Source organism: Ambystoma mexicanum, chromosome 4p (assembly GCF_040938575.1).
Source record: "Ambystoma mexicanum isolate Mex_15411 chromosome 4p, UKY_AmexF1_1, whole genome shotgun sequence".
In the NCBI taxonomy this organism is placed as follows: domain Eukaryota; kingdom Metazoa; phylum Chordata; class Amphibia; order Caudata; family Ambystomatidae; genus Ambystoma; species Ambystoma mexicanum.
In genome coordinates, this window is record NC_090927.1 from 988,700,609 (window position 1) to 988,844,787 (window position 144,179).

Genomic DNA, 144,179 nt, shown 5'->3' on the forward strand with positions numbered 1-144,179 from the left:
TGCTGATCGGGTGTGGTTTAAATAGCTTTGGAAGAAGTTCCAAGTGTGTATCCTTCCTCCGATCAGGTATGTATCCTTCCCCGACCACACCCGGGTGGAAAGTAGTCCCACAGGTAAAGTAGTTCCTATTCAGGCCTCAAGAGGGCCTGGATGTGGCAGCATGGTCTGCATCAGGTAAATGCACATTAAAACACTTCAACACATGTCTAGCTTTATGAGCCTGGCGCCTAAGGCGCCAGGAGAGAGGTCCAACATGAGCCTGGCGCCTAAAGCCCCAGCTTTGGCCCGCTGGCACTCCCCTGGGGGAAATGATGCCTGCCTCTGGGGTTGCTGGGTCGGACCTGGCTCCTTGGAGGTAGGCATCATGACAAGCACTTTCTCTGATCCCCCCTTCCATCCCCTTTCCACTTTTGGCATCCCATCCCCCCTCAATCTTCCTCTCCTCCGCCTCTCCTATCACATTGGATGAGGTCTCTAGGGTTGTCCGCTCCATGAAGGTCTCCTCCAAACAGGTCCCCCCCTGTTCTTCCAGAACTATCAAGGAAAACCTTGGCTCCCTTGTCCCTGCTGATTCCTGCAAATACTCTCTTGCTACTGCGTCTTTCCCCTCTACCCTGAAAAACTCACTTGTGCGCCCCCTCCTAAAAAAATGTTCAGCTGATCCCTCATGTCCGGCTAATTTTCAACCCATCTCTATCACGCCCTTCGTAGGGAAACTCCTGTAGAAATTGGCCCTCTCCCAACTGAATCAGCATACTGAGCCGGTTGGTTGCCTACACGACCATCAATCTGGGTTCGGAGCATCCAGAGGCACAGAAACTGCTCTCCTGAATACCCGTGAACAACTGCTTGCAACTCTGGGCGCTAACTCTCCTGCTGTTCTCATACTTGATCTCTCCTCTGCATTTGATAGAGTCAACCATTCCATCCTCATAAAATAGCTCCATGATACCCTTGGTATCTCCGAGCGGTAACTTGTCTGGTTGACCTCCTTCATCACCGACCATCCTTCCCAGGTTATCTTGTACTCTTTCTCCTCTCCCACCTCTATCTCTACCTGTGGCTTCCCCCAGGGCTCCAACCTCACACCCTGGCTCTTCAACGTCTATCTCGCTCCACTTGCTCACTGTATTTCCACTTTCACCCCCCATTTCCAGTGTTATGTAGATGACACCCAACTTTTCTTCTAACTTCCCTCTGACCCTCTTGCCACTTTCTCTACCATTCCTGTCTGCCTTTCTGATATCCAGTCCTGGTGTGCCTGTAACTATCTCTGCCTCAATGCCAGCAAGACTGAGATCCTTACGATCGGGATTCCTGCTCCCACTTTCCTCCCTTCTCTCTGGCCACCCTCTATGGGCTCTCCTCCCTCCCTCATCTGAAGCTCGAAACCTCAGTCATCTTCGACTCCTCTCTCTTTCCTCCCACACATCATGGACCTTCCCAAGAAGGCCCACTTCCAACTCCACCTCCTCAGAGGCATCCTTCCTTTCTTCACCTTTCCCCAGAAGCTCAATATCTCTAGAGCCCGGGTATTCTCTATGCTGGACTCCAGCAACAGACTCTTCCTTAATCTACCTTATTCCTCTCTCCTCCCCCTCCAGCTTACCCAGAGCAGGGCTGCAAGACATCTCATTGGCCTCAAGCCCAGGGACCGTATCTCTCCAGCCCTAAAATCTCTCCACTGGGTCCCGGTTTCTGCAAGGATCAAATTCAAATCCATATGCATCACCCATAAGGCTGTCTGAGACAAGGGACCACACCATCTACAATTTGCTCTCGCCAAATACTCTCCCTCCAGGTGTTTACATTCCTCCGGCACCAACTCTATGCGTGTCAAGCCCTTCTCCAAGCAGCAAGCTGGAGGCCGGTCTCTTTCCTTGGCTGGCTCCCTCCCTCTTGAGCCCGATATCCTCAAATTCTGGAAGCACCTCAAGACTTTCCTCTTCACCTCCTCCTTTCCCCTCCACCTCCCGTGCTAAACCTCCCTCAGTCGCTGAGATTGGTGGCCTTGGCCCTTATGTGTCCTCCTGGGTCCTGGCCTTCCTCTCAATTGCCTTCAGCCCCTCCCCCTCCCCGCACTGCCCTTGGGCACCCACTGGCCTGTGTTCCCTCACCGAACAACACTTATTGCATAAGCAGACAACCACTCCTTAGTATGTGACATCTGCCAAGCACTTACCAGTTTCTGTCAACTTACTCCCTGACACTTCCCCCTGGGGAATTTCCTAGCTCACCCCACTCCCCTGTCCATTCTCGCTCTCTCTGCACTTGTACAATGCGAATGCTCACAAAGCCTAGTAGGACCACCTCCATCCTGTTCATCATTGTATTCTATTGCCTTTGTTCCATTTTCCCTCTCCTGCGCGCGCTTTGAAACACAATTTCTTGCTGTATAAGTGCCTTACAAATGCACAATAAATAAATAGTTCCTATCCCAGCCACCTTACAGCGCCCAACACCACACTCTGCCTTGTCTGCTCTGGGCTTCCAGTTGACAGTCTCCGGCAACATCTGAATTCTCTCCAAGTTCAATCAAGGTCTATTGGTAATAAAAGTAAAGAGATTACCACGCTTGTAATTCGAGTTCAAGGCAGCCAATACGGATTTTTCTTAGTGGCATGGCATGTTTTAAAGGCATTATGTACAAAGCCAACTAGATGTCTTAAGGGACGAGTATGTATTATTGCCCATGGTATTCTACAAGGTGCACAGGCCTGGCCCTGAATGCCAGCAAGAAGTCATGGCTACAGGCCATGCCCTCTCGGCCCTTTGCAGCATTCAATGGGCGATGCCACAGGCTGTGCACTGAGAACTAAGGGTAGAGAAACGGCACAGTAGCGGTAGCTAAAGGTTGTGACCTAAGGAGTATTCAAGAGAGGCAGTTCAGAGGGAGCAGGACCCTAGGTGCACGTCATTGATGCAGGCCATGCCCATGAGCGCGGCCTACGTGTGGAATAACCAGGGGACACGACAAGAGGCTTGTTGGGAAAAGTGGTGTACCTTCCAATGGTCACATGACGTTTAATGTACATTAGTAATGTCACAGTGAGGGATGTATGATTTCATTGGAGATGTCAGTGATGTCATAATGAGCATGGCTTAGGTTGAGCTATGGTTACATTACTTATCAAAATGAAACAATCCCCCATCAAAGCATTTATGCAAATATTTCTAAAACTTGCCATTCATAGCTCAGAGACAGCAGCGCTGTGCTCAATAAACTTTGTTCACTCCGACAGGTGGGAAGTACACACGAGCAGAGTCGCACAAAGTGGAGCATCAAACACGAAAAGGGGGAGCGCGCATGGATACCTTGACTTATGGCACGCAGGTGTCATAAGAAAAACACGAGCATTCAAACTGCTTAGCTACCAAGAGAGATAATTGCGACGTGTGCAAAATCTAAGTTACACGAGTTCGCCTTTCCATTGCGATAAGCAACCATGATGTAGCCATAGTTGGGAAAGCTCGTTGCAATAAAGAAACCAGCCGATATCGATGGTGCGTACGGTGCCTGCAAAAATCAATAGGAGAGTAAGGCAAGTGCATGCACGAGGGCAAGGCTATTGCAGGTAACTAAATGTTTTGCCCACTCTAATATTATGTGTGTAAATCACGTCTGAGTGGAGTCTCTTTTGCAGGGGAAGCAGTTCTGTGGTCCGTAATTACGGTGATGGTGTGTCTTGCCCCGAGAAGGTAGTGACGCCAAGCCTTGAAAGCAGATTTGATGGCCAGTAACTCTTTATCGGTAATTGCGTAGTTGATTTCAGGAGGAGAAAATGTTCTGGAGCAAAAGGCCACTGGGTGTAGTTGGTTAGTTTTTGGGTCTCTTTGCGACAGGACAGCTCCCATGGCCGAACTGGAAGCATCGGTTTCCACTATGTACGGGAGATCTGGGTGCGGGTGCTTCAATACAGGTGCAGAGGTGAATTTGGTTTTCAGGTCCTGGAAGGCTTGTTCGGCCTCAAGAGTCCATTCGAAGCGTTTGTTTTTCTTTAGGAGAGCGGTGATGGGTTGGACTGTTCGGGAAAATTCAGTGATGAATCTTCGATAGAAATTGGCAAAGCCGAGCATGCTCTGAACTCCCTTCACCGAGCTTGGAGATGGCCATTTGAGGATGGCGTCCACCTTTCGCGAGTCCATTCGGACTCCTTGAGGTGTCAGGATGAATCTGAGAAACTCAACTTCTGTGGTATGAAAAACGCATTTTTCGAGTTTTGCAAATAGTCTGTGCTGGCGCAGTTTCTCAAGAACTGCCCTAACATGTTTTCTGTGATCAGATTCTGAAGAAGAGTACACCAGGATGTCGTCAATGTAAACAATGACGCAGACATCGATAAGTTCCCGAAGAACATCATTCATAAAGTACTGAAAGGCGGCAGGTGCATTGCACAAACCGAAGGGCATCACCTGATATTCGAAGAGCCCAAATTTGGTGCGGAATGCAGTCTTCCATTCGTCGCCTTCTTTTATGCGCACCAGGTGATAAGCTCCTCGGAGATCTAACTTGGTGTACACACAAGCGTCTTTCACCTGGTCGATAAGCTCAGGGATCAAGGGCAGAGGATAACGATTCTTAATCGTTATTTGATTTAGGGCGCGATAGTCTATACACGTTCTAAGGTCGCCTTCTTTTTTTGGCACAAAAAACAGAGCTGAAGTGACAGGAGACTTGGACGGGCGAATAAAACCATTGGCTAGGTACTGATCTAAATACTGACGCAAATGCAGGTTCTCAGGTTCCGTAAGAGCATAAATCCTACTACAAGGTAGTTGAGCATTGGGTACCATATCGATCTGGCAATCATAAGACCGATGGGGAGGTAACGTGTTAGCCTGTTCTTTCTGAAAAATGTCTTGGAATTCTTGGTATTCTGACGGTAGCTGTACAGGGGTGGAAGTTGCAGTGGCTAGACCCATAGCTGGGTTTCTTGGATAACAAGTTGGTTCACAATCAGGAAAACTTATCTTCTTTGCTCGCCAGTCAATTCTGGGATTATGTGTTTCTAACCAAGGAATTCCAAGAATTACTTGAAATTGTGGGGCCTTGATCACATCAAACACGATTGCTTCCCGATGTCCATCCTGACCCACCAGTGTCACTTCAACAGTGGAATGCGTTACAGGCCCTGAGGCTATTTCGGTTCCATCTACTGTAGTAATGACATCTTGGGTTACTTTCGGGCGGAGAGGAAGCTTAATCCTGGAAGCCAATTCACGGTCTATGTAATTTCCAATAGCTCCACTGTCGATGTATGCTTTTATAGCATGCAACTGCTGAGGCTGTTTTGGGTCCACGAGCACCATTGGCATGACGAAATGCGAGGTCAAAGAGTTAGTTTTCAAGCTCGGCAAGCGGACCCCTACGCTTGCCGGGCTAGGTCGTTTCCCGAATCAGGTGTCACTAATTCGTTATCAGTAGCTCCAACCACCTTCTTAAGTGGTTTAACTGGACAATTTCGAAGAAAGTGACCGGAAGTCCCGCAATACAGACAAAGTTGCATTTGCCGCCTTCTCTCTCGTTCTTTCTGCGTTAATGGTCCTTTAACACCACCGATTTGCATAGGTTCAGATACGTCGGTACTCTTGGAGGTAGCGTGGGTTTTGATCGGTGCTCGGTTTTCATACTTGAACCGATCTGCTTTTCTATTTTGAAGTCTGTGATCAAGTTGAATCACCAAGTCAATGTAGTCTGCGCAGACCTGGGGTGGGTTTACTATCTGAGCTAGAACATCCTTAAGCTCTCCGCGCAGGCCTTGATGAAACAATGTGATCCTTTTGCTTTCTGGCCTTCCAGTTTCCACAACCAGTCTGTTAAAGGTGGCTATGTAGGACAGAAGATCCTGATTACCTTGTCGTAAGGATAGCAGTTTGTTATCAAGGGCCTGTCCTTGAGAGTGTCGAGCGAACAATCTTTCCATGCTGGCCTGGAAGCCCTGAAAATTCTGGAGAATGGGATCATCCTGATTTACCAATGGAATAGACCAATCGGCAGCACTGCCACTGAGGTAAAATAGTATAAAGGCTACCTTGGTCTGGTCGTTAGGGAAGGCTCCGGGTCTGCATAGAAAGTGTAAACGACATTTGTTCATAAAGACGGCATATTTCTTGGGATCCCCCGCAAAACGTTCAGGCGGGGCCAAAGGCATGTGTCCAGGTAGATTAATTTGTACCGGGTTACTCAAACCCATTGATGTGGAAATGTCTCCGGAATTAGGTAAAGGAGTGTGCCCTGCCTGGGCCTGTAATAACCTTTTGGCTAGGTCATCAGTTCTTTCCTTAGATAAGATCAGTTCTCTTTTGAGAGCGTTAGTCTTCTGGCGGGCTGAGTGCTCCTCTGCCCGTAATTCCCCCAAAAGCTGGGCCAGCTGGTCAGTCTCGGAAGTCTCCATAGCGCCCGGGTGGGAAATTGTGGGTAGGCTTCGCGTTCTGTAACGCTCACCTGATTCCCACGGAGGCGCAGGTCTGGCTTCGAGTGCTGATGCTTCTTCAATGGTGAAGCGCAGGACTCTGAAGATGGACAGGGAGGGCCCTCTACTCTGGCTTCTCCGGCTCGCAGGAATATTCCCCTGTGCGTGAAAAGGGAGTATTACCTACTGAGTTATGCTCAAGCCTCCCACTCTCTTCCAACCCTCCACGATACCCTTCCACGATTCCCCGTGAAGTCTCACCTTAGGGTCTGAAAGGACGAGCTCTCCATCCTGCTTCTGACGCAGGGGCGCGTTGAACCCAGTTACTTCACTGGATTGAGGTTGGATGGGAGTTCAGGTAAGCTTGATAATACTGGTAAGGCGCTGTAAAAGTTCTGTTGCACGTTCAAAAGTTCAAGCTTTAAATAATAATGTTCATTGTCTTTTTTCAGGTGATGAATGAAGATTCCTTTGGAGACTTCTTGCAACAAAGCGCTGATGTTGATGTCTTTTCCCCATAGGGGCCGGGTTCGGAATACCGGAGATATGGTGCCGACCCGAAGTGAAACGTGCAGTTCCAGTAAAGATCTGGTAAGTCCTAGATGAGCGCTCAGGTAATGTTTTTGCATTCGCTCATCTAATGTCTTTGTCTTTTTTCCCCATAGGGGCCGGGGTCCTGCTTGGAAGCAGCAAGACCCGAAATGAAATGGGAATGACCCAACAGGTAAGTCTTAGAAGGAAACTGAGCTTTTCCTATTCCCTTCCTTCTCTCACCTCTTATTCTTGTCTTTTTCTCTAGGCTCTGGGAAGTGGCTGTGTATCCGGATGATCGCTGCTGAAGATGGAGGAACCCAGGAAAGGTGAGTGAAATGCAGCGCTGCAGCGATCGTAACGAAATGCTTTTAAAAATGATGTCTTCCCTTTCAGGATCGTCGGTGATGTCTCCGTGGTGCAGATTAGCTGGTAGGTCTCTTGTCTCCCTTTGCAGGTGACCCAGGATGCTGACAGACGTGGCTGAAGTCCAGATGCAGGAGCTGACACGGAGAGCGTCCAGCTGCGAGGAGCAGAACAACGCGAAGCGTGAGTTGCTGATCGGGTGTGGTTTAAATAGCTTTGGAAGAAGTTCCAAGTGTGTATCCTTCCTCCGATCAGGTATGTATCCTTCCCCGACCACACCCGGGTGGAAAGTAGTCCCACAGGTAAAGTAGTTCCTATTCAGGCCTCAAGAGGGCCTGGATGTGGCAGCATGGTCTGCATCAGGTAAATGCACATTAAAACACTTCAACACATGTCTAGCTTTATGAGCCTGGCGCCTAAGGCGCCAGGAGAGAGGTCCAACATGAGCCTGGCGCCTAAAGCCCCAGCTTTGGCCCGCTGGCACTCCCCTGGGGGAAATGATGCCTGCCTCTGGGGTTGCTGGGTCGGACCTGGCTCCTTGGAGTAGGCATCATGACAAGCACTTTCTCTGATCCCCCCTTCCATCCCCTTTCCACTTTTGGCATCCCATCCCCCCTCAATCTTCCTCTCCTCCGCCTCTCCTATCACATTGGATGAGGTCTCTAGGGTTGTCCGCTCCATGAAGGTCTCCTCCAAACAGGTCCCCCCCTGTTCTTCCAGAACTATCAAGGAAAACCTTGGCTCCCTTGTCCCTGCTGATTCCTGCAAATACTCTCTTGCTACTGCGTCTTTCCCCTCTACCCTGAAAAACTCACTTGTGCGCCCCCTCCTAAAAAAATGTTCAGCTGATCCCTCATGTCCGGCTAATTTTCAACCCATCTCTATCACGCCCTTCGTAGGGAAACTCCTGTAGAAATTGGCCCTCTCCCAACTGAATCAGCATACTGAGCCGGTTGGTTGCCTACACGACCATCAATCTGGGTTCGGAGCATCCAGAGGCACAGAAACTGCTCTCCTGAATACCCGTGAACAACTGCTTGCAACTCTGGGCGCTAACTCTCCTGCTGTTCTCATACTTGATCTCTCCTCTGCATTTGATAGAGTCAACCATTCCATCCTCATAAAATAGCTCCATGATACCCTTGGTATCTCCGAGCGGTAACTTGTCTGGTTGACCTCCTTCATCACCGACCATCCTTCCCAGGTTATCTTGTACTCTTTCTCCTCTCCCACCTCTATCTCTACCTGTGGCTTCCCCCAGGGCTCCAACCTCACACCCTGGCTCTTCAACGTCTATCTCGCTCCACTTGCTCACTGTATTTCCACTTTCACCCCCCATTTCCAGTGTTATGTAGATGACACCCAACTTTTCTTCTAACTTCCCTCTGACCCTCTTGCCACTTTCTCTACCATTCCTGTCTGCCTTTCTGATATCCAGTCCTGGTGTGCCTGTAACTATCTCTGCCTCAATGCCAGCAAGACTGAGATCCTTACGATCGGGATTCCTGCTCCCACTTTCCTCCCTTCTCTCTGGCCACCCTCTATGGGCTCTCCTCCCTCCCTCATCTGAAGCTCGAAACCTCAGTCATCTTCGACTCCTCTCTCTTTCCTCCCACACATCATGGACCTTCCCAAGAAGGCCCACTTCCAACTCCACCTCCTCAGAGGCATCCTTCCTTTCTTCACCTTTCCCCAGAAGCTCAATATCTCTAGAGCCCGGGTATTCTCTATGCTGGACTCCAGCAACAGACTCTTCCTTAATCTACCTTATTCCTCTCTCCTCCCCCTCCAGCTTACCCAGAGCAGGGCTGCAAGACATCTCATTGGCCTCAAGCCCAGGGACCGTATCTCTCCAGCCCTAAAATCTCTCCACTGGGTCCCGGTTTCTGCAAGGATCAAATTCAAATCCATATGCATCACCCATAAGGCTGTCTGAGACAAGGGACCACACCATCTACAATTTGCTCTCGCCAAATACTCTCCCTCCAGGTGTTTACATTCCTCCGGCACCAACTCTATGCGTGTCAAGCCCTTCTCCAAGCAGCAAGCTGGAGGCCGGTCTCTTTCCTTGGCTGGCTCCCTCCCTCTTGAGCCCGATATCCTCAAATTCTGGAAGCACCTCAAGACTTTCCTCTTCACCTCCTCCTTTCCCCTCCACCTCCCGTGCTAAACCTCCCTCAGTCGCTGAGATTGGTGGCCTTGGCCCTTATGTGTCCTCCTGGGTCCTGGCCTTCCTCTCAATTGCCTTCAGCCCCTCCCCCTCCCCGCACTGCCCTTGGGCACCCACTGGCCTGTGTTCCCTCACCGAACAACACTTATTGCATAAGCAGACAACCACTCCTTAGTATGTGACATCTGCCAAGCACTTACCAGTTTCTGTCAACTTACTCCCTGACACTTCCCCCTGGGGAATTTCCTAGCTCACCCCACTCCCCTGTCCATTCTCGCTCTCTCTGCACTTGTACAATGCGAATGCTCACAAAGCCTAGTAGGACCACCTCCATCCTGTTCATCATTGTATTCTATTGCCTTTGTTCCATTTTCCCTCTCCTGCGCGCGCTTTGAAACACAATTTCTTGCTGTATAAGTGCCTTACAAATGCACAATAAATAAATAGTTCCTATCCCAGCCACCTTACAGCGCCCAACACCACACTCTGCCTTGTCTGCTCTGGGCTTCCAGTTGACAGTCTCCGGCAACATCTGAATTCTCTCCAAGTTCAATCAAGGTCTATTGGTAATAAAAGTAAAGAGATTACCACGCTTGTAATTCGAGTTCAAGGCAGCCAATACGGATTTTTCTTAGTGGCATGGCATGTTTTAAAGGCATTATGTACAAAGCCAACTAGATGTCTTAAGGGACGAGTATGTATTATTGCCCATGGTATTCTACAAGGTGCACAGGCCTGGCCCTGAATGCCAGCAAGAAGTCATGGCTACAGGCCATGCCCTCTCGGCCCTTTGCAGCATTCAATGGGCGATGCCACAGGCTGTGCACTGAGAACTAAGGGTAGAGAAACGGCACAGTAGCGGTAGCTAAAGGTTGTGACCTAAGGAGTATTCAAGAGAGGCAGTTCAGAGGGAGCAGGACCCTAGGTGCACGTCATTGATGCAGGCCATGCCCATGAGCGCGGCCTACGTGTGGAATAACCAGGGGACACGACAAGAGGCTTGTTGGGAAAAGTGGTGTACCTTCCAATGGTCACATGACGTTTAATGTACATTAGTAATGTCACAGTGAGGGATGTATGATTTCATTGGAGATGTCAGTGATGTCATAATGAGCATGGCTTAGGTTGAGCTATGGTTACATTACTTATCAAAATGAAACAATCCCCCATCAAAGCATTTATGCAAATATTTCTAAAACTTGCCATTCATAGCTCAGAGACAGCAGCGCTGTGCTCAATAAACTTTGTTCACTCCGACAGGTGGGAAGTACACACGAGCAGAGTCGCACAAAGTGGAGCATCAAACACGAAAAGGGGGAGCGCGCATGGATACCTTGACTTATGGCACGCAGGTGTCATAAGAAAAACACGAGCATTCAAACTGCTTAGCTACCAAGAGAGATAATTGCGACGTGTGCAAAATCTAAGTTACACGAGTTCGCCTTTCCATTGCGATAAGCAACCATGATGTAGCCATAGTTGGGAAAGCTCGTTGCAATAAAGAAACCAGCCGATATCGATGGTGCGTACGGTGCCTGCAAAAATCAATAGGAGAGTAAGGCAAGTGCATGCACGAGGGCAAGGCTATTGCAGGTAACTAAATGTTTTGCCCACTCTAATATTATGTGTGTAAATCACGTCTGAGTGGAGTCTCTTTTGCAGGGGAAGCAGTTCCACCCGCCCGTGGTTCGGATGCACACTGGAGCTGGTCAGAGGGTGTGTGCGTGCCTCTCTGGCCAGCCTGTCCTGGGGAGGGGGTCAGGGAGTGGGAGGAGGGAAAGGGGGGGGAGGCTGGTCCCACTGCTGCCCGAGGCTCCCTGTGTCCTTTCTGCGGAAATGACACACGGAGCCCCGTCACGTCACGCGAGAGCGCGCGGACACGCAGCCGCCGCAGCACAAAGCAAAGGGGCAAGGGGGGAAAAACACGGCGCGGGGCAAGCGACCCGCCGCAGCCACCGTCCCACGCGCGACAGCGACCACGCTCCCCACCCGAGAAAGGCGCTCTGCAAGCCTAACATACAACCGTGCAGGTACGGGGGGGGGGGGGGGGACCAAGTAAAAGTGGGGGAAACGGGCTGCTCCTACGGGACCAAGGACAACTCCGGTCGGAGTCTGCAGAATATGTCCCTGTAACTAACATGCATAACGGAAGGGAGCTGGGGGGGACAGGTCAGTGCCCATAGGTTCCCCACGCAGCCCAGTGTCTGGAGGGTGGCCTCCTCACTTTTAAGTCTGGGGGGCTATTGTGCTGGGGACGCCACTCAGGATTCGTGGACCCTCACTGCTCCACGGCCCTGCGTGTGCGTGCGTGTCCCGCTGAGAGTGGCGACGTCACAAAGGACGCGCGTCCGTGGCGTGGGACTGGAGCAACCGAGCGCGAGGACTCCAGTGCCGCGAGTGCGCCACCCGTGACTGGCTCTGACTGGACGTGGGCAGGGCGGGGCGGAGCCTATGGGGGCCGAGCTTCCTCCGCCCCCCGAGACGCCGCTCTCCGCTTCTTGCGTTGGTTGCCTGGGGTAGAGACTTCTCCTGATTTTCTTTTTTTTTTATTTTGAAAAGGGGAGTAAGTAGCCCTTGGTGTTTTTCGCAGCTCGAAGACTGCTGAAAGCCCGGCTTATGCTGAGGTCCTCTCGCAGGCACCCGAGGTTCCCTGAAGTATTGTTTAGGTTGATTACATTTCACGCGCGGATCCTGAAATGCACCTAAGCCAATCACATTTCAAGAAAATATATTAAGTAGATAGAAATCTCAACACCCCATGGAGAGGCCATACACCGTGGAAATTCATTTTTGCTGTTAGTGAATACACCCCATCACTTCAGAGGGCCCTTACAAAATCATATTTTCGCGTTGCTTTTTTTAAAACGTCCCATTGTCAACCGGCGATCGCTTCCGAGCGTGACTGATCTTCCCTGTTCAATTTCTTGGCATTATGAAACAGGCCACTGGAAAATGAGGCTGGGCCCAATAAGCGCCTCAAAAATATAGGCCGCTTTGTCCCGGCGTTTCTCAGACACTGACTGCCCAGTAACAATGAACGTAGTTTGAGGCGTTTCTGTTAGTCGATAAAGTAAATGTTGCAAGTTGTTGCAGTCCGTTTCAAGCATTTACCTTACAAACCATCGCTATTGTAGTCCCTACATTTTAAAAATCGATTGAATACATCTGTAAAAAAAATAATCCAGTTACACTTTAAATTTAAAATAGTATTCGTCACGTTGCTTTAGCAAAAGCTTCGTTTCGAATTGTTCACACAACCCTATAACACCTAAATTACAATACCCAACCTCTGGACATTTTGTGCATTCTTCATACGTAAAATATCTTTGTAAATAAAATCTTATCTTTTTAAACCGACAACAGTTGGTCCTGGATCAGCGGATGCAAGAAGTCATGGTTACTGTCACCTGCAACATCTTCTAGATTTCAGCCTACATCATGGACACTTAGGCATCCCATCGGTGCTTGCTCCAAGCTGCATCTCATGTGTCCACATAATAGTCACATTTGTATACATAGCTCTCAACCATTTGTAGTGCAAAGGCGGGTGAAATCACCCGATTTTGTTTTTGGCGGGTGAGACGCCCATTGGAATGAATGGGCGTGCAGGAGGCTTGGCGGGTGAGTCAGCCCTTTACAAGGCGGGTGACACCCGCCAAAAGCGCGTGAGTTGAGAGCTATGTGTATATCCCCAGTGAACTTAGAGCCAGCAATTGACAAAGCCACCATTTGAAAAGTCATCATTTGTCTAGCTCCACCCCATGTTTTGGTGTAGGTACGTCCCTGGCAGAAGACCTGGTTAAAAAATGCAGCAGTGTCCCTTTCCTCTGAAAAATCTTAGCTCTCCTCAAGTGTAAGAAACGATTGTTTGATGCACAAATGTGCACATGCTTCTGACCTTTCTCACACAATGACTCCAATCAGATGAGTTTATCACAAAGGCTGTCTAAGTCTTCAACTTACAAAGTTGTATTGGACAGTTTAAGGAGAGCTCATGTTTTCAAATGTAAGCTGTCAGATGATCATTTCTGTCCTTAAGACTCATGACAAAGACATATTTTTGTTTTAAAATTGTTTTCGTGACTGTGTTTGTGTGCAAGTGTGTATGCGTGTGTGTGTCTGGGGAAAAGGCGCAATTTGTGCGCACTGAGAGCGACATGATTCAGAACTTGCAGAGATGTGGAGTCGGTGGATTTTGATGTGTTATGCGCAAATTTCACTATTGAAAATCTTTCGGTTGCGGATTACAGGAAATTAAAGAGATGCATTGCCGAGATTAGTGGAAACGAGTCTGTGAGCTTGGAATTCTTCACGGTGGCCTGTCAGACTATTGCGAGCAAAGTGTATCGCCGGATTGTTGCTGGCTACAAATGGAATGTTGGTCTATTGGATGAGTAGCGTAGACGGCTGGGTTGCGAAATCACTGCGGATTCGTCGCTTTAGTTGTGTGCAAACGTGAGGCTCTGCTCGATCAGTTTGTGTGAGAGCTCTAGGCAAATTAAAATTCTCAACCGGGTTTATTGGTGCCCGCAGAGGCTCAAGGGCAGGGGTATGTCTGATTCTGATATGTGTTGGTGTTGTGATATGGAGGTTGGCACTCTTGAACATTTACTATGGGATTGTGCCCGGGTCAGGGGCTTTTGGCAGGAGGTTTGTACTATGTGTCTACGGGTCTTGGATCGCAGTATTGATTTGGATTTTAGGACAATGGTTTTGGGCAGTAGTGGCTTACTTGAGGATTTATCTATGTCTGAGAAAAAGTTCTTGTTTAGGGGTGCGTCAATTACCAAGAAAATGATCTTGAGGGGGTGGAAGTCCCGGGTCCCGCCTAACTCAGATACTTGGGTTGATGAGATGATTTCTTTGGCGGTTATTGAAAATATGATTTTCAGAAGGCACGGGAAAGTACACTTACATGCTAAGGTCTGGGAGTTTTTTAAAAATATGTATTGTTTTTTTTTTTTCTTCGTCACCTGCAGATAGTATCAGGTTCCTTTGGATGCAATGTTGGGTGGTTGCTCTATTTTAGGTGATTTGTGTATTATGTGTGTTATGTGTTCTTGTGTAGCAAAATGTAAAAAAAGAATAAAAAAAATTACAAATATTAAAAAAATGATGCAGAACTTGGGTCAGCATGTGCATATATTAAGCTAGAATGCAGAATTTGATTTGGGCACCAGCAGCATGAAACATGAGCATATATTTTTAAGACAGGCCTTTTTTGGTCTCTAGCAGCTTGAAAATGTGTTTAACAAGGGCAATCCTGGCATGTATTGTCGAGACCCCCCCTCATAGATTTATTTGGACACAAAACACATGAAATGGGAAGAGACCTCATGATCTGATCTGGGCAGAACATACTTGAAAGTGGGGCACTGCTGGCATATATTGTTGACAGAGGCCTCCATTTTTTTTCTCAGGTGACAATCAACATTAACACCTATTATAAAATGAATGCAGTGTTTTCAAAATCTACTGGTCCACTCGCATTGGCAATGAGATTTTATGAAGGTCGAGTACCATTTTGTATGGTACTTGACCTTGCTGCAAATATGGGGATGTGTGAAACTTTTATTTGACATTTACTGCAAACAAACATTGTTTGCAGCAAATAAAAATTCACTGTGCATGGCTGGTCATTGGGAGGCAGTATGGCACCAAATATGAAGTTTGCCTATGGCGACATGCACCCTTTTACAGAAAGCCCTGGTTAATATTTAGTCACCCCATAGCACAGGGCCAGTGCCTTTCTCCTATGTTGAGTGTGTAAACTAAGGAACTTGCCCTGCAAGTCTAGTGGATTATTAAGAATGTACAAGGCCATGACATGCTACTCTGTGCTGTTTCTGAACCAGTCCCTTTTGAAGTGTTTTTATGTACCCTGCAAAGCAGAGTGCAAATTCTATATCAATTCCCATTTTTCTGAAATATTTGCTGTGAAATGCATGTTATCGACTCATTATTTAAAAAAATGTATAATGGGAACTGGATTAGTTCAGGTGTGCTTGCTTGGTTAATTTCAGGGAATACATATGCACTCCTCCATTTTACAAATTCACCAGCAACTAAAAGACCTTAGTGGTATAGTCGAGTGGGGCAAGGAAGCCCATGAGGGTGGCTAGGTAGGTCTTGCTACCTTCTTTGATCACACATTGGGAAAATCCCCTACCAACAAAAAACCAAGACTAGTTCGCCCTCACTCCTGCCACAGTGAATACTCCCCTGATCCTCACAGGAATAATTCTGTGCAAGAAGCCACAAGCTCCCACAATCCACCTGACAAGGTTACAGAAATCTCATTCTTACTGAACATGGAGATATTGTGCAGTAAATTGAGAAATGTTTCTGGCCTGGATCTTCCTGTCCTCATATGTCTAAACCTAAGTGGCCACGGACATGATGATCGCACAGGGGTTCAAAATGTACCCTTTGCCCTTAACTGGCCAGAAAACGGGCACACATTCCATTCCTCAAAGCACAATTTGGCAATTACTTTTTTGTCAGGACATGAACACTGCCCTGATAGCCTGGACAATGTAGTTGTGATTTCCAAGTGACCACTTGGTGGTGTACCATCCATTGTGAACAGTTAATCTCTGGTATCCCCCATTAAGAGATGGTTCAGCATCACTCAGAGGTACTTGTCCTCCCTAAGGTGTTGTTGCCACCTTTTGGCACAGGAGTTCCTCTGTTGTTTTGATTGTTCCGTATGAACTGGTGCTTGTCGTTGGTCGGCGTAAGGGGCAGATTGTCAGTGCTATTCTTCCTTGTACCCTCAGGCCTAATTTGATACAATTATTTGACTCCAAGGGTACACTGCATTTGCAATTAATTCTTCATCCATCCAACGTTCTTATTTGGAGTACATTTCTTCATACATACTACTCTCCTTCACCCTCTTCTAATCTCGTATACCAAACTACTTGCTGGAACAGTTAAATCATAGCTTATGTGACAAACATTTTTTAGAGCATCTCAGTTATTTGCTATAGCTCTAGCTCTGTCCAGTTCTCCAATTAATTCTAGCCCTTTTCCAATCAGGTCCAGAAATTGCAATGGGACAGTATGGGGACTGAAGGCATACTTCCCCACATGTACAAAATATAGACATAGGTGCCCACGGCTAAATGACCTGTTCTTTGGGAAGGTACCCACTCGAGAGTCTGCAGCCACACTATCCGTCTTTGTCCCGCCCACATGGGCAGTCCAGCACCAAAATGCTATGGCAATTCTCTTTTGAACAAAAGTACCAACAGCAACCCCAAACACGTGTTTTAGCCTTGTTGGGCCTCCTCAGTGAGGTGGAGCTGTGCCACATGTAGTTTCAAAGATTGCTAGAACATTTTTCATAACATGCCCTTCAGCAAGTGTTGGAACAGCTGACACAACCTTTCCTTTTCAAGCTGGTACAGATGCACACATTTAATTTAGATAAGTGTGTCTACTGCACCAATAGTAAATATGCTTCCTTGAATACAATAAGAAATGATCGCAAATGTTTATTGAGTTATGTTTGCAGGATTAATTTCAATATAGTCAGCCGACACGTGTTTCGACACTTGGTTATTCTCAGGGCTGTACATTTTTGTCGGTATATCGAAAGAATAATAACATATGGTTTGAAAAATTAAATAACAGCAGTTTTCAATAAATCAAGATAGTAAAGTAAATATAATATGTAGGCAAATGGTCGGGACATAGTAGAAAATACACAGACATAGATATGGCATCATATAAACACAGTAAATACTGTTGTTCATTCCATCATAGGCCATGTCTTGAATTCTCGGTTCTCAGTGCTCACTATTTCTGCACCATCATTCTTACAATTGATGTTTCTTTATTCTATTGGTGTGGTTCGGTTGTGTGTGGCACCCTATAACCCAAGCCGGGTAAGTGGATACAGGAATTCCCTGCCATTTAGTAGATTTGGTGTTTCAGCTCAGCCGTGTAGCATGCATTTTTGATATAGCACCCATTCTCTAATCTCATAATGCTGAGTCACATGATAATGGTATGGGTTGTTTTACCAATTGTTCTTGGTTGCGAGACCTATCAGTAGGATACATTTACATGGTTAAATGTAGCTGACTATGTTTAATTTGTTCTGAGGCTAACGTATGCCCTAGGTATCAGCCAAAATTGGGTCACTTACCCATGCATTTAGGTTGCTAATTCATAAGGGTTCAAATAGCACTTAGATCCTTGTTGCCTGGTCTTATTGTAATAGTCCTTCTTACAAATGTTATTCATGGATATATTATCCTGTAAGAAAAGTAAGGTGGTTGACATTCAGATAGATGTCTATAATAGCATGCTCAGTATGTTGTTACTGCCTTCAGTGGCCTTTCTATCAGCTCTAGCGCTGCATATTTACACCTTAATGTATATACACGTTTACTATAGAGCTTACACATCCTACTTTTGTATTTAGCGTGCACTCAGAGGTATCCCCCCTCCCATCCTGCTTACCTTCAAAGGCTGTGGCCATCCATTGGGTCAAGCCCCTGGCTCCGCGCGTGTGGAAGCAAGCCGGCACCATTTAGCTTCTTTATTTATGTGTTTATTTGACGTCTGATGTCTCGCGTGAATGCTCGTGACGTCTGGATGACATAGCACGCTGCTGTTGCCCATTAATAGTTGCTAATCAAAAGTGAAAACGATACGCACTTGTTATTTAAAGTTTATCTGTTCCTGTACAATAATCATTTTGCACATAGATGTGTTCAACAACGCTGGGTTTTGCTGATTAATTAGATTCTAGCGGGTAAGCCATTATCTACTTGTCAAAATGTTTTTTTCCCCTTCAATTATTTTTATGTATTCTTTTGCCTACTAACTTCGTTCTTGAAGTACACCGTAAACCTCCATTAGAACATATGGCTGGCAAAGGTGGGTTAGGTGCCGCACACAGGCCTAACCCTCCCGGTACCTGATACCAATATTTCCAAAATCATGTGCATATGTCTATTGTTTACAAAAAACATGAATTTAATGCTCTGCATTAAATCCCCTTTTCACACACCGTAAAAGGCATATGCACTTGGATTACATTTTTCGTAGTTTCAGTTTTAGGCCCCCCTCTTTTACCACATTTCGCCCTCATGAGACCTATGAATCTCAAATCATTCCTGTCTGCCATCTGATGATGTTCCTGGCAGTGAACGGCCAGTGGAAACCTATTGTCTTGGCGGTTGAGGTTGGCCATGTGCTCCCTGATTCATACACGTAGTTGTCTAATTGTACTCACCACATACAGGTTTTTACAGACACAAATAACAGCGTATGCTACAAAGGTGGTTTTACAATTAATAAAATCTCTGATCTTGATCATAGTACCATCCTTATCTGTGAAGTCATGACAGTCTGCATGTGCAAACTTGCACATGCTTCAAGTTCTTCATTTGTGGAAGCCAATCACGTTGCTCAACCAGTCACTGCCACTGGTCTGTTTGATGTCTATGAACTAGGATATCATCAATGTAGCGTCTCCACATGATGACATTCTTCAAAATGTTGTCGTTATTTAAGGCATGTGTCTGTTCATACTCCGCCATAAAAAGATTGGCCAAAGAAGGGGCATATTTGGCCCCCATAGCCCTTCCTTTTGTTTGGACATAGTATGTATCTGCAAAAAGGGATACATTATTCTCAAGAGTAAACCTGAGAAAAATCTTGAGCATTTCCACATGTAATCGATAAGGCGCTGAGAAGTCTCGAAGGTAGAGTCAATCGCTTTGATTGCTAAGTCGTGGTTAATGGATGTATACAGAGCTGTTCCATCCAATGTTGCCAAGATGTATCCTTCTTGCCACTCAATGTTAGACAATAGTTGTAACATCTGCGTGCCGTCTCTGATATAAGACGGAAGTGTTGGCACATGTTACATTATCGCATTGTCAATATATTTTGACAGACTCTCTGTTGCCCACCCTATCTCACTCATGATGGGGCGGACCTCTGGAAATTTCACAAATGCTTTGTGTATTTTAGTTAGGAAGTACATAGTGGGCATGGTTGGGTCAGTTATGCTCAAGAACCTTTTCTCATCATCCGATAAGAGTCCCTTTTCATGCCATTCCTGTATCAGTGAATGAAGATTTTGTACAATGGCTGTGGTTGGATACTTGGTCAGTTTGCCATGACATCCTGGAGTACTCAGATGTATCAAACCCATGCTGATGTTGTCTCTTGTGTTCATCACTACCACATTCCCACCCATGTCTGCCTCCTTAAACACTAAGTCCTTGTTTCCTGCGAGGTATGTTAGTGCCATTAGTTATTCTTTGCTCAGATTACCCCTAGTTCTCTGGGTCTTGGTATGTTGGCTGTTCAGGTGTAAGTATATGCTATTAGTTACAGCCTGGTGAAATGTCTCAATCAAACTTTCATTCGACAATTGCAGAGTACATTTTGACTTTTGTTTGAGTTCTTGCACTTTAAAGTTTCTAGCATATACCTCTAACATGTCTTTGTGCAGGACATCTGCCTCTGATTCTAGAGACCTCAGTAAATGTGTATTTACTATATCAGCTATTGTTAGTGAGCTTAAAGGATCTTGTTCTAGTCTTGGCACAAATGTGTTCACCTGAGATGCAAAGAATTTGTTGAATTTCAATTTCCTGACAAACTTAAAAATGTCTATCTGTATATTAGTGTAATCAGTCCCTGTAGTGGGAGCAAATGACAGTCCTTTATTCAGAACTTGCTCCTCCGCCTTAGTGAGCTGCCTGTCCGATAGGTTTACTACCAAGTTGTTGCTAGTCATTTTCCTAAATGTTTTTTGGAACCTGATCTTATTAATATACCTGTTGGTCCCATATCCTCGTCAGAGCTTCCTCCTACACTTCCTCCTGCTGCCCCCTAGCCCCCGGGTGTGGTGTTCTATATTGTAGTATTTAGTACAAGTGGATCTTGGAACCATACTTGTTTGGTGTTGCGCTGCGTACCTTTTCGGTACCTCCGTATTTGCTCAAAAAAACTCAGCCCTTGTGTTTCGTGTGTCTCTTTACTATTCATATGTTTTTCTGTATTAGTTGTTTTGTCCGAGCTGCTTGTTGAGGTTTTGGGTGTGCTCTCCCTTGATTTACTACGTATGTCATCAAATTTGGTCTGAAACGTGTAAACCCGGTCATCACGATAATCTCGTTCTTCCCGGGAGTATTTCCTGAATTTACATAGTTTTACCTCATCTTGATATAGCCATAAAATCTCATACATTTTGGCATTGTTTTTTTCTTTAATGGCTTCTGGACTTTTCATGTCCGTTATCTGTTGTCTGACTTTTTCTATTTGATCCTGTACTCGTGAATGCTCTCTGGTTGCACGTTCCACCAGAAGCTCCAGCATAACTTTTGAGCTTTGATTCAGGTTTCCTTCCCATTTATCTGCTAGATCCTGATCCTCCTTAGTGTCAGAATTGGGGAAAATAAGTATTCTTAACCCCCTCGGGATTTTCTCATTTTACAGGTAATTAGTTAGGGAGGCTTGCTCCCAATATTTGTTAATTTCTTTCTTTGAGAGACGTTCTAACTTTATATATTATTGTCTCAAGGTCTCTATCGTATTGTAATCACTCTTAAAGGCATTGCCAGTGCTCCCCTTTGGTGCAAACAGGGCAGCTCGGTCCTCATCCCTAGTTAATATATAGTTTGCCATGATGGCTCAGCATACGGCTATCAGAAGCACCTATACGGTTTGTACAAATGTTTTGAGTTGTGTATGCTATGACCGTCTTGTAGGTGTACTATGGCCCTTCAAGTTTTTTGATACGTAGGCTAGCTGCGTCCCCAACACTGAATGGTATTACCCTCACTTTCAAAGTTAAATGTTAGAGCTGAAAGCGTTGTGCTGGTAACCCGCGCTCTGCCAATAGTAAATATGCTTTCTTGAATACAATAAGAAATGTTTGCAAATGTTCATTGAATTATGTTTGCAGGATTCATTTCCATATAGTCAGCCGCCACGTGTTTTGACACTTAGTCGTTCTCAAGGCTGTACATTTTTGTCGGTATATCAAAAGAATAATAACATATGGTTTGAAAAATTAAATAACAGCAGTTTTCAATAAATCAAGATAGTAAAGTAAATATAACATACCAATGTAGGCAGATGGTCAGGACATAGGAGAAAATACACAGACATAGATATGGCATCATATAAACACAGTAAATACTGTTGTTCATTCCATCGCAGACAGTGTCTTGAATTCTCAGTTCTCAATGCTCACTATTTCTGCATCATCATTCTTACAATTGATGTTTCTTTATTCTATTGGTGTGGTTTGGTTGTGTGTGGCACCCTATAACCCAAGCCGGGTAAGTGGATGCAGGAATTTCCTGCAATTTAGTAGATTTGGTGCTTTAGCTCAGCCGTGTAGCATGCATTTTTGATATAACACCCATTCGCCAATCTCATAGTGCTTGAGACACATGATAATGGTATGGGTTGTCTTACCAATTGATCTTGGTTGCTGGACCTATCAGTAGGATAAATGTACATGGTTAAATGTTGCTGATTATGTTTAATTTGTTCTGAGGTTAACTTATGCCCTAGGTATCAGCCAAAATTGGGTCACTTACCCATGCATTTAGGTTGCTATTTCATAAGGGTCCAAATAGCGCTTAGATCCTTCTTGTCTGGTCTTATTGTAATAGTCCTTCTTAGAAATATTATTCATGATATATTGTCCTGTAAGAAAAGTAAGGCGTTTGACGTTCAGATAGATGTCTATAATATCGCTGATCAATATGTGGTTACTGTCATCCGTGGCCCTGTCATCAGTGGCCTTTTTATCAGCACTAGCGCTGGGTATTTACACCTTAATGTATAGTGGAGATGTATAGGTCTACAGTTTTACTACAGAGCTTACTCATCCTACTTTTCTATTTAGCATGCACTCTGAGGTATCCTCTTTCTCGCATCCTGCTTGATGGTTGCTCGACACAGTGACAATTGAAACTCGTAGGTTAGACAGAGAATGATTCAGAGGCATATCCAGCCTCTGAATCATTGAGAGAGTGGAGTATGTCCCAGTGGAGTATGTCCTTTGCTGGTGACATACTCGTTGCCTTTTATTTTTTTCAGAGTATAAGTCTGCTGACTGTATTTTCAGCTTTTTATAGTAGTTGATTTTTGGCAGTCGGACAGTCCTGCATATAGAGTGCATTGGCATTATTTTTGAATTGACCATGGCAGCTACGAGCGCTCTGCGGTTCTCTTTTGGGACAAAAGGGAGAAGAATCCAAACTATGCCTTTGCCTGCCTTTAGAATGCCCAAATGGGAAGTGCTCACCTTATTCAAGAACTAAAAATGGAGACCGTGTCTCTAAAAATGCTGTGATCTCACTTGACTACGTGGTGCATCGACAGGTCAAAGCCATGTATATGTTCCATAGATGTTGTTTGTGAAAGTCCCCTTTTGTGTAAGATCACCAAATATGTCCCCAGCAGATATGTTCTGTAAACCTTTCTCCGTCAAAGAAGGCAGACCCATCACTTCTTGCCCCCTGTGTTTTAGAACACTCCACCAGGCCACATGCACCACGCTCATAACCTCATATAATACATAACCGTGCTAAAGATACTCTTACTCGCCGTATATGCCTTTTCCTCTTTTATCAGGCAGAAAAGAAATTGCTCAGATCTTGTTGTAGCTGTTCAAGTCGTTTTTCGGATCAGGTAATTTAAAATACTTGCGCTTAGCAGCAAAGGTCCAAAACCCTAGTGGCTTTGTACTTTGCAGATGGGGAAAACCTCTTGCAGACACATCAAGACACAAAGGTCGGCGATAATCAATTTATTGAGAGAGGGAGAGGAGGACAGAGAGAGAAGGAGAAGGAAGTGGAGAAGGAAAGGGAGTAGTGGAGTTGCTAGGTCTAGAAAAGACCTGGGGCTAAGCTGATGTCGGAACTGTTGGGACTGGGGGCTAGCTAGTCTTTTGGCTGTAGCTCCTGAGATTCTATCCGGGGCTACAACCAAAAGATAAGGGGCTATAGCCCCCTTAGCCCCCCCCTAGCAACGCCCCTGAAAGGGAGAGAGGTCAGTAGGAGGAGAAGAGTGAGAGGGGAGGTAAGAAGTGAGGACGGGGAGAGATGGCTGGAGAGAGAGAATGAAAACGAACAGTGAGTTGTAAAGTCCCTTTGTATGTGTGTCAGCGACGTCTTATGGTTCGGGGCGACTTTCCATGCCTTTCTATGCCCTCTTATGAACTGTCATGTTTGGGTTTGTCTCTGAGCTTCCCTGCACTAACATGCTCAAATCCTACATTCCAATCAATACACTGCATGTATATGTACTAAGCCACCCACAAATGGCAGTTGAACACAGTGGTGTAAATGCAAACCATTTAAAAGGGGATACCACAAGGGCTGGGCGTAGACTTTGGAGGAGGGGGTGGAGTTCTGAGGAGGTGGAGCTTGCCGTTGAACTCCGCCCAAAGGAAATGTTCAAAATAATAGTTTAAATATTGGGCAATTGCTTTCATGCTGCTTATTTCCACACTCCAAACTGTACAGCAATTCCACTTTAAATCACTTCCATGGCAGTGGTGCACTCAAAATACTGTTAGTAATGGATTAATTTTTAGGACATTAAGGGATACTTAGACACGCTCTACAGTAGAAGGCTACCAGGGTATCTCAGCAGGTTGAGTGACCGTTGCTGAGACATTATATATTAAAAATTGGTTGTTCATCGTATGACCTTTTGCAATTCCTTATAAATAAAACAAATGCTATAAAATGTGTTTGGCCAGGGGATGGGTTGGGCAGGTTGCTTAATTATATTCACGGCGTAGGTGGGAGTATTTCTGCCCCTGTAATGAAAATCTAAAGTGGGCACCCATGAACCCATAGTTTAATTTCCTAATAACTGCTGTTGGCACAACACAAGCATTTATTTGTGATTAAGCAGTTTGACAAGCATATAACATCTTTTATAAATATAACCTGTGAGAAAACACAAAGGAAGGGGCACAAAAATGACAGGGTATTTGTGTGGTAGTCTGACAAAAAAAAACAGATACCAAAGAAAACTAGTGAATGCAAGTTTAAGCAGCATTTTGGAGTTTGGAAATGGGGTTTTTTCCCTGTGAAAGTGCAAGTTGCACATTTGGAAAACAATAGTGTGCCCAGCATGTAGGTAGCCTGCTTTTAACAGTGACCCCCCCCTTCCTCCCGCCCCCAGTCATAGTCATTGCCCATTGATTCCCGTGGTGTCCATTTCAGGCCAGAAGAATGAACACAGGCTATGCAAATATAGGCTGCAAACACGCGAATGACGGCTGGGGAAAGGAGCACACTGCAGATTAGATCATGAGTCCCCAGCTTCCTTCCACGAAGCAAGGGGCTCGGTAAAGGCTTGTCGGGGATGAGGCAGGCTGGGTCCGAGATCCCGGGAGCCATATAATAACGGATCTCGGACCTGGCTAGATCCGACCCATTGACCAGCACTGGTTGAACATCAGAACACTACACCACCACAACCAACTTACATACCACACCCCAGGGCAATGCTTCCTAGCACCATGGGCATAAGAGGCTCCCCTTCAGACACAAACATATTTATAATCTCAACACAAACACCTAGAAACTGATCTACATGCAAGGCTTGGGATACTTCTGGTCCACACGCATCCACACAATGCAAAGCTGTCTTGCATTCCACCCCGCCCTCACTAGTCTAGCCCATCCTCCTCTCTTTTGGATGCTCTAGAGTGCCTGGAGACCATGCACATGGAAGCAGAGCATGGTATAAATTCCAGTTTCTTAACCTAACACAATATAAAAGTAATTTGTTATTTAATTAGGATCAGGATACACATGCGTAGTCCAAAAATAAATTGCTATTGAAGTAGAATGACCAATGACTATGGTCACAGCTGCACAGAGCTGCAGAGTTGATGGAGTACATGCACTTGGAAACATGTATTGTTTGTACAATTAATGTTCGATTTACAAAAAAAAGAATACTGATGACGGACTTTAACCACGAGAAAATGTAAGGGGTCATATTCTTGCCGCTGGCAAAAACAGGCAATTGCAGTCTATTGAAGGAACAGATGTTCCAAAATGTCCATAGAAATCCCTGTTTCCAATGCTAAGTTTATGGAGAAATTTGATTCAGAGAAACAATAGGTAGTACTCGGCACAGTTTGACTGATGTGAACCACTGATGCCCATCTGATGGTGGTGTGCTCTGCTGGAATGGACGATGAAATAATTCCTACTCTCTGGCAGCCTCAGAAGTCATGATTGTGTAAAGTGAGAATCGGGGTTGTGGATCGAGTGGTCAATCTTTCAATCAGAGCAAGTGTGGAAGTTCTTGGCCTGGCCACAGTGCGGGCCTTGAAGCAGTCGACGTTGGAATACATGTTTAGGTTCAAAGTGGTTTCTCGGAAAGCGTACATCATTGGCCTGGTGGTGGAGGGTTTGGGAAGATCAATACCTTGTGTGACAGATCCGTGGTTGTCGTCCCCTGTTCATTAGGGGAAGCCCCTTTTAGTGAGAACTCACTCCCCTCTAAAAGTACTGGGACAGGGAAGAATATGAGCTACCTAAGAGAAGATCCATTTCCCGGGAACTGTGACGAGGACGTTCCCCAATGACTCACAAGGGAGTGAAAAGAGCAGTACTGTGACGAGGGAGGACTGTGGATGAATGAGAATTACCTGCAAGAACCACATTCAGCACCCCAGTGTTTTCCAAATTCCTATTGGTCAGAGCCAGGATAAAAGGAAAGACAGACTCAGGAAGTGTGAAGCAGTAGAAGAAGAAGAAGAAGCTGTGGACCATAGGCTCTGTCAGAAGCAGGGGGAACCTTTGCCAACTGGCAAAGCGCTGAAGATTGGGGAACCCGGGGTAACCCTTTGTCAAAGGTCCTAACAGAGAGCCTAACCCTCCCTGGGAGAACAAGAGGAACCACATTCTGCAGAGCTGCTGCAGCACACCCGAAAAGGGGGGAAGTCTGCAGAAACCCAAAACTGAAGCAGAAAGACCCCAAGTCCGACCAAAGACTTCCGGGAGAAACCACAAAGGTACTGGGGCCACTGGGATGGTTAGCAGGGGCAGAAGGGAACAGTGGGATACCCTGACCCAACTAAACAGGGGAAGAAGGGAAACCCGGGGAAGCAAAGTACCCTTCCAGAGCCCCAAGAAAGAAAGTAAGGAAGACGGGTCTGGGACCCGCCCCCAATGAAGAATACCATCATCAGTCATCGTCCACATCGCAGTACTTGACAGGCTAGTGAACCAGTTCTGCTATGTTGTCACAAAAAGAACCTTACGGGTTTGAAATCAAGGTGAAACAAGGCGAGAGAAGACGAGAACAGGTGTTGTGAGAACTGTATGAGAGAAGGAAGGCACTCTCTTGACATTTTAAGGTGTCTAAAGAAAACCAAGAGCCGGGAGACATTTTCCCTGGCATTTGTAACCGCAGTGAGAAGCCTGAGTGAGAGCAAGAGAAGGGAAACAAATCTTGGCATTAACATTTTAGCATTCGCTTTCCTTTTGTGCCCAATAACTTTGTTATTGTGGAACTTTGTTTGTTTTGCACCGTTTGGAACTTTGTTTGTCCCCAAATTGGAACCCTTCTTGAACACTAATTCACTCTTCTGGATCAAGAAGACTCGCATCTTTTCTAGTTTAGCTGTTGAAGTAAGGAACTGAAAGAGGTTTTGGATACAGGATGGTGGACTATATACTTTTTACGGACATCCTGACAGAGTCCTGAGTATTTGGTTTGAGGCAGGGAAACCCTTCTTAGTAATAGGTCAAGGTAGGTTTTCCCCTTATTTTCGTTTGAATAAAGGTTTATGCCAACAAACATATCACTCCTTTGTCTTGTCTCCCACCTCTGCCCCCTCACATCTGTCGGTTATTTCTGTTATTGAAGAAAACTGTAGAGTTGCAAACAACTGGACAGTTCTGGGCCTGCGGCCAGGGTCATAAAAAGGCTGGCAGGTAATCCCCTTATTCTTGGGAACATTGATGCAGGTAGGCAAATACTTGCACCAGCAGTTTTGCAGATGTAGATGTAGGGAAAAAGTTTTTTTAATTTAAGCGAAAAAGAAAAATACTGATTTACAAAGACTGCTCTGAGAACGCTCAGAGCGGTCTTTCTAAATCTTAATTGTCACAACCCTGTCACACACAAGTGTGTGCAGGGGCTGACAGGCGATTCAGGACGGGCAGGGGGAAGACAGCAGACAGCAGACAGCTGATATGTAAGTGCGTGCATGTGTGTATGTTATAGGGAGAAGGGGTATGTCTGCGTGTGATTGTTTCTGTGTATTTGTATGAGGGGCCGTCGGCTATGGTTATGGCAGGGGGGTTATGTGGTTTGAAAGAGGGTTGGGGATGAACCCCCCCCCCCAATTTCACAGAGCAAATGGGAGAAGGGGGGAGGGGAGTGATATATTTCAAATATAAAGGCTGCACTAAAAGGGCAGAACATTTCTTTTGTGTGCAGCCTTTAATATTCGAGAATATCACATAGAACCACTTGCCCAGCATCTATGATCTCTGCTGGTCTTCTAGCCACCCGCTACTGGCTGAGAATTGGTTATCTGATGTTTAATTCCACTAAATCCAAAGTGATCTATCTCCCTGCCCTGAAACACATTCTTACTTACCTTCTTCAATCTGTCATCCCTCAAGGGCATCCATTCAACAGTAATCTAAAACTCCAACAATTCATCACTTCCACTGCTTTGTCTGAATTAATTCACTAAACATCAGAGCAATGCACCCTCCCCTTACCCACTATTCAACTAAAACTATAAAATCCAATCTAGTACTTGGTCCACTTGACAGTTCTGCTAGCCTCCACGTTGGACCACTGTTTACTCTGTTTTGCTCCCTTGACAAAATCCTTAATTTTGCAACTCAACCATGGTACAACCTTAAGGCCTGATTCATGGAACGTTTTTTATGGGATTGCACCATTATAAAACACTTCGATGAATCAGGCCCTTAATCTCGCCTCTCATCCCATCACGCCACTGTCTCTCAATGTTCCTCTAATCACTCTATAACATTTCTGTTGATCTGTCTCATACACTATTGCTGACTGTTTCTGCAATTGCTTTACATGTCTTCACTTTTTACATTCTCATTATATTGCTTTCCCTTTATTTATTTTACATTTCTCTTCTATCCATTTTTCCTTCAAGCTGCTGCTTGTCATTGATTCTTTACCTATCTTTGCAGCCAAATCATAACATTGACACTGCATTCTACTGCACTAATCTGTTACTTTCTCTTTACTGCAACATGTTTATCTCGGCTGCCACCTGTTTTTCTGTTAAGTGGCCTTGCTTACTCTGTCTCATTGCTGCTGCATCAGAATGTGCTATTAATACAATTAATACAAAGTATGCAACACATCGAACTTTCAAATGGGAACTATACCTTTGTGTCAGGTACATATGAGCATTCATGCTTTACATGTCTTCTAGAGGTTTACTAACACACCTTTCATGCAAATTCCCAGATGCATAGTAAATGTCATGTGGGCACATTTGCGTTGCACCTGATGGCTTGGGGAGCCAAACGTAAGTCCTGGAAGCTGTTGGTGCCATTCTAAGCAGGCTCTCCAGGCTCTATCCAGGAGTTAAATAGCTCCCAGCAATTTCGAACCCTGCAATAGCCAGGGTTCCTCTTCATGTGGCTGTAAATGGCCACTCAACAAGGGCACCTGGCATTTTCCTGCACTCTCTTTAAAGCTGTTTCTATGTCTTGCATTGCAGGACGGCCACGTGTGCCAGCCGGAATACATTCATTGCACATTACAAATTGTCTTTGGTTGGTCCAGCGGCTTCTTTTGGGTTAGCTGCATACTTTGCTGTATCCAACTGATTATGCGGAGTAAACTGTGCACTGGTTCACAGCCTTCTCAATTTTTAGGTTTTTATGGCATGACAATATCCCTAATACTACTGTTCATGTCCTCAATAAGCATGGGCGTAATTTTAGGGGGGGACAGGGGTGTTTGTCCCCCCCCAACTTTCATGGCACACCATTTTGTCCCCATTCATTTGGCTGGGGCACCTTTTCTTCAGATGTCATGTCCCCCTCAACATTTTCAACAAAGTTACTCCACTGTCAATAAGTATAGACTGTGACTAGCAAGTGGGATGAATGGGTACTGCCCTTCTTCATTACCTTTCTACTTATTAACTCCTCCAATCCACCCCCAAACCCATCCTGCCCTCTAACGCGAGACATTACACAGTCATTGGAACACGTTGCTATGACATGTGGATCCCAGAACGTTGACACTCGTCATATTCTGGAAAACCTTTTTAGTGGGCACCAAGGTGTCTGTCACCCTCAATGAGTAAGGACTATGACGAAAAAGATCAGGTTTCAGAGTGATGGGGATCGTTAGAAATGAATGTGTGCATTGCGCTGGATCACAGGCTTAAAGAACAACGTGTTCTTTTTCACTTGATAATTCTTCTAGGACCATTCGATAAGAGCTCATGTTATTGTAAACGTGGATGTTAATGTGTTCAACAGTGTTTAATGTTGTTCAACATTTTCACACAAAAACACAACAGTGACAAGGGGACAAACTGAATAATTTGACATTTTACAATGATTATTATTTTCTGTTTCATGAATCTAGTTTGTTACAATAAAACTGTCTTAAAACACAGGATTGAAAACACAAAACATAGATTTGCTAGATCTAAATCCCATGTTGATCAGTGTTTCTGTGCTAATCCAAATTATCCTTGCATTTCAGCGACACTGAAGATGAATTCAATTGATTTCTGTAATGAAGACGAAGGTAACACATGCCTGATTCTGGAGATTTCCCATCACCGCAAAAGTAAATGAGTTTCTATAAATGATTTTCTTTTTGGATTGTTTGTTATTGATGCTGAGAATCACCGCACCTAAAAAGCAGCAATGTTATAGCACTTACGGGGCATGCTTCAGGCATGTGATCACTGGGAGGGTGGCTTGGTGTTAATAAAACTGTCCAGCATATCGATGTATTTGTAGGTCTTGGAATATCTTAAATGAAATATATGCACTGCATCAATACGCCAATGCTCTCGTTATCACTAGGCCTTTTGTGTGCTGCACTGACTCCATGCAGTCGTATGATGGCGAATGCCAACAGCCAAGATCTGGTTTGCAGCGAGCTGTTTAGCTCTTGCTTGGAGTTTAGAAGAGCCCCATAAGCAAGCCACCAACCGCTTTCTAGAGCTTCCTTTGACTCCCTGGCCAACTGGTGCTGTACAAACAGAAGACGTGTGTTTGGGAATGTGTATAGTGTTAGGGCGCATCTAGACGACATTTAAAGCATATTGGACAATTTGTAGTGGACACAAAGGTCATCATTTGCATCTCAAGTGAAAGAGAGGTTCGTGATGACATATTTACATGCTCTGCATTGCCTAGAGCAAGGGTCTGCAAACTTTCACTAGCCACTTGCTTTGGACTACAATTACCATTATCCTTAGCCATCATATTCAATAGTGACGAATCATGGGAGTCATCGTCCAAAACATCTGGAAAGCCACAGGTTGCAGACCCCATGCTAGAGCTAGCTCCTATTTAGGGTGTGATGACTGATGCCCTGGAGCTGATTTTAATTTGCACACAAGTGTTCATTTTGATCCCTGCAAGGGCCCTCGTGAGTTCATATGATGACTGGCATGCTGCACGAGTGGATACTGTAGTCTACAGAAAGCTCCCAATTTCTTAAAGTGAGCATACATTTAGCTTGTATTCCTCTCAGTTCTGCAGTTTGAATTTAGCAACCGTGACAGGCTAGGACTCAAGAGATTGAATCCCACCTTATTTATTCACTGGTATCATGCGAGAAATGACAACCCAGGATTGTGTGGGGTTTGGGAAGAGCCTAGCTGTAGGTCTGTTCTCAAACAGTATGGAAGAACAGGGTATTAGGGTAGGTTTGGTTGAACGCCTACTGGTTCTATAGGAAAATTCTGAAGAAAACGTAATAGAGTCTTTAGAGGAAAATAGTGTCAGGATGGTGGATGCAAAATATGTCTATGAAAGGTGTTCCTAATCTATTCAAGGGCCTAGTGCCATTAGTCCCAAAGACGAGTTGTTAATCTGCTTCCAGTGATGTTGCATCCTCATCTAGGAAAGAGTCTTTCAGTTCATACAGAATCTGGAGGTTGTCTTAAGAGCCTAAATATACTTCTTGCTAGGCCCTTCATGTGGGGTCCCAATGATATCCATCCAGGTAGGTCTCACGATGCACACCTGCCGGGGCAAGATTTCGGATTCTAGCCCTCTTATCATAGTGGTTCTTCTCTTTGCTTTTGGGAAGTAATACTCCATCTGATTGGCTATTTTCTGTGCAGGTTTTTATCCGCGCCCTAAACCTGGGTTCTCAAAGTTTGCAAAGTTTCAGCTGCAGCTACCGCTCATATCTGTGGTATTCCTCCCAGCTCTATGTTCTCCAACTTCACTATGGTATGGTCAAAAAAGAAGAAGGGGCGAGGCGCGCACTCCAGTTCCTGGCCAATATATTACCTGAAAAAAGGTTGCTGGGTTAAATCCCAAAGTGTCCAGTACATTCACTGGGTTAAATCCCAATTGCTGCCCAATTGTTCACAGGGTTGATTCCCTTCTTGCACTATTGTTCTCCTTCTAGCGCTTTTGTGTCGCCAACACTCATCAGGGCGGCTGAGTTGCCTTTCTGTTCAGGTGAATCCAATATAATTGCCGTTGCAGTCTCTAGGAATTGTGGTAGCTGTAGTGAAACCATTTTAACAATTCAGGTGACCAGGAAAAGACTCCCCTCCAAAAACACACATCTTACCCGTAGCAGGGGGAGGGGGAATACCATAATTTTGGCTCTCCAATGTAGGACATAATGACCCCGGTGCTGCAACCTCTGGAGTCCGGATCTCCACAAAGTAATTGGTCAAAAAAGATGTTGGTCATCCAGAGGCTGCAGCACCGGGGGCATTATGCCCTACATTGGAAAGCCATAATTATGGTTTTCCCACGTCCCCCTGTTAAAGGAATGGTTCGGTCAGAAATTTGTATTGTCCCTACGGGTCGGCCATGTGTTTTTAAGCCTAAGTCGGTTGATCGTAGAAAAATTTCCTATGGACCTTACCCGAGTTTTCGTCTACTAAACACACGCGAAAACAGGCAGCAGGGTGCCGCCATTTTTTGATAATCTTATCACTTGCCCCATCGCCCTGGGTGGCCTGCTTTTGCGGCACTAATTCATATCCCCTGCCCCTGAGCCTGATATCAACAAAGCATTCATATTCTCCGTGACGTTAATGGGCTGCGTAGCCAAACGCGCCCAGTCGTCTTCTACGCGACTTCACACAGAACCCGGAAACCAACACAGATCATCTCACAACACAGTGCGCCACAATTCGGAATATGAAACTGTAGTTTAAAATCAAACAGCAAGATTGTACATTTGGTAAAGTAAATTTATTTGGCATTAAATGTTCAGAGAATATTCAGCAATCAGCATATTAAATCGGAATGGAAATTTCTTTCTTTGCTCTCGATCCGCAAATCCACTACAGTTTATCGTGAGTCACGCGCTGTTCCTTTACGGTACACAGGGTGTTGGTTTTCGTTAAAAGAAGCACTTTGGTCGCACGGTGAATCGCAAGGCTGTTCCATCAACTAGGCGCTAGTCCACCGTAAAGGTTGATATGTTGCTTCTAGCCGATAGTACTGCGTAAGGGCATATGGGCCCTTGGCGATCGTCCCATAAAATAGTCAAGGTAGTGCAGTTGTTTACAAGAAGCTGCAGCTAGCGATTGAAGAATCCGTCGGCCGGGGTCTGGATTAGGTGGCAGTCGCAGTACGGTAGGATGTACCTGTTTTGAAAACATAAAAATTGAAATTAGTCTCACCAGCCGATCTTTATTACTATTATTCATTTTATTTATTAGGGCCGAGGTGAAACTATTTGCTTGCGAGGATAGTGCAAAGGAGTATGTTCAGCTCTAAAAGCAATGCGAAAACTGACGAAAGAAATCAAGGATAACACACAATGTAATGATTTATTAGCCTTGAACCACTGAGAAACGACTGTTTGTCTACATGCGTGTCGAATGGGGACATGCATGCCCATGTCCCCGGTAGAAAGACAATCCCACACATTTTTTACTTGCTCTTCATTGTAATATGCCACACAGTACAACTTAACCTGGCTTAACGGTATGCTATTGGTATTATATTCCGGTATAAAATCGTCTAAAGAGTTACTTACATTATATTTGCCATTTCCATTGTCTCCGCGTAATGCTGTCTGTAAATTCCACTCTGTTTGTGCCAACGATTTTTCATATACTGAACTAACATGAAACTTGATCTATTTTCAAAATTTTCAGCCTTATCGTCTCTTACGTTATTGCACCCCTCCTTCAAATGAAGTCCTTTGGGAATGGTGCCTGTCTCTCAAGGTCAAAAAACAGTAGAACCTTATACTGCCAGTGCGAGTCGTGGGCCTCTCCAGCCCGCGAACAAAAAAATCAAAGCTTGTGACCTTAATTCTAAATGAGCATACATTCCTACTTTGCAACATCCCGTGTAAAGCCATCTGTGAGAACTTGAATTTTGGACTCCATCTTAGTACTAGGCCTCACTGTGCTAATGCGAACTGGCTTCTCTCCCATCTGCAACGCCTTGCTTGGTGCGTTCCAAGGCCCCCAAGTTTGTCTTCGTTGTCCGCAAGCTTTGCAGCCCCAGAGAACCATAACTATGGAGACATTGACTTTTTTGGGGAATGTGAGGAAAAGTATAAAGTACCTGAGGAGTTGAGCTGAAAGTGAGATTTATTGTTTGTTTGTTTTATTATTTGTAATGCGCAGGCCTCCCCTCAGGTAACAGTGCGCAGCATTTACATGAGATTGCGAAGATTAGTTACAACAACAAAAATATATACATACACATATTGAAAAGGTCACCATTATGAGGTGAATAGAGGGAGAAGTCAAAGATGACACCCAGGTTGTTCGCCACTCAGGATGGTGAAGGGAGTGGTTAGGGTTAGCATACTTCATATGCACACTGTACAATAACATTTCTTTCAAAAAGACAATCAGATTATAATCATTTATACCAGGATTTGTACTTCTCAACGAGCCCTGCTTTGGGTGGACATGGTACAGTGGGAATGGCAATGTTTGGTGGCAATGTATCTGTGCTGTGCACAGAATCGCTCAAAATTCCATGTGTGCGCATCTCTAGTACATTAACAATAAGGCCTTTAACATAGTCGAATTCCATTTCCTCATATACTGGTTTGACCACCCATTTTTTACTTCTTTTTGTAAAGGCTGTAGTGTAGCGAAGCATCCCTACATTTCCCGTAGTCCTAGATTGTTCACGGCACACGTTCTCGGTATGTGCCAAGACCGCTAGTAGAGTCCTATGTTTCATGCCCTGTATGCCGAAATGCAATCGCTTTGGCCTGTACTTTAGGCACATATTGTGGAACACCTCCAAACCTCCTGTGTGACAGAATTCTGTCAGTCCCCTCAAATCTCTTGATAGAGTTTTATCAAACACAATCTTCACAATGGCTTTGTGTGTAGGTGAAGATGGAATCAACCACTTCTTCTTCTGTGCCTCCTCTGGGGACAAAGGGCCATGTTCGCATTGGTGGAAATGTTGGTTTTCTGTCCAGCGGTGAACGTTAGTACAGTGGTGCATTAGTGACCGCCATTTTTCAAGTAGAATTTCCACTGACCCTTCACAAGTTTTAGAGCTCCACCAAAGATGGTTGCTGATAGACTGGGACCACTGTGAAATACTTTCCAAACCTTTTTTATCACCTGCAGCCGAGATTTTCTTATTGATTGATTTAGCAAGATGCCATACGTCAAATTGATGTTTAATATGTGGGAACTGCTCTCTCATTGTATTGGCTATTGAAACGTGTCTGTCCATGGCTATGAGGTCGATGTGCATTCCCCTTGATTGTAGATATTCCAATGATTTTATAAATCCTAGTTTCTCCATGGCCACTAAGGATTTACATTGGGACACCTGCACGACCACCAAACTCACAATTTTCTTACTATCCATGTCCTGAAAGTGGTAGGTGCAGTACTTGGCTGAAAATCCAGGGCTGTCGCACTGTCCATCGTCGGCTAGCCTGAACCGTTTGCCTTTGAATGTACTTTCTATAGACAATTGTTCAATTTTCCAAGCATCACTAATGGCCGGAAATAGATAATCATGTTGGAATTTGTAGTACTGCGTTTTAGAAATAAAATGGAGTCCCACAAACTGAAAGAAAGACTCTAACTTTCTAAAACTGGACCCACTAAAAAGTGAGGCAGCTGCACACAGTAGATTGCCTGCTGGCAGTTTCCCCAGCATCGGTTGTGCAGACCATGAGAACGTATGATGTAATGTAGAGGTGGCATGGATTTTGATGTTACTGCCTTGTGTTTGACGAGTCACATTCATCAATGGCTTCCCACTTACCTGCCCTCTAACTGAATGCCCACATTTCAGCATACTTATAATATCCATCAAACAACTGTCGAATACTATGTATTTGCCCTCTTTCATTAGACTGTCATCCTGCATCACAGTTGTTTCGGACTGTACCGTTGTGGACATATCACCCGAATTGAAACTAATATCGGTGATATCATGTTCTGGTGCTTCAGTGAATAGTGCTGCTGGTTCATTCTCTGTCATTTCAACATCTGTTACTTGAACATTGATGGGAGAACACAACAATGTTGACAGCATTTTGGGTGGCAATTTTTTGGTGGGTGTAGATTGTGTGAATTGACATGCGACTACTTCAGGCCTATCTTCAATACATTCAGTATCATTTTCTTGTGGTGGTGCAGTCGCACTGTAGAAATGGTCCAATAAAACTTTGCTGGATTCTCCGGACACATTCAATTAATGTTCTGGCCATTGGACAAATGCTTCTCGAGTCTGAACACGCTGCGCCTCAATTACTAGTTCCTCCATAGTGTAAATGGTTTGGCAAGCAACATCTGTCTGTGTATGTATAGTTCGTACACCCACGGGCAAATAGAGGACAGATTGGAAAAGGGATGTTCAGTTTAAACCCAAGATACAGTATTGTACAATTGACTGACGAAAAACCATAATATAGTCCCCAGCACAAAACAATTTCTTAAAATCTGAACTGTTTGTAACTAACTTTATTTTTCTTTTCTTTGCAACTTTCTTGACTCGAACTTCAACATCTGCACGCTGTCACTCCGATTCGTATCCGCATGTCTCCCCTTCCTCTTGCGCTGCAACGACTATAATTTCTGGATCCGCATAGACAGCACGGAATGACGCTCCATCGACTCCCTGAAAAATAGTACTTTCATTACTATGGATCACAATATTGAAAACATTAAAACACATTTGAGGACGACCACACAGGTACATCTCAAAAGCTAAACACAAATGAAACATTGTGTAGAACAATCAAACGACAAGTATTCGAGCTCTGATGATCTAGTTCGATGGAACTGTCAGTATCCATACCGCTGGCTCTGCATAGACTGCCATGAATGATTTTATTGGAGAGGACGCTTCAGCAACTCCCTGAAACACAGTACTTGCGTTAGTATGGTTTTCAATATTGTAAACATAACACACACTTGCGGTCGACAGCACAGGTACATATAAATAGATAACCACAAATGATCCATTGTCTAAAAGAATCAATGGATATCTAAATATGATCCGATTTTCTCGACTTATTTCACCGATTTATTTACATCTGCATCAACTACAAGGGATGTTGTGATTGTAGAGGAAGCTCCGTCGTCTCCCTGAAACACAGTACTTGCGTTAATAAGGAAGAAAGTATAGCAAATGGAATCACGTTATATGATCTCGCTCAATGGAACTGTCAGTATCCATACCTCGTACTGCTGAAGAATATCTAGGAATGTTGTAAATGTAGTGCACACTTCCGAAAGCTGTTGCACCAAATCGTATATGCATGCTCCCGCTTCAACTTCGTCTGGAATTACTTGATTGTCAGGCTCCGCATCAAGTGCAGGGGTTGACGCTCCATCTACTGCCTGAAACATAGTACTTGCATTAGTAAGGGTTACAAAATTGAACAAATAACACACACTTGAGGTCGACGACACAGGTACATATCAATGGCTAACCACGAATGAAACATTGTGTAGAACGATCAAACGACAATTATACAAGATCTGATGATCTCGTTCGATGGAACTGTCAGTATCCATACCTCGTGCTGCTGAAGAACATCTAGGGATGGTGTCAATGTGGTGGACGCTTCAGCATCTCCCTGAAAGACAGTGATTGCATTAGTATAGATAACAATAATTATAACTGAAAACAAACACTAGGGGACGACAACTAAGGTGTATATCAATTGGAAAGCACTAACCAAACATTTGGTTAAAATAATTACACGATACATAAAAACTATTACTTGACATGCATAAAACAAGTCTGTGGCGGAATAGCTAAGTAAGATTACCTGATACGCGCTGGAAGTGGTTGATAACTGCTGGCACGACACGGATGGAGAATCTTGTTGCTTCATATTCAGTGGATAGTCAAGAAGTTGTAAAGGTAAATTATTGTTTGATAGTGAAATGCCAATATTAAAAAGTGCCATGTAAGGCGAAAGTATGCTTGAGAATAATGCTATTGAAAATGCGCAATATAGCACAGTTCCCTGTGGCCATATATAGATCTCCTTTGAGGGTTATAAAATCGAAAAATAATTTATTGCTAACTGTCATTATTCAAAAAGCTATACACTCATATCAATATCTAAAGTATTACAAGGGACACAACACCTAAAATATCAATTAATCCATTCGGCTACCTACACACTACTGCAAGGCCTAAAGCTAAATCCGGACACTTGACTCACCAGAGGCGGAATGTGGACGAATAGAGTGGGAATAGCGTTTACGAGCAATTTTCGTGTCGTTCGCCGTTTATTCTTCTTTGTTACCCAGGATGTGGCGTTCATGTTCGAGGGAAAGTGCCGGCTGCAGATGCGGTATCGATCACCCCTCTTGTCCTCAAAGACTTTTTGGACTCTACTTTCAAGCTCTGATGGTGCATATCCGCAATATCGGACCCATTCTCTTATCCGATCTACAGTCTTAGGGAATACATGCATTGTAGTGCCTTCAGATTTATCATGGGTCTTCGAAGGGCAACCGCTAATCGAACAGGCAGGCATTGTTGAAAATTCTGAAAAGTACATTATTATAAATTCTTGATGAATAAAAATGTGATAAAAAAGTAAATGAACCATACAGTGTCCAATGGAAGGTTTGTTTTGGTCGCCAGAACTATACCAGTTCATCATGTGCGGCTTAGTATTTGCATAACTTTCACAAATTAATAAATGATGTGACAAAACTCTGAACATGTGACTCATCCTTTGGATGTACTGTCTTGCACGAAAAGGAAACCTGCTTATATTATAGACAGGACCCGCGACGGATGCAATTCAATGACAATTGACACAGATGAAAATAAATAGATCTATTGATAGCATAACAATTGAAACTCAAGTCAATAGTAATGAGACCAATGAACATAGCACTATTGAGTACTCTACTCGCAAATAGATAGAAATTTAAAAATGAACGAAATATGACTTTGATACATGGCCTTACCTTGATCAACAAACAGTTAGATTCAGCAAGCCGAGTAGTTTGTGGCAGGAGAACAGGTAGATGGCCACGGGTAGCACACTGACGAGTTTGCTCAAAGCCGTCACAGAAGTTCACAGATAGCACGACGACGAGCAGATTATCATCGATCTCAGTGGTTCTCAGGTAGCACCTTCAGGAGTTGACTTACAAAGCACAAAGATGTTCTCATGAGACATATCAAGTGGTTTATAAAGTATTAGAAACAGGGGTGTGTTTGTGAATGAATGACGTCTATATGTCGTGGTATTCTGTGGTTTGCAGGGGGGCGGCCAGCGTGAGGGGGGATCCTGGCCGGAGACACAGGGTCTGAGGAGGCCATGTGAGCAATGGCCCCTGGGTGTGGGATACCTTTTGAAGTGTACATGCTGTTTGGCACCTTGGCCGTTTGCGCCCCTGACAGCACACCCTGGCAGCGCACATCCACTGGCGCGAACTGCCTTTGATAGAGCGGGGTGGGATGGATGGGCCGGGGGCGTGCAGACAAGGCACCGGAACACTGCTGAATGGAGACACACTTATGTGGATTGCAGGGGCGCGGCCTGCTTCAGGGGAGGCCTGCGTGGAGACACTGGGTCTGAGGAGGCCATGTGAGCAATGGCCCCTGGTCGTGGGATACCTTTTGAAGTGTTCATGCTGTTTGGCACCTTGGCCGTTTGCGCCCCTGACAGCACACCCTGGCAGCGCACATCCACTGGCGCGAACTGCCTTTGATAGAGGGGGGTGGGATGGATGGGCCGGGGGCGTGCAGACAAGGCACCGGAACACTGCTGAATGGAGACACACTTATGTGGATTGCAGGGGCGCGGCCTGCTTCAGGGGAGGCCTGCCTGGAGACACTGGGTCTGAGGAGGCCATGTGAGCAATGGCCCCTGGGCGTGGGATACCTTTTGAAGTGTACATGCTGTTTGGCACCTTGGCCGTTTGCGCCCCTGACAGCACACCCTGGCAGCGCACATCCACTGGCGCCAACTGCCATTGATAGAGGGGAGTGGGATGGATGGGCCGGGGGCATGCAGACAAGGCACCGGAACACTGCTGAATGGAGACACACTTGATTCATTTAAAAAATCGAAACAACCGTTGTTAAAATATATGTTGTGTTTTATTTTGTTTCTTATTTTGAGGGCACAAAAATACTAAACTTTACATATTGTACAGGGCAGGTTGCAGCACAGCGAGGGAAAATCCCCTGTACTGACCACTGTCACTGGGGAAAGTTTGTCTTATGGCGCCAACGACACAGGCGGGTATTACTCTTCGAACGTGGTGTCCAAGCCTCCCGTGAAGCCACCATGTAAAGGAATGATAGGCCACCAGCCTGTACCACCTGTGAAAAAGAATGATACAAACTATTTTTAAATGACCAAGATAAGCTTATTAAACCTTTGTTGTCAATAACAATTCTTGTAACTAATGGCATTCTGCTCGGACAAATGCTATCTAGACACTGCACACTATTGAACAACTTCCATGCGTTACAATGATATGTAGATGTAATTTTGAAAATAGGAGACGACCATGAAATAGTAGTGGCATCACAACCAGAGTATACTTACTCGTTACTTGGATTACGAGGACGAACAGTTGCGCGAAGTTTGTGCATAAGCACCATCATTATCCTCAACACGGACCGTGTGAGGCAGGCTGCCCTGAAGTCTGGCAGCTCGGTGATGCATTGCGGCCGTGGCTCGCCTTCCGAAATGTAGGCCACGTATCCAGAGTTTTCACAGCAGCAGCAGTTCTCATCCTCGGTTGGCATTAGCTTGCACCGATTGCATGTACACCAGGTGGAAACACCGTCCATGCGACTAGGTCCTGGGTCTTCATCCGTTGATTGGTCCTGCCAACTGCCGTCCGAAGCCCCATCGTTTCGCATGTTTCCCTTTCCAGTAGTTCCTCCTCGGTATACTCGGGCTCGTACATGTAGGGCATTATTGTAGCCATTTTGTGGTAAACAAACTAAAATAATTTATAGCGATGGTACAGGTATCTGTTCACACGGGCTACAAGCGGTGAAGGTAGCTGACCAGAGCACAGAAACGAGTCACAGAATACTCAAAGTAACACACAGAGAGGAATGGAATCGAAAATCTGCTGATGTGTGTTGTCAAACGGTCTGTTTATACTTATTGAGTAAAGCGGCGTCCTGCCATTTCCATGACGACATGTCATTAGCTGAAGCGCAGCGATTGTTGACACGAGACGTGCTTTGGCGTTGAGAAATGGGCGGTACGCGTCTGCTGATGACAGGCTCAGGGGCGGGGGATATGATTTAGTGCTGCAAAAGCAGGTCACCCAGGGCGATGGGGCAAGTGATAAGATTATCACAAAATGGCGGCACCCTGCCGCCTGTTTTCACGTGTTTAGTAGACGAAAACTCGGGTAAGGTCCATAGGAAATTTTTCTACGATCGACCGATTTAGGCTTAAAAACACATGGCCGACCAGTGGGGACAATTAACATTTCTGACCGAACCATTTCTTTAAGGGTAAGATGTGTGTTTTTGGAGGGGAGTCTTTTCCTGGTCACCTGAATTGTTAAAATGGTTTCACTACAGTTACCACAATTCCTAGAGACTGCAACAGCAATACTATTGGATTCACCTGAACAGAAAGGCAACTCAGCCTCCCTGATGAGTGTTGGCGACACAAAAGCGCTAGGAGAACAGCAGTGCAAGAAGGGAATCAACCCTGTGAACAATTGGGCAGCAATTGGGATTTAACTCTGTGAATGTATTGGACACTTTGGGATTTAACCCAGCAACCTTTTTTCAGGTAATATATTGGCCAGGAACTGGAGTACGCGCATCACCCCTTCTTGTTTTACCATTCTCTGTGGTATGGCCTCTTGGCGTGGCCATCTCTAGTTACAAGGCTTTTTTCTAGTGATCCCAATTTGAGAATGTTTTTTATTTCTCGGATGGAGGGGCGTTAGTCGATTGAATTTTTATTGGACACAAATCGAAAACACGCCATTAGGACCATAGTGAACTCTTTGCAACGCTACCTGACGCAGAGCAATAATCCAATAGATCGCTGGATTGTAACAAGAACCTGATTAGATCTTTTATTGCTGAGCAATTATACAGCAAACTGGCAAGGTCATGTGCAGGACCCAGAATGCCCTAGTTGTAATTCAGCAGCTGAGAACCTTCCGCATTTTGTTTTGCTGTGCCCATAATGTTTGGATCTGAGAAAGAAGATGATCAACGCAATATTGAAGACAGAAAAAATCACACAATGTCGTCCTGCATTGATCTTCCTTTGATACAAACAAAGCCCAGTTGTGTTGCTTGGGCATTTTTTTCTTATTTGAGGAGGGCTTGGATTGCAAGGAAACGTTGCTTGGACAATGGCGTTTGAACTGTTTTCCTGATCAGGAAGATTGCGTTGGAGTAGCTTAAAATCTAAATGAACTATGCACATGTTATTTATTGTGTGAAATGTATTGTATTGTCCTTACATTGCTGCTGTTTTATTGTATTTAACGTTTAATGGATTTTATCTGAATAAACTTATTTTGATGATGTAATTACTGGACTCTCCCTTTTGGTTTGAGTAACAAGGGTACTCGTTTCATAGACTTGAGGTGTGCTCAACCTACGATTGACAGGCTTCAAAAGGGCCAGGTGCCATTTTAAGGTCAGGTGCTTGTTTTTCCACTTCATGGTCACCTTGCACTGCTCCTTCGTGGGCAGAGAATGCGTGGCCTCTTACAAGCCACCTGTAATTCCTCAGTCCCCTGACTGTTATTTGTCTGTCATTTGGTAGGTGTTTGAAAAGACTTAGTTCCCCTCATCACTAAGCAGCAGGGTGGTGCTGTGCCTTGTGGTTTTGATTGTGTTAGGTCCAGCACTGGTCCTTAAGGAATGCTATTGAATGCCCATAGCAGAGGGTTCCAATTGTTTCGTTTGGCCTCTCCCTACTGCCCCCGAGGAAGGATAGTTGGACTTAGAGCCCTCTTCTCTGACACTACTGTTAACCTGTGTGGACTGTTGGGGTCCTTAATCCTGTGCAGGGCAGTGCGACAAGATTGCTTGGATTTCTGGCTGGCCCGGGCTCCAAGTCGGGGTTGCGGTCCTGGCCCCCCACCAATATCTAGAAAGGTTTTTATCAGTCCACTGATATCCCGGCCATGAACATTTTATTGATATGAACTCTACTGCATGCCCAACATCTCGTGGTGGTTTAGTTTGCTTCAATATGACTCCCTGACTCCCAGTTCCTGTATCTTTACTGTTTCCAGGAATGATGCCCAAGGGTATTTTTCCGAGCTACATCACATTTTATTCTGAGAATGCGCATGTTTTCGTTTTATGATTTTCTAACCCTATTGATTGGTTTGCTCTGTTGATATCCGATTGGTCTTTTGACGTTAAACTGTTCTTGCTGTAAACGATCACTCTCTTGCTGCCATGCTGACTAAAATGGCACCTTCCCCTCTAGTTTAGGATCCCTGTTTTATTACACTACACATCGAATGTCTGCGGGGGCACTAAGGTACCAGTAACCTCTCATTGATGTATCATGCAGAGACTTTAATAGTGTTTTAATAGTAATGGGCTCCTCCCCCTTGTCCTGGTCATGCAGACTCGGCCGAGTTCTAGCAGAGAACAATGGGGCAGACAAGGAACTGGTCTTTACCGGCTCTTACCCTGGCTTACTCTCGCTCCTCTTCTTTTGAATTCTGTATATATTGGCTTTTGAGGAATGCCTTGTTGCTATGAAGTACAGGACACAAGGACATTCGCATTTGTTTACATGTTGCGTATGTTTTCCGGGTTAACCAAAACATTAACACCGAATTGCAATATTTTAATTTTTGGTGTAAATCTGTAGTCACAGATTTAAACAATGTTTCCCGGGCCCCAGCCTTGAAGCAAGGGCTGGGATACTGTCTGTTTTCAGCAAGTGCAGAGATGCTGGCTGCTTCATAGGCAGCAGCGAGATAACCTGACGTGCCCTGCTACTGGGTTTCCTACATGCTCATGTCACAGCCAAAACCCATGCATATCCCCCTGTTCACAGCATGATCTCAAGCCGCCCCTACATCTGGTGTGGCATGACTACTCCTGGCCTTCTGGCTCCGCTCTTCATTCTGATACTTACTGCCATGCATATAGGATTGTAAATACAACTGTACGTTGCGTAAGTGCAAAATGATGCAGTTAAATAAGACTAGGCTTCCAAAACAGACTTCATACTAATTACTCAAAAAATATGTATATGAACTAGCAGTGTTGCAAAGAAAGTGACCACTTGTTTTTCGAAATTAAACCAGGTAAAGCCCTTTAAAATCCACTTACGCGGTAGTTAATCTGCAGTTTGTGCCTTAGGGAAGTGAAACCTTTACCAATTCAACCCATGAGGCCGATTCTTTATGTAGATCCCCAGCAATCCGGGTTGAAATGCAGATATCTGGGTGCTGATGTTTGATCGGGCCGACCCAGCTTTTCATCTTTCTAAGCTCCGTAAAATGGGTGCCCCAGAGTTTGCGAGTGGTAATAATTGTTATTTATTCTCCAATTTACACCAATATCACTATACATTGTTCATTAGAATACTACCCTACACATAGGCCATTAGAACCAACAGGAAGTCGCCACCACCATAATCTTAATTGATCTACTAGGCGTAGGCCTCCTCCCACTGTGCAGGACCGTCCGATCTAGCTGCGTTCTGGGATTGTACTGAATTGCTCAATTGTTTCTTAAATCCAGCAGTGTATGGTACTATGCACAGTTGCTCTGCTGGGCGTGGACCTCTCTCCCACCATATAGGACTCTCAAATCTAGACACTTCATGCAGGATTCCCGAGGTTTATGCATCCGGCCATACGGTGAGGACTAGCGGCAAAACTTGACCCACTAACCAAGAAGCTCAAACTTTCTGCATACTTAGCGCACTCAAAAACTCACAGAACCACCTCTCGCACCGCAAGCCGCATGCACTTCACCATACTGCAACAACACATAAGCTGCACCCACAGCACACGAGGAACGACATCGCTCCGATACTTGCACCAAAGCTCAGCGCACAGTGTATACCGAGATGAAGCTGCCAACAGAACACCACCTCTCTCACTATCCTACTCCCTCTTCGCCCTAGTAACCCATCCCGCCTTCTCGTTTGCAGATCCGCCAGAGCGCCTGGGGACCCACTTAGTTGGTGACGGTGCGTGGTACAAATACCTCTAACATTTAACATTTATAGTGAATTTGGAGGGACCTTTAAGACATCTGTCAGTGTTGGGCATTTTATGAGTTCTGCTGCTACTGTGTTGCCTCTTAATCACTGGTCACCTTTCAAAGCTCCATGCATCCTCGGGCCCTGCTGGCTTAACAATGTGTATTCTCCTGTGTGGGAAAATAGGCGAAGGCTGGAGGAGAAGAGGTTTGTGGTGAGTTGGATAAACTCCCCATCCTTTTATGTGAGGAGTTCGAGCCACAGAGGACTAGGTTATTCCGGCCGCTAACTGATGCACCTCCGAGTGGCTGGATTGAGTGTGATTCCAATCGCTCCTCCTCTCCTCAGAGACAAAGTATTTCCACAAAACACAAGGACATGTCTTTTTGCAGAAAGGCTGGTCAGGGCTACAGGCACCAGCATGCCTCAGGATGTTCAGATTGTAATAATATGGATGGCAACTGTGAATGCTTTCTAAACTTTCCTTCTTAGTCTCTCCAGTCCTCCCACCGTTACTGCAAATAGAACTGTTTATACACAATCCTATTTCTAATTGAAGAAAAGAAACATGCATACACATAGATTAATGAACAGCTGCAACAGTAATATTTGTTTTGTAAACACTGGAAAAACGGCTTCCAGCAGTTCTTGAAGAATGGATAGACACAAAGCAAAATGAAGGGATGATGGCTAGAAGGTTTTGAATCCTTCATAGTCACTGCTGTTGCTCTGGGCAACCCTGCTCACCATTGCTTTTCAGTGTGTCATGCCATTACAGAAAGGAAAGCACCATATGCAAATCGGGCCTGTTCCCACCCCCAAAAGTGGCAGCCCTAACTGCTAGATCAACTACCTTCTGCGCAAAAGACCACAAGCAACTCTAGGCATGTTTCAGCCTCTTTAGTCACGAGGTGTCGCTTGGACCTCCAGGTGCTAACATCTTGGGACCCACATCTGGGCATACGCACCCCACTCGGGGTGAAGTTACTAAAACTGAAGGTAGATAACTGGAAGGTTAGGAATGAATCACACGGTTTTCATGACACTCTAGTCCGTGGGCTCTGGCAACCCTGAGGATGGCTCATTTTCACCAAATGCATTACAAAAAGCTCTACAGACAAAGTACACAACACAGCATTAGATCTAACACGAACTACCAAATGTGAAAAGCAAAACTAATACCTCTCCAGCCCTGAAATCTCTTCACTGGCTCCCAGCGGCTGCAAGGATTCAATTCGAGACCCTCTGCATTATCCACAAGGCTTTCTGGGGCCTGGGTCCAAAATACCATCAGCTCTCCCTCCGTAAATACTCCTCCACCTCTGACTCCCTCAGGGTTAGCCGTTTTTCTAAGAAACCTGCTGGGGGTGGATCTCTGTCTTCGGCTGGGGCCTCCCTCTGGAACAGCTTCCCTGCCACTCTAAAACCTGACAGAAGCCACCTCTGGTTCCGGAGGCACCTTAAGACCTTCCTCTTTGCTTCTACCTTCTCTCCTCCTCTCCCCTGTTGATTTGTTCTGCATCGGCATCGTGCACCTGGTCTCCCTCTGTCTTTAGGGCCCAGGTACCTTCTCACCCTGCCACCCACCTCCACTGCCTCCGGGCAATACCTTGCACTAGGGTCTGTATCTGTAACCCTAAAACCACCCCCTTTTTCTTCTTCTGCACTTATTCAGACACACTTGTCTATTGCCTTATTCCTAGCAATTGCCACTTGCTGGCCGCAATACCAATGCTTGTTGCCTTTGTTATTTATTTATTCATGCTTTGTTTATTTACTTATTTTTATTTTTGCTCAGCACCTTCCACCTCTCCCCCCCCCTCCCTTGCACTTACCCCTCTTCCCGCTCCCATGCACTTGCGCGTTCTCAATGTCGCTGGGCCTAGTAAGATCGTTGTTTTTGTTCTCCCTTGTTCCCCTCCCTTGTCACGCTCTGAAACACTTGTGTACGAGCGCGATACAAATAAAATATCAATATCCATATCAATATAAGCCACGAGAAAGCGTCATGGCGCATAAAACTTCGTCCTGCATGGCGTATATCCCACATGTGGGAATACAATGGCATAAAGACCTTGTGATTCTAGCTATTACCATTTGAAGAGCAGGGCAAATCAATCGAAGGAATTTCCCTGAAGAAAGTGTACCTTTTGGGTTCTGACTGAGCAATAGCTTTAAGATGATTGGGCAATATACACCCGAGGAGCACGTGGGGAAAAGCGGTTTCAGCGTTTATTCCTTCAACATTATAAATCCTAGTAAGCTTCCAGGGCATTGTGCTGTATTACCTATTTTAGGAATATCCAGGGTGTATGTAAACCTATCATTAAAACAAGCAATTAAATTAAGTAAGACCTTGAGTGAATACATGTAATACTAGATGAATTAACTTTCTTTCACTTTCAGGAGCAAAGAGCAGCATTGTAAAAGTGGAAACCAGCATTGACGATGATGATGTGCTGGACTGCTCCATGACTGCCAGGACAGATGAGAATCATGACTTGGACACATCATTTAATTTGCTACCTCATTCCAACAAAAGAAAACAGACTTACCTTGTGAGTGACAAGGCAAGCAGTGAACAAGAGATTACAAGAATAAAAAAAAAGCGTCTAATACCTGAGGTGATTTTTATACTGTTTTTCTAAACGTTTATATCGTTTATTTTTTATATAGCTAAACTGAGATAAAGCATTTTATGAACAATATCCAACGTTAGCTTTATCATTTATGTTGACCAGTCTGGTTTTCTAACTCAATAAGTAACCTTGTTCATAATATTGTATTAGTTCTTGGGTGGGTTTGGGTTGTAACCGCCTTCTTGCCTGAGCCCTGGTGAGGGAATAGGGTGTTAGCTCTCAAGCCGGACCTGGAACATGGGCTTAATGCTGTTTGCACCCAGGCTGTTTTGCCGGGTGAAAGTCTTTTGATGGGCCAAGAACGTGTTCCCTTTTGGTGGCTCGGTGCGCGCAGTCTTGTGCGCATTACCAAACAGAAGATCAGACCATTTCAAGATGGCCGTCGTGAATATGACAGGAGTTTGGCAGTGAGTATCCTACCCTTATTTGTGGCAGTGTTGCAGGAGGAGGCGGATGAATTGAGAAGTTTTGGGGATGAGCTATGATGTGTGTGCGGGTAGAGGAGTGCGTCAGGGAGCTAAGGGTGGAACTTCAAGAGTGAGCCTGGTGTGCGGGGGTGCATCAAATACATGTGATGGAATTCAGGGGTTCAGGCTTGTGTTTCCGGGTGCTGGTTTGCTAGCCTCTCCATGCCAGATGATAATACACAATAATGCACATCATTTTTAACATTCCAGATATTGCCACTTTATTCTGCTCCTGGTGTTCTGACAGAGAGCTGGTTGCACCAACACTTGATTTATAACATTTGTAATGAGCATATCCGTGCAGAACTAGGCAGAATGAATTGGATCCAGGCACAAGTGAAACAAGACAGGCAAAATGAGAAAAACTGGAGGGCTTATTTATTGAAACTTCGTTGATTGTGTATAACAATTTAGTATTACTTCGGTTTTGGTCGATTCATTGTGATTGCACTGTGGAAATTGGAGATGGAGTTGCAGTTATATTCAAATCTGCTTGATTTTTTTTCTCTTCTATTTTGAGCCTCTCTCGAGCTTCGAATGTGTCAGTATCATGGGCATTTCTTATCCTTCATCTCAAACCGTCTGTTTAACCCACCTACCAATAATGTGTGATTGTGTAGATGAAGCTCTTGATTCCAGGACTGATTTTCTTTAGAAAAGTTTAGAAAATCAAATTACTTCCTCTTGACTGGGGAGTTTAGCTTGACTTACTTTTCTTTTTGTAAATATTCTTTCTTGTTAGTCATTTAAAAAAAAGTCATGAGCAAGGTCATTTGTGTACTGCTGCTAGCCATTATTTGGGAAGAACACTGGTTTGGGTCATTCTTCCAATGGTTTATGAGCCCGCTGCAATTACTGTTGTCTTAGACTACACTGGCATTGCCCTCTTAAGATTTTCTCTTTCCTGGGATAAGGCCATTTTTGAGTGACCACCCCAAAGACTGACCATCTTGCTCTTAACTTAATTTCACTGAATGATAAACCAAACACTCCCATTGATACGTTAATTGCTATTTTACATCACTCAACTTGCCACAGTAGTGGCTCACATAGGAACGGCAGCGAGAACAGTGGATTCCTCCTGTGTCTCCCACGCCCCCCCAGTGTCCCCTTGTTCACCCATAATTTAAACAGTTGTTAGCAAATTATGCACATGCGTGAATAGCGTTGACGCAGAAATCAAATTTGAGGGTTTCTTGATTCCCTCAAGCAGGCATACTCCCAGTAACGGAAAGCCATTTTCTTAAACAAATAGGTTTTTAGTCTATTCAAATGAATCTTGCTGCTCAAATTCCAAATGTGCTATTTTCCCTCCTAAAAACCACAGTAATGCTCCCTCCCTTTTGGTCACTTTCAAATGTTGCACCATACTATTTTCTTGACAAGATTTAAGCGATCCCCAAGAATATACTTTTAACCTTTCCAACCTCTAGTCCCACTTGGATCAATATCACATTCAACCCGGCAGCGGTTGCTTTGGTTTCCCACGTCGTATTGTTGGCCTTTATGGAAAAATAAAAACGCACTGTTTCTGTTGTGGATTCCTTACCTTCCCAACTTGTAAAATTGTGCGCTCCTAATTTCTTAACAAAGTCTGCAGTGATAAAGCCATTCTTCGGGTCAGAATTACTCATATTACTCTATTGATTACGAAAGCTTCTTTGCTTATTTGGGACAGGGGATTCAACTGGTTCTCCTTCCCAGTTAACTGCTTTACACGCGTGGGTTCGAATCCCACCTTCGTCGCCATTTGTAGTATTGGAGGATGGAGGAAATCATCAGGAAGCAGGTATAACACCGGAGACTTAAGTATATAAAAATAAGTATGTTTATTTATAGTTACAGGGCAAGTTAAGTAGGAAAGGCAGGAGCTAAATAGGTAACATCCTTTCAGTTAGGTTCTCCCATCCTGTAATCCCAACTGTAGCTATTGGAACACTCATGACATCACTGTATTACACCATCTGCACAGTGGGCACCCAGTGCAGATAGATACTATATATGCTACAATAACGATAGGGGGTGCCATGTCCCACGCCCCATGTTTTGCAATATTTACATTGAGCCACTAAATGATCCGATGGCCGAAAAGAGCGTGTATATATATATTTTTTTTAAAAAAAAATAAAAAGAGATGAAAAATAAGTTTGATTCAGGCCTCCGGGAGATCGAAGGAAAAAGTGTATGGTTGAGCATTTGTTGAGGCTTAACGTCTCCAAGTTAGCGCATGCACATTTGTAGGATGAATTTGGCGGCTCAGTGTGAATGGAAAAAGTAGGTAAAGGAAGGGCTGTCCACTTTCTCTTTTGCTCTGCCAAATCCTTAAGGACTGTCTTTTAAGTCCCATGTCACACAGATTTTTAAGTGATGTAATGCCCATCTTTACTCTTTTCAAGCATTTCAATGTTGCACTCCCTCACTTTGGTACAGGCACTTATGATACTCATATAGACTCTGGCATTGGTTTTCTGACGGATCCTCTTGTTTTCGCGTTTGCTCCCCTAAAAGAAGCTCATTATGCAGCCTTCAGGAAGATGACAGGTGCCAAGAACTTTGATTATTCGACCCCAGCCACGCCAGTTTTAATAGCCTCAATGGATTCACACAATCAAGGCATCAACTTTAGGTGTTTGCTTGACCCAGTTGTCAGTACATCAAGGCCAAAAGTCCTATCTTGCAGAGAAGTTGTATAAATCTGGACATTTCTGCGAAATGTATACCAGAGATGTGTTTCGTATGGAGATCCCTACTTGGTGGAACGGCTTCACTAGATATCAAGCTTTTTTCCTCTTTTTCAGTGAGACATTGGGATAAACTACCTCTGCACTTACAGTGTTTAGGGTGATTTAATGGATCAAGTTACTCCTAAACATTTTGGGATTACGATCTAATTGTTGACCTGGTATGGCTACTTTGGTCTTCCCTCCCTGGGCTCTGCCAGTTCACCACTATCAATAGTTTCAATAGAAGGAAACTTGTTCTGCAGATTTTGTTTTTCTTTTGCAGGACTGTGGACAAAATCTCTTGTCTCTGAGGTGGGGAGTGTGGATGGTGTAGACCCTCTCTTTGAGTCAGATGTCGAAGAGCAGCCGGAATGACCGTTTATCTCTAAAATCGGGGCACTCTCCTTGTCTCTAAAACATCAAAGTCTCCAAAACCGGGCACCACAAAGTCAGAGACATATTCCAGCGACTTGGAAAAACATACAATATTTAACACCTTCTAGTTGAAGCACTGTTCATTCGTTGGTCCCTTCGGCAAGAAACCGTGTCTGATGCCGCAGCTTTTAAACTAACTTAGCCTTCCACTTCCACTTCTACCTATTGAGTTCATAAAGAGTGTTGAAAAAGACATGTACCCTAGAATTGTCAGGTATTTTTGTTTGGCGTTCAAAATTTCAGCATTGAGCGTGACTGTTTGGCAGATACATCATTGGACATTTCAGAGCCCCAAATGATCACTTTGAAAACTCTGTAGGAGTTCTATGCTCTTAGAACTGAAAGGAACAGCAACCCGGGGCACACTCGACGGCAATGGCTCTGAGGTACCTCACTTGTTCTTAAATCCATTAGGAGCAGGAGCTGACCCATAGAATGTGCATGGCTATGAGGAAAATAAAATGCTGCACGATGACACCAATAGTGTGTGGAATTTCTATGTCACTGAATAATCCTAGACGGTTTCAGAGCTGCAAATACATCCAACACTCTTGTTAAGCCAGCAGTGGGAAACAGAAACAGCTTTATTTCTTTACAGCTATAAAGAAACTACATGAAACCAGCAGACCATCCCGTCCTGGAAAATTGGCATCCGAGCACAGATTCATCAGGATTTTCAAAGTTTTTAGACAATTGAAATAGTACATTTACACAGGATAAAATAAGTCTGTTATATTTAAACAGTGCACGTCCTTAGCAGAACACCCCCGACCTTCAGTACTTGGTCAATGGGATCGATGTAATTCTGCCCTGGCATGATTAGAAAGATGAGTAGAAGTTAAAGCGGCAACTCAGTCCTCACACTTCTACAAACCAAGAAGCGACACAATCATAAAGGTAAAACGGGCACATACCTAGTTAAGAGGCGTACCTCCTTTGCCTTTTGTGGTAAAGTGGCTGAGGGAATGCTATATTCTCAAGTGGGGTGTGAATGTCAAATGGTAGCAACCCAAACAGCAACGTTTAACAATTCAAAATAAAGGAGTGTCCAATCAAGGTTCTATAAAAATATATGTACTTTTATTAAACACACCATGTACAATAATAGCTAACTAGAAACCAATGTAAAAACCCACCCTTGAAAGAACACATAATATTCAAGATACCAAGATGCAGCTCACTCGGTGATGAGGCAGGGTAAGAAAAGACAATAGAAAACACCATGTTCAAATGACATCTTCTTGAGTTGCAAAAAGGTTTTAATGTGACCTCACCAGTCTTTAGGGCCCAAAATGGATGAGGGAGGGACAGATATCAGTCAGTAGTACCTTTGCAGTGTCTTGGTGGTTGGACAACAGTGAACCTGGCTTCTCTGTGCAGTCGACTGTTTGAATGCAGCAGTTGTGGAGGTACAGCAGCAAACAGATATCGAAGTTGAGTAGAACTGAAGAAGGCTGTGAACCGTTTTTCAAGTGATGCCGATTGTGGAAGTCATCAGTTTGGCTCGGTAGTCGAGGTTTGAAAGCATATGGACTGATGTCAGGATGCGCACCCTGGTGTAAGGCTACTCCTGTTGTGAATGGGTTCATTGATTTGTGTTCCCAGGACAGCTCCTGTGGAGTGGCTGTCTCTCAGGAGAGGGTGTTACCTGCCTTAGCAAAGGAACAAAGAGAGGCAATCACAAAGGCTACAGTCCTGCTCATCTGGGAAGCATAGACATTCTCTTTTCACAGCTGTGCTGGGCCCAAAGGGCAGACACATGTGTGATATCAAATTGCCGTGACTGTAACAATTACGGGAAATACCATTCACCATACTCTAAATAAGGAATGGTTTTTATTTAAAGATGTATATGCCACCACGGCAGTAAACTCCGACTTATGTAGGTTTTGTAACAGGGGTGCATATTTTAAATGCAGCCCCTGCACTGCAGAGACATGGCTGTCACTGCAACTGTCAAGAGAGCACTTGTGACCTCTGAAACTGCTCTGTGCCACTGGAAAGTGGCCACTGCGTGTCAGGATACCGATGAAGCTGGGCACAAGTGTACAGATTTCCCTTCCTGTAATGGAATTACACGCATCATTTTATTACTAATAAAATGGATCATCCCACTGTATGTAATCAGACACTTCCTGGTAACTTGTGTCACCCATGATATTCCATCCAGTTTCCAGATGAAACCAAGCATTGCCTTCATACATAAAGATTCACTCATATGCATGCAGGGTGTGGTTATGCTCCGAGCAGGGATACATTTCACAGCTGCAGTCTTCTGATTTGCACTCTCCACTGGCTAGCGATATTTGAGTCATGGCGAGTGAGAAATTATGTGCGATGTATATCTTTAGAATTGAGGTGGCGGGTTACTTTTTGATGGCTGGCTAGTAGCCTGTTACTTGAATTGTTGCCCACTTTTTATATCATTTTTGTTAACTGATCGGGACTTCTTGCGGCTCTACCGCATCATATAAGTATTCATGGCGGTGGTGCTGCCCTCTTTGGGACAAATTGCTCACCCATGTTCAAAAAAATAATCTGGCCGCTGTCCAAAAACGAAAGCTATCTGACCTTATCACTATTCCAGACAAAATAAAGGGTAGGAGAATGACTGCCTGCTCCTGCTCGGTGCTCCCAGCACCTGCATTGACATTATGTGTTCTTCAATTGTCCTTGGTAACTCTTTTTGATCAGTTCTTCGATTCTTTCCTCATGTTACTATATGTATTCTTCACGTTAGATGTGATTTTACTTGGTTCAGATTGATTTATCATAAGGGCTTCTTTGGCCTTCAGCTCTTTAAACTCTTTCTTTCATAAATCCCACTCTTCTGCTTGGGACACAGGTGTTATCTTTCTTTCCAGGACAAAGAGTATTCACTTCATTATTCCCTCTTTCGGGTATCTCTGTGTCTTTCTGTCTTTTATTCAAAACATTTAAGTTCATTAATGTTGACATTAAGCTTTTCTCATTCTCCGTCACCTCGCTTTCCTCACTCTCCTTCACCTCCGTTTTCAGGATCGTTATTATTCCTCTTCTTGTATTTGCACAGTTTGGTTTTAACAAGGATATCATATTTCCATTCTCTGCTTCAGGGGTCAATATTGTTTTCTTTCTCAGACTGCCACTGTTCACATTCAACAAGAATATTCCACTTTGATTCAATTCTCCTTCAGAGAGTGTTATTGCTCTCCCTTGCCTTATCACAGTTCAAATTCAATCAATATTTCTTTAGGTTTTTTTCATTAGTACTGAGACGAGTTATCTGTGTCGTATAATTCGTCCGTGATCTTCCTGTGCCTCCCCTGTCCCCCATTACCTTTGGTCTCACCAGTTAACGTCTTTGGGGATCTTACGAGTCCGGCAATGGTTTTGTTTCTCCGCCGCACTATTAAGCCGACTTCTTCAGTGTCTCTCACATAAACTTGCTGTTCCTCCTCTCGATTATTCAGAGTCTCAATGGAGAGCCACTCTGTTTGTTGCAGCTTCCTTTGGGCATTATCACTGTAGTTGCGCAGACCGGCTGCCCACCACGATTCTCTCGCAGTCTCGCCGCCACCACCAATTCTCGAGCCCAATTTGGCTCGTCCTTTCTCAGACTCTCTGTTATGCTGTCTTTTCAGCATTCTCTCTGCTGCTTCCCAGCAGATTTGGATTTCGTGGGCTCTGTGTTCTGCTGCAGCTCCACCTCTTCCCAGGTTCACGTTACCAGGGTACCTCCCCAGCTTGGAGATGCCTTCCTCTCTCGCTTTGCATCTGCCTTTCTGCCTCATACTTGACGAGTGTTCCTCTTTCAATGCACTTGTATCAGTGGATTGGTCACTTTTCCTTAAAGAGACAACTTATCTTTCTTCTTCTTCTTCTTCTTCTTCTTTTCTGCTTCTTCTTCTTCAGCCCAGTCCTGATAGTTGACCGAGTTTGACTGACCCATGTCATGTTTACTGGTGAAGGGAGCTCTTCACAGAAACTGGAGTCCTTGTCCCCTATATGTGAGTCTCTCCCGGTGAGGTTCAACTTGCCTCTACCCCTAGGGATGGTGTTGCGGAGCGGGCTCACCTCCCTAGCCTCACAGCGGCAGTTCCCCCTTGGGGAGAAGGGACACATTCCCCCGATTCGTCACAGCCCTTAACTGAGCCTTTATTTCCTGTCCCTTCCTATACTAAGTGATTCCAAATTGGAGAAATTAATAAATGTTTCCTCATGGATGGCAAATGTTTTGCGGCAATCACCTCGTTGGGGCTCATCATTTTGTTCCTGCCCTATTCGTTTTATCTCAATACAATTGAGGGACATGGGCAACATCTGGTTCATAGGTACATGCAATACTTTATTGTGACTTTTTCGGCATCCACACCAGTACGAAAGTGAGATTACAGTGGCTTTTATAGTGGCGGTTCAATTGATTGCCCACATATATAGGTTAGGTTGAACAAATGCTTGGGTGAAATGGCACAAAATATATTCTGGGTACAGAGTATTCTTATCAATCTTGTATGTCACTTGTAACACATACATGTTGTTCTTAATGTCCTCTATCTTCTGCACCTCGGTTAGCATATCTAATACATTATCAAATCATCTGACATGGACCAGGCAGGACCGGTTAAATTGGGGTTCTAATGTGGGCATACACTGTGCAATCTTGATCTCTTGCTGCCAGCTGGAAGCACTTGCACAGGTTCCTTCCCGGACAAACAGCAGACGGGTCTCCCAAACTGCATTTAGTCTTTCGGCGCAAGACTTGTGAGCGATGTAATCTTGGATGATTCTCGATTGCTCATTCGGTAATCTTGGATTTCTGCACGTTATATGCCACTTGACTTGCTGAGGTGATGGCAAATAGGATATTTATTAGCACACATTGATTTGCACTTAATAAGTCCTCAATTACGGGCTGCTCTTCCATGCTCGCATGTACATTTGAAAGCCGAGCACCCATTATTAACCCGGTAGTTTTTTCCAAATATCCCAACCTATCATCATATATCTGTTTTTTCTATGCAATCCAGGCTCATGCCACAGTATTTACATCATCCCAGATACAACCTGCTAAGTCTCTCTTCATTCTCCTCTTGACCCGCAGCATGTTCTTCAGCTGCTTTAGGCAAATATCTGCACGTAAATTTCTGCTCTTACAAACAATTTGGATAATGAGAAGTTACCAGACATTTCAAAACATTAGAAATCAGAAATGCATTGAGCCTAATATTGCAATCACCAGTCACTGTCCGTCTGTCTGGACATGTCCCATCATTTAGGGATGAGTACCACAATCTTTGTTCCTCTAACAATACAGCGTTTTAAATGTTCACTTTTGAAAGAATGATAAAGTGTACCCTGAAATAGTGCGCAGAATGGTATCCAGTTAATATGTCGAATGCATTTTTTCGAATTACAATAATGTCGAAAACATTTGGCCGAATTTCTTTTTTTCGAATGTTATTTTTTAATTTACATGTTTTTTTGGTTTCGTGAGTTAAAAAAAGGGTAAAAAAATAAAATAAGGGGGGATTGGGGGGTGAACCCCACCAACATTTCGAAAAGAAAAGAAAAAAAAAAGACTTTTTTTTTTCCGGCCAAATGTTTTCCACATTATGGCATTCGAAAAAATGGCATTCGAAATACTGTAGGTAAACCGCACAGAACACGTGAAATTAAAACCAGTCTATGCATACCTTTTAACCCTCTGGTATGCACATTTCTCCCCTACGTTCATCATGTTACCTCATAACATTTCTCATCTTGCTTCAGTTCCTCATCCTGTAGTACACAAAACCTAAGTACTATTAGTCTGTTTCGTTATTTATTTTAATTTGATGAAATGGCTCACTCGCTACGATAGCCTCACCTCTTATTTTCCATTTGTTAGTTCTCACCATGCTATTTCCCATCCATCAAATTACTCTTTGATATTGTTTTTACTTTTCTGTGAATTCAGACACTAAGAGGACAGGTTCTTTTTCTGTGATGTTTTTGGCCACTTTGTCTCCTTCATTGCAAGACTATTTATTTTTCCGGATTCATTACTAGTTTTTGGAGGAGACACTTTTCCCCCAGCCTTTCCCTTATCAAGGTGTTGCTTTAAAAAGAGACTTTCCCAGTTAGGAAGCACTTGGAAACTCGAGGTCCCTTTTCCTTACATAGCTTTGTTTGCCCCGCAAACAATTCCAAGTAGTAGGTTATCCCGCAACTCGCATGAAGCTGTTCTACATTAGCCCCTTGCCAAATTAACTCACCAGGACCAGTTCTTAACTCGTGCAGTAGTAACAGTCTGAGAGCCCGATTCACAAGTTGGTGTTAAGTACCGAAAAGGTCCTTGAAGGCAATCACAACCTTTTCGATACTTAAGACCTATTCTGAAGGTGGTGCATTCTTCCGAAGTCGGTAGGAATGCGCCACTTTCGGAATACATGTGGCGGTTGCTAGGATGGGTTGCAAACCAACATTGCAACTGCCACATTCGTTACCTGCCACTTTAGACTGGTATTCTTGTAGCACTCCTCCAGTTTTATATGTGCACTAAAGTCGCGAACATATACGGTACCATTTTGGTGCTGGTATTCTGGAGGACTGCCACAAGAAGCCGGTCGCAGTGGAGGTGGGTAAGCAGCTTCAACAATGCTGTGCTCTTTTTCAGAGGCTAGCGTGTGTCCACAAAAATATATCTTTACAACATACTACAGTGTTCATGGTTAGTGGTACTTAAAACTGCTTGCCAGTGGGGTGCCAGGCATTTCTTACACTGATGACTTTAATATACACCCAGACACCTGTTTTCAACTGATGGCAAGGCATCCCTGGTTCCTTCAGCAGCGCTTATGGACCTGCAAGTAAATATGTCTGCCAGCCTGTACCATGGTTTGGCAATATTGCAGCGCCGCATCATCTGGTAATTGCACATGGCTTTGGCTGACTGAACTGGAGGTGACCCTGGTAAGCACATTGATCTGTCAGTGGAAATCTTATGAGGGTTTTGATGTGTTCCCATCGAGACAGTGATGCCTTAAGGCAAAGCCCCTTTAAGAGAAAGGGGCGGAGGACAGGGGCACGGTGAGAGGAAAGGGGAAGGGGAGGAGCAGGAAAGGGAAATGGCAGAAAGTGGCTGCAGTTGGAATAAATTAGGTTACACATATCCAGTGGCTCTGTGCAGTTATTCATACCCGGGCTCGGCGAGCGCCAAAAATAGGTTTATATACATTATACACATTTCCTTACTAATAGTGCCCTGCATGCTCATTATGGCAAGCAGTGACTCATCTGACCACTTCAAGCCAGTTTCAGAACCGATTTTTGAAATATTTGTTATTCAGGGTCCCTCTTTGACAGCTGATGTGACAGCCAAGTCCCTTCAGCACAGAGGCTGCATTTAAAGTGTGCATCTCTGTTCCGAACAAAGTTATGACTAACTACTATTCTGGTGGCAGTTTAATCTTCAAACATAGAGCTATACCCAAACTGAAAGTATGGTGGATAGTGTTGTAATGCACAATCTTCTGAGGCACACATAAGTCTTTATATGTGCTTTAAGTTATGTTTTGACTTCAGTAAGTCCACAATATCTTAAGAGGAGGACCTACCAATGCCCACCACCCAGGTCCCATCTCTCCAACTGACCGGGTATGGAACACTGGGTTAGGCATTCTCCTGTTCATAACATACACATTGTATACATTACATCACACTCCCTCTGACATGATACACTCCAACACTCACCAGTCCAGACAGAGTTACATAAGACTTATACAACACATAGTAATTCACATAACTATAAGAAGCCACATCTGATTTATATCATGCATGTTTGAGCCCTGTTAGCCCAGGTCAACTGTTGAAGGATTATTTGTATTCTGGTCAGACAGCCTGACAGTGCCTCTAGCAGGGTAAGAGTCTGAATAGCTCTGCCTCTCCTTTGTGAGTTTGGGTAACACCTCTCTACAGAGAGAGGTGGCCCCTCAACAGGGGTTGTCCTGGCAAACCAACATCAAAAGGTTGCATCCTCTACAAAAGGACCAGCCTCACACCAGGGTCTTTGTTGCTATGGGCCTGGAAACCTGAGAAGGGGCAGGGCTAGTGTATACAGAGGAAGCTCAAGATAGTTGGAGGAGGGTTGCACCATCTTTTGTCTCTGTACCTCTTTTTCCTTTCTTTCCCCTTCACTTCCTTTAGCAAAAAGCACTTGGGTATGATGTCAAAAGGCAAAGACCTCTTGTCTCAACTACGGGGATTGGGCTCCTTAAAGCAGGCTTGCTTTTGTTGAAACACCTGTGGACCTTTGCCTAGAAAAGGGGAGGGTGTCTCACACTCCTTTTTGGATTCACTATCGGGCTTCAAAGACTTAAGGAATAATTAATGTAGAATTATTTTGGGAGAGTGGGCCTTTCCAAAGACCTCCATCAGAAGTGATTTTGTCCTATTGCAGGTTTTGAGGCATATAATGGTGCTGTACCTGATGCAAGGCTCTGGAGAGAGTTGTATCTCTGTGTTTAGTGCAAGAGAAACAAACTTCCCCATAGCACCTGACAGGTTTACGTATGTAGAGCAATATGGTTGAACCAATTCTTCTTACCCTTGTGTAAATGATTAATATTAAATGACATCAATAACTTCCCTACATAGTTGTATCAATAGAACTACAAGCATTTACACTTGCAGTATAGTGTACTTCCAAATAGAAACGCACCAAGAATGCTCCAACTCTTCTTTTTTTTTTTTTTAGTAATTATGTATATTTATTTTCTTACAGAGCAAAACTGAGCATTACAAAAATGATATAGTCAACCAATATGCAGTCATCAATATCAGCAATAATGTAGGTGAATATAGGCATAGCATGCTACTCTTCTCCTATACACTGCTAGAAAGAAAATTGGTATAACCAGTCAAGAATGTGTACAGCGATCTACAATATGGCACAGTAAAACCTAAGCATATGCTCATTGTAGTCCTGTCCGGATTAGTGAGCCAGTAGAGCGGTGAGATTATACAAACCACTTTGAACCCATTAAATGCAAAAGGCTAAAATAAGTCTGTAAAAAGCCCATGGTTTTAAAGGAGTTTACCCAGGGCAAGTCAATATCATGGATTAAACAAATACAGGTTAAACCATTGCATCCATCAGCAGACATTCTCCTTTCCATCCCATAAAGCATATGCTAGTCCACCTATCCTGGCCAGAAAACGACATGTAGCAGCAGAGGCTTTTATATGCTCTGTGCATGGGGAAAACATGTTTTTTCGCATGCTCTAGAGTGTAGTTGGAAGCTAATTTATCAAAAATACATCATGATCTTTAGTGTTCATGAAGTGCCGTTGATAGAAAAATATGTTGAGAAAATTGATTAAAAAAGGGTTAATTTTCCCCAAAATATAGAAGCCAGCAACAAATGTGAATTCAGAGACATTGGCAAAGTGCCAATTCTAGACTGACAAGCAGATTTACTCTGCTATGGTAAATGCATTAGAATAGCTGATTGCCTCTACTTACCAAAGCCAGTCAGGAGTCTATTCAGCTCTGTAGTTCAGCTGTGTTTCCTATCTCCACCCTGTATGAAATCTTCTCACCAGTATACCCCAGGAACTTTGTCTTCTGGAGCATTCTTTATAATCTGCAACCAATGTAATCGAAATCCCACCTATTTCTTTGCGTTTCTTAGTTCTGATTTTTTAAAGTGACTGCCAGGTCCATTTCCTATAGATTTTTAGAATGAACAGTGAAGTGAAGGCAGCAAGTGATGGTGGCAGGCAGTGTCTGAAGTTATGGAGTATTCTAAACCTTCAGACCCGTAAGTTACTTGGTCGTGGCTTTCGGGGGTGTTAGCAAATAATAGGAAAGAAGCGTAACTAAACCAGGCTGATTGTGTAACTGCAATCACTATGGGGTCTAGGAATACTAAGAGGGTTGTCCACTTATTTCAGCCTCAAGATAAGGTTTTGTCCTCATTAGACATGATATTCTTACAAGAAACTTGGCTCATAACCAAGCCAGTTATGGACGGATTTACTGTTATATTGTCCCTGGGCCAAAAGGGTCCAATGGGAATACCAACTTCGAGTCTCTTGATGGCTGTAGGAAACGGTAGTGGGTTGAACCTCCAAGAATTGCTGGCTCCAAATCTTTTTCTCCAGGTATCAAAACTCATATGGTGTGAGTCTAACATTGAATGTAGGAATTTCAGCCTTGATCAACACATCTTAGAACCCGGCTGCTCTTTCAACAACTTTATAGACTCTGTAGCTGAAGTATTGGATATATGTCTTGAAGACTCGAGGATATCTTCAGTCATCCTGGGGGGTGATTTGAATGATACTTGTTTGCGAACTGGACTCCTATTTACCAGCCCAAAGGGTAGGGAGGGATGCAGCGAGGAAAGGTGGGCAGAAATGATCTTCTCTTATGGAATGTAGGGGTCTACGTATGATTAATGGTGGTGTAGGAGGAGATATTCCAGCCATGGCCACTCGGCCGAGAGTCACACAGTTTGCAATTATCAATTCTTTTTTGTCATTGGGAATATTTTTTCATGTGTCTCGGATATGATGGTTTTGCCATTGTTTTATAGTCATCATGCTATACTTAAAATCAGATGGACTATTCCCCCCATAAGTCGTTCAGAGGAGTTCTACTTTCCTGGTCTTGAGATCAGTACGGGTAGAAATAGGTTGAAATGGGATGCAGTGTCGGTGGATAAATTTAATAAATGCCTGGTAGACACGTATGGTAGAGTGGAAAGTGATGGAAACTGGCCGGCTGGGATGTATACAGGGATATTACACATCTTTGTCATAAGGCAAATACCTTCTGACCAGCTTGAATTCAGACATAAGCACACTTTTGATCCAGAAAAGATCTTTAAGAGCACATATGAGTACCAACTCCGGTCGGGGTGATTATTGTATGTAAATATGTTCTATGTATAGCGCTATAAAAATAACAAATCATTATCATATAAAGAGGCTCCCTTTAGGTGGCGTTGTTAGTCATGCTGGGAAAGTTGGGAAGGTGAGGCTCAAATATAAAAACGGAGAGGTTATAGGGCTGTTATGGCAAAGCGAGATGCAGAAGATATGCTGGCCACTTTAGTTTCTAAAGAATCTGCAGATGTCTGGAGGTTAATTAAGAGGGGTGACACTCTGCAGGTTGCTTTACAAGCTAACGCTATTTCAGAGGACTCTTGGGTTGAATAATTCACTACTTTATTTGAGGATGTGCAATCTAAAATGTATGGCGAAGGGTGCCCTCCAGGGGTTTAGTGGCCTATAGATTTTGATAAAGAAGATGTACCTGAGCAGTTGAGGAAATTCAGAGCGTTGAGAGCCCCGGCACCGGGTGGTCTTTTGAATGCTGTGTTTAAGGCGGATACAGAATTATGGACTGATGTGCTTATGACGATCTTCACTCGGGTGCTCAAGATCAGACAGATACCTTCATCATGGCAAACTGCAATTATTATACCAATCTTCAAAAAGAGGGACATGAGATCCCTGAGTAATTATCGGCTGATTGCCCTCTTTGATCCTCCAGTGAAGATTTTTGCATTGTTAATGCTGTCTAAGTTGATGAAGTGGAAATCTAATAGTTCCACATTTGATATCTATTTGTCTGGATTTGTCAAAGGTATTGGGGCCTCCCAGAATTGATACATTTAGAGTCTGTTAATAAAAAGAGTAGTAACAACGAAGGCACAGTTGTATCTGGCATTTATAGCTTTCCAGCTGGCCTTTGACAGTGTTGACGGACTTCTGTTATGGAAGAAGCTTACAGCCTGGGGCTGTCCGAATGATCTTTTAGGGATTATACATGAACTTTATAGTCAAACTTCACTTGGAGTTTGTTTAAATCATCATGGGAAATTATCCAAACAGATACCTACCTATCGAGGGTTAAAGCAGGGGTGTACTCTTGCCCCTACCTTATTTAACTTGTTGATTTCTGAATTAAATATCTGGATGGAGATTTCCCCCTTCCCCTGTCAGCAAGAGCCCCATTCAATGGCTTTTGCATGCCGACGATCTTGTCCTTTTGGACCAGACGCCTGTAGGGTGGCAGAGGCAATTTGTTGCCCCAAGTCAATATGCCGGTAATAATGGTTGAAGGTACTTATTGCTAAATCTAACATCTTCACAATGGTTTTAGGGAAATGAACAAAAAGGTCCTACATAAATGGTACCTGGATAATATACCAATAATTGTGGTGAACGAGTATCAGTATTTAGAATTCTGCTTGAACAATCAGAGGAGGGATTTACCCAATACATATATGTGAAGACGGAAGGCCGAGGCCTTGGCAGTACAAGGAGTGATACTGCACAGGAGATTTAGACAATATTCTATATGTTCGGTTTTGGTTTTTTATAAACATAAAGTGGTGCCCAAACTGGTGTATGGGGCTGAGATTTTGATTGATCCACCAAATGCCCATTGGCATATTCTAGTGGGTGTATTTTGGAAAAGGGTTCTAGCAGTCCCAAAGAGTACACTGATGCCAGTAATACATTTTGAGTTAGGTCTGCTTTCCCGCTGTGCTATGGTGCACTGGAAAAAAAACTCAACTTATTCAAGAAGTGTCTAATGGCACACTCTAACTCAATGCTTTGCCGGATTAAGAAGACATTGGAATCTAGATCTGATGGTATACTTGCAGGCAAGAAATAATGTTTGGGAATTATGGGGAAAGCTGATATTACGGTGGATCTATTACTAAGTAATCCTTTTAAGGCAAAGGAGAAACTGTGGTATAGCGATTGGTTTTTACACTCTTCTGTAAAAAAAATGTTTGCGAATTTTAATGATGAAGCAAAACCTTTTAATGTCCTCCCAAAATATTTAGGGACATTTCCAAGTGCGACATTTAGAAATCTATTTCTAAGACTATGAAATCAAGTGAAATCTGATAAGAAGGCTCAGGTGTGTAGATTTTTGTAACATTTTAACTGAATCCGAAACCTTAAGAGATTTGCTGCTTGATTGTCTAACCTTAAGAGAGCTTAGAACCATGTATTTTTGTAAACATATTAGTCAATATAGACTTTTATCGCAGGAACGATGGTGGTCTATTTTATTCAGTGAGCGATATGTTACTATAACTATAGCTGAAGTGGTTTGTAAAGCCTTTAATTTTATAAAGGCTATAATGCCCCCTGAATTACTAGATAGGTGAGGGCACATTGATTGCATTGGAAATGTTTTTATGGTGAAAAAGGCTGAAATGTTTGATTTTTATATATAATGTATAATTGTTTGGGCACATTTTCCTAAAAGTTTTTTATGTATTTTTGATGTGATTTTTATGAGTGCCAAAAGGTTTGATTATTCGAACCACAACGCTTAATAAAAAAAAAAAAAGAATGAACAGCACAGAAGTCAATTATGGTCTTCAATCTGAATCGTCTCACAAAACTGATCCATCCCACAGTAAACCTTAGACCTCCTACTATCAATAAACTTACTGGCAGGTCTGTTCGTCATAGACTTTCCATTGATTTGCAAAAATGAACAGTGCAAATGTCAAAGGCTAATATGTGTCCAGCCAAGAGAACTCGCACAATCATAGCCTGTCGGATGTCTGCTAGTTAACATTTGTAATATGTCTACTTTTTTCTCCATGCTGTTGAGTTGACAAAATTGCCGACATTTTCAAATACAAGCTTAACATGTATATGTATAATAGAAAGTACAAATGAGTGTTCAAATATCTGTTGTTCTTTGCTCAAGGACATATAGCCCCAAGAAACACACACTGAATCAATTCTCTGTTTACATTTGCTTTATATAAACTGATTTGCTTTGCTTTGCAAACGCAGCAGTCTGTGTATGGCAAAATAATGAATGCACCATTTATAAAAGTAGATCGCATTTCTAAACAAATACAAGATGTCTAAATAGTATTGTGTTTTGTATGTGAAAACCCTGCACATTTATACAGCTTGATTTCTGATTCTGTGAATACTTAATTTGAAAAATGATCCTGATAAGGAGCCGATGATGTGTACATTCCATTGGCATAGGGTAGCATGCTGCTCGGGTATAGACACTGTAATGGCAAAGCAATATGTAAATGACAACTTTTAATTGGTATATGTGCGTAAAAAGATCTTTTCAGTAGTGAAGTACATCTATGTGTGTTTTTGTTGAGCATGTGAAACTTCATGGTTTTCAATGCACGAGCAAGTAGATTACATAGGTTCAGGCTTAATAGCTTGCCTTGGTCTGCAAGGTATTTAAGCTTGCTTACATAGAATATGTGACCCCACCTCCTGATGTTTAACCACCTTTGCCTTGACTTCGCCTGCTTCCTTAACCACTCCTCATTCTGCCTCCTCCAAACACTGTCTATCCTCCTTCCTCTGATTGTGTCCTCACTTTCTCTTTTGGTGTGAACATATCCTCCAAAAACTTAGACTATAGATACATACCCTTCCTTCTCCATCACACTCTGTTCCTCCAGTCCGCACATTCTTTCTTGCTGCTCACCAGCTCTCCCCAAACACTGTCCTTCTGCTGCTCCTGCGATCCACAAACTGGCTTCATTTGGAGCTGCTTTTGTACTCTCCTGCCCCTTCCTTTGGGCTGGTCCCCGAAGCAATAGTTTTCAGTAGGAGAGGACTCCAGTATTATTGGCTTTGGCCACTTGCAGGATTACTCTGGAAGCCCAGTTCTCCCCAAAAGGAATATTACTGAGTGCATTGTGACTTGTCGTTGCCCCGGTTTTGTTTTCTCATGCTAGTAGTGTGGCCGATAAGCCTCTTTCCGGTAATCCCATCCCAGCCTATGACAGTCTGGGTCAGGCTGGGGTTTAGAGAAGCTCCTTTCTGTGCCTGGGTGCGATATTAAGTAGACCCTCCAGGATTGTGCGGCATGAAATGGCAAATTTTGCGGCATGAAATGGCAAATTTTGAGGCACAAACCTTTATTTATGGCAGCATTTTTGCAGCACAATATTTATTGACTGGAGGGTGCAAGATTGGTAGATTGCAGGAAAGAGGCTGTGTGCAAGGCTACAAGAGAGCCAGGGTGTCAATATATGTATGAAATAGGAAGAGTCCTAGATGTCTCTGGCTTGGCAGAACAATGTTTGTTTTGGCTGCGTTTTTTGGTTTAATGTGCATCCCTATTTAATAGTTATTAATTTATTATCAGTTGTAATGCCAAAAATATTCCCCTTCTATGTTCCCCAACCTCGCAAACACCCACACTCTTCTCTCACCCAACACACCTCACATGTCTGACCAATTCCCCATCACAACTTGTATTTTTGAACCTCATGCGCAGTCATACACATACTCACATGCTCTGTCGCACTGCCAAGTCACAATTTGTGCTCTCTAGTCCCTGCCAAACTCCAAATCATGCTCCCAACTCACACCGTACGCGCCCCAATTCCTCCCGCAGTATACAGTCCTTCATTCTTGCGTGCTACTTCTGCATCTTTCATCATTTCTCCCATTCTATCACACTCTTCCCTCATACTTTCTCCCAATCTGCAGCTTACTGCCCCTTTCCGGCCAACCCCTCTCTGCTTTTGTCCCACTACTACCCCTGAGCCCACGTTCCTTCCACTTTCTGTACCTCCGCTGTCTCTCTGATTTCTGGCCTGCCGCCCCACTCTCTCTGCTCTGCTCTCTTGCCCACTGCATCCCCCTCTGACCTACTGCTCTCCCTCTGCTCTCCCTTTGCTTTCTTGCCTACCACGCCACAGCTTTCTCTCACATATTGTGAACATTTTTCAATTTTCGAAGAAAACTGTAGATTTTGGCCTAAGAAAACGAGGCATCTAAAAATAGAGCAGAGGATGTGCTGTTTTTAGATAACCAATTTTTGGAAATGAGCAACCCACCTTAATCTCAAAGGTGACCTGCGCATTTCCACGGGGCTGAGCTGTAGCGCAAATGATGCGCTGGCCAGCTGCCTTGAATACGTTTGTGTTGGAAGCGCTCTCCAGACAATTGTCTACAGGCACCCCGTGCATTTCACCGTGACTAGCCCTTAAGGGTCCTGCCACTGTAAAAATGCAACCCAAAAAAAACAAATTTCCATCCCATTTTGCAACAGAAATGCAAGTGAGAAAGCAGCTTTTTTTTAAAGTATGTAAGGTCAGTTAAGACCCTGTAAAACAGTGGCACCCCTCATGCACGTATTTAAAGTGGGCGCATAGGGTGGCCTACAATTTAAGCACATTTAAAAGCACATCTTGCTTGTCAATTTGGGATGCGCCTTTAAATGTGCAGAAACGCCCCCTGATTTGAGCAAAGGGGTGAAAAAGGACATCTGAATGGGTGCATATAAGAAGCATCCACTCAGATGTCCTTTCTGGAACTGCCTGCTCTTAAAAAAAGAGTTGAGAAAATGGCCCCTTGAGTATTTTTTTGTTGTTGCAAAAACGCCCATTTTTGTGGGTGTTTTTGCAAAAACTGCTGTTTTTGCGCTTTTTTTGCAAAAACTGGCGTTTTTCGCGGCATTTTGCGCGATTTCAAAATCGATATAAGCTGGAGGGTCTGCACCCAAGGTAGGACATATTCTGGCAACCTCGTTGCTAGACACTCCCTACACTCCCCCTGCCCCACGGCTCCCTGTTAAACTGGAATGGCAAGTTGCTACTCATGTGCGTTTTGTGGAGCTTCACCGAAGTGGCCCCATACCAACACAAGATAGATCTCCGGGGCCCTCTGTGTTAGCATTTGCAATGTTTGCAAGTGTTCCACTGACACCCGCTTCCTGACACCGCTTAAGCTGCTAGGCTCTGTGGCCCAGGAGAATACTGAATAGTTTTTTTAAATGATGGTCGAGCTAATTCTGGACTCGATGTACACAAACTGGTTGGTGAATAAATATAATATTTTCAAATCTTACAGTGAATAATCTGATTTTTACCAGAACTCTTTTATGGGCTCCCTTCTTTTGGAAAGTTAGCTAAATGTACAATTTTTTTGTCTAAAAAGACAGTAAGAAGATTGTAAGTATCACACCTCTTTGGTGTAAACCCTTTTATTATCCCAAAATATTTTTTTTGCCTTTTTGACTGAACAAAATAATGAGACCAATACAATAATTCATTAAAACAGATGCATACCCGTGGAATTGAGATGTCAGCTGACGACCTGACAGATGGGAACAATATTTAATGTACCACCTGAGACTCATTGATCTGCCCCCCACAGTCTTTCCCCCATGCTGCCAATTGCCCACCCTCCACTGATAGCTCCCCGCTCCTTTTTTCTCTGCCTTCCACACTGTGTTCTTCCCCCTATGATTGTAAAGTGCTCCGTTGCTTCCTGAAATTAGGTCTGCGCTCAATAAATACCCCAATAGTAATAATAATGATAATACTGCACCTCTGCATATTTTACTGTGCAGCATATTGTGTACTAACTGAATCTCCTTTGGCCAGGAAACTTCTTTCCAAATAATTCCATGTATATGAGCATTTGTAGTCTTTACTATAAACACTGGAGATCAATTAACCACTAGGATGTCATATTATATTTCAATTAAAACTGGTTGATTGGTACTGGTGATAGCTGTTGGCCGATTTGGTTTTCTGCATTAAGCTTAAAAAGGGGCGCAAGGGAGCCTCAAGACTGTTCAGTGTCACAGTGTGAAATCATATTTGCAGCAAGCACTGTTTTGAAGGATTTCTTGAGAACAAAAGGGCATTCATTTAACCTAATTTATATATCGAGTCTATCAGCTATATTTATGCAAGCAGTCTTTTTTTTTCTTCTTTCCATTAGTTATACCTTCCTTCCCATTTCTCTCTTTGCTTCCTTCCTCTTTTTCACTCTCCTTTCCTTTTCTCTCTCTATACTTTCTTCCCTTTTTCCTTCCTCCCCTTTCCTGCCTCTGTTATCGCTTTCCTTCTTCCTTTTCTCAATATTATTTAATTTGTTGCCCCTTTTTCTTCAATCTTTCTTCACTCTTTTCCTCTCCTTTTCATTCCTCGCTTGCTCCCTTTCTCTCCCTCTTTCCTTCCCCTTTTCTCTTTTCCCTCTTCCCTCCTTTCTTCTTTTTGTATATTTGTGTCCATCCCCACTCTTTCCACAATTTCTTGTATATCCCAAACTGTCTCTCTTTAACTTTCCTCTGCTTTATTCCTCCTCACCATCTCCCCAATCAGACACTTGTCTCATTTTCTTTCACTTTCTGTCCCTCTCTTTTTCTCTTTATCTTTGCTCACTCGCTAGTTGACACTCTGAGCCTGATTCATAGAACGTTTTCCTATGGGACTGCGTCATTATAAAACGCTTCTGTGAATCAGGCCCTCTGTCTCTTATGAGAATTGTTGTGCCAATCACATGAGTTCAGACGTTTGATATTGTTTTAGTATGGTCACTTGAGTCAACTTGCTTTACAGTGAAATATGAACAGATGAACACGTTTAATTTACTTGCATTTTCTTCCTTCCAAGGGGCTACTTTCAAACACGAAGAGCAGGGGTGACCGTTCCTCTACAAAAACAAACTTAGAACGTGGAAAAAGGAACTCAAATTCAATGGCCCTACTTAGCGACGGTGAAGAGACTGCCAGCGAAAACACAGTGACCTCGTACAAAAAACCTCTGTATGGCATTTCACACAAAATAACGGAGAAGAAAACCCCTCTTGTGTCAGAGCAACATGCTCCTTATGCACTTTATGACAAAATCAACCCCTGCGACCCTTCTCCCCTTGGAGTTATCGACGATCAACACAAACCTGAATCGGTCACCAGCACAGTGGCAACGTCTCTTGTAGAAGAGGATTCCAATCTGTACTCTTTAATTCAAAAAATGTTTATCACACTTAACACCTTGAACTCCAACATGTCACAACTGCATAGCAAAGTTGATCTCCTGTCTCTTGAAGTGAACAGAATAAAGAAAATAGTGAACCCTGAAGATACTGTTGCAGAATTCCTGCCACCTCAAGAGTACCAGTTAACAAGCTCCGAGCTGAAACAATTGACTGAGCAGAGTACGTCTGCTGGAGACCTTGCATGCCTTTTACTAGTCCAGCTTTTTCCAGAGCTTTTTGGTGAGGATGAGTTCTCGCGCAACTGCACCGCCTGTGGGTTCCTGAGCAAAAACAAGCTTCAGTCACTTCACCTTCATCTGATCCGAAACTATGTGGAAGTTTGTTATCCATCTGTTCGGAGCTCCACAGTCTGGCAAATGGAATGCTTGCCGCAAGTAAATGATTTCTTCAGTAGGTTTTGGGCCCAGAAAGAGATGGAGAGTAGTCAGCACAACGTACAATCTTCCAACCTTTACGAGTCTGACCAGGTCGATAATTCTCCGAATATGGATGACAAAGAGCAAGATGGTGTGTTGCCTTTAGAAAGATCCAGCAGCATTGACAATGATTTTGCACTGGATGCTCAAGACATTAATGATTTTTTAGATGAAGCATCCTCTCCAGGGGAATTTGCTGTGTTTTTGTTGCATCGTTTATTTGCTGAGATCTTTGAGCAGTCAAAGCCACCTGAAAGATACAGCTGCTATGGTGACTGCGAATCCACTGCAATTGATCCTCATCGCCTTCAAATTATCCGTAAATACACAGAAATCTACTTTCCAGACGTCCAGGAAGAGGATGTCTGGTTGGAGCAGTGTGCTCAAAGGATCAACGATGAGCTGGAAAACATATACTTGGACAATAGCGATTGTGATGAAATCAGGGATGACTGCTATGATTCCTCAAGTTTGCCTGATGATCTTTCAATTGTAAAGTTAGAAGACGGGGTTGATTATGATAGGCCAGGCCGCCGGTCCAAAAAGATTTGGCTTGTGCCAATGGACTTTGAAAGACTTGAAATTCCTGTTCCTGACTTCGAGGTGCCTTATCCAGAATATTTGCTTAGCAAAGAACAAATGAAAAATATATATGAGAGCAGTTTGTCAATAGGGAACTTTGCTTCGCGCATGCTTGTTCATTTCTTTCCTGAACTTTTTACTCCAGAAAACCTGAGGAAGCAGTATAACTGCAGTGGGTCTCTTGGTAAGAAACAACTAGATCCTTTCAGAGTAAGGTTGATTAGACACTATGTGCAAATTCTGTACCCACGAGCCAAAAATGATAGGGTATGGACTTTGGAATTTGTTGGAAAACTGGATGAGCGTTGTCGTCGTAGAGACACTGAGCAGAGGCGTTCGTATCAACAGCAGCGAAAGGTTCATGTTCCCCTGCCCGAGAGGACAGAGTTTGTGGGCTTTGAGTTAAACCCAGAAAGATTCAGAGAACTTTTGGAAGGGCCACCACTGCCACCAGAAAGAAGCAGCAAAGACTTCTGCAAAATACCCCTTGATGAGCTTGTGGTGACTCCTCCAGACTTTCCTGTGCCTTCAAGCTATATGCTGTCTGACAAGGAGGTGAGGGAAATAGTACAGCAGAGCCTCTCTGTGGGAAACTTTGCTGCTCGACTCCTTGTAAGACTTTTCCCTGAACTGTTCACTACGGAGAACCTCAGACTTCAGTACAACCATTCTGGTGCTTGCAACAAGAAACAACTCGATCCCATTAGACTACGAATGATCCGTCATTATGTTGAGACAGTTTATCCTGTGGACAAAATGGATGAAGTGTGGCATTATGAATGTATACCAAGCATTGATGAACGATGCAGGCGTCCAAACAGAAAAAAATGTGATATCCTTAAAAAAGCAAAGAAATCGAAACGCTGACTGACTGTTACATTATACCTGTAAATTATTTCATAGACAGTGTTCCTTTGGTTTTTGTGTAGACTGCTACTTATTAAATTGCCATTTATGTCACCAAAATGCATTAGAAGAATACCGCTGTCAGCACAATGTGAGTGACTTAATCATACATGTGGCACAACGTGCTCACAGAAGAGGATACACATGTTGCAGTAGTGGTGTGGCTGTCCCACAGTTCTCTTTATAGTTGTATCACTTTTATAATGACCTGAGAGAAGTTTTTTTAAAACACTGTGCCCTACTTTCTGGGCAATCTTTCATGGAAACAAAGCTGAAGAAGACATTTTGAATTTCATTTTTAAAAATAACGTTTAAGTGCCATTTTCATGAAGATCTCAAAATCATACCAGTCTTAAAGACAGTTAATGTAGCCATCAATTTGCTATCACTGTTAATTGAACACATGTTCTGATAATCACTTTAATGACAGAGTATGATGGAGTTATTAGGATTCCTTCATGTAACCATTTTCTTGGTTCGACCAACCATCTAACACCGACGACTGTTGGACCTGGGATAAGGATTTAAGAATGTGCTAGCATAATATCCCTGTATTCCTGAAGAGGCAGGAATGTTCACAAACTACTGTTACCTCTGAAGTCCCTTGGGGTGATTTCAGTGGCATATTTTCTGAAACAAGCTTGTAATTTCTTGTTAATAAACCTTTGTAAATCCTCTGTCATTTTTACAATGACAAATCACATAGGTATAGCTGTATTACAAATATTTTTCTTTGTTCCCTTTTTAGTTGATTTTCTCATTGCCAATATATCTTTTTTTTTCATCTGCTTCATCTGAGCAGTACTAGCAAGCAGAAGGTGTAAAAACCTAAAATGAAGGTGGGGACTTGAGATCCTCGCCCGGTCAAGTCGCATCAAATGTTTGCACATGAGTTCTTTCTGCTGTGTGATTGATACACACATTTAAACTACACACTGCTGTCTTCCATACTTTGCAGCTCTCTTGATATTAGTTGCGGCTTGGCCTGCCCTCTGTTTTTGTTTAGTTCTGGGTGTTCTACTCCTGCCCCTAGTTGATTCCCCATCTTGTGGCCTTAGGTAGCAGAAACACGTGGTGCCTATTTTGTTCCAAGAATAGCATAGTTTTTAAGGTTACATTGTTACTGAAACAACAGTACGCTTCCCTGTATGTGCATCACTGGACACTGGGATGTTCCCTACTTACCTTCAACAGTCACTGTGAAGCCAGGGGTATGGGGTGTCCCACATGTTCTTCCAGTTTCGATACTGAAGTTTAGGAGGAAAGGTCTGGACTCTGCACTTTTGCCTAGTAATTGCACTTACTGCTTGGAAGCTCAAGGCAGCAGTCTGTTCCCCTTTTGTTTCAGTGTACAGAAATGGGACAACAGTATTGTGCATGGTGTGACGCAACACCTCAACCTGCCCTTTGTCATTGGGGTGTTTATTGTATAAGGATCCTCTTGGCGTAACATACACAGTGGAGTTCTCTTGTGTTGTATTCATGCAGGAACGCCCTTCCATCTGTCTGAGGTCTATTTCTACTATATTGGGGCATGTTTCATCAGCAACACATGCCTCCCCCAATCGTCTTAATCCCCATGGTGAACGCTAGGCCTATTGCACACTGTCCTACTATGGCTTCTAGTATCCACCTTCCGTATGTGTTACATGGTAGAGGAAGAGGTCTCTTCTGAAGGGAGTTAATTCTTTCCAGTGCATTCACCAAAGGCTTTTGGGCTCATTTCTTTCTGGCTGTCGGTAGAGTATCCATGTTGGGCATTTTTTTGACAGTGTGTTTTTGTCACCTGAAAAATGTAAGTTATATTTGTGGTTCGAGTGCGGGACTACCCATTTCCCATTACAAGCCTTTCTATTACTGGAAGCACAGATGTAACACAGTTGACCTTCCCCCCCACACCCCGAGACAATACTACTATACCTTTACATGTAAGCTAGACATTTTCAATAGGTCCCTATTGGTCTATTACACTCTAAGGGAGCATGCATGCCTAAAATATTTCTTACCTGGAAATGGGCAGGGTAGCAACTTGGTCTGTGAGCATTACTCCAGCACTGGGCAGATAATGATAAAAGGGCAGATGATGGCTTGGGCAGAATAGCCCTCCTCAATGTCTTCGTTTGCGTTGTCGTCCTACTTGGCTCAATCTTTCTCCTTGGCACTACTATTTATATTGAGAACCTAGGTAATGAATGAGACAAGAGTTGTAAAAAAGGTGCTATTCCTCAGCTTTGAGGATTGCATGAGGTGTAATTTTATTGCAATTTCTAACTGGTGAATCCTGTCAAAAGAAAATCACAAGGGAGGTTTACATGGTGTTCCGTCTAACAGTAGATATTCCATTCACAATACCATCATGCCCTTCCACTTGCAAACGTTGTGTTTATCTAGTTGTCATCATGGAAGCTTTTCTCCTTTGAGGGTGGAGCTTGAATAAAATGGTAGTTGGTGACTTGCTGTATCAGAGCAGGTGTATGATGCTGGCACACTCTTCAATTACTATTCGGGCCTCGCCTCATAGTGGGAGAGCTTTTTAAATGCTGACACTTTTAATGAAGAACTGAATTCTCGATCCATTGTTACAAAATATATGTATCTTGCATTGCTGCTATCACTAGGTTCCCATTGCTGTGAAAATGGAGGCCTGTTTTTGAGCGAAAGTACTTCTATGTCTCCCCCTCTGCTGCTCCCCTCTTCTCCTGTTCCACATGCTCATCAGAGCTCCTCTGGTACCCCCGTAGCCCACGTGTATCCTCCTGGGTGTGTCCCCTTTGCACATTGCGCAGTTGCCCACTCGTGTCTGTTTCATGTCTGTCTTTCTCCCCCTTAAAGACAAATGTTAAACGCTACTTTACGATGGACACCATTTTAAAAGGCAAGCAAGCTTTTTCCAGGGACTCCAAATGCCTATGAGATTTGAAGTGAACTCCTGTCCAATGACTTTCTTACTATAACCGGCATCCTGCACGATGGTTTAAATGATCTGTTATGGTCCTATTTGTGTGTCTTTTGGTCAAATTTCCATTGTCCTCTAAACTGATTATGTGTGAAATGCTGGATGTTTTGCGACCACATGTGAAAGACAACCTGTGCATCATGTATGATTTATCATATCTGTAAAATGACAACAATCATGAAAAGAAAAAGTCTTGAAAAAATGATTAGATGTTTTGGTACTTTCCCATATCGCGATCTCCCACAACAAAGACAAATAATGACCTTGTTTTTTGAGTTCCACGATGACTCCTATGCCTTAGGAAATATGTACAATGTATTGGTCTTAAGTGTTCACCTCTGGAAATGTAAGCTTTTATTTGAATGTACAATGTAATGTAACACTTGATCAGCTGAGCAGTATTCGTTTTTTTTATATTAAGTTATTTTGGCGTTCACATTTGTACACCCACTCGTAAAAACTAAAAATGGTGATGTTGAGATGTGATCAGCCCAAGGAACCGAGTAGAACCAAAAACTATTTTGGTTGTATTTTCCCATTTTCTTTCAATTTCAACTTGTTAGTCCAGCTGTGCTCTCATAGGTTTGTGATGGCGTTGGGTTTAGTCATTGTTATTATGAAAGGAAAATTAAATACAGCAATAGTTCAACAGTAACTCAGTGTTAAGTCACAATAGAATGTAGAGTGAGCACACATTTTAACATTTTGCTAGCAATATACCGAAACAATGTATGACTGTAGAAATGAATGTAGCAACATTTGAATGTGTTTGGGGTCACTGCAGTTTTTCTCATCGTAGCAAGAACATAGTGCAGAGGCCATGGACCAGCAGGTATCCAAGTACATTTGGATCAATAAAATGAAAACATTTTACCAAAGATTTTAAATTGACATTACTTGTATGTGTTTTTATTTTTTTTGATAACTGGCTGTGAGAGTGCATGTTCATGGTAAATACAAATATAGCATGCAAAGGTCATTGAATTTTGCAAAATAATATCGACTTGTTTGTGTTGTCGAGGCAAAAAGTAAACATCGGACACAGTTCTCAGTAAACGAGGAAAAAGAAAAGGTATCATTGCATCGGCTGAGAGTGTCTCTGACAATTGCCATGATACAGATGCTTTTTATAACGTGATTGTGTGGTTGTTAAACCAACATTTTTTAATGGAAATGTTCACATACTCAGAGAGCCTAACACCTTTCTCTATTTTGGGATAGTGATAGCTTGCACTGGAACAGTCTATGAACTTCTGAAGGAAAAAAATAGACATTACCGAACCCTTGTCACATGCATATCTCCAAGTGGTCCAACCATGTCCTGTGGTTCCATGGAAATTTCATGTTTTCTGAGAAGTAACGTGTACACTGAGAGATTGTGATCCTTATCTGTAGCCACGAGATTCACGAGAACCAATGTACATGCAGTAACCCACTTAAGAAAGACAATTAAAGCCACAGCATCCAGACGGTCTTTGAAAATCTTGTAGAGGGGAACAACATGGTGCATTACACATTTGTAAAAGCTAACATCACGAAAATATGTATGCTGCATGCATCTCTATACATAAAGGTTACATTTGCTATATGATGATCTCCAATCTGGGGGTGCAAACCATCTCACACAGCATTCAGACCAACACTGGCAACTGTGGGCCATTAGGTCAAGATATGGCCTTCAAAGTCGCATCACTAATAAAAGTGTGGACATTTATGTCCAAAAACATGTGTGCTTCATTAGCGTACGCATTTTCATTTACATTCATGTCTTCATAAACCACATAAAAGCCGGCGATAAAAGCAACAGTGGACATAGCACCTAATATGTTCTATAATAGCACATAACAATTCCATGAACAATTGAAGAATCTACACTTCCCAAAAGGCGGTTAAGCTAGTCCATCTGTGACAATTCCTGTACATTAGATGGAACATGTTCAACCTTTCAGATGTGTTTAACTGGATCATGGAGAAGGTCAAAATAATGGGGAATGTAAACACAACACTGAGCACGCACTCATCTGTGAGTTTTATGTCTTTACTTCTCCATACCGTTACTTCACCGGTCTTTCACTTCCCCTATTGTTCCTTTTGTCATTACAGGGGGAGACCCTATGTACCTGCCTTCTTTTTTTGCCCCATATTCTAACCCCCTCCACCCTTTGACCCCAACCACAACCTTTAGCTAACCTTAATCGCATGCATTGCATGTAAAGATGCAGACGAAGTAAAGGCATGGAGAAGTAAATGTATGACAAATAAACGTCTGGCGAAGTGAAGGTAGCCTCACTAAGTGGAGGGGAGGTTTATAGGCGAAGTAAAGAAGGGATACTGGAGATGTGATGGGAAATGTCAAAGGCTAAATGATTTTGCAAAACCCTTTTAGTTATCTAATGTTGCTGTATTGTTGGCCGGGATTTCAACCAGAGCCTAGATGGACAAGAGCTGTGCCAATAGGAAAGGTGCCGTACAAAGGAAAAAGTGTAGCCGAGAAACGTTCAGATTCTGTTAAATGGTGCTTCTCGTCCACTTCAACATGGGCAGTTTGAGAATCCCTAGCATTCCTAATAAAATCCTAGGGCGGGTACTTGCGGTGCAGACTGTAACTGCAGGGACCATATAACCTATGGTGTATGTGCCGAACCAGTCGAAAGGTAAGGTTTTGTATGATTTGGTCCCACAGATCCAATAAAAGCCAGTTGGTACAATACTAAGATATTGTTGTAAGTCACTAGGGGGAAAGGAAATCCTTTAACCAAAATACCAAGCCTCCCGGTCAAGTGGGATATATGCAGGGAAACTCGCAATTTTGTAAGGATCTCACAACAAAGGTGCATAGTCATTTATAAAAAACACCATAATTGGACATCATCCATGTAACCCCACCAAATCTAAGATTAGTAACAGATAATCCCCCACAGTCAAAGGTAGATGCAGTACTTAGACGAGATGAAATATCGCTTTGCTTCCATAATCCATGATATGAAGACCCAACAGTCTGGGCCATTAACGCCTTGAGCAACTAGATGCAATAGCTTCACGAATGACTTTCCCTGTCTATGCATTGATTTGGCTGCAGTCAGCAGGAAAAATACATGAACGTTAATGCATTACGACCAAGGCCAAGGGCATACAACACAAAGGCAGCCTATAGACTCCCTACTTGCGCAGAGGCGGCGGACTAACACCGGGTTCTGTAACTCACCAGTTAAAGCTGCCACAAACCACTATGCACAGCGACACAGGAGCTGTCCTTTGGAAGTGCTGAGGTGGTTGTAACGAGGAAATTGTGTTGTGGCCTTTAGAGATGCATCGGGAGCTGAGGAGTCAGCAGTCAGGTTTCCAGGCGGTCATGCAGCGCCTCATGACCCAATGGTGTTTGTCAATGGAGAGAAATCATCTGATGAAAAGCTGTGACTGGAGAAGTCATCAGGTGCTGTCACGGATAGAAGGTGTCACCATCCGCGTTGAGAGGTTCTGATGCTCTTTTACAAGAAGAACTGTCACAGACCAAGTGGTTGTAGCACATTGCGGCGTTGATGCTGGCATATCATCACCCAATGTCGCAGCTGGAGATCTTGACAGCAGCCCTCAGGTGGTTTTCGGAAGGGCAGCAGCAGTCTGTGAATGGTGGCAGTCAGAGTGTTTGTGCAATATTTCAACACAAGATAGTCTAGCCAAATGCTTATTTAAGTCACCAGGTGAGACAGCAATCTCATATTTCTTTCTTCCCATGAACCATGCATGAGGAGAGAGACCATGTTTGTAGTTTGCAGTATTATGAACATGGAGAAGAGCAATGGGAACCGCATTGGGCCGTGGCAGCCCAGTCTATTGGAATATTTTAGAAATACAATTCTTAAGGTCACAGTCCTTTCCCTCAAAGCGCCCGCTGGATTGAGGGGGGGAATAGGAGAGACAATGTAATTTCTGTTTAATGTTCAGGCCACTGCACATGTTAAAAAAGACACATGAAATGAGTTCCATGATCACTGTCAATAGTTAGGGGCGAGGCCAAAATGGGGAACAAAGTCTTTCAAGGGTTTCTTGGCCACAGTGCCAGCAACTGTATGTTGGCATGGGCAGGCCTCAACCCACCCACTAAATAAATTAAAGTAGCAAAAGAATATACTCCAACACATTACATTGGTGGTGAATCGCAATACATTCTAGCTGAACATTGACAAAGGGATCCCAGGGGGCAGGACGGGCACCAAGTTTTGTCTTGATGTACTGTCCAATATCATGCTGTAAACCAGTGACACGTCTCACAATAATGTTGGGCAAAGGATGAGAAACTAGGGGCAAACCAGAACCTATGCACTTCAAAAATCATCCCTACTTTGGAGGTGTGACCAATAGAATGAGTAACCCTAGCTAGGTAAGGCAAGATAGACTGTGGCGCGAAGGGCCTACCATCACAGTGGTGCCATAGCCGATCACAGCACTGAACACAAGCCTTAGGAGAGTGTAGATTTGATTTGCATTTAAAAACAGCGAAAGCAGAGGGAAGCAACAAGGTGTTAAGGTGAAAATGGGAGAGCTTTGGGACACAAGATTATCGACCACGCCATGAGCATATCTTGAATCTGTGAAAATAGTCACAGAAATACCCTCAGAGAGGATACAGACATGTCTAAGGGTAATTGGCTTTGCTATTTGGGCAGAATGTACATGCGGCAAGCGATAGTCTTTAAGACAGAGGGGAGAGTACAGGCAACATAACCTTCAGAAAGAATGCCACGTTCATCATGCAAACGAGTGCCCTAAATAAAGAGGATTGAATTGAGATTTTGGAGTGGCGCATCTTTCAAAAAGATACAGGTAGAGGTATTTAGGGTAGTTACTGAAAGGCAGTCATGCGGGTTTGCATCTGCAGAAGTAAGGCAGAGAGAGCCAGGATTGAGAACAGGACAGGGAGAGCTAGCAACGTGTGGAGCAGAGAGCAGAAGCTTCTCATACTTGACACCTCTCCAATGCCAGGCTCACAGAACTAGCTCCCTTCATTACTTCATTTATTAATGCTTCCTTTAAATCGGGGTCGGTCCCTGACAACCTACAGACCCATTACCACATGCCCTTTTTACTGAAAATTCTGAACTGTGCTGCATATCTCCAAATACAGGCCTACCTAGAAGCTAACAATCTCCTGGGTCTTCGCCAATCGGGTTTCCGACCTAGGCACGGAACAGAAACTGCCCTACTCAATTTAAAAACACAAATTGAGGATTTAAAAGATAAGGGCAAACTGGCCCTAATACTCCTGCTTGATTTATCAGCAGCTTTTGATTTGGTGGACGATCACATCCTTTGCCACCACCTCAAAACTGCTGCTCATTTTTCAAAGGAAGCCACCTCCTGGATTAAATCCTTCCTGGCTAACATAGTTTTCTCACCCACTGCGTCTGCAGAACCATTACCTGTACTATGTGGGGTTCTGCAAGGGTCTTGCGTTTCCCCCACCCTTTACAACATATTTACTAAGACACTCTTTGATATCCTTGACTATCTGGGTGTCACCTACACAAATTATGCGGATGATACCCAGATACTCATCCCAATCACGGGTGACCATGTATCTGATTCAAACACGCTCAACAAGGTTTATGCGATTATCCAGGCTTGGATGACCCACCATGGGCTTTGTTTGAACGACAAAAAAACGGAGCTACTTATTCTAGGCTCTCGCTTTAGAATGAACAAACTAGTCCCAGCCTTTAAGGCACTCAGTATCGATGGGAACACCATTAACGTATCCAATGATACCAAAACCCTTGGTGACTATCTACCTTATCTCAGTAGAGAAACCAATGCTGTGGCCTCGGCAGCAGCTTATACATGCAAACTCATAACAGCTTGCAGACCTTTTCTCTCTACCACCAATTGCATCACCCTCGCCAGAACCCTTATAATGTCTGAGATAGACTATTGCAATGCTCTTTACCTTGGCACTAGCCTCAGGAACATCAATAATTTACAGGTAACTCAAAACAACGCCATCAGGGCTGCCCTCAACATCCCCAGGAAATCGCATATATCTGACACCAGACGCAACCTCCTTTGGCTCCACATTGACCAAAGAATAGCACCTCAAACTCTCACTTTGAAGCATAAGTGCCAAGCTACCTGCACACCTGAATACTTATCAAACCGCTTCTTGGCTCACACATCTACACAACCTTTGAGATCCACCCAAGTCCATTATCTGCGCATAGCCAGATTTAAGCTGCAAAAAGCAGGGGGGGCAAGCTTCCCAAAACTGCAGCCAAATTATAGAACACCCTCCCTACTACACTGAGAGTTGAGCCTTCCTTCCACTCCTTCACGCACAAAGTCAAGAAATGGCTCTTTGATCAGGATTTAGCTGCCGCTCACCCATAACTCCCCTGCTTCATGTCATACTCCAATAACATAGGTTTGCCATTGTTGCAAATATACTACTGTATATATTTTATGTATATTGCATTTCTGTAAATGGTATTTATATAACTGTATATACCTAAATGTAAACTGCATTGCCTTTGTATGTATTTTTCCACTAAGAACTATTCATTTTTGTAATGTATGTAACCATTTCAACTACAATATGCACCCAGATGCCTATGGGCCCAGATGCGCTATACAAATAAAACAAAAAATACAAATACAAAAGGAGGACAGAAACAGAATGAGGTTGTGAAAGGGTCAGGGGCTTCACCCTGTCATGGGGGAAATGGTCCCCTACTGACCTGGGGTAGGTGGCCCATGGCATATGACGGAGTCGATTCTACCCCAGAGACAGGGCGAGGGAGTTGACAGGCCCCAGTCTCTGTACCTCCCTATTAGTGCCTCCATTGTTGATTCTGATACCACTGTCAGTCAACTAATGCCTCACACCCTCAATTCTTGCTGGAGTTCGCTTTACTTTATTTCAGAACTACAAGGACTATCATGCAGTGAAATACCAGGAGAGTTCAATGAACCCATGGAGAAAGGCCGGCGACCTCCATACAGATTCTGCCACTCTGGTGCCGGTCAAAAAAGAGAAGCATTGCTCACTGCAGCTCAGAGCAGGATCAACATATCCAACAGAGTAAATAACAGAGACCGTTCAAATTGCTGGTCACCAAAGGTGGGTGGAGCTTATATAGTTGATAATCGAACGCTGGGGATAAGGACAGATGGAGACTGTGCCGCAGAATCGGATGGGCTAAAGACAGATGGAGACTACGCCCCAGAATCATATGGAATGCTAACCCAATGGGGGGGTGAGGAGGGAAAAGCTGAAACAGGAAGTCACAGGCATAAAAGAAGGTGGAGCACAGTGATGAAGAGTCTGTGAAGGAGTTGGATAAAAGTGAAGGTGAGGTATTATGTGTGAGAGGGGGCTATCAAAGAGTGTATCTGTGATTGTGAGGGTGTATGTGAACGTGAGCATGGAGGGTGGAAGGAGGTAGTGTAGTGTGAGGGTGTAGAGGGTGGAGGAGGTAGGGTGAGACTGATACAGAGAGAGAGAGAGAGACTGAGGGAGATGAAGGGACAGAGAAACAGGTGAGAGAGTAACACATTGCAGAGGGTTGGGAAGGAGGGAGATGTCAGGGGAGGAGGGAAAGGGTAGAGATAGAAAGATGAGTGTGAGAAGACCAGAGGGACTGAAGTGGATGGAGAAGGGAGAGAAAAGGGGGGAATATGTGGTACAATAAGAGAAGGAGCAGAGGGAGTGGAACGACCAGAAGGAGTACACAGGCAGAGAGTTGGAGGAAATGGTGAAAGAAGGAAGGGGTTTGAGTGGGAGTAGGAGGATAAAGAGGAGTATTGAGTAGGGAGGAGACAAGATCAGGGAAAGGAGTGAAAGGGAGAGGGAGAAAGAGAGAGTGCCTGACAGGCATCATTCAAATCATGATAAAGACCATTCTTGTGGTATTCTTAATGCAGGACACCCTAAGGAAGCCTCGGATTGAGTTAGTTATATAAGGCCTTTAGGATGGATTAGGCAGTAGGGATGACCAATCTCTAGGACTCACTCTAACCCTGGGTGTTAGGGAATACTAGTTAGGGTGGACGGGCCCTCAGGATGTTGAGTGATTAGTTAAAAATACCCATTAGTCGTGTCTACCTGCAGAATCAAAAGCATTGTAAAGTCCATTTTAAAGTGCTTTTAATCAAAACCCTTGAACCATCTATCGGACGCTTGGGATTATTAAAACCATCTGTGACGGGGGGATAGAGACAGTGAGCTTCTGAACAATACCGCTCTCAAACACTTCGGAAAACCACAGACAACAGGCTCTAAAGAAGCACTGAAGAAAGCCAGGGGCTTATTCTTGTCACCATGCAGTTGGGTAAAAACACCCAAATAAAGCCATCACGCTCCTCACAAAGCAGGAAGAAAGGCTTGTGATAGACTGGCAGGCTAAGAGCAGGAGCTGAAGCAAGAGCCTGTTTGATGGGAGAGAAAACACTCCCTGCTTTTGGAGACCAGGAAATAGGATCTAGAGAGGAGTCTAGTGTAAGGTCCTGTAGAGGGTGAGTGATAACAGAATTGCCCAAATCCATTGGCGACAGAAACTGTCCATGATAAGGAAAGCACACGTTTGCTTCTTGGTGCAAAGTTTAGGATTTTCAAGATCAGAGATGTGTCGGCATTGGCATGTGTGCTTTCATGGCCTAAATAATGAACCTAATGCAGAGAGAGTTGAAGTGTATCTCGGTTAACCTTATGTCAACACAAAGCAAGTGCAATAAGCAAGATAGTGATATCAGTTTTGCAAGCCCAAGGGAAAAGGGGGCCAGAATAAGGTTGTCCATGTACTGAAAAAAGGTGGAACCCGCTTCGAAGGTCACATTATCAAGACAGTTCTTGAGGATTTGGTAAAAGAGAGTGAGACTCTCAGTATACCCATGAGAAGTCTAGTCAACACCTCCCCAATACGAAAAAGCACACACAAATTGGGAATCAGACTGAATGGAAATGCTAATATAGACTTGACAGAGTTCAATTACTGTGAAATTAGTGGCAGAAAGAGTAATGTATCAATGCAGGATTTGATGCTACAGGAAAGCTGGGCAGCACAACTGCATTCACAGCGTGCACCTCATGGACAGAACTTTATATATCCTAGCCGGGTTTGTTAACATGAAGAAGGGGTATATTACCTGGAGCATTGGTCTCAGCAAGGATACCATGCTGAAGGAGAGAATCAGTGATAGGCTTTCTTCCTTTCTTAGCTTTCTTGGAAATGCGGCATTGAGGAACACGAGGTAGGTTGTATGAAGGTTTAGATGGATACGTACCCACTCCGTAGTGAGGACTTGACCCACCACGTTCAAATGAGTAGACCATAATGGTGGAGGCCGCCAGCAAGAAGATCAGAAAAGTCCGGGTAATCGGGCCCAGGCAGTGCCAGAGGTTGCAAATAATGTATGGGAAAGACAAAGGTGAATATCTATAAGAGCACTTTCACCACTAGCTTCCCACCTTCCCAACACATCGGCCGTGGGGTAACTACTTCTTGAATGAAGATAACTTTCACTCAACTACGTGTGTCAACATCAATTTGGGTATCAAAAAGACATATTTTAATAGGTATACAACAATATGTAAAAACAAACCAATAAAAGGCCTCTTACAGGCCATGTGAGCAATCAGCGTTTTTTAGAAGACGCAAAACTAAAGGATTACATGAAGGTAGTAATGTCAGCCTCCATACATGAGGTAATCAACAAACAACTTTCTACATTCAGAAGTATGTGGTGTTAGTAACACAGGTGATTTAAGCAATCATGAATAGATTTCTATACATCATGGCATGTCATGATGTATAGAAATCTATTCATAGATAGAGGAAGAGCATTCCAGAGTAAGGGATAGATTAGTAGATAAACACCCTCCGGAGAACAATAAATAATGCAGTTAAATGTTCATAATAGATCAATACCAAATAGATAAGGAGTGCACAGACTCAATAGGAAGGAATGTCGACCCAGGATAGTACATCGGGATACTGAAAGGGTCTGGAATGGGAGGGTGGAGGCACCAGAAATACCAATTGCATTTATAGTCTTGGAAGATTTCAGAGAATGTTTGAAATCAGAGGCTTTGAAAGTAGAACGAGAAGCACCAGTATCTATAAGGCATTGATCAGTTTATGAGTGTGTGTAAATAAATGCCACTTTTCAAGAAACGTACAGGTATCGGCCCCATAGTGAGTATACATGTAGAAGGCATGAGTATTCTTCTCAGGAGGATGTGGTAGAGTTGAAATATTGGAACCCTTTGCTAGACCAACACAAAAACTAAAAACCCTGAGAAAGAGTAGGCAGTCAGAGTCCCATTGAGGAGTAGATCAGAAGAATAAACTATGCCCGAGAGGGAGAGAAATCGACTTCCCACCCAGTTGTAGTGACAGACCACGCAGGAATGCAGGGAGAAAGAGCATTGTGATAAATGGAATACCACATTAATACTAAGAGTACACCCATAAAGAGAGGTGTTGGAGGGAGAGGAGTGTGAGGAATACGACCATCTGTACGGTGGGTGTGCGCTCGCCTGGGTTTTTTGACATTTCAAATGAAATTGAATGATGGTAGATCAACCTCCGGAGAATGTGTAGGTCTAATCCGCACACATTTTCCTATGCTCACTGCCCGAAATACACATAGACCAGTGTACTCTGGATGGACACAGCCTACAGGCAGTCTCCCCTGTCATATTTATTTGAGATATGACAGCCAGGAGTACACCATGTCATCTCGGAAGGGGAGGGGCAAACCTTCCCCTGCCATGGCCAGCCTAATTAACTAACAAAGGCTCCATAGATCCACCCTGTCCTTTTGCTGGGCCCTGCAGCTGATGGCAGTGATTAACATACTAAAAGATTGTACGTAAAACAGGCCCACATGGGGCCTGGCTGCAGAGGTTAACAAAGGAGACTGGAAACCCCAACAACCTTTCATATGCACTTTGTCAACCTGAAGCCAGCTCCCGCACTTAGTATTGATTGACAGTGAAATGTCATATCTGGGACTGTGTGGATTACAGTAGTCATCCCTGCAGAAGTACCCCATTCAGAAGGTACGAGAATGTGGATTGACGGCGCCAGAAAGTCTGGTATCGCTGAAGCTTCAAGGAAGACCCGCCACTTTAATCAGGAACCAGAGAGAGCCCCACTGACCAGAGAGACCCTTTGATCAGACAGGAAGATTGGACTTAGTATTCCATGTTTTCACCCCTTTACACTTTCTGTTGCAAAGCACTCTGGTTATGACCTCATGCATACAGGAGATTGTTGGTGGGGACCCCAGATTGGTTCATTAAGGTAAGAGTAGCCTACACCAAACCCTGCGGTCCATTTGGCTTTAAAAGAGAGTTGAGCCCTTCTTTTGGGGAGATCATCTGAAGGTTTCACCAGAAGCACAAGGAAGAACTCAGCATTGAATCCTGGCTGAAGGTACAGTCTGCCTTACATTTTCAGCCAGTGAAGGAACGCTAGGACCTCCAAAGAGGGAAGCAAGATCCCTCCCCTAAATATCTCACTGGGAACAGAGGGAGATACCGAATCCAGAGAACCCTCTGCCGCTCCTGAACCAGTACCCAGTCAGCGTGCCCTACTAGGCTCTGCAGCAAGCTTCCTAGGTGGGAAGTGCCAGAGAGTCTCTGAACCAAACCAAGGACAAGGCAGCCGCCTGCAATACACTCCTCAGCTTTGGGCCGTCCGCCTAAAGGATGACACAGGCCCAGTGAAGAAGCTAGGAGAAGTGCATCGACAAGCATCTACTGACATCCATCTTAAAGGACATTTTCGAACTAGTCGAGCCCCTTGAGCTGCAACCGACTGCACTGCTGACTGTTGCTATGAGCAGTCGCTAAAGCCGTCTGAGACACCTCGACCAGTGCTTCAGAACCACCGACCAGCACTGAGATGATTCCTGACCCCGAGCCACCATGTGGGCCAGCCTGCATCCGTCCGTCCAGCTTCACTCGCTGAACTGCCTGCCGCCTGATATGCGCAGATGTCTCCCATCTTGAACTCTGTCACAGAATCTGCAAAGTGCCCTGAAACCGACTCAACCCTGTCGAGCACCAAGAACACGTACAACACAAGGTACATTGTGGTTCTGTCCCCCTGGTACTTCTCCAAAGGCCCCTAGAGACATTTTTAAGACCCATTCCTCCCTTTGTGTTGAGACCAAGTATCCTTGAAGCAATTTAATTACTATACCAACTAACCTCCTGTCAGTATCCAGAGTGCACCCCTTTTCCTTCTTTGAAACTGTTTGTCCCCTGTGTTCCTTTACAGGGTGGGTTGTATTTCGTAGTGTGCTAGAAAGGTCTGTTGTAATAATAATAAAGTAGATATTTGTATACAACCTTGAGTGGACAGTCCCTTTTATCATTGGGTAATAATTGTTTTTTTGCTGTGTTGCAACTAACAACGATCCACAACCTTTCTGAGATAAGCCTGCCGTTCTGACCACGTTACCAACATTGGACAAGGAGGTTTATAATTGCTTGTGTTTCCAATCTGTTCAGATCCCTTCTGGTGTACTAGAGGTGTGGGGCTGATTGATGGTTTCGAAACCGATATTCATCCCTGGACCACTGGCTCCTCGGAAGGTGATTCGTCACAAGGAGCCTTGTCGTAAACATTTTTATCACACTGCCAGGACATGAATCCTAATACAGCTGGGGGGGGCATGGGCATCCGACATGCCTCCTATGAACAGGGGAGGTAGGGTAAGGAAGAGAGGATGCAAGAGGGGTGTCCAACTGAACCGACCTGGAGGTGAGTAGGGTGTCTGATGGGACAGATCTAGAGGTGAGCAGAGTGCCTGATAGAAGAGACCTAAAGGTGAGTAAAGTATGTGGTGGAACAGGGCTAGTGGTAGATTGGGGCTAGTGTAAAGGAAGTAAAGCTACCAAGATAAGGCAGATACAACAAGACGCAAGGCTGACCGGCGGGAGAGAAACATACAGACAGAGTGATCAACATGGCCATCAGAGGCCCCTGTCTGAACAAGACAGACCAACCACCAGCCAAAGGGGTAAAACAATCCAAGCAAACAAGGTATACATCACAATGTGACTGTGACTGCGTGGGAACAGGAAAAAGAAATTGGGAGGCAATTCATTACCATGAAAGCAGGACGGTCAGAAACGAAAACAGACAGGAAACAATCAAAGAAAAAAGAAAAAGAATGAGAAAGTACGAGAGAGGAAAGAAAGAGAAGACGAATATGGTGAAAGCGAAAAAAGAAGGGAGAAAGACAGTGTGTCACATAGAAGGCACCTGTAAAAGAGAGGGCCGCAGAGATTAGAGGAAGGGCGGGAAAGGCTGCACACATAGAGAGGCAGAAAAGGGGGTGAGGAGGGGGAAGCCACAAGCCATAAACAACAATTAAGTTACAAAATCATGGGCAAATTGGGGCCACCCATTGATCAGTTTTCGGATCTAATTCACATTCGATAAGCTTTATTATGACTGACTGCATTGCCCAACATTCATAATTCTTTGCCAAAATAGTAGTAGTATTTATACTTCAGTAAAACAATGTGCAAACACATATACACACAAACCATGGAACTTTTTAGGCCAATCTTCTCTGATGCGTGTAACTTGTAGGTGAAATATTATTTCAATTGACGAGAAAACGTGGCATATTAAAGCACAGCATGTAGGTAGGGTTATGGTTAGGGTTATGGTTCATGCTATGGATACCTGTGCAGTTAATACATGTGGTGAAGTATCCTCCAGGAATACAAGGTCAATGCAGAATCAGTCTTTCTAGCATGTCCGTGCATGTATGAGCCAGTCCACTGTCTAGAAAAGAACAGAAAGACCTGTTCCAAAGGAAGGGGATGGAAGGAAATGTGGCTGAATGAGAGGTGATCATGTAGTCTTTGGGGCGCGAGCTAAGGAGGCTCCAACTAGGCAGCTCTCCCCCAGAAAGCAGGAGAATGTGACTCTAGAAGCAAACAAGCTCTACAGGGAACAAGCGAAAACTGCAGGACATTTCGTGATGCATTGTTTTCTGAAGGCCTTCACAAAATGAAGCAAACAATGGGTGGTTAAGCCGATATACCAGGATTTGGAATTCGAATTTGTGAAAGATTTGACATTGAATGTGTTGGCCATGCATACTCATGGAATCAATCCAGATTTTGTTTGTAGGACACATACAATGCCACAAAACATTGCAAACGAGCCCTGTCCACCTAAAGAGGAACTTGTAGAAAAGTTGACTTCCTGATATAAATAATTAGTAGCTGTCTTCACAATCTGCTCACAGTAACATTTTCGATATGTTCCCCAATGTTTGTACATTGTACATCAACAATTGAATGCTATTACACTCAATTTCAATGCTACAAAAAGTATTAAAAATAATGTAATTATGCAGATTAAATTTGGTGAGGCTGGAGTCGGATGCTGGTTAACAGTTCAAGATTTATTGCTGTGTTAACCTTTCCAACAGCCCCTCAGCATAAACAACAAAACATGCTTAATTTAGCCTTTTCCTTGCGGTGAAAAGTGTTAAACAATTCAGAGTTCGTAGGATTGTCCTTTAGGCTTCTCGCCTCTCTTGAATGAGTAAATAAACAGTTCACATTAAATCATTTCCTCGTACCCTAGCTTTTCGTTCCTTCGCCAGCCGTCCCAATTGGGTTTTAAACAAACATAAAGAAAGATAAACCCACGGAAGGCACTGTCCGTTGTAATGGCTTATGGCTGGGTTTTCCTTGTCAGCAAGTCTGCCTCTGGTGTGGCTCTCTGCGATGCCGCTCCACGAGCCTTCCTTGGCAGCGAGACCACCTCTTGATTTGGATCCCCACAACGCAGCTACCTCCAGCCTCCTAGTACGCCCAATGTACATCACCTGAGGATTCCTCCCACTCCTCTGTGGTCTCCGGCCAGGGCTCCATCTGTAATAAGAGACACCTAGTGAGTTCTCTGGTGCCTCTTTTAACCCATACACTGTTCCTCCCCTCCATTCAGCCTCCACCCGTCTTTCCCGCCCACTTCCCACACCTGCAGTCAGCTTTCGTTTCCCCATCCACCCCGTTCCATGAACTGTTTGGCCGTCCCACCCTGTACTTCTCTGGGTATACCGGCCACTATACTGCATGACTGGGCTGTACCTATAACGTTTTCCCTTGTTAGTTCTGTCCTTTCCCCCTCCCTGGTTCAATTTTACGTGGTGGTTAATGGGACCTGTAGTTTTACTTTGCCCTGCTGGTTTAACCTTTTGTGGGCTGGGTCTGATTGTTAGAATGGTGCCTTCCTTTGGTTCTATTGCCTCCTTGACCACCTCACAGATTCATTAATGTATTTCATTCATCTTCCCTTCATCGATATTTATGTTCCTCGAACAATAAGACACATTTCTGCGATTGATATTCGTGATATATTTGAAAATGGAATTGCCCTAGCACATCGGTGCTGCACTGCCCATTTCGGTTGCTGAAATAATGATGGTCAAATTGGAATCAAGCTGCACCTCACTGAGGAGGCCAAACAAGGCCGAAACATGTCTAGGGTTGCTTGTGTTTCCATGCAGAGGGGACCTGGCCTAGCAGTTCGAGCTGGGCTGCTACCATTGGTGGCAGTACCTGACTGATTTGCATATGGCTTGACCCCTTTTGCAATGGCGCAGACGGGCTAAAAAACGGTGGTGTGGAAGGTTGCCCAGAGCAGTGCCAGTGGTTCAGATTCATTCAAAACCTTCCACCCATCACTTTTGTGCTTACAGTTTGTCTCACTGTGGGAGAGAGGGTATGCCTAGACGTGGGTCCCTTGCTCGCTGCGCCATAGGGAAGGAACCAAGCTGCACCTCACTGAGGAGGCCCAACAAGGCCGAAACATGTCTGGGATTGCTTGTGTTTCCGTGCAGAGGGGACCTGGCCTAGCAGTTCGAGCTGGGTTGCTACCATTGGTGGCAGTACCTGACTGATTTGCATATGGCTGGACCCCTTTTGCAATGGCACAGACGGGCTAAAAAACGGTGGTGTGGAAGGTTGCCCAGAGCTATGCCAGTGGTTCAGATTCATTCAAAACCTTCCACCCATCACTTTTGTGCTTACAAATTGGACATTAGCCATCAGTTAACGGGACACTGAGACTTGGTGTCTGTCAAACCCTTTATTCTTGACCCAAACCACATATACATATGCAGTGCTTGGCACTGGAAGTGAAAACCTATGGTGGTTAAGATTCTCATAGCAATAATCAATCGACTGACATTTGTCCACCCCCTAACTTCCATAACGTTCTGCCTTAGCAATTTTTTTATTTTTTTAAAACACATCTGCGATTAGGCCCCTTTTTACTCTCTGTGATACAATTTCAGTATTTTGATGGGTGAGTTTTTTGGGTTTCTCCATAGCTCTACATAGCACATGATTGCGTCCAAAATATCATTTTCAACAAAAGTTTTGTTTTTGTCAACATTTTGGCAATTAGTGCCTGCTGTTGCCGTGTTTTCATAGAGTGTAACTCCGTGTTTTGATTTGCATGCGCCCCTCCTTGTGGCCTTCCGTTGTGTTTTTCACAGCCCTCTCCAACACCATTCCTCTTCTTCCCTCTGGCTACCAACTCCCTGATGCTCTCTGTCTCTCCTATCTTTTGTAACTGATTCTCTATCGACTACCCTGCTCTCCTCACTAAATCTGGTAGGAAGAGGTTTACAAAGGACTTCTTTGTCTCCAACCCCAGCCTCCCTATGGCTGATACCTATACCTGTGCTACGCTCATGTAAACCCTCTGTGACATACTCTTTGTCATTCCCTCGCCACACCTATGGACTCTTCATATGGTCTCTGTCATCTCTCTTTTCTCTTCTTCTCACATTAATGGTGGCACCCGGTGGGAGGCCCTCTTCGCCTCCTTCCACTCTGCAAGTTCATCATTAATGTTTACTTAATGCCTCTTAATTTAGAAGTCTCCTTGTTAAAGTCTCCCTCTTGGAGAATTTCACATCCAACTGGATGCTGCGTGTACTTCCTCAGGACACACTAAAAACCGCTCTCCTGAATATCCCTCAGTACGTGATTTCCAAACTTCATTCCTTCACCCCGTGTCCTCATCTTATTCGATCGCTACTCTGCCTTTGACATGGGGAACCCTACCATCCTTTTCAACCGTCTCCATGATAATAGGGGTTATCACCGATCATCGCCATGGCTTGGCTGACTTCTTTCCTCTCTGATCGACTCTTCCTGTATTTCCTCTATCTCTATCTGCTTTTTCTGCCCCTATCCCCTGCTGATCTGCTCACTGAAACTGTGCTGGTTGCCAGGATACCGTCTGACCTAGCCACCCTTTCATCTTGGGGCCAGTTCCCCTCCCCGCCAGTTCCCCACCTGCACTGCCTCCCTGACAAGACTTGCGCTCTGGGACTGTTTCTGTATCTCTACAGCACCCTACCAGCAATGCAAATGACACCTGTTGTCTGCACTTACCCTTGCACTTTCCACCTGCTGTCCAAGCTTTTTATTTATTGGATTTCTTTATTTGTTGGGACTGTTTATCATATGCACTCCACTGGCCCTATCAACCTTTTCCACAGAACTTTTACCCTTGCCCCCCCTTCCTTTTTTGCTTTTGCGATATCAATGTCACCTAGACTAGTAAGATCTTTGTCTCTGTCTTCCCTCTCTCTCCCCTCCCTTTCCTCATCACGGCTTGATGCAAAATGTGCGTTATAAATGCAATATCATATCATCATATGATATTGTGGTCTGCTTTGTACAGACACCAAAGTAATCCTAGGTTACAAAAGGCTTTCAGTGCCTTGTAGTATAGGTTTTACTTACCTTCAGTGTAACTGTGGTCAAAAACTAATTTGAAGTCATGGCTCCCCCTGCTCTTTGAAACAAACAGCAACTGTCAATGAATATTACGCCCCAAGGTCCAACTCTCCTCGAATGACAGTTATACAGAATACAATTCATAGTTCTATACCAATTCATAGTTCTATACCGTGCCTATTATAGACTTTGTGATTTCTTGCTGAGATTCACGCTACAAAGTATAGAGACTAGCAAAGAAATTCTATGTTGGCTGGTTTGGCCCGCGCTCACCGGCCATTTTCAGATTTCGAGAACTGATCTGCCATGAAGGGTACACCCGGCTGCAATAGTGGGAAACAATTCTTCATCGCCTCAGGCCCCTTCCTGACTTGCTACGGCCTTCCCAAGAAGATAAGCGTTTCGATTGATCGCCGGGATTGCGTGACCTTGCGCACTACTGCAATGTTCAGCACAAGGCTACTGACTTTTCAGGTCCGCGTTTGAAATTCAGGTGAAAGAATTCAAAAAATTGGCTAACGCTCATCCGCGCTTAACCTATGCACATGGACTGTGATTGAGACAAAACATAGTCGGATCATAAATACAACTATCCGGGTATGGGCAAGCAATGTGACCTATCTTGCTTGAACCTAGACAGGTCTGCCTCAGGTGGGATAGATAATGTGAACGGCTGTCCCATGTTACGCTCAGAACCTAATGAATACAAACCTCTTGTGAACGAAGCAAAGAGATAGGTTGCAGGATTTCACAGGTTTAACTTTATTTCGTAATTAAATAATAATCAACAAAGGTAGATGCTGTTCGTGAATGTTGAGACTCCAGATCTAATGCTTTTGCCTATGGAAAGGCCACAACATCATGAATTACATCATATATAGGTTCATAACCCACAATAGTGATGGGTGAGACAGTATTCAAGATGGTGCGGCATTGGTGGATGCCAACAATTCCTTTATTTTTCTTGTGTTTTTCGAATGCCATGTGCACCTGCTGTGCTCAGTGCTCCATGGAGTGATGGTCACTTTGTGGGATGATGCTTGTGGTGAAAATAAATGTATCAGTTCACACTGCGGCACCTTCTCCGGTATGTTTTAATTTTGTGGCATTCATTCTCAAAAACAAAACCTACCAAACATAAGCGCTGAAAACAAGCTTCAATTTTTATGTGACCTTGGACCGAAGGGAGCAATCGTCAGGATAGAAGCTGTGGAATACCCGCAAAAATGATAACATTTACTATTATGAAAGTGGACATTGCAACATTTAGTTTCAACTTATGCAAACCGTGGTTCAGAGCAGACACTGCGCTTTACGCCAAGAGAATAGAACAACCAAACATAATGTAAGTTGAAATATACATAATATTTTTGCAATGAAAAAAGGGGATACTGTTCTTTTTGCATATTGGAGAATTTAACGACGTGCGAAAATGGCATTTTGACATAAAGAGTTAACAGAATACATTGTTCTATATACCGCGCTATATTTAAATACTGAGTGCATAACTAGCGGTTTATTTATAAGTCTACTAATTGTTATTGGTGTTTTGGTTAAGTCGGGATGAGTAAAGGTTGGGATTTTTGGCCTGTATTGATTATTGACATTGTTATGGGTTGTTCGTTGAAGCATATTGTGACGATTACTCATAGAAGAGACAAAAGCACAACCTGTATGCAGGCTAGTGATATCTAAACCACTTTGTCCCATGAAATATCAGGGTGTGGAATCAAGGTTGCATTATTGAAAGGGCTGGGGTCAGAACGTTTTCCAAGGGTAACTGGTTAGCTTTTCTATAGATAATATTCTCAGTTCCATTGCAATGTCATCTTTCCGTTGTCCCATTTATGAGTCACTTTATCCATACCTTTGGGAGCTCCACTGACTTCTCAGCGCTAACCTTTCATGCACATCGTAGTCTAAAATAGCCCCCCACGTTGTCTGTGTATGTTCATTGTGTGTGGTTTGTATTTGTTATTCTGTTTCATCCGGTGCAGCATTACAACATAAATTAGTATAAAGAACGGATACTAAAATATATTTTTATTCAGTTATCTACACAGATATATTGTACCGTTCTGCGAATGCCATAGTTTCCAGATGCTGTGGGATGGCTTTTTCAACTATCAATGGCAGATAGGCCTAACTGCTTTGTTCAGCATCACCATAATGTGGGACGATAGACCAGGACCGATATGCCCTTTGGCGGTACCAGCGACAAGGAGCAACTTGTCATCGTTTACAGTGTAGCAAGAATCTGATACGTCGAATCCACATCTTCTCCCGAAAGGAACACCATGTGCCCATTTTAAACTTTTACCACTCGAGCCTAAGGACACACAAGTATTGGTGGTTCATCGCAATCAGTGGATCGTAATGTGGTTTTTGCAGCGTTCTTTGATAAATAAAAGCACTTGCAAAATTGCATATATTTTTTTTTTTTTAAACTTTGGTTTTATTGACATTTTCTTAAACAAACTTTAGGGCACCAAGCATATTCACATGAAGACAAGTGACAGGCCCGGAGGCCTCCGCCCCCCCTACCCCCACCACCCCAATACAATCCCACCCCCCCGACAAAAAATCCCCCTTCTCGGGGCTTTGTGATGCAAGCTCTATTAGTCTGGAGCTTAGGAGCGAGCATGAGCGTTGACTTCTAGTATGGCTGTACTCCGTCTGCCGATTCCCGGGCCATGGGCGCCCAAACCATTCCCAATTCCACGCTACGGATCAGTGGGTATCCCATCCCCAGGTCTGTTGCACCCCATACCAGTTCGCTTGGAAGGAGGCCGAGGCATTGTTTATCATTGCCGTCAGTTTGTTCATCAAGAACATATTTTTAACCTTCTGTAGCCATTCCACCTTGGAGGGAGTTTCTGGGCTCTTCCACTTTTGGGCGAGGGCAACCCTTCCCGCTCGTAGCATTGTTTCCCACATTCTAGGGTACCTCAATGTGTCCGTGTCCTCTGGGGGGAGGCCCAGCAGCATAGTCAGAGGGTTCTGGGGGAGCAATTCCTCAGAGTTTTCAGCGATCCAGCCCCTTACCTCCTCCCAATATGCCTGTACCTTCGGGCAGTGCCACCACATGTGTGCCCTCGAACCAACCTGGTCGCAACCGCTTGGGCATGCTGGGGATACACCTGGGAACATTTTTGACAACTTTGCAGGGTCTCTGTGCCATCCCTGGAGGATTTTAAAGTTGTGTTCCATATCCGCGGTAAATAGGTTCCCGTGGAAGGCTATTTTAAATATCCTGGACCAGGCGTCCTCCGAGATCTCTTCCCCTGCCAACTCGTTCCAAAAAGAGCGGAACCGCCTCCTCTCCCCCAAATTAACAGTGTTCAAAATTGTATAAATCTTGAAACCGCCCCCTTCCTGGAGGACGCTGTATCAAGAAACTTTTCAAAGGGGGTCAGTTGTCTCTTCAAATCTTGGCCCCAGGCCTGGTCACATAGGATGCCCTTCAAGCGGAGATATTCAAAAATAGATAGTGACCCCTGACCAAGAGCATCCCTCAATTCCTCGTATGGTAGGAATTCTCCTTCCCTAAACATCTGCCCTGCCCATTCCATCCCCGAGTCGGACCAGGACTGTGCACAGCGGAACCCCCTACTGCCCAGCTTGAGGGGTTGGCCCCATAGAGAGGACATCGGGGACGGCCATGACGTTAAGTGTGCTGTCTGGGGGCCCTCCCGCCAGATCGCCCAGAGAACGCCCAATGTTGGGTGGGACTTTAATCTGTTCGGAATAAACTTTCGTGGGGCCCATAGAAGGTCCCGAACCTTTAGTGGATGGGTATCCATGTCCTCCAGATAGGACCAGTATGTGCCCAGCCCCTCTTTCATATGCTCCAAGAGGACACGCAACTGGGTGGCACGATAGTAAAGCTGGAAATCTGGCAGCCCAAACCCTCCCTCCTCCCTAGATAAAGTCAGGACAGTTTTTGCGGTTCTAGGTGTCCTACCCTGCCATATAAACTCACGGACTGCGTTTTGGAGGACCCTGAAGGTTTGGTCGGGGACGACCGCAGGAAGAGAGGTAAAGAGATACAATAACCGTGGAAGAATGTTCATCTTGACTGCCGTCATGCGGCCATACCAGGACAGAATCATGGAGCCCCATCTCCTCAGGTCTGCCGTAATCCCCACCATCACGGGGTCGTAATTCACAGAGGCAAGGTTGGATAGGTCCCTGGGGAGGAGGACACCTAGGTATCGGATAGAGATTTTCCCCACTGTTATCCCCTCCAACCTGTCCAGGGAGTCCAAGCCCAGGTCTAGTGTTCTCATGGGGAGTAGGACCGATTTGGATGCGTTAATTTTGAGCCCCGAGAAGCGCCCAAATGTGGCCATCAGAGACAAGAGGGGGGGAAGCGAGAGCCGCGGGTCCACCAGGTAAGCCAGGATATCATCCGCAAACAAGGATAGCTTAAATTCCACCTCACCTCTCTTAATCCCCTTGATATCTCTATGAGCCCTGACTGCGATGGCCAGGGGTTCCATTGCAAGAACGTAGATTAGGGGGGAAAGCGGACATCCCTGCCTGGTTCCCCGCGAGAGGGAGAACGGGTCCGATAGCCTGCCGTTCACCTGAACCCTAGCCTTCGGGGCCCTGTATAGTGCAGCCACCCAGTCCCGGATCTGTGGCCCAAAGCCCATTCTCTGGAGGGTGAGTGCCATGAATCTCCATTCGACCCTGTCAAACGCCTTTTCCGAGTCCAAGGATAGGACGCTCGCATCAAGATCAGACCTCTGGGCATGGTGGAACAAATCTATAGTTTTTCGGAAGTTGTCTGAGCCCTGACGACCTCCTATGAAGCCCACTTGGTCTCCGTGGACTAGTTTCGGCAGGACCCCCTCTATCCGCCTCCCAATCGCCTAGAGACCCAAGCTACTCCTCACTGATGAGCCCCAACAAGGGCGAAACATGTTTGGGGATGCTTGTGGTCTCGTGCAGAGGGAATGTGACCTAGCAGTTCGGGCTGGACTGCCCCTTTTGGGGTGGGGCCAAGCCTGATTTGCATATGGTCTTTTCTCTTCTGTAATGGCTTGGCAGGCGAAGAACGGTGGTCTGGAGGGTTGCCCAGAGCACTGCCAGTGGTTAAGATTCATTCTAAACCTTCCAGCCATCACCTCTTTGTTTTTGCTGTGTCACCCCGAGTGGGACGGGTATGCCCAGACGTGGGTCCCGTGCCTGCTGGGCCTAGAGACCCAAGCTACTCCTCACTGATGAGCCCCAACAAGGGCGAAACATGTTTGGGGATGCTTGTGGTCTCGTGCAGAGGGAATGTGACCTAGCAGTTCGGGCTGGACTGCCCCTTTTGGGGTGGGGCCAAGCCTGATTTGCATATGGTCTTTTCTCTTCTGTAATGGCTTGGCAGGCGAAGAACGGTGGTCTGGAGGGTTGCCCAGAGCACTGCCAGTGGTTAAGATTCATTCTAAACCTTCCAGCCATCACCTCTTTGTTTTCCCAATCACCTTAGCCAGGATCTTCACGTCAGTATTCAACAAAGATATCGGGCGGTAGGAGGCACACTCCGAGGGGTCCCTACCATCCTTGGGGAGCTCCACTATGATCGCCTCCATCATGGAGTCCGGGAGAGACCCCCCCTCCAACACTGCGTTGAACACCTTTACCAGGTACGGAGCCAGGGTAGAACGGAACCTTTTATAGAAGAAGACTGAGTAGCCATCCTCACCCGGGGAGGTACCCCCCTTCATGCCGCTAATCACTCGCTCCACCTCATCCTCGGTCACCGGACCCTCCAACCCCTCCGCCATCTCCCTGGAAAGGGCTGGGATCTGTATAGAATCCAGAAACCCCTCGATTTCCTCCTCATCCCTATTATATTCAGACGAGTATAGTTTTTCGTAATATCTGCGGAATGCCTCTCCTATGTGGGATGCATCGTGGCCTAATTTCCCCTCCTCATTTTTAACTGCTCTCACCATTTTGCTTCTCTGGACCTCTCTCAGCTTCCAGGCTAAGATCCTGTCCGCCCTGTCCCCCTTCTCATAGTACCTCTGTCTGACCAGCTGGAGACTTCTCTCGGTTTTTTGGAGGAGGAGTTCCTTCAACTGGAGCCTGTAATCGCCCAGGGCGGCTATCCTGTCACGGTCTAAGGGCTCCGCAGGGGAACCCCCTGGTTGGAATTGGGCAATTTTCTCCCTCAGGCACCTTTCCTGGACGGCCCTTACCCTTTTTTCCCGGGCTCCTATTTTGATCAGGACTCCACGCAAGGTGGCCTTAAAGGCGTCCAAGAGGGTGTGTAGACCTACCTCCCCATTGTCATTAAACTCAAAAAATTCAGTGATGGCCTCAAGTACCTCCTGCGCTAGTACCTCATCTTTTAGTAGGAAGTCATTACACTTCCATCTCCCCCCGCGGTCACTCAGCCCTTCCCTCGCTATCGTAACTCTGACTAGGTCGTGGTCAGACCAGGGGACCGGCTCAACCCTGTAGCCAGATATAAATGGAAACAAGGACTCGTCCACCAAGATGTAGTCTATTCTGGAAAACGATGTGTGGATTGCTGAGTAGTACGTAAAGGAGGGGGTCTCGGATCTAGGGGTTGGGACCGTATCCACCAGGCCTAGTTCTGAATTAACCCTCTGGAAGGTTCGGGCCATGATTTCATCCCCTGCCCTGGCGATCTGGGGGCCTGTTCGTTTCCTGTCCCGGATTGGGTCCAGGACCATATTAAAATCCCCACCCACCACCACCGTACCGTGAACAAAAAGTTTTAGTTTATCCCTCATCTCCTCCCAGAACTGTGCTTGGCCTTCATTTGGACCGTAGAAGGCCGCCAGGGTGAGTGGGGTCCCCTGCAGGGCTCCCCGGACTAGCAGATAGCGGCTCCCCGGGTTTTTCAATATGGTTTCTTTTTCGAAGTTGACGCCTCTAGCCAGTAGTATAGCCACCCCTCGTTTCTTTCCCTTGTGGGAAGCGCTGAAGACCTCCCCAATCCCCCACCCCGCAATTTGGGTTTCTTCCTCAGAGGCCAGTGGGTCTCTTGCAAGAAGAGGATGTCGAGCTTGGCTCTTCGGAACTCCCTACTAACCAGGGATCTTTTCGTGGGGGAATTTAAACCCCGAACATTAAGGGAACCCACACCCAGGGCAGGCAGACTCTCAGCCATGATCTAAGTAATCTTCCCTCACGGTCAACGACTTTGTAATGCTCATTCCCGGTTGCTCCTTGAATTGTGCTTCGAACTCCCCTCTTCCGCCCACCCTTTTTTTTTTTTCCCCCTCCTAGGGGGGGGGGAGCCACCCCCGGGCAGGCACACGCCCCACCTACGACAGGCGGGGGCCTCACACCCAGGTAACCCCCCTGTCTGGTGGTGCTAAGGTGGGGGGGACGGCTCGTACCTCCGGTGTGTTCCAGGGGTCCGCACCCGCCGGCTACCGGTGAGGGGAGGGCCTCTCACCTCGGCCCGTACGCCCGCGGGGAGTGGTCCCTGGACCTCCTCTGGTTCTGCTGTCTTCGTTGGTCTGTGGCAGCCCGCGTTTGAAGATCCAGGGGGGGAGGGGTGGCCTCGCACCCCGACTCGCTCCTTCAGCTTCGCTCAGTCCTCGTGGGCCGGGGGGGAGGCACAGGTCCCCAGAGCCCGCCTCGGGCCCCCGGACTCCGGGTGGGTCCCGCCGTCCTCTGTTCGGGGGAAGTCCCTGGGCGTATTCCGCCAGGCCGGGGAGAAGCGCGTGGTGAGGAGGGAGCGTGTCTCCTGGACCACGGTGATGTCTTCGGGCCACCTCAGACCCGGTCCCCGTACCACATCGGGGAAAAAAGCTAGTCGAGGGGAGGGGGGTGGGCTGGGCTATGGGCCTGCCAGGATGCGGGAGGGGCCCGCCTCTCCTCCGGCTTCGTGGCCTTCCGGGCCGCCTCTTCTCCCAGTGCGGGGAATCCCGGGTCCCGATCTCCCGATTCCCGGGGACCTCGGATGCCGCTCTTTCGCCCGGGGGGTGCCCAGGGGGGGCGCCCAGCGAAATCGTTAGGGTGGGCCCGCCGGGGGGACTTGGGGGGGCTCAATCCCTTACAGAAGCCTGGTCACGGCGGGAGCTACGCACTCAGGCAGCCATTGCCTGTGCGCCCCCTGGTGGCCTCTGCAAAATTGCATATTAATGATGTTTTCTGTAAATTTATTGGTAGCAAATTCGATCTGGGACGCGCTGTAAGAGTTTGTTGATCTTCCATGTTCTGCGTCAACTGACGTTATTACGTGAGGGATGACTGGGCGCGTTTGGCTACGCTGCCCATTAACGTCATGAAAATAGGTGGAGCATATCGTTTGGAATAGTGATGTCAGCTTCAGGGGGCAGGGGATATGATTTAGTGCCGCAGGGGCACTTGAACTCAGGGCGATCGATCCACAGATAAGATTAGCACAAGATGGCCACGCCCGACTCATTGTTTTCGCATGTGTAAAAGTGAGGAAAACCAAGGTAAGATGCATAGGAATGTTTTTTACGATCGATCACTGTATGCTGAAAAACACATGACCGAACGATCGGGACAATTATATTTTTGAGCGCATTATAATTTTTGTAAAAACCTTTTATGTAAAAAACGTTTTATATAAAAACATGTATTACATATCATATTTTAAAGTGCAGTGCGTGCAATTGTGCAAAATAGAGTTAGTTAAGGTGCCACATAGTGTTGTGCAAATATACAAAATAGAATTCAATATGTTTAAACATTCCGCGAACATTGGTCTCAGGGAGTACAGAGGTCTCATCAAGCGCAGTTCTTTTTCATATTTTCAAAACAATGCAGTGATCTCCCGAAGAACAAATGAGTCAATATTATTTCTGTTTTTACCAGACTCTCACTATTCTATCTGCTTGTTATGACATCCATTTGATTCTCTCTGGGATTCTGATTATACTCTATCCCTCGTTTTTCTATTGCAGGATGTAATAGTCGTATGACGTTGACACTCAGCGTTTCGGCCTTTTCTTTGGGGATTCGTCCCCTCCGTTGCGATCCCCAGGAAAAAGATTTGATAGGCCTTAGTCAGGACAATAAATCATGATTCAATTGAGATCTAGAATCCCAATTCCGCGGCACTACTTCACCACTAAAACCCAAGACATCCGCTCCTCCCTTCCCCCCACAGCACACACCAGCACTTGTGCCTCCCTTGACCTCACCTCCACTTCCACTCTCCTCTCTCTCTCCCATCACACATTATGAGGTCACCAGACAAGTCCGTTCTATAAAGGCCTCATCCAAGCAAGTTGACCCCTCCCCCTCTAAAACCATTAAGGACAACATTGACTCCCTTGCACCAGCCTTGGCCGACCTTTGCAACCTCTTCTTTTCCACTGGAGTTTTCCCAACTGCTCTTAAGCACTCCCTTGTGCACCCTCTTCTCAAAAAACCCTCTGCTGACTCTTCCATTCCGTTAAACTACCGCCCGAGCTCTATCACTCCTTTCCTGGGCAAACTCATGGAGAAGCTGGCTATCTCTCACCCAAACCTCCACACGGAATCAATTGGTTGTTTCCACGACCATCCGTCTGACTTTAGAGCATCCAGAGGCACAGAAATGGCTCTTCTGAACACCGGTGAAGACCTGCTCTCAAATCTTGACACTAACACTCCCTCTGTCCTCATTCTCCTTGATCTCTCCTCTGCGTTTGACACGGTTAACGCAACATCCTGATCTCACTGCTTCGCGACACCTTGGGAATCACAGGCTAGGCTCTGGCTTGGTTAACCTTTTTTCACTCTGACCGTCCATCCCAGATCGAACTTGGTGCCTTTCTCTCAACTATCACCCTCTCAACCTGCCGCATTTCCCAGGGTTCTTACCTATCCCCATGGTTCTTCAACGTCTACATGGCTGCCCCGGCACATATGATTGCCACTTTCACCTCTAATTTCCAGTGTTACGCGGATGACACACAGCTATCCTTCAGGCTAACCTCAGCCGCCTCCTCCTCCTCACTCATACCTGACTGTCTGTCCGCTATTCAGTCATGGTGTGCTGCAAATTACCTTTGTCTCAATGCCAGCAAAACTGAGATTGTTTGCTTTGGAACACCTGCTCCCGCTTTCCCCCTCACTCTGGTCGGCCAATTCCATTGTCTCCCTCCTGCCACCTGATGACATCTTCTGAACACATCCTGATATCTCCACCAGGCCACTTCCCGCTGTCTTCTTACTAACACCTCCTGATGAACCCCCCGTGTAGCATCACAGTGTCTTCTACCAACCACCTCTTAGGGGCTCCCTCCTGGTGTCTTTATCGTACCACCTCCTGGTATAACTCTTCTGCCACATCTTGCTGTCTCTTCTATCCCTCTTTTCTCCAGCCTCATCCACTCCTCTGTCTCCAAACTCTTGTCACTGCTTTGTTCCAGAACTGCCAACTTGTGCCAAACTCCTGCAGCAACCTTCTCCTCGCGTCCACACTTCCCCTTCTTGGGAACTTCTTTTTATACTTAGGCAACTCCTCCCTTGAACTCGGTCTTGTTGGAAGGTTCTACACCTGTGTAACATTGTAGATGTCCCCCGGTGACTGGTTACTGTGTTACTGTTTTTCCTCTCAGATGTGGAATATGTCCCTGGACAAGATTTGCACGGGGTCACACTGTGGCTTTAAGAAGCCGGACCACCATTTTGTCATTTTGCCAGCATCCACAGTCCTCAACGATCGATGTTGGCAGTGGTACCCCCCACAGTGAGCAGCAAAGTGTCAGCCTCCTTCTAATGCTTAACTAGTCTTGGTGAGGGGGTGCATTGTCGTGTTTGAGTTTGTCAGTCTTTTGTCAGTAGCATTTTGAGCTTGCATGTAACCATCTGCTTCCCAGTGGTGGGGGTTAAATGAAGATGAACAGGGGATCCACACTGTACTTCACCCAAAGCCATTATCCTCTAGCTTGAGGAGGACCATGACCCCCTTTGCCACCCCACTAGATGTCCCCAAATAAAGGCAGGGGACTTTTTCACAATAGCAATACAGTCACATGCCAATGATCCGTCCCTCTTGCACACTGATGGACTCGACCCCGTAACCCTCCATTGCAGGGACGTCATTTCACCAAAAGGCCAGGGGTAGCAGAAGTGACATCACACGACCCTTCATCCCCTGATGACATCCCAAAAAGTGATGTCATTTGACCCCACCCCAAGTGACATCACAGGAAGTAATGGCAAACGACCTACAGACTTTTCAGATGCATCTAGCTCCCTTGTTTCGAGGCACTCTCATTTTTGCCAGATATAAGAATCAAGGTACAGAGGGAGGCATGCTTTGTCCACAGTCACACATTTGGGGAATGTAATTTTCCATATTCGACTTGGTGGTCTATATGTAAAACATACATGATGCAGTACTTGGAATAGGGTAACTAAAATCTCTAATGCGGGCTACAGCTAGTGTATGAAACATCTATAGATCAGTGGACCCAGAAGTACTCGTTATTTGTGGCATTGCTGTGCTAAACAAGCCAAAATTGCACTGACCTGGGGAGGTGTGCCCTGCTGTTTACCCAGGAGCAAAATGCTGCACGAGCAAGGCCTGAAAATAAAATTGGTGACCTGGATTTACTATCAACAAAATTCCCTGGTTATAAATGTAGCTATGAGTCAGCTACCACTACGATAGACGAAACCTATTAGTCTAGTCTGCGTGTACATAGGGAAGTGCACCTGATAATGTTATCTTTGCTGGAGTATAATACCTGGGAAATGTTCTTTCAATATATCCAAGACCCCCCATAGTTTTTATTATCTAAGTGTAATACTTGGTGCCAGAGGACTTAAAAAGCCCCCACAATTTAATGTAATAAAATTGCTGCACACATAAATCCGTGGCACCACAGTTAATTTATATTGAAAACACCCATGAGTTGCTGCTCACCCACAGGCTCACCAAGGGACTCAATGGCAGACTTCAAGGCACACACTGCCCCTTTGTCAGACAATGGCGTAGCACTGGATTTGGGGGCACCCCTGTGTGCTCCCCACTCACAAGCTCCTTAACAAAGCACAGGGCACACCACATCCCGGACCACCACATGTGCACAATTTCCATGATGATTATGCCACTGCAGGGGCATGCACTACTGTAAGTGAAAGAAGTAAATATGTTTTTTAATCAAAGCAACAATGTATCACATAGAAAGAAGGGGCGGTGCCTGGTCCACAGATATACCAGCCACCAGTGGGGGCTGGTGAGTTGTTTTTTGGAGGGTGTAAATATTTGCCCCAAGTATGTGATTGCGACCAAGCGTAGCCTGAACTAACCAAAATGGATTAGGGGGGGGGGGGCTCTGGGGAAGATTCTGCTCCCTCCCCAGAGAAAATGTTTTGAATAATAGGTTAAAATGTTGCATTACACAGCAAACGTTCTGTTAAAATGCAGGTTAAAGGCCAACAATCGGGTTTGTAGAGTGTAGGGTAATCATGAAAAGAAATACAATAGATTAAAGTCACCAAAAGTGCACAGGGCATTTCCCAATGCATTATCATGCTGGTCCCTGCAATATATGCCAGTACAAAAAGCATGTTCATGATGGCTGTGCCCAAACATTTCAATGCGGACTCCCCCAACATATGCTAGTATTCCCATGTAAGACCATACTCATGTTCGCTTTAAGATGTTTTTTTATAGTATCATTACTGGCACTGGACACAAAACTGGTTCTAACAATATATGCCAGTACTCTTTTGTAAGAACATACTCCTGTTGGTTTGCCCATTAAAAGTGACATGTCAAAATATGAAAACATGTCCAAACTGGTTCCAAAGAAAGCCAATCTAGACCTAACAGAACACGTATCATGCTTGTTTCATCATAGTTGCTCAGTTAATAAAAGGTCATGCTACAGTGAAGAATATACAGGCCCCTGCACCAAAATGTCAGTCTAGTGAGGTAGCACTACTTATCATGCTTGCTTTTTTAAAGATGCCAAGGAATAAATGTCATGCCACAGTAAGTAAGGGGTAGACTGACTGCACCAAAATGCCAGTCTAGCCAGGTAATGACACACATGAACTTGGCTTTGCCCAAAAATACCAGTAAAACATGCAAAGTCAATAAAGGATGTGTCAAAAATGCTCTAGTGATCCACAGTCTCCTTGAGCCTTACACATATATGCACACATGCACCCCCTTTCACCCACTGGTCACTCACCCATACACCCCCTCTCACAATCATTCACCACACAGGCACACACCACCCGCCCACAACATTCAAACACACACTACCACATTCATACTCAGTCACTCACTCACACCTTCTCTTACACAACTCATTGCATTCTCTACACAGGCACGCACCCACCCACACAGAACATTAAAAAACGCACCATCCCATTCCTACTCATTCACCCACCAGTCACTCACTCATACACCTTTTCTTACCTCCACCCATTGCATTCTCGACAAAGGCACACACCCACCCATCCAGAACGTTCAAAAACATACATCACATCACTTCTCATTTACCCACCATTCACATACATATATCTGACACGCATGTCACAGATGCAAAATACACATAATATTTTGTTTTTAAAAAGCCTTCTTCCCTTTTCCTTGCTGCTCACAAACAGGAACCAGGAAGCTGTGGGAGCGAGAGCTTCCTGGTTCCTGTATTTGAGTTGCGAGGAAGCCGAGGGGAAGCCGAGGGAGAAGGGGTTGGAGCTGAACGTGGGATGTGACATGTGCCACATGTCACGGTCAGTGCCAACGGCAACGTCTACTGAGCGCCTCCTTGGCCCAGCCTTCACCCTGATGGGTTAGGACTGGGCCGGGGAGCTGGGAAGCTGTGACCCCTGGTCACCCCCAAATGCTACCAAAGGAAGGTGATGGCGAAAAGGGGAGTAAGTCCCAAATGACCGACCCACACAATCTGAGCCTGAAATAGGTACCAGAGCTTGGGTGGGAACAGCAGGTGACAGTGAAGTGCCAAACGGTGCAGAAGCTTCATCAGGCCTAACCGTGCAGGGGTGGTGTTGCCCTTATCTTCCCTGAGTGGATTCCTGCCACTGTCACTCCTACGCAGACCTACTCCTCTTTTGAATGTCTTGTCTGCCGACTCTCTCTCTCTCCTAGCCATTCCCTCACCGTGGCTACTATCTATCGGCCACCTGGTCAAATTTCCTCCTTCCTCTCTGAGTGGGCTGACCTCTCCTCCTCACTCCTGTCCTCAACCACTCAACTCCTCTTTCTTGGCGACTTCAACATCCACCTTGATGCCTCCAGTCCCCCCACTTGTCTCTTTCGTGACCTCTGCGACTCTCTCTCACTCTCTATTCTCCCGTCTGGGCCTACTCACTCTGCTGGGCACACTCTTGATGCTCTGATCTCTTCTGACCTTCCCCTCTCCGTCCCTCTCTCCACTCCTCTCTCCTGGAGTGATCACTTTCTCCTATCCTCCCACCTCACCCTCCCTACCCCACAGGCAAAGCCACCCTCTTCACTGCCACCCACCTTCTCGGTCATCCGACCCATGAAGCGTGTGTCAGTTGAGGCTTTCGCTGCTACCTTCTCGCCCCCCCCTGCCCCTTCGGCTGACTCCCACCCTGACACAGCCCTCTCTATGCTCCACTCTGCTATTTTATTTTCAAATTTGTTTATTGGCATTTTCGTTATAGTTACATATTTCAAGGTGACCGATTGGCCAGCGACATTCAGCCTTTGTGGTCAAACAACAAACTTTACATAACATGAACATAAACAATAGAAACATTAACTATCTCCGATTCAAGGGTGGGTGATGACTGATGAGGTTGTAAGCGGGGAGGAAGCGGCCGGGCAACATGGGCATGGGTATGGGCTTTCCGAGAATGTTAATGCTGGAGGGGCTTGGTTTTGAATGTCTTAGGCAATCATTCAGGTCCTGTGCTAGGGCCGGTAGGTGGTTCAGGGGGGCTTATCATCCGAGGAGTGAAACAGTCTAGACATGGTGTCTTTCCAAGCAGCAAGGGCCATGCTTGACTCATCCGTAGATCTAGCCACGCTGTCCTCCCAAGCTCTTGTTTCGGCAGTCGCCCATCTTTCGAATTCTTTGCGCCATGCCCTTTGATTTGGTCCTGCCGGCCGTTTCCATGCCATGGCGATAGTTCTTTTGGCTGTTATGCATAGCAAGTCCATCAGCTTAACCGCATATTTGAGTTTGGCCAGTCTGGGGTAGCAGCCTAGGAGGCATTCTGCTGGGGTCCATTTATATCTGGTGACTTCTGCCTCTTCACAGGTTTTTTTTACCGTCGACCAGAGGCTACGGGTTTTGGTACAGTTCCATAACATATGGATTAAGTCTGCTCCCTCTATCCCACACCAGGTGCACTGTGTCTGGGCGGTTTTGTTGAATTTAGCGATTCTGCTCGGGGTTAAATAGGTACGATAGAGTACATTTAACTGGATTAGCCGAAATCTCTGGTTTCTAGAGACCTCTTTCGGGAAGGACAGCGCTCTGCTCCACTCCTCTTCGGACAGCTCCAGTCCCATGTCTGATTCCCAGCGGGTCTTTAGTATATCACCGCAGGGATTGGGGATGTCAACAAGGAGTTTATATATCTGAGATATTGCTTTCCCCTCCTCACTCAGGGTGTACATCAAGGCCAAGAGGGGAGTGTTCTCTGGTTCTTCTGGCCAGGTGTCCCATTTTGTGCGTGCTATCTTGCGGATCTTTTGATACCACAGGAATTGGCCAGCGTGAATGCCCTCTTCCTCCTGCAACTCAGCGAACTCCCTGAATGTGCCTCCGGAGTATAGATCACCCCAGGTGTACACTCCTTTTTCCTCCCAGTGCCTAATGGTGTGGAGGGTGGTGACAGATTTGTCGAGTCCCGAGAGTATTGGCACTTCTTGGAAGTATGGTTGCTTCAGGTGTAACACCGTCTTGGTTCTGCACCATATTTTCCTGCCTAGGATTGTTAGAAAGGGCTGAGCGTGTAGCAGAGTTTGAGGGGCCCAGAGCAATTCCCTCAGGTGAATTGGGGAGATCATGGCCTGTAGGAGGGGGTTCTCTGAAGTGGTCCCGTCTGCTAGCCATTTGGTTACATGGCTTAGCTGAGCTGCAAGGTAGTATTTCTCTAGACTAGGTAACTGGATCCCTCCTTGGCTGTGCGGTAATACTAAGGTAGACAGTGCCACCCGATGTCTGCCCTTACCCCATAGAAACTCCTTAATTATTGTGTCGAGAAGCCGAAAGAAGGGCTTGGTGATATAGAAGTGCACATTATGGAACCCATATAGGAATCTAGGGAGAATGATCATCTTAGTTATTGAGGCCCTGCCCAGCATGGATAATTGAAGCTTAGACCAGAAACTTATGGATTTGCGCAATTTGGGTATCGCAGCAATCGTGTTTCGTGTATGCATTTGTTCTGGGGTGTGCATTATTTGGATCCCAAGGTAACGGAAAGATTCGGTCTCCCACTTTATGCCCACTGAGGGAAGCTCTTCTGCAGATTTATTTTTCAGGGATGCTAATGGAAACATGCAGGATTTCGTTTTGCTAAATTGTATGCCCGAAACTTTGGCGTAGTTATCAAGGACCTCTAGTATTGTCGGGACATTGAGATGAGGGTCGTTAACATATATTAGGACATCGTCTGCATATAGTGAAACAATATGGTCAGTCCCGCCCAGCCTAATTCCTGCATCGAAAAATTGCTGCCTAAGGAAGATCGCAATGGGTTCTAGACCCAGGATGTAGAGCATGGGAGAGAGTGGGCAGCCCTGCCTAGTGCCCCTGCGAATTTCCCATGTGTCTGATACATATCTCCCGGATTTTATCCTGGCCCTAGGTTCATTATATAGGATCACTACCCATCTGATAAATCGTTGACCGAGCCCAAAACCTTCCAGGACCGCTATCAGCCACTCCCAATAAATGGAATCAAATGCTTTAATAGCATCCAGGGAGAGTAGTGCGAGTTGTTTTCCGCTTGTATTGGTTTCAGCTATAATGTGCTGTAGCCTGCGTAAGTTTAGGGACGTGTTACGTCCAGGTATAAAGCCGTTTTGGTCTTCATGTACTATGTCACCAATCACTTTGGACAGACGTCTCGCTAGTATTGTCGTCAGTATTTTCACATCATAATTAAGCATGGCGAGCGGGCGGTAGGAGTCGCATTTATCAGAGGGTTTATTGGGTTTGAGCATCGGGACCAGTAAGGTTTCCCTCATACTGTCAGGTAGGATACCAGTTTCGAATGTCTCAGAAAAGACCTGGTGTAACAGGGGCGTCAGGGTGGGTTCGTATTCCTTGTAGAATTCTGGGGGGAGTCCATCGCATCCTGGGGTCTTACAAGTAGCGAGGGACCTAATAGCCTCTGTTATGTCTTCCGGTGTGATGTCGGAGTCTAGGGCTTCGGACTGCATTGGTGACAATTTGGGTAGGCCAATTTCCTCTAGGGTGTCCAATATCTGGTCCTGTGGGACCTTGTGTGTGTGGGAGTATAGTTGTGCATAGAATCGTTGGAAGGTATTGTTTATGTCTTGTTGAGTCCTGTGTTCTATGCCTTGTTCGTCTTGTAGTGCTGTAGTAGTATGCCTAGGGTGTTCTTTTTTGCAGAGCCACGCTAGTAGCCTACCTGGTCTATCGGCCTCTGCATGTGCTCTATTAGTTCTGACGCTAAAGTCGAACTTAGCCAACCTGTCCCATGCCCTGGAGCAGTCCTCCCTAAGAGAACTCAGTTCTTCCTCCCTTCCCAACGTGCCAATAGGGGTGGACTCTAGTTGTTGGACTGTCAACTCTTTCTGGTTCAGTTCCTCCCGTAGTAGTTTCCTGATGCCTCCTGCTTTTGCAATTGTTTCTCCCCGTATTACCACCTTCATGGCATCCCATAGCGTACCTATTTGGTCCACACTGCCTGTGTTTACCGCTATATAGTTTTCTAAGGACTCCTGGAGCTCATCCCTGAAGGTCGGGTCTTTCAGAGCCTCAGCAGGCATTCTCCACATTGGGATGGGCGGTCTAGGGCTGTTGTGTTGCCAGTCTAATAGGAGTGGGGAGTGGTCGGAGATGGTCCTTCCTAAGTATTGTGCATTAGCCGTCTGAGGCGTGTGTTCTCTGCTTATGAAAAAATAATCTAGCCTCGTGTGTAGTTTGTGTGGGGATGAGTAATATGAGTATGTCCTTTCGTTTGGGTGGAGGTCCCGCCAAGCATCTATCAGATCGAATTCGTTGAGCGTTGCATTTAGGGATGAGGTGGCAGCGGGGAAGCCGCTTGCCGGTGGATAAGACCTATCTAGTTCGGGATTGTGAACGCAATTAAAATCACCACCCCACAAAAAGAGACCATCCCGATACTGTGACATCTGGGCGCTAAGTGTTTTTAAGTGAGCTGGGATATTATTGTTAGGGAAGTATGAGTTTACTATACATATTTCTCTTTGTTCCACTATTCCCCATATGATCAGATATCTACCTTCAGGGTCCCTCACCAACCTGCGTAGGAGAAACGGTACCTGGGGGTTGAACCAGATGAACACCCCTCTGGCGAATTTGGAGTAGGGGGCTCCGTAGCCTTGTCCCCCCCAGTGTTCTCTGAGCTTCTCATCCGCCTCAGCGGTGCAGTGAGTCTCTTGTAGGAGAGCAATGTCCACTCTCTTCCTCTGTAGGTAGGATTTAATCCTGTTCCTGCGGGGGTAGGTGCCCAGGCCCCTTACATTCCAGGTCAATAGTCTAATGTGTGTAGCCATCTTGTTTCCGTAAAACACTAAGAGAGCCCCCACTTCCGCCTGTGAAGCAGATGATGGCGACCGGCATCGCCGGTTCGGCACTGTTTAGTGCGGTCCTGCCCATCCCGGCCCTCCAGCCAGTTCCCCCGCCCGTCAGTTGTACTTTTGCCTTCGGAGATCTATCAACATTAACAACCTCCTTCCCGTAGGATGGATCAACAGAAAAGAACAACAGTAAACTGCCCCCAGCAGTTGTTATGAACTCACAACGCTCGGGGGCTCCCGGGCCTTCCGGTCCTCTCCAGGTCTTCCAGCCCGGGTGATGTGTAGGTATTTTACCTGCACCGCTTCGGTTGGGGTGGGTCGTCAGTGTTTTTGCACAAGAGCCTCCGAGCTCCTGCCCGATTGCGTCGCCTTCTTGGTGTGGCGATGCGATTCATTCCGAAATAGTAACCGTGGTTGATGTGTCCTTCAGCTTCTCGCATGATCTTTGTCGTTGCCCTGGTGTTTATTGTTTCTCGCTGTACCCTCCGCATCTTCAGCCAGATTGTTGTGCTCAAGCCATAGATTTGCCGCCGCTGGGGTTTCAAGGAAGATTGCCTTCCCGTTGTGGAGCACTTTGAGTCTCGCTGGATATAGCAGCATATATTTAAGGTTGAGTTTCCTTAGAGTGGCCTTCACTGGTATAAAAGAGTTTCTCGCCCGTTGTACTACTGGGGTGTAATCAGGATACATGACTATTGACGCCGCGCCTCTTTTGATCTCTCCGCCTTCTCTCGAGAACCTCAGAATGGCCTCCCGATCCCTGAAATTTAGGATTTTAGCTATTATGGGTCTCGGATGTGAGCCGGGGGGAGGTCGCTTTTGAAGGGATCGGTGAGCTCGCTCCACAGAGAAACCCTGGGTGAGTTTGCCTGCCCCGATTTCCTGCAGGAACAGCGTTTCAATGTATTCGGTGGGGTCGGGGCCCTCTGAATCCTCCGGTATCCCCAGTATTCGGACATTGTTGCGGCGGGCTCGGCCCTCCGCATCCTCTGAGCGCGTTTCTAGCCGGGCTACTGTGGATTCCAGCTCTTTGACTTTCGCCCTGAGTTCCTGCGTGGTCTCCGTTGTTTCCCGCAAAGAGTCTTCAGCAGTGACCATTCTGTCGGTTAGGTTTCGCGCGTCTTGTCTCATCAGTTGAATGTCTGATTTTATTTCGCCGATCTTGTCTTCCATGGATGTTCGCATTGCTGCTATCGCTTGTAGGATTTGGGAGTCTCTAGGATCTGTTGCCTGAGTCGGAGATCCTTGAACAGCGCTCATCTCCTGTGGAATCTGTTGTTTTGGTCGGACTGAGGTGAAGGCATCCATTGTGACAAGTTTGGGTTTTTGCTTTGGAGGTGGCATTCCTTCTAGAGAGGGCTTTGATGAGGTGCTATATGATGTTCGCTTCAAGCTCGTCCACCAGGGCTCTTAGGAGAGTGTTCCGAGAGGTATGTGCAGTGTCCTCGCTGCCTGCAGTGGCAGCGTATCCGTTGAGTCGTTTATGCAACTGATGCCCTCGCTTCTCGTTGTTGTTGGGCCAGACCGTGTTCACATGTTTTAGGGCAGGTTCGCACAGTGTTATGACCCCTCTCAATGGCCTGGTTCTCGCGGTGTTACTTTTATCGGGACCACAGGTTGTCGGGAATATGGGGCCGTCGTGGTTCGGTGAGCTTGTGGCCCTATGGCTCCTCAGGTCGTTTTCAGTGAGGGAGGGTGCCAGTCATTGGTTTGTTGTAGGCGCTGTCTTCCTGCATGCAGCCAGGTGCTCCCTTTCACTCGTCTTGTTGCTTTAGGATAATGATCAGGTGGTTGCCAGCGGGTCGTTCCTCCTCTTGGGGGTTGCGGGGGTTATGGTGCTTTGCTAGTTTCCCCAGCCATGGGTGTATCCCTGGGCAGAAGGTGGGGGAGTGTCCGCTGGGGCGAGGCCGCTCCCGGTCGCCGGTGCGGGACGTTCCTTATGCTGGGGCCCGGCACTTCAGCGTTGTGTGTAGCTATCAGTCCGCGTTATATGGCTGGGCCGTGTGATGGCCCTCACCGCGGGGCTCACAGGGCCTCGTTGTGGCCTGGGTGCTTCTTGGTGTCTTGAGTGGCCCGTATCATGTGCGCAGGCCAAGTGGTAGTCGCCCGCAGGGCCCCACCTGTCGGGTCCAAAGAAGGGCTGGAAGGCCCAGTCTGCCCCTCCGCGTGGTGTTCCTCGTCTGTTTAGGGGCCCGTATCGGCCCGGGCCACCCGCCCCGGCCTTCACCTCCTCTCTTGCAGCAGCGGTGTGTGGCGGTGTGCGCCCCGCGGCGGTCTCAGCGCAAGGATGAGAGGTGTAGTGGTCTGCTCACCGTCTGTGGCACAGATGACCAGTAGATCATCACCATCCGGAGCCGCAGGTGCCGCCTCCTTCAGTTCCCGGGCTCTCCTCGTCTGCGGGCTTCGGACGAAGTCGCGGCCGCCATTTTGGATTCTCGGGGACCGAAGCGCGGAGGTCGCGTTTTCGGTGTTGCCGGCTCCGTTTTCATTCGGATTTTTTCTCGGGCGAAGCAGGCTCGGATGAGACAGCTGGAGGTATGCTTATTTCCGTCCTCGGTTCGGGCTGGAAGTTCCTACGAGGATCGGTCTCAGGATCAGGGCAGGAGCTCAGGAGAAGTACGTCCTCAGTCCATGAATCTAGGCCACGCCCCCGCTCCACTCTGCTATATCTGCTACTCTTGATATCCTTGCCCCCGTCATGAGAATCCGCCTGAAGCCCAAGGCCAAATGTAACTCCTGGTATGACTCGGATCTCGTCACCCTAAAACGCAAGTGCAGGGTTGCAGAGAGGAAATGGCGTGCTTCATGTTCATCCTCTGACAAACTGGCCTGCCGCCTGCTCCAAAGGCAGTACCGGCTCTCCGTTCTCACCAAGAAGAGAGCCCTTATCCAAGCCCGCATCTCTGCGGCATCTAACAACTCCGCCGAACTCTTTAAAATCTGCAAGGAGCTGGCCAACCCTGTTGCAGTCTCTACCTCTCCTGTCCCCTCCCAGGCCCTCTGCACTGCACTGGCCTCTCACTTCATCTCTAAAACTCAGGACATCCTGTCCTCGCTCTCCTCCTTTCACCCCCCTCCCTCCCTTCCCGGCTCTTCCTCTGGCCCTTCTGCAGTCACCCCTCCTCCCTCTTTCTCTACCTTTCCACTTTTCTCTGCTGACGAGGTTTCCAGACAAGTCCGATATATGAAAGTCTCGTCTAAACAGGTTCACCCCTGTTCCTCCAAAACTATCAAGGACCACATCGACTCCCTGGCTCCTGCCCTGGCTGACTTTTGCAACCACTCCTTCGCCTCTGGAGTTTTCCCTTCCCCCCTCAAGCACTCCCTTGTGCACCCTCTTCTCAAGAAACCCTCTTCCGACCCCTCCTGCCCGGCTAACTATCGCCCTATCTCCATCACTCCCTTCCTGGGCAAGCTCCTGGAGAAACTGGCCATCTCCCAGCTTAACCTCCATGCTGAATCTGTTGGTAGTCTTCATGACCATCAATCTGGCTTCAGAGCTGCCAGAAGCACGGAAACTGCTCTCCTGAACATCCGTGAAGACCTGCTCTTGAACCTTGATTCCAACACTCCGTGTGTTCTCATTCTGCTCGATCTCTCCTCTGCCTTTGACACTGTCAACCATGCCATCCTGCTCAACCGTCTCCGTGCAAACCTGGGTATCACTGGTCAGGCTCTGGCGTGGCTGACCTCTTTCCTTTCAAATCGACCCTCCCAGGTCCAACTGGGGTCCTTCCTCTCCGACATCTTTTTCTCCACCTGTGGTGTCCCCCAGGGATCTAATCTCTCTCCCTGGCTGTTCAACCTGTATCTGGCACCCCTTGCCCACCGCATCGCCGCTCTCTGCCCTAATTTCCAGTGCTATGCGGACGATACCCAGCTCATTTTCAGGCTACCCTCAGCCTCCCCCTCTCCTTCCCTCATCTCTGACTGTCTGTCTGCTATCCAGGAATGGTGTGCCGCCAATGACCTCTGCCTTAATGCCAGTAAGACTGAGATTCTACTCATCGGTACACCCACTCCCTCCTTCCCTGCAGCTCTCTGGCCTGCCTCCCTTGGCCCCCTCCCTGCTCCTACCTGCAAGGCAAAAAACCTTGGGGTCATCTTCGACTCCACACTCTCCTTCTCTCCTCATATTTCTGACGTCGCTAAGAAGTCACACTACCAGTTGCACCTCCTCAGAGGTATTCTTCCCTTCCTTTCCTTCCCCCAGAAGCTCACTGTCTCCCGAGCCCTGGTTCTCTCGAAGCTGGATTACTGTAACAGCCTCTATCTTAATCTGCCTGCCTCCACTCTCCGCCCTCTGCAACTCATCCAGAACAGAACTGCGAGACTTGTCCTTGGCCTCAAGCCCAGGGACCGTATCTCTCCAGGACTGAAATCTCTACACTGGCTCCCAGTGGCTGCGAGGATAAAGTTCAAAACCCTCTGCATTGTCCACAAGGCCTTCTGGGGCCTGGGTCCTAAATACCTTCAACTCTCTCTTCCCAAATATCTTCCTTCCCGAGCCCTTCGCTCATCCGCCTCCAACTCCCTCAGGGTCAGCCGCTTCTCGAAGCAACGAGCTGGGGGTAGATCTCTCTCCGCGGCAGGGGCCTCCCTCTGGAACAGCCTTCCTGCCTCCCTGAAACTTGAGGAGAACCATCTCTGGTTCCGGAAGCACCTCAAAACCTTCCTCTTTGCTTCTGCTTTCTCTCTCCCTCTCCCCTGCTGAACAGCTAATAGTCCTCACTGAAACTGCATTGATTCTGCAACTGGACCACTCTTAACGGCCTCGGTCCTGGGCCCAGCCACTCTCCACTTGCACTGATGCCTTGGAACCCCTCTGCACTGCGGGACTGTCTCTGTATCCCTACAGCCCCCCCCCCCCTTTCCCAGCACTTGTTCTGCACCTACCTTGCACTTGCCACCAGCTGGCCCTATTTATTTATTACTTTACGCCACTTACCTTGTACTGCACTTCCCCCCCTCCCCTTCCCCTTGCACTTGTTCCCCCTCCCCCACCCCTGCACTTGCGCGATCTGAATGACACCTGGCCTAGTAGGATCGTTGTCTGTCTCCCCTTGTTCCTCCCCTCCCTGCCTCGTCGCGCCTTGAAACACCTGTGTATAGGCGCGTTACAAATGCCATATCATATCATATCATATCTCGTGACTTTAACAACTACCCCAATCGACAGCCAGTGCTCCAGCTTCTGAGTCACCCAGAAGTGAGTCAAGGCAGCCTTGCACAAACAGTCCCCACACACCACCTGAGAGGAGGAGACGTGGCAGCACCAGCTGGCTGTCAGAGCACAACCGCCTTCCATACAGTCCACTCGGCTGGAGGGCCTCTGCTACCTGTGCTACTTAATAGATGTCTAGCAGTCTAAGAATAGTCCCAATTCTCAAAAATATACATTTATGAAGCAGTGACTATTTCTGAGGCACATATCGCTACCATTGAGCACTTTCACAGCACTTGGTTAATCCCTTTACCTATATTCCCAACATTTTATTGTGCATGTTGTGGCCTTTGCCCAATGGTTTAAAATGGCCGCACCTAGGCCCTAAAGTCTAGGGTGGGCAACTACACGAAATTAATGACTTTGCAGGACACTTAAGCACTTCAGCGCAGTAACTCATGAGACGCAGTCTGCAGCATGAGCGGTTGCATACGGGGACATTTGCCCCCCAAAAACTGTCTTGGAAGGCCGTACTAACATGAACAAACCTTGTAATATATAAACAAGTGATACAGAAACAAATATTACTCTCTTTAAAAAAAGTGGCAGAGTTGTCTACATGAGGAATCAAAAAGGAGCATTGCCATGTAGCTTAAAAACATATTTCAGCTACAGTCTCTCAACCTACTGAGCTACTCTCTCTTGTTTCTTCTTTAAATACGGATTCCCTGTTGCAAACAATGGGGCCCAGAAACAGTGAAAAATTCTGAAAAAGTGATGAAAAACTATTGAAACAAGGAAAGCGAATAGTTTTGGGGGGCTCACGAAACAGTTGTGGAACACTGATTTTTGGGGAATCATCGTGTGTGCTCATCAGGAAAGAGCAAACGGGCTTCTACAGCGACACATTTAGTGGCTCCCACTTTCTTTGTACTCACCTGTAGGGCAAACACTACACCAGGCATTCACATTCTGGCCAGTGGAAGCCCACGCAGCCTAACACTGGTAGACAGCAGATAGGCCAGTAAACCAGGCAAGTAGCCGCAGTCAAGGGAACGTTCAATCTTCAAATCTCCAGTTGTCTTCCCAGCTGGGTGTCCTCTCAGCCTCTGGCACCAGCGCACAGAGGAAAGAGGAGTCAGCCATTTTGTGTCCCAGGCCCAGTCATCACCCTACCATCATGGCACCAGTTTAGTAAAAAAGAAGGACGGAGGTGCTAATGGCTACCCATGCGTGGGGCTTACACTGATGCGCTAACGTGGTGAAAAGACAAAGAGGTGGAGGACACCAGTTATCGGCGCTGAGGGGGATACATTGGCATGCTAATGGGTGAAATCCAGTGACAAGGGCAACCATGTGATAACAAGTAGCCCACTGCAAGGCTGAAGCTAGGGACAGCGCCAGCAAAGGCAGACTGTTTCATGCACAGTAACAAGTGCAAATTGATGTATTATACATAAAATGTCCTTAATGTTGCACATCACAGGGGAATGGCTCCGGGGCACCCTGAGGCTTGGGGCCCATTTAACCTAAAAAAAAGTTGAAAGGCCCAGACGCCGTACCCCCTCCCAACTTTTCATGGTGGAATACAAGAACGGATGTCACCCGTCAATACAGAGCATAGGAAAACTTGTCCCCCCCCCCCGCCCGCATATTATGTAAGATTGTGAAGGCAAAACAATACCGGTAGGTGTGCAAAGTAATAAAAGCGGACAAGAAAATTAAAAGAAAAAAGAAATAAAAAGTAAGTGATTTTTGTCGATCTTATCTTCAAATACCGCAACAGAAAAGCACATTACTAAAAGCGAAAAAGCGTCTCCAAATATCAGGCCGTCTGTCAAATTAGAAAGTGCGAGCAGCTGTTCTTTAAGGTGCGTATACTGCGACATCTCGGTATGTGCAACATGACACCAACATCCCTTCTAAGAGCCACCGAGGAGCATTCTATGTAGTATAGCACCCCTCTGCCACTAGGGGGGGGGTCGTTTCACGAGGCTCTGGGAGAGAAAAGGGGCAGTATAGTGAGGCTTTTTTGAAGATCATACATTGAGAATGAAATCGCCCTGAAGGGTGACAATTTGGAAAGGTTTAGGGACTGACAATTATGACAGGTTAGGCAATACAAGATTTAATGAGCTGCCAAGGATCACACATCGGTTGAGCAGTGAAGCTGGGATTTGTGCCCACTCAGCAGTTTATGAACTTTACCACTACCTTTTCCAGTTCTTACAATGAACTTAATTCTATTTTCTAGAACTGATTTGGAAAGTACAAAAATCACATATTCCAATTTGGCAATTTTTAATACAAACCATTAAAAGCATATCATGCAAAATGGGAATGATTCTAGCTTCACAGTCTCCATCATCAAGGGAAGTACATAGGTACCAGCATACTAACTGATGTGAGCTTAAAAGAAGTCATCTGGGTTTCAATTTCGTGTTATAAATCTTTAAATACACCTAAAACACAGCTGAAGTTTTTATTTATAAGCATGCAGAACAACCTTTGTATTGTACAAAAGGTGAAACGTTTTTTGTGTCAAATGAGCAGACCTTAACATATGCTTGTCAAAGGCCTGTGATATCTGGGCCGCTCTCTTCTCACTAGAACCCTTTCCAATGAAATGGGCAACATGAAAAGAAAGATCGGGTAAGGGGCTAAGCAATACTACCAGCATGTGAGAAGGCACACCTTTCCACAGAATACAGCACAGTACTGTGAGAGATATAGGATTTGTCCAGGATCAGTGAATCGTCTGCTGGCAGAGCCAGGATACAAGCATGAATGCTTTGGTTCCACAGTCTTGAGCTGGGCTACCTAATCACCTCTCAGGCTATCACTTATGCCCCTCATTAGAGGTGGCTGCCTAGGGTTTAGAACTCCCTATCTGAACAAACACATTTCTAGACCTTCACCATACTAATACTATGTTCACTTTTTTTATAGCAACCACTATCTGATGCAGGCACAAACAAAGTACATACACATGCAGGTTTATCAACTCCAGACATGGGATAGGCCGGGCCGACCTTGCTGTAATTTGGCATTTATAATCTTGAATATAAACACAAAATTCTGCAATGAGTGCTTAACACACTGAGCTATCTTCTGATCCATCGCAGCATAACATTTATCAATATGCATTTCTTTGGTTATGGCACACAATCAATATAATCACCACAGAAAGGTGAGAATGCTACAATAGTTGTGCCGTAGTGAACGTTGAAACGATTATGCTACAGTGAACACAGAAAGCATTACAGGATGAATTGATCTGAGCAAAATGCACTTGTCAATAACATAGGCAATAGTTTTAGTCTGCAGAGCCTCATCAGCACGCCACAAGCAGCACACCATAAAATATCCTGACTTGTGCTATTAAGTTTGTTAAACAATGTGAACGCACTTCTTAAGATCAGGCAGCATTGTGGGGGCCCCTCAGTGTGGGGCCCCGGGGCAATTGCTCCTTTTCCCCTCCCATAAAGACGTCTCTGTGCTAAGCGTTATGGGAGGCAATACCTCTTGGTTCAGAGAAAGGGCTGCATTAAATGCGATGACCACAGTCACCCATTTCCACTTCTGTAATATGTTGGTTAGGATGAGAGGTGCCTCAAACCTAACTCTAACTTACCCGTCAAGTCAGAGCCAGGTGTTTATCAGGCATTCATTAGGAATTGCTCAGTACAGGGGCCAGAATCCTGGCTAATTTTGCCTACATGTATGCCCTGATGTCTCCCACAAAACCCAAACTCTTCTCCCACGTCAAACATGAAATTAAACTCTCCACCATGACCACAACTCACCAGGTTTTGATGGAGCAACAGGCCTCTGGTTTTGATGGGGCAACATGCCTTTGGTTTTGTTGGGGCAACAGGCCTCTAGTTTTCATGGGTCAATGGGCCTTTGGAATCAGAGTAATGCTGCAACTGTGCACAGAATATTTCATGATGAAATGAGGAGCCGGAAAGATAGGGTGTGCTGTGTGGACTCCTCTAAATGTGCAGCACCCTGGCTTAAGAAAATGGTGCGTGGGTGTGGTTGCAACAGGATGATGACGAGCAGTGTGTTGGCAGTGACAGACAGGGAACATGGCTGGGGGGCATAGGATGGACATTCCAATATCACTGCAATCTTGAGTTTGCAGTCTCTATGGCCCCTTACTAGATATGGCTCTTGGAGGGCGAGGGGGAGTTCCATACATAGCTCTCCGCTTGTGCCACAGCTAAATGATGAAACCAGGGCAAAAACACACATGATTTATTCATCCAGAAATACATATTGATTGTAGTTCAATTGGTTACGTATGCATATCTGCACTTACAGTTAGGAACAAACATCTACTGATGGAGGCAATGTACACAGGTTCAGCACACAAGCTGACACAGGTTCAATTCATTTTTACAAAAGCAGTTTCCAGAGACTGATTACATCAACGATTTTGCGTCGTCCACAAATCTCAGCTCGCTCTAGCCATCTTCCAATGTAGTCTCTTGAGGCCGCAGCCGCTTGTGAGAGCTCATGCCGGTGTATGCATTGTTGCATATTGTACTCCTGTCTGGTAAAAATGGATTACAACAACTTGCAGTCATGAAATGCCATTGGTGGACTTGCTTGATGTGCATGTATGACGGTCACAGCTCACCATCTGTTTTGTCCAGTAATTTAACCAAGGGCAACCCTTGGCATATTAACCATAGACCTTCCAGTAACTTAACCAAGGGCAACCCTTGGCATATTAACCATAGACCTTCCAGTAATTTAACCAAGGGCAACCCTTGGCATATTAACCATAGACCTTCCAGTAATTTAACCAAGGGCAACCCTTGGCATATTAACCATAGACCTTCTTTGATAGAGTGCGCCGATTCAACAGTGCCGCAGCATATCTTTACCAGCATCACTAGATGCACCGAAGGAAAAAAAAAGGTTAGTCAAAGGGGCAATAAGCTTGCTGCCTTGCAGAAGGGCAGTGCTGGGGCAGTGCAGAAACCTTACCATTAGCATGTGGTAACCCAGAGAGGAACCAGGGCATGCCGGTGGGTGATGCTCGTGGGCGCATGCTAAGTTCCTTGTTGCAGCACTCCTCCCTGGTCGAACTGTATGGCCAGGGTCGAGGGGATAACCCTCCTAAGGCAACCTTCAATGCTGGTCCAGAACACCTTAACAGATTATTGTTTGATTGATTGCTTTTCTTTCCCGCAGGTGTGTGACTTTGTGGGGCATGATTGGCCGGAAAGTGATCATAACCCCATTGTTCTTTCGAGGAAGCTGGAGTTACCAAATATGAATACCTCAGGGCAGGGGGATCATTTTCCTAAACAACCCGGCTCCAGGAGACTGTTTAAGGAAAAGATAACCGTGGTCTTGGAGCAGGTAGATGTGCGTAAATGGGGTTCATTTAGCCGGTCTATGTCAGAGGGTTTTGATGCAACAATTCCTGCTTATGAGGAGTTAGCTACATTAATCTACAGTGAGTACTGTAGGGGCCCAAGAAACTAACTGGATTGTGGGCAAAGAAGTGACAGGATGCTCCCTGGTATAATGGGGAGTGTCTCCTGATGAAACGTGAACTATTCACTATTACCAAAAATGAAAGCACACCTGCTGGTAATGAACATCATTTAAAACAATTATATAAATAATGATTAAAGGGAAAGAAAAAAGTGTACATTGACTTGTGATGGGACTCGTTGGACAAGATGGTTAGAAAAATAATGTAAAAGCTTTTTGTGGCCTTGTAGCCACAGGTTTTGAAGATAGCAAAAGTGCTGAATGTAGCCAAATTTCACCAACAGAGTTGATGTCTCATTATAAGAGGATTCTGTTTGATGTGGATGTAGAAGTCAAGGTTCTCTTCTAGCAGAGATGTCTTTAAGAGGTGAATAGGGCAATTGCTGGTAGCAAGTCAGGTAAAACTCCTGGAACTCATGGCATAAGGTTGGACATATGTAAATGGTTCCGGGCATGGCAGGCTGTGATGCTGGAAATGCGTTGGAGGGACAAGGCCTCCGTATCCTTGTCCTTTATTGCTTTTTATCATGTTTTCTGACTTGTTTTCCATGCAGGAGTTCATGTGGGACTCCTGGCGCTGCGGCTCTTCCTCTATTTGGTTTGGTGAACAGAGCCTTGGTATACCCTTATGGCACCCATGGGTGGGAGTACGACCCTGTGCTCCTAGTGTATGCTTTTGGGCACCTGTGTGTGGCCCACAGAGCAGGGTACGGGCTTGTGGCAGCTCCGTGCTGGATTGACAGGTGCCCTGAGCGTCCTCCATTTTGGGATGCTCAGGCCTTGTCATTGGAATCGGTGGATTCCTGATGGAGACAAGATGGCCCCCGTGGCCTCTTGCCCTCCATCGTCTGTTACCTTGGATTCCCGAAGTCTCGGGAAGCCCTGACTCTGTCCCTTCCCTCTGACTGGTTGTTGGGTGGAAGTTCCATATATGGTAGTGTGGGGAATTGCCGACCAGACTGGTTGGAGCCTTCCCAACGACCGTATGTTGTGGGTACACCTGTGTGGTGGGACTTGGGTGAATGGAGTGTGTGACGAATACGCATTCTGTGTGATGGTGTCTAGTATCTGGTGTTTGACACAATGACTGAGACAGCCCTGCCCGAAACTGGTATGAATGCAGTGTGTACTGCTGAATGGCAGAGTACTTGTCCGAATCCATATTCTGTGTTGTGAGTGTCTGGATGGAGAAGAATGGCCTGAATGTATGTTATTCCTGATTGGCTGACTGACTGCCTGAATGCCCTTCTGAGTGATTGGTTGCCTGAGTATGACCCAGCAGAATAAATGGGAGATCAGTGTATCTGGGGGCCTCTCACTGCTAGAAATCGTTCAGAAGCTGAAGTTGATACTTGATGCTTACTCTCGAAGCCGAGCCGAAGAAGGAGGTGATCCTGTCATGGCCTTAGGGCAGGGGTGCACAACTGATTTTGACAGAGGGCTGAAAGTACCTTACATGAGGGCTATAGTGGGCCGAAAAGTAAATGTGGGCGGGGCGGTGGGCGGGGCGTGGTAGGAGGCTTTTTAAACCCCCAAGTTGTACTAAACACACGGAAAAAGAATGTTTTTGAGGGGTAACGATTTTTATTTGCATTTCAAACTTACATTTTGTACTACACATTTTCCATTGTTATAATTTATTTCAATTTAGTTATTGTATCTCGCCTGTTTAATTAACTTATATATATTTTATTGACCCTAGATTGGACATGCCGTTATTTTGGACTGCTACAGTTTGCTATTTGGGTTGCCCAAGAGGAGTATGGCCTTTGTTGAGTCAGGTTTCCTCAAAAAGCCAAAGATGAACATCTCCTAACTGTGCCTGTTTTAGCTTTATTATTGGGTTCACTCTTGGAGTGCAACACTATGCCCCAGGGCCCCCTTACCCACAACCAAACACTATGCCCCATGGCCCCCTCACCCCAAGCAAACACTATGCCACATGTCATTCACCCCCAACCAAACACTATGCCCCATGTCCCCCTCAACCTCAACCAAACACTATGCCCCATGTCCCCCTCTGCCCCAACCAAACACTATGCCCCATGTCCCCCTCACCCCCAACCAAACACTATGCCCCATGGCCCCCTTACACCCTACCAAACACAATGCCCCATGTCCCCCTCACCCCCAACCAAACACTATGCCCCATGTCCCCCTCACCCCCAACCAAACACTATGCCCCATGTCACTCACCCCCAACCAAACACTATGCCCCATGTCCCCCTCATCCCCAACCAAACACTATGTCCCATGTCCCCCCCACCCCCAACCAAACACTATTCCCCGTGGCCCCCTTACACCCAACCAAACACAATGCCCCATGTCCCTCACCCCCAACCAAACACTATGACCCATGGCACTCATCCCCAACCAAACACTATGCCCCAGGGCCCCCTTACCCACAACCAAACACTATGCCCCATGGCCCCCTCACCCCAAGCAAACACTATGCCCCATGTCATTCACCCCCAACCAAACACTATGCCCCATGTCCCCCTCACCCTCAACCAAACACTATGCCCCATGTCCCCCTCTGCCCCAACCAAACACTATGCCCCATGTCCCCCTCACCCCCAACCAAACACTATGCCCCATGGCCCCCTTACACCCTACCAAACACAATGCCCCATGTCCCCCTCACCCCCAACCAAACACTATGCCCCATGTCACTCACCCCCAACCAAACACTATGCCCCATGTCCCCCTCACCCCCAACCAAACACTATGTCCCATGTCCCCCTCACCCCCAACCAAACACTATTCCCCGTGGCCCCCTTACACCCAACCAAACACAATGCCCCATGTCCCTCACCCCCAACCAAACACTATGACCCATGGCACTCATCCCCAACCAAACACTATGCCCCATGTCCCCCTCACCCCCAACCAAACACTATGCCCCATGGCCCCCTTACACCCAAACCAAACACAATGCCCTATGGCCCCCTAACCCCCAACCAAACACTATGCCCCATGGCCCCCTCACCCCCAACCAAACACTATGCCCCATGGCCCCCTTACACCCAAACCAAACACAATGCCCTATGGCCCCCTCACCCCCAACCAAACACTATGCCCCATGGCCCCCTCACCCCCAACCAAACACTATGCCCCATGTCCCCCTCACCCCCAACCAAACACTATGCCCCATGTCCCCCTCACCCCCAACCAAACACTATGCCCCATGTCAATCACCCCTAACCAAACACTATGCCCCATGGCCCCCTCACCCGCAACCAAACCCCCCACCCCATGTCCCCCTCACCCCCAACCAAACCCCCACCCCCCAAATCAGCACACACAAACCAGCACCAATACAGACCTGAACGCCCCACCCCCCCAACTCCAAACCCCCACCCCCCAACTCAGGACACACACTCTCAAGCATGCACCCATACAGACCCGAACCCCCCACCCCCCAACTCAGCACACACACAAACATGCACCCATACAGACTCGAACCCCGCCCACCCCCCAAATCAGCACACTCTCAAACAAGCACCCATACAGACCCGAACCCCCACCCCACAACTCAGCACACACACAAACATGCACCCATACAGACCCGAACCCCCACCCCCCAACTCAGCACACTAAAAACATTCAAATCAAAACATTCATACACATCCGACAACCCCCCCACCCCCGCATCTCAACATACACACAAAAAACATTCAAATCCAAACATTCATACACATCCGACACCCCCCCACCCCCGCATCTCAACATACACACAAAATACATTCAAATACAAACATTCATACACATCCGACACACTCCCCCACCCCCGCATCTCAACATACACACAAAATACATTCAAATACAAACATTTATACACATCCGACACACCCCCCACCCCCGCATCTCAACATACACACAAAATACATTCAAATACAAACATTCATACACATCCGACACACCCCCCCACCCCCGCATCTCAACATACACACAAAATACATTCAAATACAAACATTCATACACATCCGACACCCCCCCACCCCCGCATCTCAACATACACACACAAACATAAAGCAAAACAAACCCGACACACAAACACAAACAGAGCACTTACCGGAGACGTGCTGGAAGGCAGGTAAGCTGGAACGCTGGAATCGTACTACGGCTGGCGTGGTCCAAGGCTGAAATGCCTTCCGGCATCAAGCCTTATGGACCTCGCCAGCCGTAGAGCTGGCCCTCCATTGGTGCAGCACACACGCATTACGTGGCTCGTAGGAGCGACGTGTTGCGTGTGTGTGCTGAGCCAATGTGGGCCGTATGTTGTGCACCCATGCCTTGGGGAAAGGGCCCAGGCCTTCATCACCCCCCAGGGTCCACATGGCGCCAGGCTCATGGAAATGTTTGCTTTGCACACTCAGTGCCTAAGGCACGTGCATCAGGGCAGGGCGTGGCCGTAGAACAGCATTGGGAGGCACGTGCTGGAGTCCTTGGGCGGGGCAAGGTGGACCCACAAGGTGTGGCTAAAGGGAGGGGCCGGAGCCAGCCTATATAAGGCCAGCCCAACCACATGCCCTCTCTTCGCGTTACTCTGCTTAGCAGCGTGACGCTTACCGCTGTTCTTCACCTTGATTCCGGTACTCCATCCTTTGAAGATCATCTCACCTACCTGATCCCAGCCGCTCCATCGCTGAAGGCGCAGCTACCTGATTTCAGCCGCTCCATTGCTGAAGGCGCACTTACCTGATTCCAGCCGCCCCATCGCTGAAGGTGCACCTGCTTGATTCCAGCCGCTCCATCGTTGAAGGCGCGCTTACCTGATTCCAGGCACTCAATCGCTGAAGGCGCGCTTACCTGATCCCAGCCACTTTCTCGCTGTGCGCACACCCTACCTGCATTCCATCGGAGCAGGGGCCTTGTCTCACCCGATTCAGGCTTCCAGCGACGCTGTAGTCTTCGCTTCTTCTCCGCTTCAACGCGGTATCTTCCTCCGGATGTCTTCAAGCATCCAGACTCTGCTCCATGCCGTCGGGCCGCTCCTACAAGGGAAAAAGAACACAACAGGTTAGAACCTCATAATAACGAACTCTTGGCCACATCATACCTGAGTCTTGACCTCCATCATAACGGCCACTTACCTGTTGACCTTGAGAGTCCATCATCCTTAAGGGAATTCCAGGTTCCGCTCCACGCTTCCACTATATCATCTTCACACATAGAGAAGAGCAGAGACATTACAAGACATCGTTATTACTACCCATCAAGTCAAGACTCATTGTTAAAGACATTATTGAAAAACTTCGCGGGCCAGTGAAGCAACTAGGCCCATTGAATGTGCCGCTGCTGAAGGAAGCAGGACAGAGAACCCAGCATTACAAAATAACAGGTGAGCTTGCATGGGAAGGCTCTTGCACACTCCGTTTTGGCACGAAAGGGGTGAGGGAGTTCGTAATACCTCAGCGCCATCCTCATTACCTCTCCTCCTCTCCCAGGGGCGATACGAGCATCCAGAGCAACATACTCTGCAGCAGCTGGGGAAGACAGCCGATACAGGGGAGCCAAGTCGAGGGAGGCCTCCAACCATGCCCCAACGCCCCCGCAGAGACCAGGTGAGCGTGACAGAACCACTGTTCCCTTCTGTGTACTCTGAAAGCTGCTGTGTCTTCAAGAACTGATCCAAGAGAGGACCTGGTAAGGAGACATCTCCCTGAGCTACGAGAGACCATCGTGCACCAGCTGATCTTTGCCAAAGCTCCCTGCTAGACAGACCTACAAAAGACTGCCGACCTGAGAAGGGGACCCCTGAGGAGAATGAAGAGAAGTACCAGACAGCTGTCCACCGTCGATGATCGCCGTCGCCGACGGTAGCAGCAGTGCTCCCTTTTGCCTAAGAACATTTGATCCAAGCACTCCCTTGCTCATCATCGTCGACTGCTTTCGTCCTGCCGGAGAAAGTCAAGGCCGACTACGACTGAGGAGAATCCGCCGGTGGGTTTCAAGCCACCCAAAGAACTCAGAGACACCGACGAAGCTACTGAAGCCAGCCGTGGTCATGTCCCATTTGCTGATGCCAGATGCCGATGATTCAACGCCCTTGCTGGGCCAAAGTTCTTCACTAACTCTTTGCGGCAATGAACCACTGTCATCGAGGTGCACCGGATGCCTCCCCTGTTGCAGGATGTTTTCGATCATTCGTCAACGAGCACAGCAAGGACCGAAGCTGCTGCCTCAATGAAAATGTTCACCTTTCTTCATCTCAGAAGGTCGACGACCCGTGGTTTCTGCTTGAAAGGGAGCTTACTCAAGAAGGTCCCGTCGATTCCCTGACGAAGAACTCTACAACACAAGGTACATTTGGGTTGCAGAACTATAGAAGAAGATGAGACTTTAACAGACAATATCTGGACTGTGCTTGTAGTGCATCTTCATTTACAGGTTGCCCAGGTGGGGGAATCCTCATACGGAACTGTGTCTAGGTAACAGGGCCAGTATTCTGCCAATTGTCTAATCAACTTATCTTCCTCCTATGTCTATGGTTGATATCATTTTGCTGTATTGATTCGTATGCTATTCGAACTGAGTACAGCTGATGCATTTTAATGGAATTGGAGTAATCGTGGTACCACCTAGAACTGTATTTATTTACCATTTTAGAATTGTCAGAGCACAAAGTGCATTATCGTGATTGTGTATGTAACCTTGAACCTTATTTATATAAAGACTGTTTTCAGTAATACAGTGTGTGGACATTCCTTTGTGGGGGCACGGGGACTACACTGTACTTAATAACCAGCCTGCATCACCTCCTGAGAAGCTAGGCCTTGATTGCTCATCCATTGCTACCACAATAGAGAATCTTGGCTGGGGTCCTCTGTGCCTCTCCTCTACCATATAGAGAGGAGGAGTACACACACCCCCTCCAGTGGTTGCTTTACACAGGCCCGATCTTGTTGAAATTATTTAAGCAATTGCCCAGACCCCTGTTCTTCCGCCGTCATGGAACAAGAGTATAGTTACACCTGTTTTTAAGGCGCCATGCATCGCCTGATGATCCACATTGCTACTGCCCAGTATAACTGCTTGATAGTGCCTCTAAGATTTCTGCCTTCTGCCTGGCTGTAGGATTAGAGGAGTGCACTGTGGCTAATGATAATCTGCCTATATATCAAGCAGGCTTTGGGAAAGGTTTCAGGACCATCGATCATTGTTTTGTTCTTAACATAATTCTTGAAAAGTATGTTTTAATTACAAAGGGCCGGGTCGACACTGCCTTTTTGGACCTGGTGAAGGTTTTTGATTATTTGGAGCCGGCTATGTTGTGGTGTAAATTGTAAATACTGGGGGTCTCGCAGCCATACAGCAGTTGATAATCTGTCTCTAGTCCAATAACTTGGCTTCTGTTCCTAGCTGGGCATGTCACGAGGTGGACATGGAGCCTGGCACTAAGGGTGTTAGGCAGGTTTGGCCATTGGCTCTACTGCTTCTTATTATTTGATTTTCTGATTTTAATCCCTGTTGCCAGCAGGAAACAATAAGGCCCCCCATTTTAAATGGTTTTAAATATTTTGCTCTCCTTTACCCTGATGATGCTATTTTATTAGATCTTACTCCTAAGGAACTAGGGCCAGTCTAAGTTATGCAGCGAGTTACTTTGAGTCCCATGGCTTGAAGCTAAATCTCTCAAAATCAAAAATAGTGGCATTTTGAAAAATTACCTCTAAATACACCTGGACAAATAATAATGTTATTATTGAGATGGTGAGCACCTATAGCTATTTGGGGACCATATTCTCAAGTAATTGCTCTTGTGCCCTGCATCTTAATATGGTGGAAAAGGTTACAAGCGCGTTTAGGTGACTAGGTTAGGTTTTATTATGAATGTGACGACCACCGGCTCGATAAGTGCATCCAGGTGATGGAGAACCAAGTACACTCTGCAGCACTGTAGAGTTCCAAAATATGGGGACATTTGAATCGTGCTGTGTTAGATCCCATACAGAACGGGGTACTGAGGAAGATAGGTCTTGGTCTTAGTACACCATGAGAGGAACTACGGATGGAACTGGGTATACCAAGTATCAGGCTACATCTGGAACAAAAATGTTTAGAATTTTGCTGGACAGCATCTACACAGAGCCTAGGAAACCCTAACATTAGGAATACAATGGGGGAAATGGAGTCCCAGCTTCCCCATGTAAACTATCCGTGGTTTAATAAGTGTGCCACCCTGTGCAAGAGTTGGGGAGTATATTTTATGCAGCTTAGGAAAGGAGCTATAAATAAGTTAAACCTAAAAAAGAGAGGCAAGGCGCTAGAATATGATCATGGTATGAGATCATTAGCTGTTGTCCGTAGCTTAGCTCCTGTAGGAAATGCAATAATCAAGACAGGATCTCCGGAACAGAGGTACATTTTCTTAATGTTAAGACTAAATATTTTACCTTTAAGGGGATGAATGCCTTGGATGTTTAAAAATGGGTGTTGCTCCTGTGGTTCTGGGCTATCGAAGACTTACCCCATTTTATGCTGATTTGTATCCTTTTGATTGATCTAAGGAGACAGTGTTTGAGGAGGTATTTTATACAGTATAATATCACAACTCCAGCCGAGGCAATGACATTTATTTTGTGCTGCAATGAAAGCAGCATTAATTTTGATTTGTGTGAATAGGTGAAAGCATCTTTAGAAAAGACTGGGGAGAACATTTTAATTCTACCGTATGGCCGTGTAGTTGTGGTTAAGATGCTCAACTCATAGGAAGAGCACGTGTTGGGTGGATTATAACATGTTGGGTGGCTTATAACTTCGCTCCTCCTGGACGGATACTTACCAAACTTTGCCAAACAGGTATACGCTTTTTTTAGACATAATGGAAAATAATTTTGCTCATGCCTACAGCCCAAACCGCTTGATGGATTTTCACCACATTTGCGCCAGGAGTGGCGGCTTGGTCCCGAAAGTATGCTATTGTAAATTTGGTGTAAATATGTCCAGTAGTTTAAAAAATGGTCCCCAGACCCATTTCCCTGTTCGGTCCCCGGACAGGCATCCGTTGGCCTAGATGGGGTGGTGATGTCCGCGGACATCGGACGCGCCCACTGATTGGATGGTGAAAAGCGTGAAGTGCGTCAGATTTTTGGAAACTCCTGTTGGATACGCAGACAGCCGCCGGCCGGGGGCCGCGGACATCGCAGTAAAAACATATTAAAAAAACCACAACATTGCACTTGTCAGACTTATCAAACAATCTCTTGGGAGGTGAGGGGTGATGAGGATGGGATGGGATATGGCCATAAGAAGCCAAAAAAACAGGTGTTTTTCATCCCCGAAGTCCGCAAACATTCCGGATGTTCAGGGGCAGTCCTGTGATGTTCACAAGCATAATTTCTGAGGTTTTATGGTTTTACTTGTAACCATAACGTCCCTTTAACAATGTTTTTTCATTGACTATGTACTTGGTATACCGGTTTACTAAAAAAGTAAAAGCCAAGTATTCAAGAGGTAGTGCTGAATCTCATTTTGGAGAAGGGTTGGTCTTGAGATGGGCCATTGGCTGTGCAAGATGGTGAGAGACATATAGACATTGGAGAGACATTTGCATTTGGTAATGAGAAACTACTTTTATGGGTGGTACACTTTAAGGTGTGCATCAATCAAGGTGGTCACGCTTGCATTGATCGCCAATGCAGAATATGGGTCTGCGCTGGGTGCAGATAGAACTACAAGATCTCAATGATCACCAATGATCTGATCTTGCTCTAGAACCTCAAGGAGTTCCTCATAATGTCTAGCTTGCAAGGGAGCGGGGGTTGACAAATGTGTGGGAGACAGCCCCCATCGTCTATGAGGATGACTATGCATAGGTCATGTTACTTTGCATACAGCACCAAATCGCCACCCTAGTGGTTTCAAAGCTCCTAGTCTTGTCTATGAGGTTGCCTATTCTGTCCTCGCATGGGGATCCAGACCATAATCTGCTGGAGGGAAAGAGGAACAGTCAAGGGAATCTGAAAACGGGGTAGTATGTTCCCGGCTCGACATGGCTCAGCAGCACAGCACATTCTCCACAGTGCACCTGTCTTGCTGTTTCTTTATCAGTCCCAGGAGGCATGTTGAAGAAATCCTACACCTAGAGAAAAGAGATGCATTGCCGCTCCCAGGTCTGCCTTTGCCCTGTGTATGATTTTTTGGTGCCCCCTCCTGTCTAAACCCCACTAATGCTTTTCACTGCTTTTTTGGCGTGATTAGTGATGCATTTCAAACTCCTCCCTTGGCGAGGAGTCCTGGGTCCGTCACTAATCGCGCCAACCCACCACAAATGCAGAACAGCAGGGGGCTCAGTTCTGGTGTTCGGCTGATACTTGTTCTTGATAGTATAAGCCGAACAACAGAACATAGCTCGCTGCTGTTATTGTAGAGTGTGTTTAAGGGTGTGGCATGATTCTTTAATAGATGCTAGGCTAGAACGATAATTAAAGGGATAGTTCAGTCAGAAATGTTATAGGCCTAATGGATCGGGCATGTATTTCATAGCATAAATCGATGATTCTTAAATGAATTTCCAATGCAACTTACCCAAGTTTTTCTCACTTTAACACATGAAAAAATAACGGCTCGGGTACCGCCATCTTGTGTAATTCTAATCCATTGATTTATTGCCGTAAGTTCAAGTGCCCTCGCGGCACTGATTCGGATCGCCCGCCCCTAATGCTGACATCAGTAGACACTCCACGGGCTCCACCTATTCCAATGATTTTAGTGGACAGCGTAGTCAAACGTACCCTGTCATAAGCAACGTCATAACTTTATCTAACGCAGAACCAGGAACTTAAACGCACACATCCACAAAAAACACAAAACTTTTGTTTCTTTTTACCAAACGGATAGAACATTTTATTTTGAAGACAACAGCAATAGTTGGGAGTGCACCAAGTACTTTTCATTTTGATACAACGATGAAAATAGAAAAGTCCATGAAAAGTTTGTAAAATGTTTCTAACACAGTTCATCATAGCTAGCAAACTTTGCATCCTTATCATTTTTGGTGTAATTGTGATCCACTGATCTTCTAATGCCGAATCCGATCATTGATCGATTAGTTCAATTCTTTCCGTTCTTCACAGAAATAAATGTTCCATGACTGACGAGTACACACATGGCGCTCCATTACCGAGGAGAAATAGTGCTTTAAAATGTAATTAAATTCAACCCTTTCACATCCGCATGTTTCTAGAATATATAGGCTGCCATGTTGCTCCTTGTTACTGTAACTGCGAAAGGAAAGATTGTTGTCTGGCGATCGTTCCAGATGATAGTTATAATATATTTGTAGTTGATCATTATTGTCCAAATATTGTTGAAGAAGCCGTCAGCCGCAAGGCTGTATCCATGACAGGCATGCATGGAGATCATATAACTAAGTAAAATCGAGAATGCTAAAGAAATTTCAGTACCCACTTTATAATTGAATATAAACAGTACGTTCTTATGTTGGCTATACATTTAAGTTACAATTAACACGCACAATGTCTATTCTTTGCGTCAAATTGGACATTCATCCGTCTCACCGATTATCATGTAGCACACAGCACACTTTCCAGCTACACTTGAATAACTATTGTTTAAAATGTTGCTTACATTGTTTTTTGAGATTCCATTGTTTTGATGTGATGGAAGATCAACCGATTCGAAAGACAGTTTTCTGAAATAGAAACTTTACTTTGCAGCGTAAGCTTTCAATATAGTGAATATTATCATTTCTTTGTGGATTTCCGACACATTTGGGCCTTCAAATTCTTAGTGCAGTGGATTCAAGGACACATATCATCTAGCGTTCACAGCGCGCCCCAGTAAATTTCGTTTTCGGTAACACATGCCAAAAAAATGGACAATATTAGTGCTGATCAGTGTGCTGAAAAACAACTAAATATTTCAAGTAAACTGCATATGATATTTACTTCAATTTTGAGGGTAATCAAGGCACCTGTTCCCACTACATAGTTTTTCCGGAAGAATGGCTGAGGCCTGAAGGGATCATCGTGAGGGAGACAGAGAGGTACAGGGATCATGGAAGTGTACGGGCACAAACATTGCATTCCAAGCATATGTTGAAGTCAACAAGAAGGAGTAGTTTGGAGGCAGAAGTCACAGGAGAGGGTATGATGTCATCCAATTCAGAAAGGAAGATAGACACAGGGCCAGGGGGTATGGACATAGTGGCAAGGGTGAGACGGAGAGACACCCATCTTGCAGAAAAGACTTTCAAAGGAGGAATAGCGCTGGGTGGGTATGAGAGACGTAGTGACCAACTCAGGGAAGATAAGGGCTACCCCATCTACAGATCGATTGGTCCGAGGCTTGGAGAGGATCTTGTAGACATAATTGAGGAGGGAGTCAAAAACAGTGACAAAGCTGGCATGAACCACGTCTTGTTGAGAGCGAGGACGTCGAGATAAATGTTTTCAAGAAGGAGGCAGATGTCAGTAGAGGCTTACTAGCTTCTGTGTAGATCTATTCCCACAATCAGGTTCATAATGCACATTGGCAATACGGATTCCTGCCACCATTATTTAAATGCTGTACACAGGTGTTTCTAGGCGTGACAAGACAAGGAAGGGGAAGACAACGGGGAACAGAACAAACAATCTTACCAGGCCTTGTGTTATTCAGATTGTGCAAGTGAAAGGGGGATGGAGAGGAGAAGTGCCAGGGGGAGGGAAGTGGAGACTGCAAAATGCCAGCTCGATTAAGTGCCGTCGGGGTGGCCAGCTCTACGTAAGTGCAAGTAGGCATGGGACTTTGGTGATTGCAGATACAGTGCATAGTGTGCCGTAGGGCCGGAGGCAGTGCATGGGGCTATTGGTCATGAGGGAGCCCAGTCCCCATAAGCTGTGGAACCACTAGCGCTATGGGACATGCATTGTACATGGTAAATACATAACACAATATGCAGAAACTTGTTTTCGGCTGGCAATAAAAAGAATGTGGCTTTTTATTAAACATAATACTACTAAAAACATAACTTAGTATTATGGGTATTCCCCAACAACAGGTGTGGGGTTTTTTCTTTTGGGAACTTGTGCCAGGAAATGGAAGTTGCACTTCTTTGCTGACAGGGTGTTGCCAGCGTGATATCCCAGGTCTGTGTGTTCGGGACCTGTAAATTGGCTGGTGAGCACTCCTGTGCCTGATGGCAGTTTCCTTCTTTCCTGTTGTTCTTTTCCACGACTTTCATACAACAACCATTGTCCTGTGCTTGCCCAAATGTAACTTTTCCTGGGGTGGGTATCCGGGCAACTCAGAGGCTGGCTCTGCAAATGCAGAGTCCAGATACACTTGGTTCTGAGTGTTCTTTCTGCTAGTCTGCTTCTGCATCTCTTCCTATATAGGGCAAATATGCCCTGTGGCCATGCCAGCATATTTTTACTGCCCCTCCACCCCCCAAAATGGCCAGCCTTTGCCGACAGCCACTTTGCACCTATGTGCGTGCCTTTCCCCTCTCATATTGCTAGAGTATTCTGTACACCTTGAAGAGAGTGTGAGAGACTGGGGGTTTCGGTGAGACGCAACCTGACTGATAGCACCTTTTGTTATGTCCCGAGTCCCCTCCCTGTCAGGCGCTTCCTGTGAGTCATGCTTCTGGAGAGAACAGGGGGGGAGCAGGGGGAGTATGTTGCCTTATGGTCGCCTTTCTTCCACCTCCTTCTCCCGGGGGGGGGGGGTGCCCTGTGGGCTACTCCCAAGCTTAAGAGCCTGCTCCCTTGATCTACATGGGGTGTTCCCCCTTATCCCTGTGCCCTAGTTATAAGGTTCAGAGGGTGGCCAGCTAACAAGTTAGCGCAGCCGAATGAGAACATCAGCAGGGGAGAGAGAGAAAGAAAGCAGAAGCGTAAAGGAAGGTCTTCAGTTGCTTCCAAAACTTGAGGTGGTCCTGCTCAAGTTTGAGAGAGGCAGAGTGACTGTTCCAGAGGGAGGCACAAGCCGAGGAGAGAGATCTTCCCCCACTCGAAGCCTGGAGAAGCGTCTGACCCTCAGATTTGGAGGTGGATGAGAGGTTGGCTCGAGAAGAAAAGTGTTTAGGAAAAGAGAGCTGCTTGTTGTGTTGTACCCGGCACCAGGCTGTCGCAATAGTCCAGCCTACAGAGAACTATGGCTCTGGAGACAGTGATCTTCTGGGGGAAAGTGAGAAAATGAAGAATAACTATGTGCAGGTGCACCTGGTAGTTGGACTTCTTAGAAACATCTCTGATGTGAGGAAAGAAGGAGAGGGTGGTGGAGTCAAACATGACTCCGAGGTTTCTGGCATGAGTGGAAGAGGAGGGATAAGAGCCCAGGCAGGGTGGCCACAGTTAATTGCGGAAAGATCGAACAGCAGTCCTAATTGAAAGGACCTCAGTCATGCTGGCATTGAGACAGATCACATTTGAGTGAAACACTTGAAATAATCATATCATCATTTATTGTTGAAAAATAAATAATTTACTTGACAAACAGTAATTCATTAAAAAGCATGTTTAGTAAATTACACCTCAAGTCAAATACTATTACATTTTCTGTACAATGAAAACTGCTTGCAGGGACTGTGCGGAAGCTTGAAACTGCCTTTGTCAAATATTGTAAGGAGAGGCACACATCATTTAAATTTCGAAGTCAACCTTTCCACAAGTTCAAGTTTGGGAGGGCAAACCTCTTTTGCAATGTTACACGGCAATGCCTGGGCCCTAGAAACTAAATTTGCTTCAATTCCATGTGTTTGCATGGCCAGCACATTCAATGTCAGACCTTTCACAAATTCAAAATTCATCTGCTGGTAGATTGGCTTTGCCACCCACTGTTTGCTTCTTTTGGTAAACTCCTTATAAGGAGGCATACCAAACATTTCTGCAGTTTTTGCTTGTTCCCTTCCAGGGTTCTTATTGTGTGCAAATACAGCCAGTCTTTTTCTGGCCTCTACACCATCTATGCTGAAATGTAACCTTTTAGGCCTGTACTTTAGGCACATATTGTGGAACACCTCCAGATCTCCAGTGTGGCCAAATTGGTCTTTTGAAAGAGTTTGGTCGCAAACAATCTTCTGAAGAGCTGTTTGAGGCGGGGAACCTTTAACCAACTACCTTTTCTTACACTTCTCCTCCTCGCTCAATGGTCCATGTGCACATTCATAGAAATGTTTGCTTTCTTGACAAGAATGTACGTTAGAACAATGTTGCATCACTGAACGCCATTTTTCAAGTAGAATATCAACAGATCCTTGACAAGTTTTGGAGCTCAACCAGAAACGGTTGCTTACAGACTGTGACCAATTTAAAATGTTTTCTGTGGCCTTTTTTTCCAGCAGATGTAATTTCTTTCCAAATTGATTTTGCTACGTGCCATAGATCATATTGATGCTTTATGTCTGGGAACGGCTCTCGCATGGCCTTAGACACTGACAGGCATGTTTCAATTGCCATCAGGTCTATGTGCAGTCCTCTCGATTGCAGAAGTTGAATGGATTTGATGAAACCATATTTTTCCATGGCAACAGAAGACGTACATTCAGTTACTTGCACACCCACCAAACACATCTGCGATTAGGCCCCTTTTTACTCTCTGTGCTACAATTTCAGTATTTTGATGTGTGAGTTTTTTGGGTTTCTCCATAGCTCTACATAGCACATGATTGCGTCCAAAATATCATTTTCAACAAAAGTTTCGTCTTTGCCAACATTCTGGCATTAGTGCCTGCTGTTGCTGGGTTTCCATAGAGTGTAACTCTGTGTTTTGATTTGCATGCGCCCCTCCTTGTGGCCTTCCGTTGTGTTTTTCACAGCCCTCTCCAACACCATTCCTCTTCTTCCCTCTGCCTACCAACTCCCTGATGCTCTCTGTCTCTCCTATCTTTTGTAACTGTTTCTCTATCGACTACCCTGCTCTCCTCACTAAATCTGGTAGGAAGAAGTTTACAAAGGACTTCTTGGTCTTCAACCCCGGCCTCCCTATCGCTGATACCTATACCTGTGCTACGTTCAGGTAAACCCTCTGCGACATACTCTTTGTCATTCCCTCGCCACACCTATGGACTCTACATATGGTCTCTGTCATCTCTCTTTTCTCTTCTTCTCACATTAATGGTGGCACCCGGAGGGAGGCCCTCTTGGCCTCCAAACACTCTGTGCAAGTTCATCATTAATGTTTACTTAATGCCTCTTAATTTAGAAGTATCCTTGTTAAAGTCTCCTTCTTGGAGAATTTCACATCCAACTGGATGCTTTGTGTACTTCCTCATGACACACAGAAAACGGCTCTCCTGGGTATCCCTTAGTACGTGATTTCCAAACTTCATTCCTTCACCCCCTGTGTCCTCATCTTCTTCGATCGCTACTCTGCCTTTGACATGGGGAACCCTACCATCCTTTTCAACCGTCTCCATGATAACAGGGGTTATCACCGATCATCGCCCTGGGTTGGCTGACTTCTTTCCTCTCAGATCGACCCTTCCTGTCCTTCCTCTACTCTATCTCTATCTGCTTTTTCTCCCCCTATCTCCTGCTGATCTGCTCACTGAAACTGTGCTGATTGCCAGGATACCGTCTGACCCAGCTACCCTTTCATCTTGGGGCCAGTTCCCCTCCCCGCCAGTTGCCCACCTGCACTGCCTCCCTAACAAGACTTGCACTCTGGGACTGTTTCTGTATCTCTACAGCACCCTAACAGCAATGCAATTGACACCTGTTGTCTGCACTTACCCTTGCACTTTCCACCTGCTATCCAAGCTTTTTATTTATTGGATTTCTTTATTTTTGGGACTGTTTATCCTATGCACTCCACTGCCCTATCAACCTTTCCCACAGAACTTTTACCCTTGCCCCCCCTTCCTTTTGTGCTTTCGCGATATCGATGTCACCTGGACTAGTGAGATCTTTGTCTCTGTCTTCCCTCTCTCTCCCCTCACTTGCCTCGTCACAGCTTGATGCAAAATGTGCGTTATAAATGCCATATCATATCATCATATGATATTGTGGTCTGCTTTGTACAGACACCAAGGTAATCCTAGTATACAAAAGGCTTTCAGTGCCTTGTACTATAGGTTTTACTTACCTTCAGTGTAACTGTGGTCAAAAACTAATTTGAAGTCATGGCTCCCCCTGCTCTTTGAAACGAACAGCAACTGTCAATGAATATTACGCCCCAAGGTCCAACTCTCCTCGAATGACAGTTATACAGAATACAATTCATAGTTCTATACCAATTCATAGTTTGATACCGTGCCTATTATAGACTTTGTGATTTCTTCCTGAGATTCACGCTACAAAGTATAGAGTCTAGCAAAGGAATTCTAGGTTGGCTGGTTTGGCCTGTGCTCACCGGCCATTTTCAGATTTCGAGAACTGATCTGTCGTGAAGGGTACACCCGGCTGCAATAGTGGGAAACAATTCTTCATCGACTCAGGCCCCTTCCTGACTTTCTATGGCCTTCCCAAGAAGATAAGCGTTTCGATTGACCGCCGCGATTGCGTGACCTCGCGCACTACTGCAATGTTCAGCACAAGGCTACTGACTTGTCAGGTCCGCGTTTGAAATTCAGGTGAAAGAATTCGAAAAATTGGCTAACGCTCATCCGCGCTTAACCTATGCACATGGACTGTGATTGAGACAAGACATAGTCGGATCATAAATACAACTATCCTGGTATGGGCAAGCAATGTGACCTGTCTCGCTTGAACCTAGACAGGTCTGCCTCAGGTGGGATAGATTATGTGAACGGCTGTCCCATGTTACGCTCAAAACGTAATAAATACAAACCTCTTGTGAACGAAGCAAAAAGATAGGTTGCAGGATTTCACAAGGCTAACTTTATTCCGAAATTAAATAATAATCAACAAATGTAGATGCTGTTCGTGAATGTTGAGACTCCAGATCTAATGCTTTTGCCTATGGAAAGGCCACAAAATTGTGAATTACATCATATATAGGTTCATAACCCGCACTAGTGATGGGTGAGACAGTATTCAAGATGGTGCGGCATTGGTGGATGCCAACAATTCCTTTATTTTTCTTGTGTTTTTCGAATGCCATGTGCACCTGCTGTGCTCAGTGCTCCATGGAGTGACGGTCACTTTGTGGGATGATGCTTGTGGTGAAAAGAAATGTATCAGTTCACACTGCGGCACCTTCTCCGGTATGTTTTAATTTTGTGGCATTCATTCTCAAAAACAAAACCTACCAAACATAAGTGCTGAAAACAAGCTTCAATTTTTATGTGACCTTCGATCGAAGGGAGCAATCGTCAGGATAGAAGCTGTGGAATACCCGCAAAAATGATAACATTTACTATTATGAAAGTGGACATTGGAACATTTAGTTTCAATTTATGCAAACCGTGGTTCAGAGCGGACACTGAGCTTTACGCCAAGAGAATAGAACAACCAAACATAATGTAAGTTGAAATATACATAATATTTTTGCGATGAAAAAAGGGGATATTGTTGTTTTTGCATATTGGAGAATTTAACGAAGTGCGAAAATGGCATTTTGACACAAAGAGTTAACAGAATACGTTGTTCTGTATACCGCGCCATATTTAAAATACTGAGTGCATAACTAGCGGTTTATTTATAAGTCTACTAATTGTTATTGGTGTTTTGGTTAAGTCGGGATGAGTAAAGGTTGGGATTTGTGGCCTGTATTGATTATTGACATTGTTATGGGTTGTTCGTTGAAGCATATTGTGACGATTACTCATAGAAGAGACAAAAGCACAACCTGTATGCAGGCTAGTGATATCTAAACCACTTCGTCCCATGAAATATCAGGGTGTGGAATCAAGGTTGCATTATTGAAAGGGCTGGAGTCAGAACGTTTTCCAAGGGTAACTGGTTAGCTTTTCTATAGATAATATTCCCAGTTCCATTACAATGCCATCTGTCCATTGTCCCATTTATGAGTCACTTTATCCATACCTTTGAGAGCTCCACTGACTTCTCAGCGCTAACCTTACATGCACATCGTAGTCTAAAATAGTCCCCCACGTTGTCTGTGTATGTTCATTGGGTGTGGTTTGTGTTCGTTATTCTGTTTCATCTGGTGCAGCATTACAACATAAATTAGTATAAAGAACGGATACTAAAATATATTTTTATTCTGTTATCTACACAGATATATTGTACCGTTCTGCGAATGCCATAGTTTCCAGCTGCTGTAGGATGGCTTTTTCAACTAGCAATGGCAGATACGCCTAACTGCATCGTTCAGCATCACCATAATGTGGGACGATAGACCAGGACCGATATGCCCTTTGGCGGTACCAGCGACAAGGAGCAACCTGTCATCGTTTACGGTGTAGCAAGAATCTGATGCGTCGAATCCACATCTTCTCCCGAAAGGAACACCATGTGCGTCATTTTAAACTTTTACCACTCGAGCCTAAGGACACACAAGTATTAGTGGTTCATCGCAATCAGTGGATCGCAATGTGGTTTTTGCAGTGTTCTTTGATAAATAAAAGCACTTGCGAAATTGCAGATTAATGATGTTTTCTGTAAAGTTATTGGTAGCAAATTCGATTTGGGATGCGCTGTGAGAGTGTGTTGATCTTCCATGTTCTGCGTCAACTGACGTTATTATGTGAGGATGACTGGGCACGTTTGGCTACGCTGCCCACTAACGTCATGAAAATAGGTGGAGCATATCGTTTGGAATAGTGATGTCAGCTTCAGGGGGCGGGGATATGATTTAGTGCCGCAGGGGCACTTGAACTCAGGGCGATCGATCCACGGATAAGATTAGCACAAGATGACCACACCCGACTCCTTGTTTTCGCATGTGTAAAAATGAGGAAAACCAAGGTAAGATGCATAGGAATGTTTTTTACGATCGATCACTGTATGCTGAAAAACACATGACCGAACGATCGGGACAATTATATTTTTGAGCGCATTACAATTTTTGTAAAGAAAACCTTTTATGTAAAAAACGTTTTATATAAAAACATGTATTGCATATCATATTTTAAAGTGCAGTGCATGCAATTGTGCAAAATAGGGTTAGTTAAAGTGCCACATAGCGTTGTGCAAATATACAAAATAGAATTCAATACAATGTTTAAACATTCCGCGAACATTGGTCTCAGGGAGTACAGAGGGCTTATCAAGCGCAGTTCTTTTTCATATTTTCAAAAAAAAATGCAGTGATCTCCCAAAGAACAAATGAGTCCATATTTTTTCTGTTTTTACCAGACTCTCACTATTCTATCTGCTTGTTATGACATCCATTTGATTCTCTCTGGGATTCTGATTATACTCTATCCCTCGTTTTTCTATTGCAGGATGTAATAGTAGTGTGATGTTGACACTCAGCGTTTCGGCCTTTTCTTTGGGGATTCGCCCTTCCGTTGCAATCCCGAGGAAAATATATTTGATAGGCCTTAGTCAGGACAATAAATCATGATTCAATTGAGATCTAGAATCCCAATTCCGTGGCACTACTTCACCACTAAAACCCAAGACATCCGCTCCTCCCTTCCCCCCACACCACAGCACACACCAGCACTTGTGCCTCCCTTGACCCCACCTCCACTTCCACTCTCCTCTCTCTCTCCCATCACACATTATGAGGTCACCAGACAAGTCCGGTCTATAAAGGCCTCATTCAAGCAAGTTGACCCCTCCCCCTCTAAAACCATTAAGGACAACATTGACTCCCTTGCACCAGCCTTGGCCGACCTTTGCAACCTCTTCTTTTCCACTGGAGTTTTCCCAACTGCTCTTAAGCACTCCCTTGTGCACCCTCTTCTCAAGAAACCCTCTGCTGACCCTTCCATTCTGTCAAACTACCGCCCGAGCTCTATCACTCCTTTCCTGGGCAAACTCATGGAGAAGCTGGCTATCTCTCACCCAAACCTCCACACGGAATCAATTGGTTGTTTCCACGACCATCAGTCTGGCTTTAGAGCATCCAGAGGCACGGAAATGGCTCTTCTGAACACCGGTGAAGACCTGCTCTCAAATCTTGACACTAACACTCCCTCTGTCCTCATTCTCCTTGATCTCTCCTCTGCGTTTGACACGGTTAACGCAACATCCTGATCTCACGGCTTCGCGACACCTTGGGAATCACAGGTTAGGCTCTGGCTTGGTTGACCTCTTTTCTCTCTGACCGTCCATCCCAGGTCGAACTTGGTGCCTTTCTCTCAACTATCACCCTCTCAACCTGCCGCGTTCCCCAGGGTTCTTACCTATACCCCTGGTTCTTCAACGTCTACATGGCTGCCCTGGCACATATGATTGCCACTTTCACCTCTAATTTCCAGTGTTATGCAGATGACACACAGCTATCCTCAGGCTAACCTCAGCCGCATACTCCTCCTCACTCATTCATGACTGTCTGTCCGCTATTCAGTCATGGTGTGCTGTAAATTACCTTTATCTCAATGCCAGCAAAACTGAGATTGCTTGCTTTGCGACACCTGCTCCCGCTTTCCCCCTCTCACTCTGGCCGGCCAATGCCAATGTCTCCCTCCTGCCACCTGATGACATCTTCTGAACACATCCTGATATCTCCACCAGGCCACTTCCTGCTGTCTTCTTACTAACACCTCCTGATGGACCCCCCGTGTAGCCTCACAGTGTCTTCTACCAACCACCTCTTAGGGGCTCCCTCCTGGTGTCTTTATCGTACCACCTCCTGGTATAACTCTTCTGCCACATCTTGCTGTCTCTTCTATCCCTCTTTTCTCCAGCCTCATCCACTCCTCTCTGTCTCCAAACTCTTGTCACTGCTTTGTTCCAGAACTGCCAACTTGTGCCAAACTCCTGCAGCAACCTTCTCCTCTC

The 144,179-nt window shown here is 45.5% G+C and overlaps 1 protein-coding gene across 2 annotated transcripts; it reads left to right on the plus strand.

The window, feature by feature from the left end:
* Positions 1–11,320: 11,320 nt before the first annotated feature.
* On the plus strand, positions 11,321–76,146 carry BEND3 (BEN domain containing 3). Of its 2 annotated transcripts, none has more exons than XM_069606568.1 (4): positions 11,321–11,510; positions 30,229–30,315; positions 47,752–47,969; positions 70,011–76,146. In XM_069606568.1, the coding sequence occupies exons 2-4, from the start codon at positions 30,240–30,242 to the stop codon at positions 72,258–72,260; spliced, it is 2,544 nt and encodes an 847-aa protein (XP_069462669.1). In that variant the 5' UTR covers positions 11,321–11,510; positions 30,229–30,239; the 3' UTR covers positions 72,261–76,146. The 2 variants fall into 2 exon arrangements, with proteins under 2 accessions (XP_069462669.1, XP_069462670.1); XM_069606569.1 differs by lacking the exon at positions 11,321–11,510 and adding an exon at positions 11,836–11,996.
* Positions 76,147–144,179: the final 68,033 nt, after the last annotated feature.

Bases quoted from the DNA above. Each gene is read 5' to 3' on its own strand.
- BEND3 (XM_069606568.1), top strand. From the start codon at position 30,240: ATGAATTCAATTGATTTCTGTAATGAAGACGAAGGTAACACATGCCTG. The intron at 30,316-47,751 runs GTAAATGAGTTT...TTTCACTTTCAG, and splicing joins GATTTCCCATCACCGCAAAA to GAGCAAAGAGCAGCATTGTA. The intron at 47,970-70,010 runs GTGATTTTTATA...CTTCCTTCCAAG, and splicing joins AAAAGCGTCTAATACCTGAG to GGGCTACTTTCAAACACGAA.